General features: G+C 35.2%; 7 protein-coding genes, 1 long non-coding RNA gene and 1 other non-coding gene across 13 annotated transcripts; 6 read left to right on the top strand and 3 right to left on the bottom strand.

Annotated features, from left to right (window-relative positions):
• The first annotated feature begins 8806 nt into the window (after window positions 1-8806).
• Window positions 8807-10543, top strand: LOC133036161 (uncharacterized). The gene is made up of 3 exons (XM_061112660.1): window positions 8807-9662; window positions 9735-10042; window positions 10112-10543. Exons 1-3 carry the CDS (start codon window positions 9287-9289, stop codon window positions 10541-10543), a joined length of 1116 nt encoding a protein of 371 aa, XP_060968643.1. The 5' UTR covers window positions 8807-9286.
• A 16842-nt stretch (window positions 10544-27385) lies between these two features.
• Window positions 27386-32270, top strand: LOC115709808 (pentatricopeptide repeat-containing protein At1g74850, chloroplastic). Of its 2 annotated transcripts, XR_004010295.2 has the most exons (5): window positions 27408-29636; window positions 30411-30725; window positions 30805-30912; window positions 31409-31486; window positions 31597-31734. XR_004010295.2 is itself a non-coding variant. In XM_030638033.2 (4 exons), exons 1-4 carry the CDS (start codon window positions 27766-27768, stop codon window positions 31937-31939), a joined length of 2637 nt encoding a protein of 878 aa, XP_030493893.2. In that variant the 5' UTR covers window positions 27386-27765; the 3' UTR covers window positions 31940-32270. The 2 variants fall into 2 exon arrangements, 1 of the variants encoding a protein (XP_030493893.2); XM_030638033.2 differs by lacking the exon at window positions 31409-31486 and having other exon boundaries at window positions 27386-29636; window positions 31597-32270.
• Window positions 32271-72425: 40155 nt separating this feature from the next.
• LOC115709709 (transcription factor MYB1R1) lies at window positions 72426-74677 on the top strand. Its single transcript, XM_030637879.2, has 3 exons — window positions 72426-72993; window positions 73245-73453; window positions 74025-74677. Exons 1-3 carry the CDS (start codon window positions 72702-72704, stop codon window positions 74466-74468), a joined length of 945 nt encoding a protein of 314 aa, XP_030493739.2. The 5' UTR covers window positions 72426-72701; the 3' UTR covers window positions 74469-74677.
• A 3059-nt stretch (window positions 74678-77736) lies between these two features.
• LOC115712270 (uncharacterized) lies at window positions 77737-79311 on the top strand. Its single transcript, XR_004010819.2, has 4 exons — window positions 77737-77877; window positions 77968-78148; window positions 78589-78680; window positions 78910-79311. It is a non-coding gene; the product is annotated as an uncharacterized LOC115712270 (long non-coding RNA).
• A 6833-nt stretch (window positions 79312-86144) lies between these two features.
• LOC133036160 (uncharacterized) lies at window positions 86145-89897 on the top strand. Its single transcript, XM_061112659.1, has 5 exons — window positions 86145-86148; window positions 86922-87231; window positions 87339-87436; window positions 87532-87597; window positions 88673-89897. The coding sequence occupies exons 1-5, from the start codon at window positions 86145-86147 to the stop codon at window positions 88867-88869; spliced, it is 675 nt and encodes a 224-aa protein (XP_060968642.1). The 3' UTR covers window positions 88870-89897.
• Window positions 89898-100005: 10108 nt separating this feature from the next.
• LOC115709945 (serine/threonine-protein kinase AtPK1/AtPK6) lies at window positions 100006-103395 on the bottom strand. The gene is made up of 6 exons (XM_030638216.2): window positions 102297-103395; window positions 101763-101845; window positions 101558-101678; window positions 101239-101412; window positions 100761-100868; window positions 100006-100661 (listed from the first exon to the last, which is right to left on the bottom strand). Exons 1-6 carry the CDS (start codon window positions 102999-103001, stop codon window positions 100371-100373), a joined length of 1482 nt encoding a protein of 493 aa, XP_030494076.2. The 5' UTR covers window positions 103002-103395; the 3' UTR covers window positions 100006-100370.
• A 1450-nt stretch (window positions 103396-104845) lies between these two features.
• Window positions 104846-115950, bottom strand: LOC115709944 (transportin MOS14). Of its 4 annotated transcripts, XM_030638213.2 has the most exons (27): window positions 115579-115950; window positions 114812-114889; window positions 114647-114709; window positions 114060-114107; window positions 113814-113960; window positions 113129-113260; window positions 112940-112980; window positions 112556-112647; window positions 111947-112074; window positions 111114-111189; window positions 110889-111009; window positions 110713-110812; window positions 109799-109880; window positions 109011-109093; window positions 108823-108942; window positions 108326-108377; window positions 108063-108218; window positions 107819-107942; window positions 107629-107710; window positions 107434-107522; window positions 107279-107353; window positions 107099-107153; window positions 106456-106575; window positions 106261-106353; window positions 106020-106165; window positions 105673-105850; window positions 104846-105556 (listed from the first exon to the last, which is right to left on the bottom strand). In XM_030638213.2, exons 1-27 carry the CDS (start codon window positions 115699-115701, stop codon window positions 105284-105286), a joined length of 2877 nt encoding a protein of 958 aa, XP_030494073.2. In that variant the 5' UTR covers window positions 115702-115950; the 3' UTR covers window positions 104846-105283. The 4 variants fall into 4 exon arrangements, with proteins under 4 accessions (XP_030494073.2, XP_030494074.2, XP_060968078.1 ...); XM_030638214.2 differs by lacking the exon at window positions 115579-115950 and having other exon boundaries at window positions 114647-114721; window positions 114812-114868; XM_061112095.1 differs by lacking the exons at window positions 114812-114889; window positions 115579-115950 and having other exon boundaries at window positions 114643-114721.
• Window positions 115951-124498: 8548 nt separating this feature from the next.
• On the bottom strand, window positions 124499-124873 carry LOC133036159 (uncharacterized). Its single transcript, XM_061112658.1, has one exon. It carries the CDS (start codon window positions 124871-124873, stop codon window positions 124499-124501), a length of 375 nt encoding a protein of 124 aa, XP_060968641.1.
• A 4264-nt stretch (window positions 124874-129137) lies between these two features.
• LOC133036421 (small nucleolar RNA R71) lies at window positions 129138-129244 on the top strand. The gene has a single exon (XR_009687078.1). It is a non-coding gene; the product is annotated as a small nucleolar RNA R71 (small nucleolar RNA).
• The last annotated feature ends 14935 nt before the right edge of the window (window positions 129245-144179 follow it).

Genomic DNA, 144179 nt, shown 5'->3' with positions numbered 1-144179 from the left:
CTGTTTGAGTGTTGGGGTCTCTGTTTGTTGAGGTACTGACTTGGCCTTCTCATTGGTGAGATGTACTGCCATGTGGCACTGATTTTGTCCACATAAACACTGCCACATCAGGAGGACAAAAATCAAGATAATATTTTCTGCCCAAGTGCCTGTGGGAACATTTGTACGGATAGGGACTTACCAGCTATGTTGGTGCAGTCGGGACTGCTGTAGCCTTTACTGAATAAAAGTTGTTGCATTTTTAGCTTTTTGAAATACTTTTCCTTAACTGTCTAATCTCATTTGCTGTAGAGAAATGATTGCTTTAGTTATCTCTTTGATGTGTAGGTGAAGTAAGTGAAGAAAGGGTCCCACATGTACTATATAAGTGCTTTTGGAGGAAAAAACCTTTTTCACTTTTCACTTTTTACATTTTACTTTCTCTCACTAGAAATTTGCATTTGAAGAAGCTCCTCCTTCTCTCTAGAGGGCCGAACCCATCAAGCAACATTCTCCCAAGATTTTCGTGTCGTTTTGACGATTTAAGCTTCCCACATTCTTCCTTAAGGGTTTTTCATAGTGAGTAAGCTTTTTATTCCTGCTATTTCACTTTATTTGGTTGATCTTGCCATGAATGCATGAACAATATTTCTTGCTTTGAACATCATTTGATTCTTATGTTAGATTGTTGTCCTTTCAGTATTTTGATCTACATGATAGCCTTAGGACATGTAATGTGTGATTTCTAGACGAAAAAGATCTGAATCTAATCTTCGTTGTGATTCTTAGCTCTTTGAGTCACGAATAAGACAAAAAAACATGTTTGAGTTCTTGAAATAACATATGTTTTGATCTGTGCAGGTCCTGGCCAACCATGGAGGTCTTGTTTAAAGCCTGGCTGGCCAAGGAAGGCTGTTAGGTGGCCGGCCAAGGGTTCCTAGCCAGCCACTAGGTTGGGTCAGGGGGTCTGGCCAGCCACTAGGCTGGGTCGGGGGTCTGGCCAGCCACTAGGCTGGGTTAGGGGGTCTGGCCAGCCACTAAGGTTGGAACTCTGGCCGACAAAGGCCAAGGCTCTAAGGGGCAACCAATTTTCTTCCCTCTGTTGACCCGACTAGGGTCTCATGACGGCCTTGGAGGCATATACAACTATAGCCTTATGCGTGGTTCCTCTTAGGAACTCTGTATAAGGCTCAGTAGTGAGTCTATTATAGTCAATAGTATAACTTAGGACTTACTACGTGTCTTAGTAAGTGTACTTAAGATGTTAGTCGATGACCGACCTTGTACATTGTGATTTACCTGGAAGGTACGATTATGTTGGAAATTATTTTACCAGGATCTTAGATCTACTCACAAGTATGTTGATTAACACCCTAAATATGAACTTTCTAAAACGATGAAATAAACACATATAAAGTTTAGTAAACCTTACATTGGGTGCAGCGGAATAATATGACTCCTTCCGTTCAGATCTCTAACTCTTGTATCCTTTCTGTCGCAGAGTATTATCAAGATCTGAACCTGGATCTCTTTCTCTGATTCTTTAGTGCTAAAACTCCTTGCTGAAAGTCTTTCTTCACGATCTTCCTCACTATGATTGAGGTATCACTTGCTGTGTGTGGGCACTACTCTAATCACTAAGTATTTCGAAATCTTTAGGAAGAAGAGAGAGAGGGAGTGGTCGGCCAAGGTAGAGAGAGAGCGGCTCAGGTTTTTCTGAATGAAAAGTGTAATTTTCCTGAAGCCTTCACTATCTATTTATAGCATTCCACTAGGGTTAGGTTTGAATTATTTGGCATTAAAATAATGAAAATATCAGAGGATAATTCCTATAAAAGTGGTCGGCCATGGCAGTATGGATTTGGGCCTCACTTTTTGCAATTTTGCAGTTTTATCACTTTTGCATCTGATTTTCTCAAAAACGCTAATTTTCTAATTCAACCATTTAAATGCCAATTCTAACTATTTAATAACTATAAATAATTATTAAATAATATTGTCATTTATCATATTTATTAATTGAACCATACAAAGTATCATAATTAACAAATATGCCCCTAAAACTCTTTCTTTACAATTTCGCCCTTACTTAGTGAAAAATTCACAAATAGACATAGTCTAATTTGAGAATTATAATTGATTAATCAAAACCAATTACATGAGTCTTACAAGCAATATTATCTCAATTAGTGGGGGGACCATGGGTCTATATAACCGAGCTTGCAATAAGCAAATCGAGAATTTATTACCTAAATTCACTGACTTATTAATTTTTCGTTGAATCCACACATAGAACTTAGAATTGCACTCTCAGTATATAGAATGCTCTATATGTTCCACCATATAGACACATCATTAGTTATCCATTGTTATAATCCTAATTTGATCAATGATCCTCTATATGAATAATCTACACTGTAAAGGGATTAGATTACCGTTACACCCTACTATGTATTTTATCCTTAAAACACCTGACCCCGTATAAATGATATTTCAGCTTATGTGAAATGAGTACTCCACCATTTATTTCGTTTGGTCAAGCTCGAAGGAGATCATCCTTTGCTTACTATTCGCCAAATAGAAGCTATAGATTCCATGTTTATGTTAGCGCTCCCACTCAATTGCACTACCGTGTTCCCAAAATGTACGTATCACCCTGACCTAAAAGTAGGCTTAACTAACAAATCAAAGAACACGAATAGCCTCCTGAGATTGAGCCTAATCATAACAGGATTAAGATCATTTGATCTAGGTTCAACTAGGTGATATTGACTTGAATAGATTTTACGGTAAGTTTAATAAATCTAAGTCAAAGTTCAATATCGGTCCCTTCCGATGCATACTCCATGCATCCAACCTGAGCTTTAGTTTAACCAATGTTCTGGAAAGAACATAGCATTTCTCCAAATGCAAGTAAACTCTGTTGTAGATTATCATATTAGTAAAACCCTGTGTCTGATAAATCTAGGAAACTTTATTCACATAGTCATGTTTACTTTCCAAAGTGTTGACAACACATTAAACAGGATCAAGTATGTGAAAAGGGTTTAATATGAATTTATAAATCAAATAGACAAGCAATTGATAAAGTGAACCAAAACATACACAAATGAATGAAAAATACTTCTGTTTCTTTATTGATGTTGAATAAAATAGATTACATTGAAATAGAGTTTTATTTAGGGCATAAAACCCAACATATTAGGTATTGTTGACTTGAATTTGTTTGTAGCTTTATCAGGTTACTCACCTCCCATTATCTCTTCTATGGAGGTAGCACTGAATGTTGAATAGGGGAGGTGACGGCTGCGTATGTCGCTTATTTATTTTGTAATTATGGCCAGAACGAAGCACACTCTCTGTAGAGCGCCTCCATGTGACCCTCATGTAGTCAGGGCAGCTACAAGGGGTCAAGTCAAGACTGTAGAGGAGGCTACTCAACGCCGCCCTGATGTTGATCTAGAGATTGATCAGGGGACTGAGAGTCCCAATGTCGAGTCTGATCTTGAGGAGGCTTCACCGATTAGGAAGAGGAGGTACGTGACTTATACTGCCCTCCCGAACTATCCCTTGGGTCATTACGATGTCAATGGCAATCGGCTGAACAGGCTTAGTGAGCCTTCAATGCTTGGATTGGATCAGTCTTCTAAGCCTGAGATACTAGATGCGAGATCACAGGGAGACAGTTAGGTCTCTCCCATTTCTACCATTTCTGATGAGGCTTTTAGCAAGATACTTGCTAGTGGCTTAATAAGGGGTGTCCACTTTGAGATACATAACAAAGATTAACGTGCACACTGACATCTTTTGGGTTTGTTGGCATGGTTAGAACGTCACATTGAGCACGAGGTAGTGTTGCCACTTCATCCATACTTCCTGGACAGTACTACATACTTTGGGATGTGTCCGACACAAATCACACTCGAAAAGAATCGAGTACCTTTCAGCGATGTTTGTCTTATATAGGGAGCTAGGCTGGCCTCACCCTACTCCCTATGAGATAGGATACTATTTTGATTTGAAGTTCGCTCCAAAGAAGATTGGACTGGGTACTTTTACTTCAATCAAATCGGTCACTAATAGTTGGGAGACACCAATAGTACAGTTATGTTGAAAGTTGGCGGGTATGCCAAGAAGTACTTTATTGCTTATGGCTTCTAGAGGATTGGTCACTATGAGTTCCAGTGGGTGTCGTTCTTCAAGCGCTCTATCCCCACCTTGAAAATAAGGGATAGTGCAAACCACATCTTATCTCTATCAATGGAGCAGAGAAACATACTCTAGTTGACCAACATGGCCAACTTCTAGAAGTATGGTTTGTATCCTCCTGTTCTTGGGGTTGCAGGAGCCCCAACTGTAGAGGGAACCTGTCCTGAAGATGGATAGGTTCCTAACTTAGATGATGATGTACCCTTGTCTCGCATTGCACAGAATTTGGAGAGAAAAAAGAGGGCCCTCTGCCGACGCTTGGCCAGTGGGGGTCCAATTGTTGAGGCTTTTCTCTGGATCAGGCCTAGAGGCCAGGCTTCTGAGGGACCTGCTTGCCCCTTGCCTTCATTTAGAGGCAAGGACAAGGCAATTATAGAGGACTTTGACAGTTCCTCTTCTGATGGCGATGGTATTTGATAGTTGATAACACTATATTCTTATCTTGCATTGAATTTTTATAGTTGCAATCTAACTTTGCTACTTTATTTCTGTAGATATGTCTTCCAGGCTAAGAGGTCTCACTGGGGGGCCTTCAGATGAGCCCACAAGACAAGTGAGGGCTTAGGTGGCCCAGACTTCTCGTGGAAGAGATACTACTGGGTCGTCTCTACCTCCTCTACCAAGGCCTGCACCTACTCGGCAGCATGTGACACGGTCGGCTGGCCAAGGTGCTCAGAGGCTCGATAAAGGAGTAGGGTCAGCTGTAGGTCAGAGGGATGTGAAGGCAGCCCATAAATGCATAGATAGAGATTTTCCTTTCATGGATGAAGAGCTCAAGGAGCTTGGTGATGGCGAGCTAGATAGGCTCTACTCTATTGGCCTTCGGGACCTTTCTCTGGTAAGTTATACTCTTAGCTTTGTTCATCTTTCTAGCATTGTGTAAGCTGACCGGCTAAGGGGTTGGTTGCATGTGGATGGCTGGCCATGGATGTAACTATGAGGGGCTGGCCGGCCATAGCAGTCCCAAAGAGGGGCTGGCCGACCAGTGTTGTAATTTGACACTGATGTTGTCTATTTTTGTTTTCAAGCCTTAATTAAGTTAAGCTTAGTACGTGATAGCTCCTAGGGGTTCTTGGATGCTTTTCGCGAGTAGGTGAAGACCCTAGAGGCTTTCCTTATGGCAAAGTACAAAGCCATGTTTGAGATGGAGGCCCTCATTGCTGAGAGACAGAGCATGATTTCTGGCTTGGAGATCATGCTCGGTGCCAAAAATAAGGAGAACACCTCATTAGTTGCCTTTATCTTTTAGGTTGAACTCTGAATTTACTGAGCATGAGGAGAGATTGAGGGAGGCTCTTGATGGCCAGCAGGCCATAAGGGAGGAGTATGCTAACTTGTCCTCTGAACTCACTTATGAGTTCAAGTTGCGCAACCCTAGAGCTAATCTGTCATACATGGGCAATGAGGCTTTTGTGGAGAACATGTTGCCCTAAGGAAAGGCACTCTTCGAGAGCTGGATGGAAGCGGACCAGGTCGCTGCCTATCGAGAGGGGTCATCATCAAGGAACCATGATGAGAGGCTAACTGGCCCACCTGCTGAGGAGGTGGTCGGCCAGCTTGGTGATGTTGTGGCCAACCTAGAATTTGACAATCCTGATCTCGTAGCTTCAAACTTGGCTCCACCTACCCCTGCACAGACATATACAATATTTTTTTATTAGTAGTATTCAACATCATATTTGTATAATATAGACAATATTTTCATGTTCTATATGGCTTGTGGCCTTTTACATTTAGAACACTACATATTTTCATGTTCCATGTGGCCTATGGCCTTTTTAGAACACTACTTATTTTTAGCCCCAAGGCCTTCATGTTTGTATCTTTGGTCTATAGGCCCACTATTTTTGAACACTACTATTGCTTGACCTTGTTGCTTTTTTATTATGGATTGTGTGACCGACCAGGCGGTCTTCAATCATGGATATCATCTTATGGCCTTGACAAGTTAGGGTCTAAATTTACTTTGTCAAGTCAAAGTATGCCCGCACGACTTAGAGGTAGGTTTAGTAGCTTATTCTAAGCATTACAATTTCTCTACATAAGTTCTTTGTGCTAGTTTGATGCATTGTATAGTATGGGTGCCCCCAAGTGACCATTCAAACAGGTCTCTTAGTCACTTGCTGTTGTTACTGATATTTCGCAACACCAAAAAGTACAATTTAACTGGTAAAAGAGAGAATTATTTGAGAGATGACAAATGCGAGTATTCAACCTAGAATGGCGAGTACTCGAATAGAAATGCGAGAGTAAACAACAAAGCTGGAAAAATAAACAAGACGGTGAATTATAGTGGTTCAGTCAGATTTCGTTCTGCTTAGTCCACTGTAGCAAGGGATTCGTAGGTGCATTTTCACGGTGGATCACCCCTTTATATACAAAGCAGGTGCCCAATCGGTTACATGAGGATCACATTTATTGTTAATCCGTTATTTACACATTGAATTGCAATGACTAAACTCAAACAACGTTAACATTAATAAATGTATGACAGTTACTGAATTCATCAACGTATGCGTCTTTCGCATCTGCGAGTTGACCGTTCATGTTCCGTCTGTTGAGCTCGTAGGATCGCACATACGTTTGGAACGTCTGCGTCCTTAAGTAATCGCCCGTTGTAGACGTCGCATGTTGAAGCTGGTAACATCTGGACATGCGAACTTATATTGGTCTGTTAGGGCTGTTGGGTCGCTGGGACCAAGACTGCCTCATAGGGCATCGGTCCTTATACTCGTCGCGGAGGTATAGAGGGAGACACTCGCACATGTTCTGACATATGCGAGTTGGGTCTACCCTACATGATGAGGATTATGGTTATGCGGTGTGAATTAGGTCGCACCCGCAATATCTCGCTGGTTTTATCCTGGGCGAGGTCCAAACTTCGAGAAGTCTCTCACGGACATTTCAGCTTTCATTGGGAATCTGAATATACGTGTCCTTTTAAAGAGGAGTCTGGTCTCGAGTTTCTAGGTGAGAGAAATCTCACTATAACACATGCCCCTAGTTTCGCGACGTGACTAGAGCGGTCACTGAGGGAAACTATTGCTCGAGAGACAGGTGAAAGGTTGTCACGAGGAGGTGACCTTTTGGTTGTCCCATCGAGGGTTTCGAAAAATGACGGCTGTAATGATAAATTTTCATTATCTTTAGGGTGCCACGTCACGAAACTCTTCGGTTTTCGTGTAGGCGTGGCCATAGTTGGTCGTTAGATTGGGCGACCTTAGGCATTTTGGCTGCCACGTGTCACAATCCCAATAAATAAGGGATATGGGTATTTAAACGCTTTGATACGAATCAAATTTCCCATTTTCCCTCTTTTCTCTTAACTTCCCTCCAGTGCATACACTTCAGACAAAATCCACTCCCAGATTTTCTGCCACTTTCCACAACATTTTCATTCTCAGAAGTGATCGAGAATAACCGCAGGAATCAAAACTAAAGGTTAGCTTCTAAATCACTGCATTTTCGCTTTCTGTTTTTGGAGAAAATGTGCTTTGTTTTCTGGGTTTGGATGTTTTTGAAAACTTTTTAGGAGTGTATGCTAGTGGGTATTTATGTGTTTTGGGTCAATGAAACTGGGTAATATTCATAGTGTAGGACCTGTAAACTGACATAACCGTATACAATTCATAGGCACTGATTCACGTCTCGAATGCTCGCGGACATTCGGATGAACAATTTGAATGTTCGCGGGTATTCGGTTGAACAACTTGAATAATCGCATATTTCCAAGACTTATTTCCGCTTAACTGTTGACTAGACCTTTTAGGATCTTTACATGTCGCGGGCTGAGTGGTGAGAGTATTAATTGCCATTCCAAATGGTGGGTGTGTCATAGTATTCTAATGGCTATATATGCGATTATATGTCCCTTGAGATACTGAGATACACCCAGCCATTTGTTGACGTGCGTTAATACTCGAATAATCGTACTCTTTGGTTGGTAGGTTGTCTCGAAACGGTGGGTGTCTCCCAGTAACTTCAGGGTTATGCTCGAAAATGCATACTTCTTGAGTCACTGGGATACGCCCAGCCGTTTCTGGAGGTATACCGCACAACCGAGGATGCGTGAATTACTCGCCCAAAGATAGTTACATTTCTTCTCGCATGCTGATAGGAGGGTCAGTTTTCGCATGGAGCCTGACTTTCTTGTCGAATGCGACTTTTATAATCTACTGCGGGTGAGATCACTTATCTTTATTTTTTCACACATTCATCACGCTGAAAAGATCTTCTATCTTTCAGATGAGCGATCTATCGGATAGCCAGCAGCTCGGATCAGGAGGTCGCGCCTTTGACAGGGAATCGGACCAAGAGAGGGATAGTTTTCTCCCTACGGACATCTCCGAAATGGAGGCTGCGGAGATAGAGTTAGGTCCGATGTCTTCTGTAGAGATTGAGAGGATGGTACAGGAGCTCGCTGAACCTGGGACAATCGATATCCGAGATAGCGAATCCACAGTGTCAGCACGCGACTACCTCATCCATACGAGGCACGCTCCCGACATCGAGGTCGAGGAGGTGGAGGAGGAATGGACTACTCCGGTCCGCGAATCAGGTGGGGAGGAAGAGGAAGCGAAAGGGAGTGGGACGGACTCAGTCGACGACTCCCAATTGAACGAACCTTTCTCATGCGAAGACCTAGTCTCGAGAGTCGTCAAATCTGACTTCACCACCTTCGTGAGGTTGAATTTGTTGCGACTTGCGTTTCAAAGTCCCAAACCCTCTCAGAGAGCGCATCTTCCGTTCACCAACCCTGCGATCATCCCTACAGAGGACGTGGTCATCTCAATACCCATTCTTCGATGTGGTGTATCGGTCCCGTTTCATCCTTTCGTCGCAGCCATTCTCAGACGTTATGACGTATCGCCTTTTCAGCTAACACCCAACAGTTATCGCACTGTTCTAGCATTCTATGCGATGTACATGGAGTACGCCCATAGGGCTCCGTCAGTAGAGGAGTTTAGTTACTTCTATGACATAAAGAGCGTGGGTCTTCATAATGGCTTCTTTTGCTTTAGTAAATGGGCGACTTCTGAAATAAACGGTGTTGAGGGGATGGTCTCGAACATGGGCGACTGGAAGTCGAAATGGTTTTATGTTTTTAAGGTTCCTGGGATCAGGACCGACTTTAATCGCAGACCCAGTATGTCGCATATTTGTTGACTTAGATAAAATCTGTTACTTTGTTTTTCGAGATCTTTTGCTAACTCGTTTTTTTGTTGTCATCGCAGATAGACCAGCTCGACCAACGCTTGACGCGAATAAGAAGGGGGTAGCTGAAATTCTTGGGAGTCTTCCGGTACAAGATCGCGACTGGCGATTACTGTGTACGACTGCCAAATTGCGAGAACACAAACTGATCCCTGAGAACGCGAGTCTTCAACGGGAGCCAGTATATAAAGAACCATCTGAGAAACAGCAGGAGCGGATAGATAAACGTCTTTCTAAGCAAACTCCTCGACAAACTTCAGGTAACTCGTCCTTTTGCTATAAATTGACGGGTAGGATTGTGATTTTTACTTATCTGTTCTTTGTGCTTGCAGACATGACTTTCTTGAAGTCTGCCCCTGTCCTGAAGATCAAGCAAAAGGGTGGAACACCGGCGACTTCGCCGGTCGTTGCCCAGAAGAGGAAGAGCGATGTGATGACTTCGCTTGCTGCAGATTCCTCCAAGAAGTTGGCTAAGACTACTCAGGACAAGGGGAAGAAAGTCGTCATCGACTCTCCTGTTCGTGCTCGCGACTTTCTGGCCATGCAGGAAAAATTACTGGCTGAGATTCCTTACGAGGATCTTGCTTCTCGATCTACTGAACTGGCCGTGCAATCCATGGCTTTGTTCATGAAAGCCGCGGCTACTCCTTCGAAGGAAACTGATTCGCTGAAGAGGCAGAACGCCCATTTTCAAGAAAACATAAAGAAGCTGAAGCAAGAGGTGGCGAGGATGGAGGAGCTCAACAAGGCCAAGGAGAAGGAGCTCGAGGAAGTCAGCAGGGCAAAAGAACAGGTGGAGCTCGAGCTCAAGAAGTCGCAGACAACGATCGTTGAGATGACTCGCGACTTGGAGGCTGAGAAAGAGAGTGGGAAAAAACAGTACGATCAGGCTGTGTCTGATTACATCTATACCACTCTCTCCAAAGTCCCTGACTTCGACTTCTCGCTGCTTGGAGCTGAAGCTGCTGAAATGGCTGAAGCCTTTCGCGCCATGTCTCCTACCCAGACTCAAGGTGGGGGAGGCGACCTTCCGGACGAAATCGAAGGAGTACAGGCTGAAGAGGTCGAGAATGAGGTCGTCAGCAAGATTGCGGACGAGGCTGCTCCTGATGAGACTACTCCCGTTGCTCCAGACGCTTGATTATTTTCTATCTTACGCTGTTGTTTAATTTCACTCTCACCTCTTTTTTTTTTATATATGCGGTACACGGGTACTCGCACTTCTGTACTTAAAGAAATTTATCTTACTTTTTGGACAAATTTCTATCCTCGCGGGGATAGCTTACACTTTAATATTTACGCAGTACACGGGTACTTGCGATTTTATATATTTTTAACTTTGATCACAGCTTGGTGTGAATGCAATTATATATATATGCGACTTTAATTACAGCTTGGTGTAATAAAGTAGGAAAAACTCGGTAAATCAAATTACTCGAAAAACTTAATAAGTGATTTTATTCAAGCAATCAGTAATACATGCGGGTACACATGCCCCTATACTTAGGAAGTATTTTGAACAAAAAATATCTAAGTATAAGTACTCGAATTATCATAACTGAATAACGTGAATATTACTGATAATAAAATTTCAAGCTCTCGCTATTCCATGCTCGTGGAACCGCGGTTCCATCGAGTGTTGCGAGTCGATAAGTGGCATCACCAATTTGATCTGCGATTTTGTATGGTCCTTCCCAATTGTCTCCAAAGACTCCGTGAGCTGGGACTTTGGTATTTGGCATTACTTTTCTAAGGACCAAGTCTCCTACTCGCAGAGGTTTTATCTTTACTTTCGAGTTAAAGTACCTTGCTGTTCGTTGTTGATAAGCCGCATTTTGTAGTTGCGCTTTATCACGCTTTTCTTCTAAAAGATCAAGGCAAAACAACTGATTCTCGTTGTTCTGCGAGATATTGAAAGCATCTCTGCGCAAGGATCCTGCCCCAACCTCTACTGGTAACATGGCCTCGCACCCATAAGAAAGTGAGAAGGGTGTTTCGCCAGTTGTAGATCGAGGGGTTGTATTGTAAGACCATAGGACTTGCGGTAATTCATCTGGCCATGCCCCTTTGCGGTCTTCTAATTTTCCCTTTATGGTGTGCTTAATTATTTTGTTGACTGCTTCAGTCTGCCCATTGCTTTGAGGGTAAGCGACTGCAGAAAAGGCTTTTTTAATTCCTAAATCATCGCATAGCTGTCGCATCTCTTTACAGTCAAACTATTTTCCATTATCTGAAATGAGCTTGTGCGGAATGCCAAAGCGACAGATGATGGAAGTGTAGACGAACTCGCGCAACTTCGTTGCAGTGATGGTTGCGAGTGCTTTCGCTTCAGCCCACTTTGTGAAATAGTCAACCGCGACTACAGCATATTTGACTCCGCCTTTTCCCTTGGGTAACTCGCCAATTAAATCAATTCCCCATATTGCAAAGGGCCAGGGGCTCGTGATAAAATGGAGGTTACTCGGGGGCTGGTGTGTGTAAGTGGCTATTCGCTGGCATCTATCACACCTTTTTGCAAATGCGAGGGCATCTTGTCGCAATGTTGGCCAGTAATACCCTTGCCGCATAATTTTTAAGGCAAGGGAATTACCTCCAGTATGATTGCCACAAATTCCCTCGTGTACTTCACGCAGTATGTAACCGCAGTCTTCTCCACTGATACATTTGAGAAGTGGTTGACTAAAACTTCTGCGATACAAGCTCTGGTCATATATCACATAGCGGGCTGCTCGTTGTCGCAATTTCCTTGCTTCTATTTTATCATTAGGTAAGAGCCCCTTGTCAAGGTATGCGAGGATAGGAGTCATCCAGGTAATCTCCTGAACGTCATTGATCTCCATGATTGTTTCTCGATCTATGGTTGGATGAGACAATACGTCTACCGGAATTACATCGAGTAATTCGGCTTCTCTAGTGGAGGCCAGTCGGGCCAAGGCGTCTGCATGGGCATTTTGAGTACGCGGTACTCGAGACACAACTACATGTTTGAACTTCTGAATGATTTCGCGAACGATGGCTAAGTATTTAACCAATCTTCCGCCTCTCGCTAGGTATTCTCCACTTACTTGACATACCACGATTTGAGAGTCGCTAAATGCTTGTAGGTATTCGACTTTCATCTCGAGAGCCAATTTCAGACCTGCGATTAAAGCCTCATACTCGGCTTCATTGTTAGATGCAGAGAATTCGAAACGTAGAGCAGCGTGTACCTTGAAATTATTGGGACTGATTAACAATATCCCACTGCCAGAACCTTCATTATTTGAGGCCCCATCGGCATACAATGTCCATACCTCTTTGTCTATCATGGTGATGTCATTTCCACCTTCTACAACCGCTACCTCTGTGCTCGGGAACTCAAGTATAAAATCTGCTAGGGCTTGCCCCTTGATCGCGGTTCTTGGTTTATACTTGATGTCGAACTGACTCAACTCCATAGCCCACTTTAATAATCTCCCCGATGCCTCTGGCTTTGCCAAAACTTGTCTTAAGGGGAAGTTTGTCAAAACTTCAATGCTGTGAGCCTGGAAATAAGGTCGCAATTTTCTTGAGGATACTATCAAGGCAAAAGCTAGTTTCTCCATCTGAGGGTAACGCGTCTCGGCGTCCAATAATCGCTTACTGACGTAGTACACCGGGTGCTGGCGTCCTTGGTCCTCGCGAACAAGTACTGAACTGATCGCATACTTGGAGACTGCTAAATAAATAGACAAGACCTCTCCGGGCAACGGTTTTGATAGAATTGGAGGTTGCCCCAGATGCGTTTTTAACGCTTGAAAAGCCTGCTCGCATTTCTCATCCCATTGAAACCTCTTGTTACCCTTCAGGATCTGAAAAAAACTCTTTACACTTGTCAGAGGATCTGGATATGAAGCGGTTTAAGGCCGCGACTTTGCCTGTGAGGCTCTGAACCTCCTTTGGCTTAGTCGGTGGCGGCATTTCTACCAACGCTCTAATCTTCGCAGGATTGGCTTCTATTCCTCGCTAATTTACCATAAAACCGAGGAATTTTCTGGAACCCACCCCAAAGACGCATTTTAAGGGGTTTAGACGCATCTTATATCGTCGCAATATGTCGAACATGGCCTGCAAGTGCGTGATATGATCCACCGCATGTTGCGACTTTACGAGCATATCGTCAACATATACCTCCATTGTCTTTCCAATCAGATCTGCGAACATCATATTCACTAGCCTTTGGTAAGTCGCACCTGCGTTTATTAAACCAAAAGGCATGACCTTGTAACAGTATAATCCTCGATCAGTAATGAACGAGGTATGTTCTTGGTCTGGTTCGTACATCGGGATTTGATTGTATCCCGAGTATGCATCCATGAAGCTTAAAAGTGCGTGGCCTGCAGTGGCATCGACAAGCTGGTCGATGCTAGGAAGAGGAAAGCTGTCTTTGGGACAGGCTTTGTTCAAATCTGTAAAGTCAACACATGTACGCCATGAGCCATTGGGCTTTGGCACGAGTACCGGATTGGCTAACCAGTCGGGGTAAAATGACTCCCGTATAAAGCCGCAGGCAAGGAGGCGGTCAACTTCTTCTTTCAGCGCTTGGTACCTCGCGGGGTCCATTTTGCGGCGCTTTTGTCGGACACCTCGCACTTCGGGGTCAATGTTCAAGCGATGGCACATGACCTGTGGAGATATCCCGACCATATCTGAATGTTTCCAGGCAAAGATATCAAGATTTTGTTTCAGAAAAGTTGTTAATTGTTCTCGCAACTGTATGTTTAATCTAGAACCAATTTTTAAAACCTTGTTATTATCTACAGGATCTATAGGTACCTCGATTGTATCTTCCGCGGCTTGGGCTGCGGCGGTGTGATCAAGGATTCTCGGATCCAAGTCCGGTTTGTCTATGTGCGGTACCTCCTCGATCCTGAGGATCTCCTGGCGAGGTGGTGGTGCGTCCAAAAGGTGGATAACATTCACCGTCCTTTTTTGCGAGCTTGACAATTTGCATTGTAACATTCTCGAGAGTCAGATTGGACTCCCCTCACTGATCCTACTCCAGAGGGAGTAGGGAACTTCATTGTTAGATGATAGATCGAAGTTACGATCTTCATCTCCTTCAGAATTGGCCGTCCAATTACGGCGTTATATGCTGAGTATTGATCAATTACTGCGAAGTTGGCCATCGACTTGGCAGTTATTGGGGCAGTTCCCAAAGTGATTGGGAGTTTGATCATCCCTTTGATAGCTATGACATCTCCCGTGAAACCATAGATGCTCGATGTCATTGGCCGCAAATCTTTTTCTTGTAGCCCCATTTGCTTGAAGGCTTGGAAGTTCAGTAAATTCACCGAACTTCCATTGTCGACCAATATGCGATGGACGTTGTCTCCACCTATATTGGCGACTATCACAAGTGCGTCAGAATGCGGGTGGTGGACCCATCTCGCATCGCTCTCCATAAAGACAATGTCCTCGCATTCTCTCTTGAAGAGCTTCTCTGGTCGTTCACCAAGATTGTTCACATTGGTAAGCGGCTTCTCTTTGGCTTCTCTGGCATATCGTTCTTGTGATTTGCGAGAGTCGCCTGCGATGTGTGGTCCTCCGATTATAGTCAGGATATTGCGAGGTGTTCTGGAGCCACTCGCATTCTGGTTTTCTCCTTTGTCATCCGCTCGGGGGTGACTTTCCTCGCTCCTTTTATACTTGTCGAATTTTCCCCTTCTGATCAATTCTTCAATTTCGTCCTGCAAGACCCAACACTCAAGGGTAGTGTGGCCGATATCCTTGTGGTACTTACAGAACTTTTTGGGGTCTCTTCGGTCGCGATTTCCCCTGATGGGGGGCGGCTTCTTGAAGACGCCGTTCCTTTCCTCAACCGCATAGATGTGGTCTCGAGGTACGGCAAGTTCGGTATAATTGACGAAGCGAGGTCCTCCTTTTCTTTTGGGCGAGGACTCCTTTTTTGGAGGCGACTTAGCCAACTTCGGGCTTCGCGGTTTGCGTGGGCTGCGTCTTCTGGGGCTTCGGCCCCTGGAATTCTTTCCTCGCGGACTGCGGGACCGCGACCGCGGTATGGGTGATCGCCGCTTGTTCTTGCCCTTCTCCAATTCCGCCAAGGAGTTCTCGATTCTCTTATGAGGTTCGGCCATGGCGAATAATTCTACCAAGGATTCTGGCCTTCGGGCCTGTAGCTCTTTCCAAAAGTCGGTTCTTGGCAAGACACCTGTTATTAACATGCAAACAAGCGAAGACTCGGGGGCCTTCTCAACTTTTGTTACTTCAGCGTTAAAACGCTTGAAATAATTCTGCAAAGACTCACTGTGTTCTTGCTTGATGTTCGCCAAAGTCGTATAGGGTGGCCTATACGTCATCGTGGCCTGGAAATGTGTGAGAAATAGATCGACGAAGTTCTCCCATGTCGATATCGATGCCTCTGGTAATTGGGTGAACCAATCATGGGCATTCTCCTCGAGTGTGGCCGCGAGAATGCGACACTTCGCGAGTTGCGACACCTGGTCCACTTCCATTATGGTGTTAAACTTTTCTAGGTAGTCTAACGGGTTAGAAGTACCTTTATATTTGAGGGATTCGGATAAACGGAACCCCTTTGGAAGTTGGGCCTGCCGCACTTCTGCGGTAAAAGGCGAGGTGCCGTGCAGCTTGTATATGGGCTTACGCTGCTGCTCGAGCATCTTCAAAGCTTGCAGAAGCATACTTTGGTCGATTCCTCCTGTCGCAGGAGGTGGAGTTGCTACAACAGTGGGGCTCGCAGCCACTGCGGCAAGGTTCGAAGGGATATTGATCCCAGTGGTCGCGATCGGCGCGATGGGCGGGTTGTTAATTGTGTTGACACCCTGATCGCCCGTATGGGGATCATGGAGCGTCTCCGTGTTATGCGGGCCGCGGGAGCGTGCCCTAAAGACTGCATTGAGATGATCACGCAGATCACCTCGGTGTACACGGTAGCGTCCTCCTTGCTGTGTTTGCACAGAGCCAGACCTCGTATACCTGCCTGGAGTACGGTCATGCGAGGATGAAGAGGCTGACTCTGCGTCGTTATCTCGAGGGTGACGACTGCGAGGGTTGCGGCGCTCAGGATCCTCGTCGGTTTGTGCGCTCTGGTTAGGCAACCTTGCGTATTGGTCTCTTGACGTCGGGTGATTCAAGTCCAAGATTTCAGGATCAGTTCTTCGTTCCCTGCGTGCATGGTTAGTTTGACGTCGAGAAATCGTTACCTGAGGGTTTTCATTACGAACGGCAGGGACCCGAGGAGGGTGTCGAGCTCGGCTCTGTCCATCCACCTCGGCTTGTAGTGCTCGCAGCTGATCCTGGATTGCGGCGTATTGATCAGTCGTGAGCTGGACCACTCCTTCGGACACGACCGCCGGGGTGACAGGGGGAAAGTGCATGGTTGCTGGTGGTGTGGACGTGCCTCCGACTTGAGGACCAGTTGTTTCTGGAAATAGGTTGAGTGGTCTGATGTTGCTCCTCCCTACCCCGCCGTTGATGACGTCTACAGGTGGCACTCCGGTTCCAGGCAATGGTACGCTCATCGTTCCAATGTTGATGGATTCATTGTTAGCTCCGTTAGCGTGATTTCCAGCCATGTTGAGTGATGTTCTTTGAAGTGAATAGAATCTTACAGTCAAATTCCCACAGACGGCGCCAAATGTTGTTACTGATATTTCGCAACACCAAAAAGTACAATTTAACTGGTAAAAGAGAGAATTATTTGAGAGATGACAAATGCGAGTATTCAACCTAGAATGGCGAGTACTCGAATAGAAATGCGAGAGTAAACAACAAAGCTGGAAAAATAAACAAGACGGTGAATTATAGTGGTTCAGTCAGATTTCGTTCTGCTTAGTCCACTGTAGCAAGGGATTCGTAGGTGCATTTTCACGGTGGATCACCCCTTTATATACAAAGCAGGTGCCCAATCGGTTACATGAGGATCACATTTATTGTTAATCCATTATTTACACATTGAATTGCAATGACTAAACTCAAACAACGTTAACATTAATAAATGTATGACAGTTACTGAATTCATCAACGTATGCGTCTTTCGCATCTGCGAGTTGACCGTTCATGTTCCGTCTGTTGAGCTCGTAGGATCGCACATACGTTTGGAACGTCTGCGTCCTTAAGTAATCGCCCGTTGTAGACGTCGCATGTTGAAGCTGGTAACATCTGGACATGCAAACTTATATTGGTCTGTTAGGGCTGTTGGGTCGCTGGGACCAAGACTGCCTCATAGGGCATCGGTCCTTATACTCGTCGCGGAGGTATAGAGGGAGACACTCGCATATGTTCTGACATATGCGAGTTGGGTCTACCCTACATGATGAGGATTATGGTTATGCGGTGTGAAATAGGTCGCACCCGCAATATCTCGCTGGTTTTATCCTGGGCGAGGTCCAAACTTCGAGAAGTCTCTCACGGACATTTCAGCTTTCATTGGGAATCTGAATATACGTGTCCTTTTAAAGAGGAGTCTGGTCTCGAGTTTCTAGGTGAGAGAAATCTCACTATAACACTTGCTATTCACCAAGTTTCTCAAACCTTGCCTGGGTTCTTTCTTGGGGTGCTATCCATAGTACGCATGTGGAACTAAAAGAGTAACTTTAAGAAGTCAATCTTGTGAGAAAGTTGTTTAAACACAATAAATAGAACATAAACATTATTTTTATTCATTGATTGGTCTTTGCTGTTGTGCAACTCACATATATTGAATTTATAAGCTTACATTACAAAGATTTAGCTTCTAGATGTCAAATAGCTACCCCTGCTTGCCTTGCATAGCAGAGGCCACCGTTGATGAACGGTGGGAGACCACACCAAAAAGGCCATGGGCACTAGCTCTTTTGTACTCTAATATTGAGTAGGTAGAATTGCTACTTTGGAGTAGTGTTTTGTAAGCTGGTGACTGATAGTATTTGCGAAGGTGCTCTCCATTCTAGTATCTTAGTAGGAGAACAAGTTCCATGTTCTTGTTGTACCTTTCCAGCTTGTAGGCTCCCATACTAGTTATCTCTGTAACTTGATAGGAGCCTTCCCAATTAGGCCCCAACACTCCTGTTGTTGAGTCTTTAGTGTTCAAGAATACTCTTCGGAGCACCAGGTCTCCTATGAATAATTTCCTATTCTTGAATTGTTTGTTGAAGTGCCTTGCTACCTTTTGCTGGTAGTTTATAACTTTAGGTTAGCTTGATCTCTTCTTTTTTTTACTTTGTCAAGGGACTCTGCTAATAGGGTGTTGTTTGTTTGTTGGTCATAGATTGTTCTCTTATGAGATGGTGACACTAGCTCTATAGGTAACATCGCCTCATATCCATAAGCTAGAGCGAATGGAGTTTTCCTAGTGGCTATCTTCTTGGTAGTCCTATGCAACCATAGGACCTTTGGGAGCAATTTAGGCTAGTTGCCTTTTGCTTCCTTAAGGCGCTTCTTCAAGGTGTCCTTGAAGGTTTTATTGATAGCTTCTACCTGCCAATTTGCTTAAGGATGGGCCACAATAGAGAAGCTTTTGATGATGCCATACCTATTGTAAAAATCTGTGAACATGTCACTATCAAACTGCTTCCCATTATCTGACACAATGTTCTAGGGAAGTCCGAATCGACATATGATGTTCTTTACAACAAAGTCAAGGACTTTTTGGGAGGTGATTTTTGCTAGGGGTTCATCTTTTGTCCACTTGTTGAAGTAGTCTACTGCGACGATAGCAAACTCTACCCTTCCTTTTCCCTTTGGGAGTTGACTAATCAGGTCTATCCCCCACACTGCGAAGGGCCAAGGAGACTGCATCATCGTCAGCTCGTTGGGTGGAGCTCTTGGAATTTTTTAGAATCTCTAGCACTTGTCATATTTTTTGACATAGTCCATTGAGTCCTCGATCATTATTGGCCAAAAGTACCCCTATCGAAGTATCTTTTTGGATAGGCTTTGCCCCTAGTATGGTTATCGCAGAAGCCTTCATGCACTTCTATCATTAGCCGCTCAACTTTGGCTTTGGTGACACACCTTAAGAGAGCCATGGAAAAGCTCCGTCTGTAGATTACTCCATCAAGGATTAGATACCTAGCAGCTTTTCTTCTTAGCTTGTTTGCTTCATTCTTGCCTTCTGGCAAGGCTCCGGTTTGTAGGTAAGCTGCAATAGGTGTCATCCATGTTGAAGTATCTAGCAACATGTTGACTTTTTCTTGGATGGTAATGTCAGGTTCCTCTAGGAACTGTATGGGCACCAACTTTGCTTGTCAGTAATGGTGCTACTTTCTAGACAAGCAAGTGCATCTGTTATAGCATTATGCTCCCTGGGGATCTGCCTGATTGTGTAGCCTTTGAGCTGGCTTAGTAAGTCTTTGATTTTTCTCAAGTAGGCCACCATTTTTTCACCTCGAGCTGTGTATTCACCTAGAACTTGATTCATAACTAGTTGAGAATCACTAAATATGTCCAAGTGGTCAGCCCGTACTTCATGTGCCAGCTTGAGGCCAACTATTAAGGTTTCATAGTCAACTTCATTATTTGAGGCTTTAAAGCCAAATTTGATTGCTCCATGCAGTTGCTACCCCAAGTGTTATAAGGGCAATGCTTGCACCGGAAAATTGGTGAGTGCAGCTTCATTAACGTGGAGTTTCCATGTTAGTTCTTCAGGATTTTGCTGCTGTTCTTGCTCTCACTTCTTCTCTGGGTCTTGATTTTCTCCTAAGTCATGAGAGATTTCAAGAGATGAGTTTGTGCACTCAGCCACGAAGTCTGCAAGGGCTTGACCCTTTATGGCTATTCTTGGTTGGTATGTGATCTCGAACTGGCCAAGCTCAATGGCCTATTTGAGTAGTCGGCTTGATGCTTCAGGTTTCTGCAAAACCTGCTACAATGGTTGATCGGTGTACACCTTTATGAGGTGTGCCTGGAAGTAAGGTCTCAGCTTTCTAGAAGCCAAGAGCAGACTATAAGTCAATTTCTCCATGAGTGGGTACCGGCTTTCGGCGTCAATTAGCCTTTTGCTGATGTAGTATGTACGGTGTTGTACACCGTCTTCTTCTCTTGTGAGGACATCACTCACAACATGCTCTATGACTTTTAGGTACACGCCTAGCTCTTCATTGTCTAGGGGTTTAGAAAACATAGGTGGTTGAGCAAATTATTTCTTCAGCTCTTGAAATGCATTTTCACATTCCTCTGTCAACTCAAATTTTTTGTTACCTCTAAGAATGTTGAAGAAGGGTACACATTTATCTATAGATTTGGACACAAATCTGCTTAATGCAGCAATGCGTCCTATTAGGCTTTGCACTTCCTTGATAATTATGGCGACTTCATGTCCATAAGGGCTTGGATCTTATCTAGGTTTGCCTTTATTCCCCTAGCATTGACTATGAAGCCAAGGAATTTTCCCAAGCCTACATTGAAAGAGCATTTGAGGGGGTTGAGCTTCATGTTGTAGTTGTGAAGGATTTTGAAGCATTCATCTAAGTCCTTCACATGCCCCCAGCCTTTTTAGACTTGACAAGCATGCCGTCCACATACACCTCCATGTTGTGGTTGATGAGATCTTTGAACATAGTTCACCAGCCTTTGATATGTGGCCCCTGTATTTTTTAGTTCGAAGGGCATGGCTTTGTAGCAGTACAGGCCTAAATTTGTCATGAAGCTAGTGTGCTCCTAATCTAGTGGATGCATTTTTATTTGATTGTAACCTAAATGCGTCCATGAAACTTAGGATTTCATGGCCAACTGTTGCATCTACAAGCTAGTCAATTCTGGGAAACGGGAAGTAGTCTTTTGGACATGCTTTGTTCAAGTTGGTGAAGTCGATGCACTCTCCACTTTTTGTTAACTTTGGGCACCGATACTGGGTTGGATACCAATAGTGTATAGAATGCCTCCGTTATGAATTCGTGGGCTCGTAGCCTCTCGACCTACTCTTTGAATGCTTGGGTGTGCTCTTTATCCATCAACCTTCTTTTTTATTGAACAGGTTGGATGCTTGGATCGATGTTGAGTGCATGGGTCATCACTGAGGGGTCGATTCCAACCATGTCTCCATGTGACCATGCAAAAAGGTCCAGGTTTTCCCTTAGAAATCTTATCAGTATTGATTTAATTTATGGCGCTAAACCCTTCCTAATCTTCAGTCTTCTTTTTGGAAAAGTGGGATCAACTTCCACTTCTTCTAACTCTTCTACAGGCTCGAAACATTCTTCCAAGATCCCCAAAGCGATGATCTATGTCTGTGTCCCTGCTTTGGGCTGGACTTCATTACTTTTTGCTGGGCTCATCTTCTGGGCCCTTGGCGGGCATATTCTCTTTCTTGGCTTTGGATAGAGTCATGTTGCAATAGTGACAGGCAGACTATTGGTCTCCCCTCACACATGCCACCCCATGCCTTATTGGAAATTTGAGGCATAAGTGGTAGATGGATATTACCACCTTCAAGTCATTGAGGGTCGGTCGGCCTATCATGGCATTGAAGGCTGAAGGAATGTCAATCACAATGAACTACGCCATCAAAGTTCTAGTGGTTGGATTTTCTCCAACTGTGAGGGGTATTGATATACCCGACAGGTGCGATGCCTTGGCCAAAGAAGCCATACATCACTTGATTGTAAGGCGCCAGGTCAGTGAGCTGGAGCCCTGTCTTTTCATATGTTGACTTGAAAATAATGTTGGAGGAGGCTCCATTGTCCACCATGCATCTTGCTACGGTCATGTTCTTAATTTGTGCAGTAATGACCAGGGGTCATTGTGCGGGAAACTAACCTGAGTAGCGTCTTCTTTGGTGAAGGAGATTGTGGGCTCTATAAGCTTTGGTTGCTTAGAGCCCCTATCTTTGACAACTAGGATATCACTTTTAGGCTCGTGATGGAGTGTCCGAGCATAGAACTCCCTAGCTTTGCTGGTCTCTCCTGTAATGTGGGATCCACCAAGAATAACCCCTAGGTGTCATGCCATTAGTAGTGGCATTAGATCTCCGTTTTGGACACCTTGTGCATGCGTTTGGTTGTTCTACACATAACGACATAGGTGGGGACTGTTACACCTTATGAGGTATTCAATCTCCCTCTTCAAATTTTGACACTCATTGGTGTCATGGCCAAAATCGTTGTGATACCGATAAAACTTCAACATGTCCCTCTTGCTCATCTCCCTTTTAACAGGAAAGGGCTTTCAGTAGGGGAATGTTCCCTGAGTGGCCATGACGATGGCCTCAGGTTTCTTGGTCAGGAGGGTGAAGTGGGTATACTTCTCTTCCTTATTCTTCTGTGGCATGGGAGAAGTGTTAAACTTACCCTTTTTGCCATTATTCCTCCTAGAGCTGTTGATGTTGCGCTTGTTTTTTTCCACTAGAGGCCTGTGCAGAGTTATTGGTTTCTGCCTGTGCACCTAATAGGTCATGAGACTGTAGGATGTCTCGTGACTGTTTGTTGTTGGCGTGCCCTATTTGGGCCTATCGTATGGCTTTTTCGAGTTTGATAAAGCCATCAACTCTATCAAGGAACTCCTTCATGTTATTGGTAGAGATCCTCCAGATGTCTTTCCAGAATTCACTCAATTGGAGTATTCCCCCCAGTATGGCCGTATATCGACCTTCTTTTGGGAGGCCTTTGACTTTTGTAGCCTTAGCCATGAACCTCTGAATGTAATTCTTCAAATGTTCTCCTTATCGTTGTTTGACTTTGATAAGGTCTTCTAGCTGTGATGGTACAAGTCTCGAAGATGAGAAGTGTGTGTAGAATTCTTGAGAGAACTCAGCCCAAGAGTTGAATCTTCTTGGGGTGAGTTTGAAGTACCATTGTTGAGCTGTTTTTGATAAAGTGGCCGGGAATATGCGACATCGCACATCACCAATAACCTTCTGGAGATTGAGTTGCATCTCAAAGTATTTGATGTGAGCCAACGAGTCTTCTCATCTAGTATACATCTTCCATACTAACATCTTGAATTTGGGCTAGGGCAAAGTATTTATGTATGCCGAGAATGGTGATCCCCTTGACCGATCTAGTTCAGGATCTAAAGGCTTCGGACCAGCTATGCCTTGAATCATGTCCCTGAGTTGGTCCAGCTGTGCTTGCACATAAGGATCTGTTACTGTGGGAACTTGACTGAATGAACCTCCTTAGAGGGGTTGTAGATTCTAGAGAGATAGGGGCTAGCCGGCCATACTCTAAGAGAGTGTATGGTGAAGGTCGGCCAAACTTGTGGTAAATTGCAGACCCTGGCCAACCATTCTCGTGTATGGGTGTTGGCTTTGGTTGGCCAGACCTACACTTGGGTGCTGTCCTTGGCTGGCCAAACCTGCAAAGGGTCTGACCACCTGCAATGCTCCCATGGCTGGCCAAACCTGTAGAGAGCAGGGTCTGGCCACACACGACTCCTTGGTCGACTGATGTTGGTTGTGTGTTGACAGGAGGTAGATCACATCAATTGCTAGAGTTTAGTGAATCTAGGTGTCTAAAGTGATCAGTTTCACTTCTCGAATTGCCGTTTTGGGTGTTTCCACCTGCTCCCGATCCTTGTTGGTTGAAGATTGACATCTGGGTGCCTCGCTCCCCTCGAGGAGGGAGTGCTGTCTTTTGGCCGGCTAAGGGTGCTCCTGCTGGTGGCTGGCCAGCCATAGGCTGAACAATGGGGGGTGCTGCTGAGTTAAAGATCCCTGGCTGGCCCCCCATGTCGCTAGTTGCCAGGATCTGGCTATTCTCGCTGTTAGACCTTTGAGGAAAGTTCTGTCCTTCCTTTGGCAAGAGAAGATCTGTCCTAGTTCTCGAAGAACCAGGTTGGTCAGCATGTCAATAGACCCTCCCTAATCTATCAACGAGTCTTCCTTGAAGTGGATCTTTGATGAGATCCTGACCTCTTGTTCTCTAGTTAAACTGCCTTATTAGATCGCTGACCTTTCAATTGTGGCAATCTAATTCTGCTTGGTGAGATCAAATGATGTAATCCTGGTCATCCATCCACCTCAAGAATTTGCATCTTTGCTGAGCAAATACATCGCAATTAGTAGTGTGTGGTTCTTCAGTTAGGCCGGCCTGGCCTACAGCTCCTTTGAGTCTGGATAACTCGAGACTTTTTCTAAGTCCACATGGGGCTTGCCAATCGTATGCTTGCTAACTCCTGGTCCTGTCTCTCCAGCATAATACCAGAGACGAGATTTAGTTGTTGTTCCTGGGGGCTGTTGCCCACGAGTCCTTCCTTCTGTGGGAGGCACCAATGGTGTGTCTTCCCTTGGAGGCAGGGGCTTGCTATTTGGATCCACCAGGATGCTCATATCAGTTTGGCCAGCTGTGATGGCCGGGCTTATGGTGCCTGTTGTAGGATAGGATTTACCACATCTACAGTGTTCATGGGGATTCCAGTTGTGAGTGGAACCTAAGCATTTAGATATGCAGTCTATGGGTCTTGAGGGAGACCCAAAGATGCAGATGGTGCAACTGGGGTTCTTCTCATATTAACAATGACATTTGATCAGATACGATATCCAGGCTCTTGATGAAAGTACCAAACTATTGACCTCAAAAAGTGATCAATCGATAGCGGGGTCGTATGGATCTAATGTTTGCCACGTGTTAAATGAATAGAATGAAAAAGTAATGAACACACAGATTTATTATAGAGGATTGACCCCCTTTGATAGCGGGTAATGACCTACTCCCCTATTAGCTGTATTAATACCGAGGGTAAACACTATTCAAATCACTATATGTGGGATCTGATATAGCACCCTGAAGGGTACTAAGTGGAATTCGAGATTGACAAATCTCAAGCGTAGAGATAGCTTGTATGGGCGTGTGAGAGAGGGAGTGAAGAAGAGGAGAGTTATTAGACTTGGACTTAGGGCTCGGAGACTAGTATCAGGCTTAAACTGAACTTAGACTCTTAGGTTAAAGTTAGAGCCTTTATATAGGAAGCCTAAAATCCTCAATTATACTTGAAACCCTACATATTTGTATATTCAATTAATTAATTATAAAAGACCAAAATACCCTTGAACATAGACATTATTCAACTATTTTATTAGGCTTTTAGGGCCCAATTCACAACCCAAATGATGTTGTCCACGTGTAGAATTGCACTGAAAACCCTGCAGAGCTTCTCTTGGCTGGCCAAACCCCTGTAGGGAGCAAGTTGGCTGGCCATGGTGCAGTCGAGAGGCTGGCCAACCCTAGGTCTGGCCAAGGGTGGCTGGCCAGCTTCTGTAAGGAAGCTAGTCCATCACTTGATGCCCATTTGAGTGTCGGGGTCTCCGTTTGTTAAGGTACTGCCTTGACCTTCTCGTTGGTGAGTTGTACTGCCACGTGGCACTAATTTTGTCCACGTAAGCACTACCATGTAAGGAGGAAAAAATTAGAATAACATAATGAAACAATGGTGAGATGTATTTTCAAGTTTTTTTTATAAAGGCTCTCAATGGAAGCACCAAATTGTTAACTCGAAATTTCATTAACAATAAATGAAGCCTTGTAAATAAAGAAATAATACTTATAATTAATAAATATATGTAGAACACAAAAAGTTTTTATAGTTAAATCTACATACTCCCCAAGTCATTCTTATTTCTAAATCTTTCTTGGGAAATACTTTGATTACAGAAGAATTAATATGAATATTCACTTAATCGCACAGTGTTTCTTCTTAAAAATTATCCAACTATTTTTTCTTAGGTTCTGTCCCTATTTATAGGGGTTTTTCCTATGATAGATATTCTTTTTGATCTTGTCTAGGTAACTATTCATGAAACATAGACAATTTCCATGCTTCATGTTTACAACATGTGGATAAAATAAAATAACTGATGGTAACCGTCTTTTGATCTTATCTGGAGGTAGTCTTTTGTTATCGAGGTAACACATTTAAGGTATGGCTCGAATCTTTCAACGGTTCTCAAGGATAACTAGTAGCATTTTTTGAGATGATAGTTAAGATGTTTTGTTCTCGCTTTAGCCTTTCTAGGGTAACCCTTAGACTTCGTCTTTTGAAATAAGTTGTATTATGCTTATTTCTCTTAGTCTTTCAACATACTCACGAGTATGTGGGTCAATAAGTTGCAAGCTCTTAAAGAACTCGTTATCTACCATTTCCAGCGATACATTTTTGATCTATTACATCTGAGAAGACTTCTATCGTTATCATCTTGCCAAGCGTTGCTTGTCTCGCTATCTTATTGTAAATGCATAATGCGAGGTTGATACTGCTCGTAATCAACTATCCCTTCCGAGACAATTCATTTATTACCGAGTTCTCCACAATATTTGTTTCCAATCTTTCAAGTGTCATGTCCATATTTATGACTCGAAATATGAGCATAAGAGTAGTTACATAAAATGTGGAATCGAACCCCACAATCTGCAACTGCCCACTAAATACTCTTAGGTAACTACTATTCTACTTTTATAAATAGTGGTGAAATGAAAGGAAAAGAGACGACGAATTTGATATATGAATACTCTGCCAAATTATGTACTCATTAAACACTCCGAAAACATACTGACTTGTGAACTAGAAAATTTTAATTACTGAACCATGTAAAATTTTGTCTCTTTTATTTTACTTTACTGCATAATTGTTAATTCAATCCTTTCATTAATTTGTAGCATCAATCATCTAAAGCTTTATATATTGTTATTGAATTTTTGAGTTAACATGTAAATATTTTTATTTAGAATATACTTTCGAAATTTAAAAATTATATAACTAATTATAATTTAGAAATTTTTATTATTTATAATAAGTCAAAATTGTCTAAATTTGTAATAATAAATTAGAGATTATTATTGAATAGAATATTAAAAATTTCATTGTAAATTATATGGTAGAATTCAATATATATATATATATATATAAATATATAAAGAGGGTTCAATATGTAATGAATACTTGTTCAACTAGTAATATGTGTAAATTTACAAATTTAGAGGTCAAAATAAAATAGGGAAAATACTTCAGGGGCTGAACAAAAATATATTACGCGGGCTTCTGGTAAATAACGGATGACCCGACCCATTAATAAGAAACGGTGTTCTTCTTCCTACTCGAGACTCGAGTCTCTGTAATGTTATCCACAACATACGTGTCTTTGTTCAAAGCTACTCTCAGTTACTCTCTCAATTCTTTTTTCTTCCCATATTTTCACTCTTAATTTTCCGAGAAAATCAGACACAGAATTTTTGAGCTCAGCACAGAAGAGAAAGTTTGAATCTACAAAGTAGTTTTTGTTGCGTTCGATTTTTAAATACCGACAAAAGGAGGGAAAAAGACAAAGAAGAGGCCATACATTCAAAATGCATAATCTCTTGTAAGTTTGTGACATTTTCCGTCAAAAATTTGGATTATAGACTCAGAAAATATCCGAAAAATCGATTTCTCTCACCTTATGCAAGCCAAATAGCGGAGATGACCCTCGCGCCTTCAGTATCCATTCCGAGTGCTTCACCTCTCCCCGCCGCAGTCGCCAAGCTAAACGGTAAGTCGCACCGCCAGGTATCGTTTCTCACTAAGTCGCTCTATTTGTTTGAACACAAGAGGTTCTTTTCTGGTCACCGGAGTTTTTTCTCTTCCGGTGGCCGGAGGTTATTTCCGGTAAGGGCGAAGGCGAAAGAAGTCGTTCTTGGCAATCCGACCGTGACGGTAGAGAAGGGAAAGTACAGCTATGACGTTGAAACCCTAATCAACAAACTCAGTAGCCTTCCTCCTCGAGGTAGCATAGCAAGGTGTCTTGACATGTTCAAGAACAAGCTTTCGCTAAACGACTTTGCTTTGGTGTTCAAGGAGTTTGCAGCTCGCGGCGACTGGCAGAGATCGCTTAGGCTCTTCAAGTATATGCAGCGACAGATATGGTGTAAGCCAAACGAGCATATATACACCATCATGATCAGTTTGCTAGGTCGAGAAGGTTTGCTGGATAAGGCAGCTGAGGTGTTTGAGGAAATGCCAGGCCAGGGCGTGGTCCGTAGCGTCTTCTCCTACACGGCTTTGATCAATGCCTATGGCCGAAATGGACAGTATGAAACCTCGCTTCAACTTCTTGAGGGAATGAAAAACGATAAGGTGTCGCCTAATATATTGACTTATAACACAGTGATTAATGCTTGTGCTAGGGGAGGTTTGGATTGGGAAGGATTATTAGGTCTATTTGCAGAGATGAGGCATGAAGGAATACAGCCTGACCTTGTCACTTATAACACTTTACTTAATGCTTGTGCTAGTAGAGGTTTAGGTGATGAGGCTGAGATGGTGTTTAGGACTATGAATGAAGGTGGAATAGTTCCTGACATAACCACATATACTTGTCTTGTTGAGACTTTTCGAAATTTGGGTAAGCTTGAGAAAGTTTCTGAGCTGCTCAAGGAAATGGAGTCTGAAGGGAATTTGCCTGATATAACCTCTTATAATGTGTTATTACAGGCTTATTCGCAATCCGAGTCCATAAAGGAGGCAGTGGGTGTTTTTAGACAGATGCAAGTGGCTGGTTGTATGCCAAATGCTAACACTTATAGTATTTTGTTGAATTTGTATGGAAAGCAAGGGAGGTATGAGGATGTTAGGGAACTTTTTCTTGAAATGAAAATTAGCAATACAGAGCCAGATGCAGCTACTTATAACATTCTTATTCAGGTGTTTGGTGAAGGTGGGTACTTTAAGGAGGTGGTGACTTTGTTTCATGATATGGTGGAGGAGAATGTAGAACCAAATATGGAGACGTATGAGGGACTAATAACTGCTTGTGGAAAAGGGGGGCTTCATGAGGACGCCAAAATAATTTTAAATCACATGAATGAGAAAGGAATAGTGCCTAGTACCAAAGCTTATACGGGGGTCATTGAGGCATATGGGCAAGCTGCATTGTATGAAGAATCTATTGTTGCATTCAACACAATGAATGAATTGGGAAGTAAGCCATCAGTTGAAACTTACAACACACTAGTTCATGCATTTGCACGAGGTGGTCTGTACAAGGAGTCTGAAGCAATTTTTATGAGAATGGGTGAATCTGGAGTTGCAAGGAATGTCGATACATTCAATGGCCTTATTGAATCTTTTAGGCAAGGAGGTCAGTTTGAAGAAGCAGTGAAGGCATATGTTGAAATGGGAAAGACAAGATGTGAGCCTGATGAGCGAACTCTTGAGGCACTTTTAAGTGTTTACTGCTTTGCAGGGCTTGTTGATGAGAGTGTGGAGCACTTTGAAGAGATAAAAACTTCAGGAATATTTCCCAGTGTTATGTGCTATTGCATGATGCTTGCTGTATACGCAAAATGTGACAGGTTAGCTTTGAACCAATTAACTCAATATATTGTGTTATAGCTTAACTATTGTAAAGGAGAATGTTTATCATTCTAACAAACAAAATTTGATAAATTATACATATGGATTTTGGATGAAAGATACAAGAGTGCAATAGATTTGATCATTGTCGAAGTTGAGGAAAATAAACAAATATAATTTAATGTGTTAGATGCTGTCTACTTGTGTCTTGTACATATACTTCGAGCAATTCAATAAAGGGCATTATAACAGCTTCAGATATACCCTTATGTCTATCCAAAAAGAATATTCATCCTTTTTATGATGGAGTCCTGCTTAATTAGATTATAATCAATATACCCAAGTGGGGTAGCTCAAATGGTCATTCATGAGAGGTTGGAGTCCCTCTTGGGTACCTGCATAACGATTGCTATAGTTTCAGGGTCCCCAAATATTGTAGGACTAAGCGGGGATCCTAGTTTCGAAAAAAAAAAAAAAAGATTAGAACCAAAATGATGTGAGAAAAGAGAAATATTATAGAAAAATTTCTGCAGGTCTTGGAGACAATTTATCCTTTAAGATGGTGTATCAATATTATATTAAAAATAGAATGGCAGACACCATTGTTTTCTTAAGGTGTAGCACTTGAAAATGATTTTTGGATTATGGCTATTAATAGATGCGATCTTCTTCTTCCTTTTTTTTTTGGTTTGTGGGGTGGTATTTTCTTCCTTAAACCATAATAATAAACAAATTTGGTCTGTCAACAAAGCTCTGAAGATCCTCTCTTTCAGATGGGATGATGCATTTAAGTTACTGGATGAGATGCTCAAGAATAGGGAATCAAACATTCATCAAGTGATTGGACAAATGATTAAGGGAGATTATGATGATGGTTCTAACTGGCAGATGGTAGAGTATGTCTTTGACAAACTCAACTCAGAAGGATGTGGGCTTGGGATAAGGTTCTATAATACACTTCTAGAAGCTCTTTGGTGGATGGGTCAGAAGGAACGAGCTGCACGAGTGCTCAATGAAGCAACAAAAAGGGGATTGTTTCCTGAACTTTTCCGTAAAAACAAACTAGTATGGTCTATTGATGTGCACAGGTATTAAGGGAACTTCTCTCTTCCAAGTCATCTTCCTTCCACTTGAAACTTATAAATGTTGATGCTATATAAATTGCAGGTTGTGGGAAGGCGGTGCCTGTGCAGCACTTTCAGTTTGGCTAAATGATATTTATGAGATGTTCTTGAATGGGAAGGATCTTCCTCATGTTGCAACTGTTGTTGTGGTGTAAGTCACTTTCCTTCTATGAAACTTTTTTATTCTTTGTTTTTTTTTCTTAAGTCCTGTTGTATTTGCTTATGAAGTTACTGCTTCTTGCCCTTGATTGACCAAGGATTAATAAGCTGAGCTGGGCTTGACAACAACCTCGTTGGGACAATAATGCTTACTTTATTATTTATTTAGCTCTTTTTATTGCCGACATTTATGACTTCCCCTCAAAATTAATATTACCTTGTCTATTACCATATCTAATTTTAATAAAGTTTTGGCCATTATTAGCATCAATCTTTTTTAGCTGACTGGAACTCAAGTCTTTGAGAAATCTACATGGAATATGATTGGACTGGTCATGTATAACCAAAGTTGATGGTATTTGTTGCCACAAAAAAAAAAAAAAAAAAAAAAGGAGTTGATGGTATTTGTAGCTCTTTATTTCATTGTGTAATCATGACCCTTTTTGGAAAAGCCCATTGCATCTCATGCAGTATTTTTGAAATTTTAGATGATTTGCTTGGTGGGCTTCAGCTTAGAGTCAAGACATTTGAATGTCTTCAATATGTAATCTACATTATGTTTTTAGGTACATAAAATATCAAACTGATTTTTTATTGAATGATTTGCACAATCCTCATCTCACATCCTCCTTCGAACCACTTTCTAATGCCAATGTGCCTTGTTTTGATTGTTCAGACGAGGGAAGATGGAGCAAAGCCCAAGTGCACAAGAATCACCAATTGCGAAAGCTGCCTATACTTTTTTGCAGGAAAACATTTCCTCATCCTTTGGTTTTCCGGGATGGAACAAGGGTAGAATTGTCTGCCAGCGGGCTCAGCTTAAACAAACACTCGCAAGCATAGAATCATCATCAGACGAGTCCAAGAACCATAAAATAATCACTTTGAGTAACGGTTTCCCTCTTCCTGGAACAAGAACATCTATCAGTAGTAATGTTAAGAGTCATCATCATGATAATGCCAATTCTGATGCAGCAGCAATTGATACAAGAACAGAACTTTTGACAATCACAGTTTAACAAGGAAAAGAAAAAAGGACAGGGCTCAAAATGCTCTGCCTCTTCCCATTTTTGACCTCAACTGCAATACCTAAGGATCATTTTCAACTTGGTGATGAAGAATGAAACCAGGGTCAAATTCGTTCGAATAATGCCTGGAAAAACAGTTCAGTTGGGCCTCAGATCAACAATGAACCGCTTCGTTCTCAAAACACAGTTGGGAGTCCTTTGATGAAACGGTTTGTAATTTTTGTAGCTTTCAATCATTATTTTTTCACATTGTAAATTATACTCTTGAACTTTTTTCTGTTGATCATTTTGTAGAAGCTAATGTGGGTCAGTTTTGAAGCTATCTTACATGCTTTATATAATACACCAACCTAAAAAAAACAGAAGAAAAAAAAACTATCAACATAATTACTATAAATTGTAACCCTGTCTTGATTGTGATTGTTAGTTTCTTTTATAATTAATAACATAAGAATTTACTCTTCACAGGTTGGAGATTGCATATTATTTCAGCGGATATTTTTGCAAAAATGTTGTGTTCAAAAATTATTGTTACACTTTTTTTTATGACATATTATTACACTTATTAAGCCTACATGTTGTGTATTAAGTTTAGTGAGATAATAAAATTATAATTTAGAAAAGTTATTTCAACAGATTTTTTTTTTTTAATAAAAATGATAAGATTTATTAATTAATAAATTTGTTCACGGACTTCAGAGGAACAGTCCTCTAACTGAAACACACGACTTGTAGAGAAACAAGAATCTCTTGCTAAGTAATGAGCCAACTCATTTGCAGATTGTTTTACAGAACGCAAATCACTAAAAGATAAAGCCAAAAGCAAATTTCGAACATCTTGAACAATGAGATCAAACTGTGAAGGCATAAAAATACCGCTCTGAATCGCTTGGACACACACCAAGCTATCTGTTTCCAACATGACTCTATTCCACGAATGAGTTGCAATCCAACTCAAAACTTCTTTAACGTCTATTATCTCAGCAATTTCGGGTTCAACACAACTAATCTTCCCCTTCTTGAATGCTTCTATCACAGCACAATGATGATTTCGAGCTACACCACCCATGCCAAAGCGCCCCACATAAACAAAAAAACTAACAAGAACCAACAAGAATCGAACCAGAAAAACTAAAGGAAAGACTAAAAAACCATGTCAAAAGACAAGAGTAATGGAAATCTTAATTAGTTTCAACACATAAACACGATCACAACATATAAAATCAAATAAAGAAAGTACTCCTTATAATTCTAACTCCATAAAAACACTAAATGAAATTAAACTAATCAAAGGGGAATTAAGTGAAACAAAAAACTAACAGAAACAAACAGAAATGTTCCAACACATAAGAGAAGACTCGTACGTTCAAGATGGCGGAAACAAACGGAAACGAACCAATCTCAGACGGTGGCCGTCGTTGATCGGCGGCGTCGACCGACGTGAAACGAATAGAAGGGTCTCGACTCGCCTGTGGGTTGTCGTTGTTGGTCGCAGAAGCTTCTGGGTTATCGCAGCAGGTTCTTCGGCGTACTGGAGAGAGAAAATATCGCACCAGTTCACCAGGAGAAAATATCGCACCAGTTCATATAAATATCTCCTCTCAGTCCATTCACACAAATTATTATTATAGTTAAGTTTAACTTATATTAAGTCAACTTAAGCATCTATAAAAAAAAAAAAAAATTGTAGAAGCTATTTTTAGAATTCTGGGGTGTCACAATTTCTCTTTGGTAACTGGGGTGTGAATGGAAGGAAATTACATTGTATATTTACTTTATTTTATTTGCTTTAATTTATTTTAATTTTTATGTAAATTATGTGTTACATTTAAATAGAAGGTGAGAGTACATTGAGTAACTCAACTAGTACTTTTTAATAAATATAATGTAAGAGTATTTTTGATTAATAAAAAAAAAATATTGCTGAACCTGTGACAAATTGGTTTGCTATAATAAGTAGCGGTGTGGCAGTTTTCCTTGTTGGGCCTTGTATCGAGACACCCCACTTTATAGGTGGAAATTGCACCCGACACTCTTTTTTTTGTTAACCAATTTCATTTTTACCCTTTCTTTTCTATATATTTAATTTATACCCTTTTTTATTTGTTATATCACGATTATACCCGTATATAATAAAAAAAACCTTCCTCGCCTCCCTGAACAGTACCCTTATGTAAGGGTATAATCAGTAATGGACTTATAAAAGGGGTACATTTCAATTGAATTTAAAATAAGGCTATTTTTAGTTAATTGATGAAAAAATGAGTCTATTTCAACTTACCCCTCTTTATAGTTCCATTGGTTGTGGGCTTGAGCACTACATGAAGTTTCAATTTTTCTTGAGGAAATTATAGTTTTTAATTTAGTTGTTTTAATTTTTATTTTTATTTTCATATTCTTAAAGATATACCATTTTTATAGATAATGTCCCTATTAGATCCCTTAGATTAATGTAAATTATATGTTATACTTAAGTACATAGTGGGGGTATATTGGACAACCCACTCATAAAAGTGGGTATATTTTAATAAAATATAATATAAGGGTATTTTTGATTAATAGATATAAAAAGAGATATTTAATAACTTTTTCCACTTTTCTTTGGGCACAAAAGTAGGGCTGAGATGCAAAATGACCATAAATTTGAAAATAAAGTTAGTAAATGTTCCCTATTTAAAAAAAAATTAAGAAAATAACCAAATATAATAAATTAGCTAATTAAAATTATAAAAATACATTTATTATATATTATTTTTTTAGTACTACAGATTATTATATTGTAACAAAAATGAATAAATAGATCAATAAATATATACAATAATATTTGATATATCGTATCACTAAAAAATAATGCTCCGTAGTAATAAAATTATTTACCACAACGAAATTATAACAATACTAAATTAATACTAAAAAATATATATTATGCTAACAAAATTATATATACCACTATTAAAATATGTATAATAAAATAAAATAAATATTATCTTAAATAAATGATATACTATAAACAACAAAAATTATATACCATACAATAAAATATATATACATAAAAAAAATAAAAAAAATAATGTAATATTATTAAAAAAAATTGTATATACTATATTACCAAAATTATATACAACCATAAAATAATTATACCATACTTACAAAATAATATATCAACTTTATATATAATAAAATAAAAATTAAACATTCATAATCTAAAATAAAATAATGTACTATACAATAAAACTTATATGTCATATAACAAAAAATATATACCTTACAATCGAAATATATATATTAACAACAAATAAAAATAAAAATATATAGAATACTAATAAAATTATATATCATGTCAACAAAAATACAATAGAAAATAGAAGTTAAATATTATTTTAAAAAAATGATATACTATATAACAAAAAATACATATATTATTCACCAAAATATATAACTAATAATAATAAAAAATACATATTACTAATATATATATATATCTGTATACACTGACCAAATTATATACCACAATTAAGATATACCATGACAACAAAATTCTATACCATTGTATATAATAAAATAGAAACTAATTAAATATTATTTAAAATAAATATATATCATACAATTAAAGTATATAAAAATAATAATTAAATATATTTAGCATGCCAATAAAATTATATACACATTAAAATATTTGTATTATGCTAACACAATTATATACCACTATCATACATAGAAAAATAAAAAATAAATATCATTTAAGAATAATAATATACTATACAACAAAATAAAAATATACTGTAAAACAAAATTTATATACCAACAACCTACAACAACTCATAAAAAATTAAAAAAAAATTGACATTACTTTTAAGGCTAATTAGTAATTTTTCCCCCTGAACTTTGACATGTACCAAATCATGCCCCCTGAACTTTTTTGGCCATTAAAAATTTTCCCTGAACTATTGAGATTGTTAGATTTAAGAACTTTTGTCCAATTTTAGTAAAAAAATTCTAACATAGATGAAAGTTCAAGGGGCATAATTTAGTACATATCAAAGTTTGAGGGGCATGATTTGGTAGATATCAAAGTCTGGGGAGCCTGGTTTAGTACATAAACAATCACTGAAGCAACAAAATTAAAGATAGTTGAAGATTATATTATGCATCGTTGGTTGCATGTTTATTTCCATTTATTTGGATTTGAATAATGGGTTTGTTATTTCCTAACTTTTGTTGGGAGATCTTTGGCTGATAGTCATTGATGGATATAATTTGTTAGATTTGCATTTGGTTTGGAAATCTAGCATACTTCACACTCGTTGGATGCCTCTTAGTTGATGGCTTATTAGACCCTTAGTTGGATTGTCAGGATTTTCTTCCTTTTTATTGTAAATAGTTTGGTTGGCCTATTTTGAATGATTTTTGTAATGACCGCATAGTTAAATTATGGAAATTAACAGATAATTAAGAGGTTTAATTATTATTATTATGTGATTATCTGTCGCTTAGGAGAAATTAGGGCCTATTGTCAGAAATAGGCCTTAGGAAAATATTTTCTCAATTACGGAGATATATTTGAATGCTAGGTAATTATGACATATGTAAATTTTTATGAATTTCATATTTTACGCCCGGTAACAGTGGAATGCAACGTTTGGCCAAGAAAGTCACCTTTCTTTGGTTTAGTATTTTAGAAATAGCTGGCGTTTTAGTTAAAAATTTAAAATGTCAAGAGCTTGGGGTTTATGGGTTATGACCATTTTACCCTTAGTATTTATTGGTTACTTTATGTTTTATTAGTGGTAAAGTTATTTTTTTCCTATTTTTGTCCCTTGTGCTATTGGAGTAGTAGTAATCCTTTTAATTTAAGTATATGTTGAATAATATGAGACTTTTTCCTTAGTTATTTAGAAAATTAGAAAATTTTGTGAACTCCCTTTCTCTCTCTCTTTAAGTCGGCCACCAAGAACCAAGTGGAAAATCGAGCAGTTTTATCCTCCAATTCAAACTATTTCTAGAGGAATTTTGCAGCTATAGCTTTAGTAATTTATGAGGGGCCTATAAATCGTCAAGCAGTAGTTTTAACTCAAGTTTACCAACATACTTACATTCGGAATCAAGGTAAAGGCTAGAACCGAACCATTGCGAGTCTAAAGCTAAGGATGAAGATATTGTACATATCGAGATGGTTATACCTGGAGTGTTCAGGGTCTTTGGGACAGTTTTGGCTCACCTTGCTAGTCTCTAGACAATAACTTTTGAAGTTTAAATATTTTGTAACTTTTAAAACCGGATCCCAAATTATGTAAATTATTATGTTCAATTATTAAAGCGAAGTTATTTAATAAAGTTTTAATTATTCACGTTTTTTAATAAACCCTTTGATTAGAAAAGGTATGCACAATATTTAGAAAATACCATAACACACCTAATCTAGTAGGGTGTTACAATTTTGGTATCAGAGCCGCGAGGTTATTCTCTGAATACTGTCAAGATATGTACAATCATCATCTAAGATAAGCTTGACTCATGGTTCGGTAAGTTTTTACGAGTTTTAATAGTTTTATTTGTTATGCATGATTAGAAAATATGATAGAAAGCATGTTAGTAGATTGATAGTTGAATATGAGCATACTAAGATCCCATGTAAGCGGTAGTTATATTTCAATTACGATCGCTGCCTGATCGAGCCGACTCATGAATGCTCGAGTTTGTCCTATAGAATGGACGCTTGGCAACAATCATGCTGCTGGGTTAAGATAGATGATATTGGTGGCAGATGGAGTGAATGAGATCCCCTAGTTCTCAAGGCTGAGTTAGAAGCTGAGGAAGAACTTACAAAGGTGGTTACAAAAATTCACTGCAGGCTCCGCTAGATTTGGAGCAAAGGTTCATAAAGATGGAAGCTAGGATTTAGCAGTTAGAGGAGGAGATTAGGAGATTGAAGCAATATGGACTTCCAAGTACCGGTTGCGTTGATTCTAGAGTTGCCAGCAGAATAGTTTATTGCTGGTAGCTGAATGAAACCATCTGGTGGAAAATATAGGACGCACGGACTTTCAATTAGGTTGGAAAATCTAGAAGTGATAAATACCCATCGAGTTGCGGGTATTACAGAGTTTTTTCAAGAGCCCTGAAGAACTTTAGTTGTTGGTAGGGATACTGTTTCTTTTGCTTTCAATCTTGAAGGAAGTGACACTGGTTCTTTGGTTAATCCAAGGAGAAAAGCTGCAACTAAATCAGTGGGTTCGAGTCAGAAGAAGAGGTTTCGTAGGAAACCGGGTCAGGGTGGCCTTGAAGGTCACTATAGTTTTCCAGAATGCTCTCAATGTAAGAAGCATCATTCGAGAGAGTGTAACCGTGAGACTTGTTTCCAATAAAGTTTGGTAGGATACTTTAAGAGGGATTGCCCACAGCTACAGAAGGAGGAACCAGAACAAGGGGAAAACACTCCATGTTTGGGTGTTGGCCATTACCTAAACCAAAGTTAAAGATAGTTTCTTAGTAATGTCAGGTTAGTTTCTTATCAACTGTTCTATAGGACTTTATGTTAATTGACTTTGGAACTACACCTTAGCATGTGGTAGTCAGGGTGATTAATAATTGGATAAACCTTGAGATAGATATGAAATAGGGTTTGGAACTCTGTTACTTGGTGGAGACCTAGTTATCTCCAAAGGGGTAGCTCTATGCCGATTAGAGTTGAAAATGGGAAGTTGAATACTGACCTCGCAGTTTTGGGTATAGCGGAGTATGAGATATTACTCAGAATAGAGTTATTGTTTTAATAAGCCGCTAGTAATGATTGCAAACAAAAAGTAGTAATTTTTCAACTTGAAAGTGAAGGCTCGTTCACATTATGGTATCAAGATAGGGTTTTCAGACTCCATTTTTTACGATAATAAAAGATAAAGATCCATCATGAGATAGATGCATTGAATCATTAACAATGGTGTTAGATACTATCTGGTCGAGATAATTCAGCCTTGGAACATTAGAGTGGTATAAGAGTTCTTGGATGTATTTTCCAGTAGAACTTCTTAGATTATCACCACAACAAAGTTAACCTTTGTTGTTATTTGGTATTTGGAGTGGAGGTGGTTATGAGGCACCATATAGAATGGCTCCTAACAGAACTCAAGAAAGTTAATTGGTGACCATAAAGGATGATGAACTTAGGATTTACCCAACCTGTTGTGTCACTTTGGGAAGCTCTTGGGTTGTTTATTAAGAAAAAAGATAGATCATTTCTTATAAGTATTAACTATTGAAGTTTATCCAAGTTTTTAATCAAGAATAAATACTCTTTGTTTAGGATCTATAAGTGGTTCAATCAGTTTGGAGGAAAACAATTTTCTTTTAAAATGACCTGGGCTCGGTTTATCCTTGGTTGAGAAACTGCCTTCGTAGTAAGTGCAGTTATTATGAATCCTTGGATACGTCCTTTGGATTAATTAGTGCTCTAGTAGCCTTTTATGGATCTGATGGATAGGATAGTTAAGGATTTCTCCGATATGCACGTTATAAGGGTACGATGATGATATCTTTAAGTACTCTCAAATAGAAACAAAATATGGATAACGTCTATGGATGGATTTGTAATGACTATGGAATCATGATCGACATGGGGTAAGGTTGAATCGGTTAGGTTTTGAGTGAGTTCAGACACCGTTATTGGAATTGAAGTTTTTTGAGTTTAGATAAATATGATATTACAATATGGAAGGGTTATTTCAAGATTTCAACGCTTTCAACAGAGCTAATTAAGAGAAAGTAGCGATCTATGTGGACAGACAAATGTTTAACTGGTTTCCAAGAGCTGAAGTTACAGTTGAATATAACTTCAGTGTTAGCTTGGTCATCAAATCAAGAGAAGTTCATGGTCTATTGTGAGGCATCAAGATAGGATCTGGAATGCGTTCTAATGTAAGTCGATAGGGTGACTATTTATTCACCTTGTCGATTGAAGGAGTATAAGTAGTACTACTCAAATCATTACCTAGAACTTGTGAATAGAGGTCTTGTACTTAAGAACTGGCAAAGCTATCTCTATAGAGAAAATTTAAAGTATTTAGCTACATAGAAAGTGGAATACAAATTAGAGGCAGTGATTGGAATTAGCTTAAGATTGGGACTATTTTATTATCCCAAGACGGCCAATGTAGTGGCAGAAGTCCTTAGTAAGAATTGTTTCGGGCAAGTTTTCTATACAACCATGGTTTTTCCCCTCAGTTAGTGATTGTCATGGTTGAAGTTAAGTTTAGAGTTTGTGTTAGACAAACTCAGTGAGTTAACTCTTCAACCAGGTTTATTTGATAACAACAGAAGTGCTCAATTGATGGATATAAAATTTAGGAAAAATCTGTAAGAAAGCCATAGCATGCTAGCTCAGAGATAACTTGATATTAAATCATGGAATGTTATGTCATAAAACTTAAGTGTGTATTTTCAAGCAATGCTAAGCTCAGAAATGATATTCTAAGGAAAGTTTGCACCACTCCTTAGCTGTTATACTATGGTATTATTAAGGTGTACGAAGACTTGTAAATTCTACTTATGGTGTAGAATGCAAAAAAGATGTGGTGGACAAGGTATTCAGATATTTAGTTTGTTAGTAGATTAGGTTTAAATCATCAAAAAATTGGAAAGGTTATTGTGATCGATTATATTTCTCGAATAATATGAGATGAAGTTGCTAGAAATCTTGTAGTTGGATTTGGTATGGTACTACTTGGGTACAAGAGCTAGTATGGAAAATTACAAGGGAGATATTTTGACTCTGTGCGACTCTAAAGTCTATTATTTTGGATAGGAAATTGAAATTCATCTTTAGGTGTTAGCGAAATCTACAGAGGACCGATATTATGTAGTTAACGTTTAGCATAGTTTCCTACCCTTAGACAAATAGCTAGTCTCGAGGGACTATTAAAATATGCATGACAAGCTTACGCGATGAATTACAAGAGCTTATGGAATAAATATCTATTGTGATTAAGTTCTCGTGCAAGCAACATATATCAAAGTTTAATAAGGATGGTTCCTTATATGATGTTAAACGGTGTGAAGTGCATGTGATTTCTTGTTTTGAAGTTCGAAACAGAAAATATCTAAATTTGAAGTCATTTTAGTAAACTAATAAGCCTATAATGGTTAGGGTACTTGCTTCTCAACACAAACAATAAAGTTCATGTTAATTCGAAACTCAGAAACGTAGAATTCCTAGATAGGAGAAATATTGTGGTAACAAGAGTAAGATATGCCTTAGATTCCTAGGAATTTTAGAATTTCCCGAGAACATTAGGATAATAATTTTTTATTTAATCTTACGAGTAACATTTATAGCACATAAGATGTTTTCATGTTGTATGTTGGGAAATTTAACTCATATCTTTAGTCTCGAGAACTTCAGTTAGACCTATCCTATAGAGAGAAATGGGTTAAGATTCTCGATAAAAAAGGTAAAGTTATCTGAAGTAGAACTATAGTATTTGTCAAGATACTTAAAGATACAATAAGGTGAAGGGAAACACCTGCAGATTAGAATCTGACTTGTGGGCTCAGTGTCCTAAGTTTCTCAAATTTAATTTTGAGGACGAAATCTTTTTAACGGTAGGATAATTGTAATGACTGCATAGTTAAATCATGGGAATTAACAGATAATTAAGAGCTTTAATTATTATTATTATTATTATTATTATTATTATTATTATTATTATTATTATTATTATTATTATTATTATTATTATTATTATTATTATGTGATTATGTGCCTCTTAGTAGAAATTAAAGCCTACTGGCAGAAATAAGCCTTAGAAAAATATTTTCTCAATTATGAAGATGTATTTGAATGCTAGGTGAATTAATTATGATATATGTGAATTTTTATGAATTTAATATTTTACGCCCGATAACAGTAGAATGCGACGTTTGGCCAATAGAGCCACCTTGCTTTGATTTAGTATTTTAGAAATAGCAGGACGTTTTAGTTATACATTTAGAATGCCGAGAGTTTGAGGTTTATGGGTTATGACCATTTTACCCTTACTATTTATTGGTTACTTTAAGTTTTATTAAGGGTAAAGTTATATTTTCCATATTTTTGTCCCTTGTGCTATTGGAATAGTAGTAATCCTTTTAATTTAAGTATATGTTGAATAATATGAGACTTTTTCCTTAGTTATTTAAAAAATTAGAAAATTTGATGAACTCTCTTTCTCTCTCTCTTTGAGTCGGCCACCAAGAATCAAGGGCAAAATCCAACAGTTTTCTCCTCCAATTCAGGCCATTTCTAGATGAATTTTGTAGCTGTAGCTTTAGTAATTTGTGAGGGACTGTAAATCGTCAAGCAATAGTTTTCACTCAAGATTACTGACAACTTACATTCAAAATCAAGGTAAAGGCTAGAACTGAACCAGTGATAGTCTAAAGCTAAGGATGAAGATATTAATTGTTCATATCAAGATGTTTAGACTTGGAGTGTTCAGAGTCTTCGGGACAGTTTTGGCTCACCTTGCTAATCGCTAGACAATAACTTTTGAAGTTTAAATATTTTGTAACTTTTAAATTGAGATCCCGAATTATGTAAACTATTATGTTTAATTATTAAAGCGAAGTTATTTAATAAAATTTTAATTATTTATGTTTTTTAATAAACCTTTTGATTAGTAAAGGTGTGCACGTACAGTATTTAAAAAACACTGTAATCTAGTAGGGTATTACAATTTTACTCTATGAGAATTATTTCATGTAAAGAATATGGCCTAATCCCTATTAATGGATATTTCTGTTTTCTCAAAAAAAAAAAATATAAAAAAAAGTGAAAAACAATAATCATCATATCCATGCATGACCAACACAAGCAGTTTAGGTATATATGCTTTAATTAGCTTCTTCTTCATTTTTAACATATTAAGATTATGCTCTATGGATTATAATTTATAACAAGAACATTATAACTTTCATTTAATGAATATATATATATATATATATTTATATGCATATATATATATATTGTCACCATCACTGTCACACACCTCAAACCTCACTGGCCTCAAATTAAAATGTGCGTTTAATATAATATATAATTAAAGAAAGAAAGAAATGTAAACTTTGATGAACAGTGAAAAGAAGAGGTAAAAGAAAGGGATTGGTTGAGGCTGAGGTTGTCCAACAATATTGTAAGTCAAAAAAAATTAAAAATAAAAATTTGATGGCTGAGTTGAAGAGAGACATTAATTTTCCTCCATTGGAAGTGGGATTTTCTTTTGGAGTTCGATAGGATAGCCATGAATGAATATTGAATAATATATCGATGAGTATCTTATCATATTCCATCCCATTGTTCATTCCAACATCTTCTTTTCATATCTACAAATTCAAATCAACACCATGCAAGCACATGTGATCAAGTCATATGTGTTAGTGGAAATTGTTATGGAAACCTTAAATTTTCCATTTGATCAACAAAACTATATATGTAAGAACTTGATTAGAATGATTCCAAATGATCTATAGTGTGTCTTGTTTGCTTATATAAGAATCCAATCCTTTTTTTTCCCATCTCACGCACTCCTCTCATACTATCTGAATTGATCATCTTAATATTGGTGTGTCCCAACTTGTTTTTGAGTAGTCTGTTATGAATTTGATTTAATTAGAATTTCAGCTATTATTATTATTATTTAAAATAGTATTTTTTTTTTATTTTTACGGAAATCTACAAATCAGCTCACATAGCAACTAATATAGTAATTTAAATTGCAATAAAAATCTACATAATAACCTACATAAAAATCACCGAAACAACTATCAAAGCAACCTAAACTATGAAAAAAAAAAAAAAACATGGTAAATGAAATAATTCACTCATCATTATTTTATTTATCAATTTATCCATGCCATAGTAATAAGGGCCCGTTTGGTACGCAGGACTGGATTGGATTAGACAGGCTAATTTGTCCAATCCAGTGTTTGGGCATGTTAAAAGTCTGGATAACTATTCCAGTTAACCTCATCTGTCTGGGATTATTTATCCCATCCAGCAGGGTGGGATAAATAATCCCATGCAGGTGAGATTTTTTTTTTTTATCGTTTTTTTAATTTAAATTTTATTACTATATTTTAAATTTAATAAGAATTTAAAGAAAATAATTATCACACATTTATTTATACATTTTTTTATCAAAAACTTATTCATTAAAATTAGTGAAAATGTATAATTTTGAATTATTATACATAAGTTTTTAAAATTTAGAATATTATTAATTAAATAATAGTTACTTAAATTGATTCTAAGAAAAAAATATGACAATAAAATTATATATTATTTTTAAATTACTAAAAAAATTATATAAATATTTTAAAAAATTAATATTTATATTAAATTAGTGATTAAATTAGTGTTTAAAATAAGCAATTTTATATTATTCAAGTATTTTTATTTTACTATTTTTATTATTTATTAAATAAAAAATATGACAAAATATTTTATTATATATTTATGATATATTCTTAATTATATATGATATATTATTTTTTTTTGCGACGAATTATTTATTTATAATTATATATTTTAATTTTAATTTATTATTATATATTTTTATTGAATTTAAGTTTTTTTTTTCTAAAAGTAAATAAATAAAATAGTCCAGTCCATTCTTAAACCAAACATAGGATTACTTTCAGCATAATCCAATCTTGTCCAGTCCAGTCCAATCATTTTCAATCCAATCCAGTCCAATCCTGCGTACCAAACGGGCCCTAATAGGATTGCATTCAATTAACAAAATGAGATTGCATATGTGGGCCACCTATAATGTTATTATATGGATCAATACGTTTGTGGTGATGGTGACAGACGTGATTGGATGAAATTTAAGTTTATTAATTATATTGGAGTGATCACAAGTATGTGTGATTATTGTTTGTTTCCAACCATTATTTGAGGACTATTTTTATTTTAGAAATTTGGCTTTATATATATTGTAGTTTAAAATGAATAATCAAAACTTAACCTACGCAATATTGATAGAATAGGGTAAATTTTATGTACACCCCAATATATCTTCTCATTTTAAAATTTCATAATATCTCTCTATTTCTCTCTTACTCTTTTTTCTCTCTTTCCATATCACTTGTTCTCACTAAAATACCTATCGAAATCCCACTAAATGATCTAAGACCGTGACTATCGCCACCATCTGACCGAGACCACACCAATCCAATTGATCGAGATGGCTCCATTTCAATCAGACTGAGACCTCGCCCATCCCTTCCTCAACTGCGAATGGAGAGACCACTGCCACTAACACAGATCACAAACACAGACCACGAATGAAGAGAACACGAACAAAGACATTCTTTGTAATTTTCTAGTTTGTTTTTCATTTTTTTTGAGTCAGTCTGATAGTGTCCGATATAAGTTTAATAGGAGATTCTAAAATTTAAGTTTTTGAAGTTGATGGAAAAAGTCTGATAGTAGTTCAATATATGTTCGATAGTAGTCTGATGCATAATAATTGATTGGCGGACATATTTCAACTTCGATGGGGTCCGATACTGTCTGAATGGGGTCTGATGGGGTATTTGAAATCATACAAATAAGCAAAAGAAAAGAAAATCCATTTAAAGAAAGAAAGAAATAAATAAATATAAAAATCTCTTCTTTAAACTGTACCTCTCCTTAAGACGAAGAATAATTAAAAAACTAGTTGAATTAAACCCACGTCAAAACTCGAATTTGAGAATTTCAAAGTTGAGCATTGATTAGTTACTTAAAAGATTAAAACTATAATATAAAATATAAACAAACTTATATATACACACAACAATAAAAGTACATGTATATATACATAATAAAATATGTATATATACCCATCGGACTCCATTCGGAGAGTATCGGACCCTTATCGGACACGAAATATGTCCACCAATCAGCTGCATCGGACCACTATCGAACCTATATCCGACTTTTTCCTTCAACCTCAAAAACTTAAATTTTGGAACCCTCTATCGAATCTATGTCGGACCAATATCGGACACTATCAAACCAACTCAAAAAAATGAAAGAAAAAACTAGAAAATTATAGAGAATGTCTTCGTTCGTGATCTCTCCATTCGTGGTTTATGTTTGTAGTCTGCGTTTGGGGTCTCTGTTTGTGGCAGCGCAGTGGTCTCTCTGTTCATGGTTGAGGAAGGAGATTGGCGTGGGCTTAGACAGATTGAAATGAAGTCGAGAGGGTTGGTCTAATTGGGTTTTTAGCGGGTCGAGTGGTCTTGGATGGTGGCGGTGGTCGTGGCGGTTCGGTTCTATTGAAGAGAACGAGCGAGACTAGAGGGAGTGAGAGACAGGACTGAGTTGAAAAATAAGAGGAGTAATCTTGTGTTTAATGAAAAATTGACCTAATCTAATAATATTGGTAGACTAATGATTAGAGGATAAATTTTGACCTAATAAATACATATAAAGTCAATTTTTCTTTTTATTTTTATCAAGTCTAAGAGAACTCCCATCACCTTATCTACTTTATTTTTTAAAATACATTATTTAAACTCTACTTTTTTCTATTTTAACTCAAACGTTTATATTACACCATGCATCAAATTTTTTAAAATACATCACTAAAATTCTACTTTTTTTAAATTTTAATTTATTTTATATATTTCAAAAATATAATATTAATATTTATACATCTCCCATATAAAAAAAAATTAAAACTCCAAACAATTAATAAAATACATTTAGAACAATGAGTTCTATATATGTAAACATGAATAGTAAATTTTAAAGAAGTTTTAAAATAGAAAATGAGTTTAGACTCAAAATAGAGTCAGTTTAGAGTATCTGATGTAGCATGTTTTTATCTTAAAACACCCCAATAGATATTTTATAATAACTAAGAGCTAAAAAAATAACTAAAAAATTCAAATTTATCTCCAACAAATGCTTTAAATCTTTAGCTAAAATACCTAATCCTAAACTCCTGAAAATCTTTAGCTAAATGTAGTTAAGGTAAGCTTCTCTATTTATTTTGTACTTAATTGTCTTTATTTCTCCCATGATCATTTGTTTATTGTATTTTATTAATTTTTAATTTTTTTTAACTTTAATTGAAATAAATATTATATTTAAATGATGTGAAAGAAAATATAGATAAGTCATATTATATTTAAAAAATCTCTATTTTAAAGCATATGTAAGAATGAAATAATTATATAAGTCATTTACAAAAAAATTATATAAGTGAAAAATTATTCTAACAAATTATAATGTATTTTTTTTCATTTTTTTTCTTTTTTTAAGAAGAATGAAAATAGATTCATCCCAAATAAGTGAAAATTCATTTGGTTTATTCCAAATTAATGTTTTTAATTTCAAAACAAAATAATTTTATAATGGAAGCTAGCCTGATTATTAGATTAAAATTGATGCTCCAAGGTTCTCAATCTCCACCATTCCCTATCTCACAAATTTAAAATTTGTCAATTCGTATATGTTAATATTCTTACTTATAATCCTTCTAATTTTATTCCTAAATTAAGTAACAAAGTTGTCCACTTACAAGTCTCATCTTGCTTTCGTTGTATTTGTAATCTTATGTTTTTTTTCTCCAACTAGTTTAAAAGATTCGTAATTATTAATAGAGTGGATTTCTTTAAAAATAAAAATAAAAATAAAAAATAGCCAGCTACCCTTTTCATTGGCCCCTCTAAAATTTACCATTTCAATAATAGTAGTGTGTGATTTTTTTTCATAGATTATATAAAAATGTCCAAAGCATCTAGACCCAAAAGCTTTCTTGATTCATCACTAATCTCTACTATCTTTTTATAATCATGGAAAAGAATCCCTCTTAAACTATAATTTTGTTCAAAATAAAATATATGTGCAGAAAAGGCAATATTTTCAACTAGTGAAAGGGGTTGAATTGAATTAGTTTGCTAAAAATAAAAAGGGGTACCATAACCATTACATTAGTGGGACCAAAAATTGGTTATATTAAAATTTTATAAGAGGGTTAAAAATGAAAGAAAGAAGAGTAGAGTAGAGTATATAATGATGAAAATTAAAGACTATATATCTATACATATATTGGTGGAACCCCACATGACCTTATCTTGGTTTATCCTATTCCTATGTATAACACCACACACACCACCATTGAAGGAGGGGAGCCTCTCTATAATCAAAAAAGTAGTACGGAACATACACAAAGATAACATTAAAAAAAAAAGTCTTTTCTTTTTTATTCACTCCCACTAATCGAATATTCCTATGGAAATATATATAATCATTTATATTTATATTTATATGTGTGTATGTGCAAAAACTTGAGGAACATTTCATGATTTTTACTACAATGTTATAATAAATTATGAGTATATGAAGTTGGGATTGGGTTTGCATTAATTGCAATGAATATTTTTTAGGTTTATTTTGAATCTGATTATTCATTAATATGTTCATATATATCACTTTTCAAGAATTTTTTTTTTTAAAAAAAATATGTATACCCAAGTTGCTAATTTATTAGTGCAATAAGTTTTTGGTTGACTAGATTCATCATCTGATTGTGAGTAAGTGGATAAATAAAGAAATATTGTAGATTGGATATTATATTTGATAATGAGGTGATTTGTTTGCCTCTACATGTGCTATATATATAAATATATATAAAAATTAAATTATTATATTTATATATTATGCTCTTCTTGATCTCATCATCTTTTGATTTTTAAGGACAGCAAGAACTAGTTGTTGAGTGGGTTTCTGAAGAACTGTCTGTACTTTCTTCCTTTGTTTTTATTCCATTCAATTCAATTACTTCATAAGCAATCTAACCTCCATCTCCCTCTCTCTCTCTCCCACCTTTTCCCTTAATATAATTATATTGAGATTGGTATATGGGCTAGTAATATTATGATAAGAATTGGTTTTTTTTTTAGATATAGTAATCTCTATTAATAGTTCAAATTAGATATTCAAAATTTTACTATAATTATATTAATATTGCTTATTATTTTACAGTTAACTTTTTTTAATGAAATAACTTTTAATATTTGAATCGAAGACAACTCAATTTATGCAAGCGCTTACTCAATGCTAATTGAAAGCAAGAGGATCCAATCCAATTGCGAATCATTGAGTTGGAAGATAAATTCAGGAGATACCAAGATGGGAATATGAGAAACTATCTGATTATGATTCGGATGACGAACCCGAAGCTTTCCATCCAGACATTATGAACTCTGAATTCCCCCATGGATTTAGAAACCCTCACGTCTCGTCGTACGATGGGACTTCAGACCCAGTTGCTCACCTCAACAATTTCAATACTATAATGCGAGCCAACAATGTCTCGAATAATTTACGTTCTATTTTATTCCCCACCTCGCTGACTGGAACAGCGAGTAGCTGGTTCAATAAGTTTACCCATCATTCAATTATTTCTTAAGAACAACTGTCTAAGGATTTCAAGAAACAATTTCAGGCAGCAAGAGACAGACAACCTGGGGCATCCTCTCTTACTAACGTAAAGCAGAAACCAGGCGAGTCACTTAAGGCTTACCTAAGTTGTTTTAGTACAGCTGCTGCTAAAGTTAGAAACTTGAATGACAGTATCCAACTTACTACTCTTCAAGTAGGGATCACGACTGATCTCTCAACAGCTGGGGGCGAGTTGTGGGATGCCTTACAAGGTTGCCCGATGAGGAACATCAGTGAGTTCAATGAAAGAGCTCAAGTGTTCGTACGGAAAGAGGAAGTAAGGAACGAGATGAAATTGCTAAAGACTAGGTCGGGAGGTCAATCGAGCACTGTCACCGCAAGCACTGTTTGGACAAAGGCTGACAATTTAGGTGGCTCTAACACCAAGAGAAAAGATGACTCTGGGGAATTAGCCAAAAATAAGAAGAAACTTAAAAAGCACGATAAGTATGTGCCGATTTACGCTATTTATACCGAGCTTAATGAAACTCGAGAAAATATCTTTCTCACAAATGAGCATAGGGTTGCGTTTCGCAAGCCTGAGCCAATGAGACATGCGAGACAAAAAAGAGATTCAACAAAATCTCGTCGATTTCATAAGGACTAGGGCATACAACAGAAGAATGTTGTCAGTTTAAAGACAAGATAGAGAGCCTTATCTCGCGCGGTTATTTTCAACAGTATGTAAGATGACAAGGTAATAGACAAAACCAACCAAATCTGCCCGATAAACCAGGCAACCAAAGATTACAGCTGTAGAAGGAGATGACATATTGGTCATCTCAGGAGGGCCGCATCTCGCTGCAGAAAAGCAGTAATGCCTAGAAGAGATATGTCAATCAAATAAAAAATGAGCAATTAATTTTTACTCCGAGTAAAGATTACCTATACAGTGGATCAGTACGCTGAACTGTATGTGAAGGAGATAGTTCGTCTCCATGGAGCTCCTAAATCCATTATTTCAGACAGAGATCCAAAGTTTACATCAAAATTCTAGATAAGTCTTTAGAGAGCTATGGGCACAAAGCTAAAGTTCAGTACAGTTTTTCACCCTCAGACTGATGGGCAGTCAGAGAGAACAATTCAGATATTAGAAGATTTACTACGAGCCTGTGTCATGGACTTTGAGGGTTCATGGAGTAAGTACTTGCCTTTGATTGAATTCTCCTACAACAACAGCTACCAAAGTACAATAGGAATGGCTCCTTATGAGATGTTGTATGGTAGGAAATGTCGCTCCTCAATCCACTAGGGCGAAACTGGAGAAAGGAAGTACTTGGTTTTGGAATAAGTTCAAAAGACCAATGAAGCTATAGACCAGATTAAGGCTTGGATGCTTGCTTCGCAAAGCAAGAAAAAAAAATTATGCTGATTCGAAGCACAGAGATGTTACATTTCAGGCAGATGAACATGTTTTTCTGCGGGTTTCTCCAGTGAAGGGTATTGGATGCTTTGAATAGAGGGGAAAGTTAAGCCCTAGGTTCATTGGGCCATTTTAGATACTCGAGAAGGTCGGGCAGGTAGCATATCGGCTAGCCTTACCACCAACGTTATCAACTATCCATAATGTATTTCATATTTCAATGTTGAGGAAATATGTTTCAGACTCGACTCATACCTTGAGTTACGAAGCCCTTGAACTACAGTCAAACTTATCCTACGAGGAACAACCAATTCAGATCCTTGATAAAAAGGAAAATGTTCTTTGAACAAGACCATAGCCTTGGTCAAAGTGCTCTGGAGGAACAGCAAGGTGGAGGAAGCCACCTAGGAATTAGAGTCTAACATGAGGACTCAAAATCTAGAGCTATTCAAGTTAGATTTCGATGACGAAATCCTTTTAACAGGGGATAATTGTAATGACCACATTTTAGAATATGGATTAGTAAATGCAATTAGCGTTAATTATAAATATTTTTATAATTATTCATGAATTTATGTAATTGTCGATCCCATTACTAAAAGTGGGCACTGAGTTATAATTTCTCAATTTCAGAGATTTTATTAAACTCTAGAGGTATTATTTGTGTTATATATGAATTATGCTATTTTTATAATTTTTGCACGGCGACGACGAAAAATATGATGGATGGCCATTTGAGTCACATGGGTAAGTCTAGAACAATTTCTTAGTGGGATAAATATTAGAGATAAATAGAATACCAGGTTTGAGCGGGGTTATGGTTTTTGACCATTTTACCCCTAGGCTTGCATTAGCTTAAGTTTAAGCCCCAAGGGCATTTTGGTCATTTGACAAGGGGGATTAGGTGGTTGTTTGGGAGAGTGGCAGCTATCCACAATGTTTTATTTTAGCTAAAATGATAATACTAGACATTATTTACCATAAATTAATTAAGGAAAATTAAGAAATAGAGAAAATTCAACCCTCTTCTCTCTCTCTCTCTCTCTCTCTCTCTCTCTCTCTCTCTCTCTCTCTCTCTCTCTCTCTCTCTCTCTCTCTCTCTCTCTCTCTCTCTTTCTATGTTCGGCCACTCCAAACTAGAAGGAACTAGCTCCAATTCTTGTGTTTTATGTGTATTGAGCTAAGATTCAAGTGGTTTTAAGCAAAGGTAACCCTATGTGTTATTGAAGCTTTAATTTTGGTTTGAATATGCAAAATTGTGAATTTGGGGCTGTTAGGGTTAGATTTGTTTATAATTCAGTTTCTAAGTTTAATTTTAGTTAGAATGGAGTTCTTGCAGCTAATTTGGGGTTGTGGGTGATGGACGCACAAGTTTGAGTTTGAATTTCAAGCTTGGTTCATCCATGGCACTTTTTGATTTTGTGTGAATTTTTGGGTTCTATTGCTTTGATTATGTTGGTTGATGTTATTATTGGTGTTCTGGAAGTTTTTGTGAGGTTTGGACATGGGTTGAGTAGGTTTTGGATTGTTTCGGGAAACCTGGTGCAAACCGGTTAACGGTTTGCCAGGTCCTGTAAAACTGGTTAACCGGTTCTGGGACAGGTTTCTCGAACAATCCATTTCGTCGATTCGTGTCCATTTTAGAGCCTTGGTTGGGTGATTCCTTGTTACTTAGGGTGTTGTAGTTTCAGTTGTCTATGGCAGAACCTTTAGTTGAAGGTTTGGGTTTCTCGAATTAAAGTTTTAGGCGTGTTGTTTACCTATTTTTGTTATGTGATTAGGGCATCCATCCAGCGTGAAGTTTTCTGTTTAGGTCAGCCAACTCACTTGAATTCGAAAACGAGGTATGAATAGCGTAGAACATATGATATATATGCGAATGTATGTATGTGTGATATATATATATGCATGCTTGTTATGGTTAGTACACTACCAACACTTGTACGGAAATGGTACAGAGTGTATTGGTATAATGTATAATGTTTAGAGAGTACATTATGGTGTTACCAGGGTACGAAACAAACCCTACCAACACTCATACAGTGTCAGTACGTAGTGTATGTGGTACAGTGGTTGTACCCTAGTAAAGAATGTTCTTACTCATTTGTTAAGCCTTGTAAATAGGTGTATGGGCGTCTAGATACAAGTCGATATTATATGATTTGTTATATGCTTTTCTTACTGAGTTTTTCGACTCACAATTTTACTTTCATGTGTAGGTAAAGGAAAGACGAAGGCTGAACAGGAGTAAGCTTCGAGCTAAGATGATGTTGTACATGTCATGGCGACGCGACCTGGATTGTTCTGTCTCAAGACATTTGGGATTTTATTTTGTAGTTGTTGTGCGACCTGATTAAATATATTTTGAATCTTTTGTATAAGTTTAAATACGTGATCCCAGCTTTTGCAAATAATTATATAAAAGTTTATAAATTTTAGTAATTAAATCTAAAGTTTTAATTTGACATGATTTTCAAGAAATTTTCTTTGATTAGCAAAGATGGCAATGTAATTGAAAAATCATTGTAGCGCGCCTAAGTATCAGGGCATTACATACATCAAACTGGACCAATATTGAACTTGGATAAGATATCATAAACTTACTGTAATATCTATCTAAGTCAATATTACTTAGCTGATCTTAGATCAATGATCTCAATCCTAAGATGGTTAGGTTCTAGTTCAATTGTATTATTTGTGCTCTTTGATTTATTCATTAAAGTTGAACAATTGGATCTTCCCGATACTTACATATTGAGAACATGGTAGTCCAATTGAGTGAGAGCTCTTATCATAGATACATAATCCATATCTTCTATAAATGCATAGAAGTGAAATGGTAATTTTCTTCGAGCTTGGCTCAATAGAGATAAATGGTGGAGTACTCATTTTAGTAATTATATTAGTTTACTCAAATATCAATTATAGGTAGCTAAGTATTTTGAGGATAAAATACATTAAAGGGAAGAACAGTAAATTTATCCCTACTCCATGTAGATCATCTATAGAGGATCATTGATTATTTCAATTATAACAATGGATAATTAATAGCGTAGCTATATCTTGGAACATATAGAGCATTCTATATAATTAAGAGTGTAATTTAGAATCTATAGTGGAGTCAGGAGATATTAATAAGATAGAAAATTTACTTCTACAGCTGCTTATTGGAAGCTTGATTATATAAGCACATGGTCCCCACACTAATTGAGATAATACTGCTTGTAGACTCAGTTAATTGGTTTCAATTAATCAATTATAATTCTAAATTACACTATCTTATTTATGAATTTTCGGTAAGCAAGTGTTTAATTGTGAAGAAAAGAGATTTTAGGATTTTTTTTTGTTAATTAAGAAACTTTATAAGGTCTAATTAATAAATAAGTTAAATGACACTTTTATTTGATAATTATTATAATTATTGAATAAATAATTTTTATATGGCTAATTAGTAATTTTTTCCCCCAAACTTTGACATGTACCGAATCATGCCCCCTGAACTTTTTTAGCCGTTAAAAATTCCCCCTCAACTATTGAGATTGTTAGATTTAAGGACTTTTGTCTAATTTTAGTAAAAAAATTCTAACATGGATGAAAGTTCAGGGGGCATGATTTAGTACATATCAAAGTTTGAGGGGCATGATTTGGTAGATATCAAAGTCTAGGGAGCATGGCTTAGTACATAAACAATCACTGAAATAGTAAAATTGAATGAAATTAGACAAAAGTCCTTAAATTTAACAATCTCAATAGTTCAGGGGGAATTTTTAACGGCCAAAAAAGTTCAGGGGGCATGATTTGGTACATGTCAAAGTTCAGGGGGAACAATTACTAATTAGCCTTTTTATATTTATAGGATTGAAATTTGAAAATATGGCATTAGTGAAAGAAAAAATAAATTGTTGAATAAAATGACAAAATTATAGCTAGTGAAGTCCACTAACTATGGTCGGCCACTTAAGCTTTATTTTGCTATTATTTTATCTTTTTTAATACATATAATTTAAATCTTAATCCTACATGAAATACTACAAAAGGCATAAGATGACTCTCATTCTCAATAACCTAAGATAACCTAGTTTTCATTCTTTATTAAATAATTAAAAATTGAGAGCCTTCTTCTATAGCTATTTCGAATTCCTTCTCCCTCTTCTTCTTCACTATTTTCGAATCCCTAGTAAAGAGTGCATTGTAACACCCTACTAGACTAGGCTTGTTATCGTGATTTTATATTAACTGTGCAGTTCGTTGCGAATCAATGAGTTTATTAAAAATCGTGAATAATTAAAACTTTACTTAATTACTAATAATATTAAAATAAATTAATTTTTATATATATCCCAAATTTCAAGTTTAAAATATTTTCAGCTGAATCAAAATACTTAATACAAAAGTTCTCGCCAAGCGACTATACAAAATACAACTATCTGTCCCAAGCATCATACGCTTCAGGTCTAACCACCTCGACATGTATAACCTTCATCTGCTCGCTCTCACGGCTGCTCAACCTTAGCCTTACCTTTACCTACACATGCAACAATATCTGTGAGTCGACAAACCCAGTAAGAAAAGCATAATCTTAATAATAAATATAACCCAGGTTACAATCAGGCACCAGTACAACCAACTGCAACCCTAATCCCTGCACCCTAGGCGGTACTGAGGTGGAAGATCAGGACGAAGTGTGTCTTGACAGTCCATCTGAAGCCGAGGAAGAGGGGGTTGCTCGGAGATTGCCCTTTGGGGGTTTCAATGAGAAAGGGGAGCTTGTGTTCGAGGCTGGTGAAGTCTTGGTAGAGGGTGAAGACTATGGAACTGAGGAATACACTGAGGATGTTCCTCAAAGAAGACAAAGTGTCGTAGGAGCTCGGTGGGTGTCTCTTCCGTCCATAGTAACCCAAGACAAGATGAAGAATTTGGAGAAGCTCGGCTACCTGGGAGATGTCGAATGCTTCTTTCCCTCTCCAAGTCACCGGGCAACTAGTCCAAGACAGGGATTTTGTGCCTGGTCAGGCACTCATACAAAGGAGGGTGCATGTAACGCCCTAAATAATTAGGCACGCTACCCAAAATACTTATGAAACCCTAATCCCTTAATCGAGATTACTAATCAAAATAGCGCAGAATTTAAACTTTTATCTTAAACAGAATGAAAATAAACTTGTAATACTTTTTAAACTTTTAAACAGTTGGGATCCCAAAAAAAATATTTGCAAATGCTATTACAAGTCATTTCTTTCTAGCCGACCTAAACGACAAAATAGAATATAAAAGTTCATCACTGATAGACCCTTAACCCGCTTGGTCTGATATGGCTTGAACATGTACATTCTTCGTCTTGCTCCTCAAACTCATGGTTGATCAGCCACTGGCTTACCCTTTCCTGCACAGTAGAGCACCCGTGAGCCAAGCCCAGCAAGACAGTATAAAACATAACAAATATAATATGCTCATTCACATATGTCTGTATAGCACAGACCTGATCATTATTTCATCATGCCCATTTATGTCTACGTGGCGTAGACCTATGTGTTGCGCTCACACATCTAATTAAATCTACATGACATAGACCCACGTGTTACTCTCACACGTCTAAATACATTAAGGCCTTAGAAGTGGTTCATCTCGGTTATGAGTACCGAGTCCAACCTGATTATTCCTTGAGCGCATAATCCCTAAATCTCATTTCAATTAACACGGCATGGCATTTATACACATATATCACTAGGGTAATAACCCTAGGCTATTAGACCGTTCCTATTAGGGTAATAACCCTAATCCCGGTTACTAAACATTCATGCATATCATTCTCAGTATAAGCGCCACTGCGCATACTCTATGTGCTTATCACTGTCTTACTTGTTGTCCCGCAAAGGCAGAGATTCCAAATCCCCGGGTGCTCCTGACCAGGTGCCGGTAATCCTAGTCACACACAATCCAGGATTTTCACAAATAGGGTTAACCCCCGATTTCACATTCATAAAAAAAATTCATGGCATTCCAAATACATATAATCACATAGAGCTTGAAAAGAGCTTTTGAACGGTATAAAGAACTCCCAAAACGGAGTCCCGAGTCAAAAGCTATGGCCAAAACAAAATTCAGCATTTCCCGATAAACTCCAACCGGAATTTCGGTTGGAGCAGCCCTGAACCAACCGGAATTCCGGTTGTCTGGGCAGAGAACACGAAATTTCTCAATATTTAACCCCCCCCCCCCCCCCCCAACAAACTCACTCAAATCTTCCCCAAACAGTACAAAACTTTCCAGGGCATCATTATATGTCATAATAAACATATTCCACAACTTAAACACAATAATTTCACTAAGAATCAAAAAGTGTCATTAAAGCACCAAGGTTGAGTTCCATGAACTCAAGCTTGCTTTCACAACCAAAATCTCAATTTACTACTTACAACAACTAGTAAACATTAAGGATTTAAAACACACTATCAAGCATTAAAATCCAGCAATTAAACCCTCAATTTAGATTGCATAAAAAATCATAGAATTCAAGCATGTTCATGGCAACATCAAGCTCTTGAATAAGAGCTTCATCAAAAACAACCAAATATTTTCCAGCAATAAAACAATAACTAAAAATTAGATTTAAGCATGAAAACAACCTAGAATCGTACTCTAAGCTCAATCCAACACAAATCAAGATATTAACAAGCTTAAACATCCAATTCACTAAGCATGCAACACCAAGAACAAACAATCTCAAGCATGCTTTTATCACCATATTTCAGCCACCAATTCAACAAACAATTCATATAATTTCAATTAGAAACTACCTCAATCTCCTGCTCAAACAAGCTCCAAGCTTCCAACACAAATCAAGATTCCAAAACAAGCTAATTTCTCACAAATCAAGCTTGAAAATCAAAAGGGGTAAAAGAGAGGGAGAGGGTTCGGTTGAGAGGGAGAAGCCACCAGAAAATGACATTTCATTTCCCCAAAAAATCACATTTTCCAAACATAGTAATTAAGGGTCAAATGACCAAAATGCCCTCATGGCTTAAATCCACACACACTCACCCACACAAGGGTAATTTTGCCATTTCACACTCAATTATATCCAAATAAATTCAGATTATCACTCATCAAATAAAATTCCAATTAAATCAATCAAATTTGCATTTCGGGCCCGAACCCGGTTCGGCCCGAAATTCCCGATTGTGACTATACCGCGCCAACCTGTCAGAACACACCTGAAAAGACAACACATGAATACTATATAATAATATATATATAGTTCTATTAAGCACGTAATTAAATTAATTTCATCAATTTATCCTTCTCGGGTCATAATTACCAAAATGCCCCTGGTGTTGAGTTTTGTGCCCTAAATAAAACACATTACAATCTGATTAGTTATCAACTTAGAATCTTGAAGTGATTTATGTATGTTACATGTTTATGGTTTAATATATATATGCACAAAATTAGTTAAAATCCAGAACATATAGTTATTCACAATTACAGTATTGTCAATACAGTGGAATGTGATTGTGATTATAGGATTCAAAAGATTTGGTCCCTGTTCATCAGTGTTTTGGAATTACACTGATGTGATAATCAGCGATGAAGTATACTTACACTTGGAGTAAGTGTTATGTTCTTTCTAGGACATTGGTAAAGTATACTAGTGTAACACCCTAACTATCTTAGGCGTATTACGTGATTTTTAAACGTACTGTGCAGCTCGTTGCTAATCAACGAGGTTTATGGAAAAATGTGATTAATTAAAATTTTGCTTTTTAATTAAACTTATAAACCATATTATAAAAGTCTCGGGATCCCGATTTATAAAATCATTTACAAACGTTTTAACTGTTTAACTTTTTACATCAAAATAAAAGTCGTCTAACGACAGTTACAAAAATCTCAGCCTTGCTGTCCCGAGGATCGTACGCTCCAGGCCTAACCGCCTCGACATGTACAATCTCATAAGCTCGCTCACGGTCCATCAGCTACAGCCTTGCCTTTACCTACACATGAACATAAACTGTGAGTCGACAGACTCAGTAAGAAAAGCATAATAATATCATACATAAAACTAACTGCCGTGTCCAACACGATACTGAGTCCCGCTACTGCCATGTCCAACATGGTACTGAGCTACTACTGCCATGTCCAACATGGTACTGAGTTTTGAACGTTCATAGGGACGGTACTATTGACACGTAACAACCTGATCGGTCGAACCGGTCATACTCCGCCGTCGGTCATACTCCACTCGTACCGACGTGTTACTATATCCTCCCGATCGGCCGAACCGGCCATACTCCGCTCTTGGTCATACTCCAGCCTGTACCGACGGGATACGTCAATAGCACCGAACCACCAACCAAGTGTCAGCCTGATCGGTCAAACCGGTCATACTCCGGCTGCTGGTCATACTCCAGCCTGTACCGACGTGACAGGGTTGGATGGTTCGAAGCCAACATACAACTAAAGTAATCTAATAGGCTTCCTACATGCTCGCTAAACATGTAATCTACATATGCATACTGTTATACTAATCTTACCTGGATTCCGATTTCAGGTGTGCTTGCCAACCCGACCGGAACCGAAGCCGAGCTACGGACATCGGCTCCTAAACCATAAAAATCACAACGCTATAAGTGACACGCTAAATCACTTCCCGGGGACTAAAACTTGGAACTAAAAGTTTCCCTATCGATAAAAAGCATGGCAATACCCCTAAAAACCTAAAAACGAGGAAAACTAGGGTTCGGAAAAATTCCCCAACCGGCAGACCGGTTGCCCAACCGAATTCGGTTCTGGGAATTACTGAACCCCCATCCGGAATTCCGGATGCACAACCGGAATTCCGGTTCCTCGCAGGCAGCCAACTAAAAATCCCATAACTCGACCAATTCAACCCCAATTGGTCCCAAACTTTCCAGACCTGTTCTAAACTACCCCTAGAACAAATCCAAGGCATCAAATTCACCCAGAAAACACATATACAAAATTCACCATTAAAGACCAAGCTTTGAGTTCCAAAACTCAAACTTGGTTAAATCCACTAACATGCATCCTAACCTAGTTAATTCTACTTAACTAAGCATAATAACCCCTCTGAAAACATACAAGAACATCCAGCAATTCACAGAAACAAAATATAACATTTCACTCAAAAATCACATAATTGCATAGGAAATTCAAAGCTTTAAACAACACCACTAGCATGCATTAAGACCTATATAATCCATCCATTTAAGACCTAATTAAACTACTGGAAACAACAATTAAACACAGCAGTAAGAACTTCAAATTAACATGCATTTTCTCAACTTTTTCATCAAACAAACTCAAGAAAACATGGTAGAGAAATCACATAAAGAAATACCTCAACAAGGGATTACTAGAGCTTGCAATCCAAGCTTGAATCACCACCAAAAATTCCAGCTCTTGAACCCCAAGTTTCAGCCGAAAAAGAGAGAGAGCAAAAAGAGTGTTTTCTTTGAAATTTTTCTTTTAATTTGACTAAGTGTTGAAATTGTGTGGAAAAAGGAATATAAGCCATAAATCACCTTTTATTTCAGCCAACAAATAAATAAAATAAACAATTAACATTTATTTTCCATTTCATAAATCACATAAGACAAAAATACTAATGGGGCAAAAAGACCATTTTGCCCCTCCACCATAAAATCATGAAAATCATACTAAAGGGGTATTTTTGGGACATTCTAAATTCCCGGCCATTCCCGACATTCCCAATGTCTAAACCCGTCCCCAAATTACCAACATACTAAGTTGTGATTTCTACTGAGCCAAACGCCGAGTTCCAAAACACCGGACACCGGAAATGCGAAATATAATAGCTACTGATGGCATAATCATGCATTTCTGAATTCCATAAATAACAGCAATAAATTATTTAAATAGCTATAAATAATTTCATAATTAATCCCAATTAACTGATAATTTCCAAATTAGCTAAGCGGGCTTTACAACTAGTTTCGAATGTATGGAGTATACATTGGACTGGACCGATATTGAACTTAGGTCAAAGATATTATAAACTTACCGTTGTATCTTTCCAAGTCAATATCAGAAGTTGATCTTAGATTAAGAGAATCTAAATCCTGATATGCTTAGGCTCAATCTCAGGAGTGCTATTCATGTTCTTTGATTTATTAGTTAAGCCTACTTTTGGGTCAGGGTGATACGTATATTTTGGGAACATGATAGCATAACTGAGTGGGAGTGCTGAACATAAATATGGAATCTATAACTTCTACTGGTATATAGAAGTAAAGTGATGATTCCCTTCGAGCTTAGTTAAATAGAAGTAAATGGATGAGCTCTTGTTTCAGTGACTATGTATTAGATCACTAAAACATCATTTACAGGTAACTAAGTGTTTTAAGGGGCAAAATACATTGAGGGGTGTAAACGGTAAATTTGTCCCATCTCGATGTAAATCATCTATATAGAGGATATTTTAATCACATTAAGATTATAACAATGGTTAAATGAGATAGCATATTGATATCGTGAAACATATAATATGCTCTATATAAGTCTGAGAGTGCAATTCCAAGTTCTAAGAGTGGATTCAACAAGGAATTAATAAGTTAGGGATTTACTTGGTAAATCGGTTCAACTTATTGGAAGCTCAGCATATAGATCCATGGTCCCCATTCTAGTTGAGACTATACTGTTTGTAAGACTCTATAATGATTTATGATTAATCATTTATAATTCTAAAAGTTAGACTATGTCTAATTTGTGAATTCTCACAGTTTAAGGATGAAATCGTAAATAAAAGGGTTTCTAGGTTTAATTATTAATTGAGAGACTTTGAATGTCTAATTAATAATTATATTAAATGACAATATTATTTAATAATCTATTTTAGTTATTAAATAATTAGTTTTGGCATTTAAATGGTTAGAATTGGAAAAATGGCATTTTTGGAGAAATAGAAATAAAATTGAGGAAACTGCAAAATCCAAGTGAGGCCCATATCACACCATGGTCGGCCACCCTTTGCATGTTTTCCCAATTATTATTTTCAATTTTAATTGTCATGCAATTGCTAATCAAAGCCTAGCAAAAATAGGAAAGTGATGGATCACACTAAATAAGGCAGTTAATCAATTACACAGTAAAAGAGGAAACTGCTTATTTGGAAAGTTGAGTTCTTCCCTTTTCCTATATATAGCTGCCCCTCTCTTCACTCTTGGTATGTCTTTGTATGCAATCATTATACACGAAATCAAGAGAGAAAAATAAGAGAGAATTTTGAAAATCCAAGTGAGAGAGAAGTGCCCACACACATCACTCAGTACCTCAATCATAGTTTGGAAGACTGTGAAGGATCACATCCAACTGAAGGAGAATCGGGCTCAGATCTTGATTATACTCTGCTATAGACAGGAATCAAGGGTTAGAGATCTGAGTGGAAGGAGACACTTAATTCCGCTGCCGTCACTGTAAGTTATTCTTAACTTTTATGTGTTTTGTTTATCGTTTTAAAAGTTCATATTTAGGTTGTTAAATCAACATACTTGTGAGTAGATCTAAGATCCTGGTAAAATTAATTCCAACAACTGGCACCAGAGCCATGGTAATTGATTTGCTTGCAAGAAATTTGGACTTAAAACGATTTGATTGTGATTTGGATGGTTTCATGATGAGTCATATTGATGTTTGTGAATTCTGAAAAAAATAATTGATTATCTGTATCTGGAATTATTTTTATTGGATAGTTTGGAAAATTCTAAGCAATTTACCTTTTTACAGAACTCGATTTCGATTTAATTTGAATTAGTTATGAATTTTTGAAAATCGAAAAAAATCGAGGTGGTGAGCACCCCACCCTACGCGCACGGAAATCATGCGCAGGAGTGCATGCGCCGAGTTTTCTCGGCTGTGTCTGCCCTTCCACGCGCGCGGACAGCATGCTTTGCATGCTGTCCGTACCACCTGCCATTTTTTTTTTTTCGTTTTCTTCGATTTTTCATGCTTTTTCATGGAATTAACTTCCGTTTTTTTGTGTAGTTTTGTATTTTGATTTTTGTTTTTCAATTTTCAAATCTAATTATCAGAAATAAATTAATTTTATTTTAAAATTAATTTTAGATATTAGTGTAATTTGAATTTGAAAATAGGTTAAAATCAAGTATTGCTTACCTCTTTTCTTATTTCTTTTAAATTTTGATTATTTTATCTTATTTTTAAATATAAGGTCAAAAGTTTTTTTTATAAAAATATTTTTTTTTTTTTGTAATTTGACCTTGTTTAGAATAAGATTACTATAATCATGGTATTTTAAAAGGGAAAATAAGATATTTTTGTTAACTTTTAAATTTTGTTATTTTTACTTAAATTAAATTGTAAAATCAGAAAAGGGTATGTATTTACCATTTTTTATTTTATTGAATATTTAATTTATTAAATAACATGGAATTTAAAAGGAAAGTTAGCAAATTTATTTTGAAATGATATTTAGGTTACTCAAAACCTAATTTTTCAAAAGTGTAGGTTTAATTTTAAATATTTTTTATTTCATTCTTTAAAAACCGAAATTTTTTTAAATTTCGAAATAAAGATTAATACTTTTAAATTAAATAAATCCTACTTCCAACTATCCAAATCTAAGTTGTTGCAGGAGTATGTATTTTAGATTGTTTGTAAGTTTTCTAAAACCTATTATTGCTTAATCTAAATTGTCATGGTTAACTTGTTGACAGATCCAATGATCTGATTTTAACACATGGTTCAATTGTCAATAGGTCAAGTAAATAATTTGTAACAGGTAAATTTTTATATTCTTCTTTCATCTGTGTATGACCTAGTAACATGATAGGGTCCATCCAAATCTGTGTGCCTGTGTGAGCCTATATGTTTGATTTCTGTTATAGACACGTATAGGTTGTTGTTGCTAAATAAAATGTCATAACTTGATAGATTTTATTTAGGCTCATTTAGTTAATGGGCCTATTCAATTAATAACAGTGGTTCATTTTAAGGTTAAATTCCTCTCTTTTGGGCCTTGTGTGAGAGTTGGGAGCCTTAGAAGTGGGTACGACATACTGGACCCAGCCCCCCCCCCCCCCCCACACACATGAGCAATCCCAATTGTGAAGGCCCATTTGCCTGATTTGGATAACTGTACTAGGTTAATTAAACTAGTTTGACCTAATAAAATTGAATAGCAACATAATTAATTTCTTCAAAATTAATTTAAGAAAAACATAGTTTGTAGAATATTATTTTCTAGATAAACTATTTGTATTTTTCTTGTATTTAATTAAATAAAGAATTTTAACTAACTAGATTTTTTCTGAAACTTACTTTTAGTATTTCATTAAATATTCCTATTTAAGTTATGAATTAGTTATTACTAATTTTCCTTATTAACTTAAATTTGAATATCTTTTGAATATAATATTAAGTTGAGGAATTCTAGGAATTAGTTATTGAAGATTCTTAAAAGATATTTTTTAAGTTGGTTTTAAACTTAAAATGGAATATCTTTAAATTAGGTAGTTACCACCTAATTTTGATATTTAATTAAATTTTATTTGGAAAATTTTAAGTTGTAAATTATAGATTCTTTCTATAATAACTTAAATCAGATATTTTCCAAATCTTGAAAAGATACTTAGTTAAATTGAGATATTTTCTAGATAGTTATTTCTATACTAATTATTATTTCTAATATAGGAAAATATTATTGATTGTGAAATTAATTGTTTAATAATTAATTTTGGTACAATTCAATTAAAAATATTTTTCCTTGTATTAAATTGGAAATTAATAATTAAGCCTTCTCTACACTTAATTATTTATTTCCTGAATTTAATACATTTAATTAAATTGAAAATTAAATATCTAAGTTGATTTTCATAATGATACTTAAATATTGTTATTTTCATGATATTTAATTAAATAGAAAATTATTTTAAGTTGGATATTTTCATAACAACTTAAATTTGAATAATTTTCAAAATATATTTTATTTATTTTATTAATCATTTTTCGAAATTGCATTTGATTATGCAAGATGATTTTGAATTTATCTTGAAAGATAGATTAAATTTGTAAATTAATTATTTTAATTAATTTGGAATCAACTTAAATCAATGATCTTTTCATTTAATGATTAATTTAAAATAAAGGAACTAAAATATATTATTAGAAATTGAATTAATTAGTCAAGAAAATCTAGATGGATAGTATTTTCGCTTGAAGTATTTTTTCTAATAAAGTTTGATTTATTTTAATGTATTTCGAAAATTATATATTTTTGGAAATACAATATATATATATTTGTAGAAAATTTTAATTTGAGTTACAAATTAATTTAAATTAATACAACTTAAATTAAGTAATTTTCTTAATATTTGTTAGAAAATTAATACTAAGATGGAAATAATTCATTTTATTTTCTTAACCATCTAAGTTTAATTTTATAAATATTAAATTAAATTTTATTTAGAGTTTTATTCTAAATTTAAAATTTAATAAATATATATAGATTTAAAATAAATAAATAATAGAAGAAAATACATTTTAAATAATGGGTTTTATTATTATTAAGATATTCGATCTCCATTGTTGGTTTTACATAGCTATTGTTTTAGTGAGTAATCCTCCCTAATGGAGGAACGTTCATTAGCAAGTTAGCGCCGTTTAATCTCGAAAGATAAGTATATTTGTAAGTTATTTATATTAGTATTGATCACCCTAATGGTGGCTACTGTAAAAGACTTACAAACGTATGAAATAATGGTGGAAGCTCATGAAATAGGAATGACCTTGACTCTCGCCTAAACGGGACAACGTCGGATTCTCTTTTCGATCGAATAAAAGGTTGCTAGAATGTTTGTCATTTTAGATGAGCTGACAACTCTATTCAATGGATGATAGCTTTGACTCTCGCCTAAACGGGACACTGATATCAGTTTGTTGAAAACCTTGGAAATTATTTAGGATTGTATTTTTTAGTATTTTCTCTAGTCATTCCTACTTGCTATGTGCTAATAATTTCTGAATAAGATTTTGTTTAAACCATAATTGATATCTATTTATTATCTTGTAGTATCCTGAATTGCAATGTCAAATCCCATGTTATCACTATTGACTGAAAATAAGCTAAATGGAGCTAACTTCCCAAAATGGAGAGAGAACATTAATATTGCTCTCATAGGTGAAAGTGCCTCGTTTGTGTTGACTGAGTCGTCCCCTGAGCAGCCAGGTGACAATGCAACCAAAGCTGTGAAAGAGAAGTTCGAGCGTTGGCAGAATGCTAACAATAAAGCTCGATACTTCATGCTTTCCAGCATGGTTGACACCTTGAAAACAAGGTTTGTAAACACTGTCACGGCTGCAGAAATCATGACGCAGTAAACTGAGCTATTCGGTATGGCATCTATCCAGTCTCGCTTTGACGCGACTAAGAAATTCATCAACGCACGGATGGAACCCCATCAGAATGTGAGTGATCACCTACTCCAGATGGCTAGTTATTTCCAGGAAGCCCAGAATCATGGTGCTGAAATGGATCAGACTACTCAAGTGAGTCTCATCTTGAATAGTTTGACTCCAGATTTTCTGCCCTACACATCAAATTATGTCATAAATAAGAAGGAACAAGACTTTCATACGTTAGTCAACAACCTTCAGACATATGAAAATTTGATTGGAGGTCCCAAGAAAAGAGGGAATAAACCTCAGAATTCTGGAAATGGTAATAAGACGAGTAATCCTGAGGCACACGTTGCTTCTACTTCCAAATCCAATAAGAAGAAGAAGTGGAAAAATGCCAAGAAGCGAGCCCAAGTTGCGAAAGTAGCTAAGACCAAAAAGGCTGGAGCTTCTGGTGATACACCAAAAGGAAAATGTTTCTACTGCAATGAGAAAGGCCATTGGAAATCCCAATGTCCTAAGCTTCTTGCAAAGAAACAAGGTATTTCTTTATAAACGGATGTGTTTTAGTGAATTATTATCCTTTTGGATTATTAATTCTGGACTACTAACCTTGTTTGTTATTCTTCTTATAGCTCAAGCTTCTTAAACTCGGATGCTATCTTAACGAGTTAGATCTGAAAGCTGGATGGTGGATAGAGGTCGTCTATGATAAAGAAGAAGCTCATTTTATTTTTGAATTAATTGTTTAATTTTTCAAACAATTTGGATTTCAAGTTTGGGATTTTATTCCCTGTTTGGTTCTCATAATATTACAAACAATTTCTTTTTTTTGGGTTTATAATAAAATTTATTTTTAATTGCAATTTATGAGTTGAGCTTCAGTACTTTATCTTATAAATCTATTACCAACTGTTATATTTATTATATTTGTATATGTGTATGTGTTTTTATTATTGATACAAATTCTATAGTTATTTAAACTTCTTACAGAGTTATTACTACATAAACACTAGAGATTATTTCTATGTTTATGAATAATTGTTAATTCTAAAACAATTATTGAGAATTTGTTTAATAAAAAGATCTTTTGATCTGATAGGGGTGGAGGAAAGTTAAGAATAATATGCAGTTCAATGATCTTTTATATCTAATGAACTCTGGATTATATTCAACTCCACATATTCTCTATCACACTTAGGGAATCATGATCTTTACAACCTTTAGGGGTGGATCATAATCTCTATAAACTTAGGGGTAGACTTTATTCCACAGTACTCTTTGTGACACATAATTTTAAACATGGAAATAATATAATAAATTAGCTATTATCAGAATAAATCCTTGATCTTGATTATATCTTCCAGTTTAGATTTACTGTTGTAATAGTTAATGATATCATTAAAGTTCTTTGATAATGTATCACATTACCTTAGTTGAGTGGGAGAATATTAAAATTCTTTACCCATCTTCGTTTGGTTGATATTTGTGATAGGAACTTAAGGACACCTCTGATAAAACAAATCTAACCATTCACATGGATAGAAATAACTTATCAAAATTATGAGAATAAGATAGAAGAATTCTTGCATAGTCTATTCGAATGACTTGAGTCAAGATTTCTAATCCTCATAACATTTTTATGGTATCTTGATTTGATTGCTTAATCTCTAGCAAGTATTTTACACTTCAAATACTAGACTGCTATGTTGTTGACTTAGTCTTAGAGAAACTTACAGTTTCAGATTAAGATAATAAGTCACAATGAGATGATCCCTCAAAACAATAGTAAAAGGTTAAAAGTTTCTAACCAGACATCTGCTATTGAGTGGGAGCTATCTGAGATGTAATCAAATGGGAACATTAGGGGACAGTCAAGAAAGATTTATAAAAGTGACCTATATGTTAGAAGGAACTATGCTTTAGTGTTCCTAATATCCACACCGAGTCATAAAGAATTTTGAGATGGTGGTTACTCTGGGGGTGGAGGAATCATTGTAGAAGAGTGTAAAAACCCATCTATAATAATTCAAGCTTCATCAGAGAAGATATAACTTTGTAAATTCGAAATTACCAGAAAGTTATTTTACTGAAGAAAATTCTACACTGCATTATCTCAATTCCAAATTTTAAAATTTGAGAGATATGTCTCCTGTTTGTTCAGATGTACTTAATGGGCAGTAAGGATTTCAGTATCCATTGATGAGTAAAGCATATAGTTAAGGATGTTTCATAAGTTTTATGAACCTGGTTCCAGAAATATGGGTGGATTCAAATATACTACACTTGATCAGAGAATCGAGGCAAAAGATTGATTGCAATGCACAACCTGTTTTATGTTAGTGCAAGTGGGAGTTTGTTGGGTTTTGTGCCCTAAATAAAACCCATTACAATCTGATTAGTTATCAACTTAGAATCTTGAAGTGATTTATGTATGTTACATGTTTATGGTTTAATATATATATGCACAAAATCAGTTAAATCCAGAATATATAGTTATTCACAATTACAGTATTATCAATACAGTGGAATGTGATTGTGATTATATGATTCAAAAGATTTGGTCCCTGTTCATCAGTGTTTTGGATTTACACTGATGTGATAATCAGCGATGAAGTATGCTTACACTTGGAGTAAGTGTTATGTTCTTTCCAGGACATTGGTAAAGTATACTAGTTTCGAATGTATGGAGTATACATTGGACTGGACCGATATTGAACTTAGGTCAAAGATATTATAAACTTACCGTTGTATCTTTTCAAGTCAATATCAGAAGTTGATCTTAGATTAAGAGAATCTAAATCTTGATATGCTTAGGCTCAATCTCAGGAGTGCTATTCATGTTATTTGATTTATTAGTTAAGCCTACTTTTGGGTCAGGGTGATACGTATATTTTGGGAACATGATAGCATAACTGAGGGGGAGTGCTGAACATAAATATGGAATCTATAGCTTCTACTGGTGTATAGAAGTAAAGTGATGATTCCCTTCAAGCTTAGTTAAATAGAAGTAAATGGATGAGCTCTTGTTTCAGTGACTATATAGTCAATGAGTTTTGAATATTTATCTATCAAACCTCTATGTACTGAATAGCGAGTTATTTAATATGCAATTATTGATGTAATATTATTATATTCTTAGAATTGATTCATATTTCTTCTGTTGGACATGTGTTAGCTTCTGGAGTACAGTTGAATTTTGGGTATAACACTACCTATAAATGATATTTTAGTAAACTAATATAATTGCTAAAATGAGGCCTCAATCATTTATCTCTATTAAAGCCAAGCTCAAAAGAAATTATCGTTTCACTTCTAAATACTTATAGATGCTATAGATTCCATATCTATGATTAGTGCTCCCACTCAATTGAACTACCATATCCTTAATTTGTATGTCACGAGAAGATTCAATTGGTCGACTTTAACGAACACATTGAAGAACATAAATAATACATTAAGATCGAATCTAACCATCTCAAGATTAAGATCTATAGATCTAAGATCAACCAGTGATATTGACTTAGAAAGACATAACGGTAAGTTTATGATATCTTATTCAAGTTCAATATCGGTCCAATGTGATGTATACTCCATACATCTGATACTATCATACTTTGCAATGTCGTGGAAAAGACACAACACTTATCCAAGTGTAAGTATACCTTATCGCTGATTATCATGTCAATCTAAATCCAGCGTACTGACTAATCATAGGACTTAAACTTTTAAAAATATAATCATGATTATATTCCACTGTGTTGATAACACTATAATCATGAATAAATATATGTTTTGGATTTAATAAAATTATACATTAAGAGTATAAAATCATGAAATAAATCATGTGAACCATGCAACATAAAATGATCTCTGATGTTTTATTAATTAGTAAATCTGATTATATTGAAATGAGTTTTATTTAGGACACAAAACCCAACATATACAACAGTATTTGATATATCATATTACTAAAAATTAATATACTGTAGTAATAAAATTATATACCACAAAGAAATTATAAAAATACTAAAGTAATACTCAAAAAAATACATATATCATTCTAATAAAATTATATATACCACTATTAAAATATGTATACATACCAAAAAAATTTATGTATAATAATAAAAAAAACTAAATATCATCTTAAATAAATGAAATACTATAGACAACAAAAACCATATACCATACAACAAAACATATATACCTACAATAAAAAATAAAATAAAATAATATAATATCATTAAAAAATTATATATACCATATTAACAAAATTATATACAACCATAAAATAATTATACCATACTTACAAAATTATATATCACATTTATATATAATAAAATAAAAACTAAACATGGATGATTAAAAATATGATATATAATACAATAAAATTTGTATATCATATAACAAAAAATATATACCTTACAATAAAATTATATATAACAACAATAAATAAAAATAAAAATATATAGAATGCTAATAAAATTAAATATCATGTCAACAAAAGTATAATAAAAAAATAAAATTTAATATTATTTTAAAAAAAAATAATATATGTATAACAAAAAATACATATATCATTCACCAAAATATATATATATACTGACAATAATAATAATAAAATATATATTACTATATATGTGTACACTATACTAACTAAATTATATACCACAATTAAAATATATATACCATGACAACAAAATTATATATCATCATTATATATAATAAAATATAAACTAACTAAATATTATTTAAAATAAATAATATATCATTCAACTAAAATATATAATAATAATAATTAAATATATGTAACATACCAATAAAATTATATACATACATTAAAATATTTGTATATAGTAACAAAATTATATACCACTATTATACATAGTAAAATAAAAAAAAAAATATCATCTAAGAATAATATTATACCATATAACAAAACAAAAATATAATGAACAACACAATTTATATAGCAACAACCCACAATAACTCATAAAAAATTAAACAAAAAATTGACATAAATTTCAAATAAAAAAAATATTAACCAAACTAATATAAACATATCATAATTTTTAAATAATTTACTTCTAATTCTAAAAAAAAAAAAATATGAAAAAAATATAATTATATTTATGTGACAAAAGACTATAAAAATAATAAATAATTTAAAAAAGCTATTTTTTTTACAAGTTTTGGAACCATTTACTATCATTTCCTTAAAATAAAAATAAGAGATAGTTGACAAATTGCATTAATAACATGTTATCTCATTTATATGAATATGAAAAGATAATGAAATTTTTATACCATAAATGGATAAAACAAATAGCAACATAATTAAATGGCATATAATACACTTATCAAAAGAACTATCTAATCATCCAATACCCATAATAAATGAAAATGGCATGGATTTGTCATAACATTCACAATTGTGTGCGTTTTATCCTCAAATTGAAGTATTTTTATTAAACATTAAAGATAGAGAGATTTGTTGATTCCAACTACTCTTTTCTTTTCTTAGCTAGCTAACCAACCATTTAATTTAAGATATCAAATCAATTGTCATTTGCCCCTAAAAAAAAAAGAAAAAAAAAGGGTCCAATTGTCCTATAATATATATGGTCAAACTTCATTATGAATTTTCAAGAAGAATATACTTAACTCTAACATGGTACATAATTTGATAATATGAGGTGCCTATCACAATGTGGCTATACAATACATAAGAAAATTTATGGTTATATAACGCCTTTCATTTTGTCACATTGCACAATCATGTGCTAACTTTATTCCTTATTTCCAAGTTAATGACTCTACCTAGCTACCTATGCTATAGATCTAAATATAATCATCCACGTATATATTTTTTATTATATAGAACCAAATATATAATTTTCCCAATCAACTTATTCCACTAAACAACCTCAAAGAAACTTCTTACCAAAAAAAAAAAAAAAAAAAAAAAAAAAACCTCAAAGAAACTTATATTTATTTAACTATAGTTCAAGTATGCATTACCCTTTTTTTACCTTAAATTTAAATCTCAAAATTATTTAACAGCTCCATAATTAAGTAACAAAAAGTTTCTAAGAATGAGAAACGAAAGGAAATAATTTGTTTTATGGAAATATTTTTATTGTTTTGTTTTTTCAATTTTGTTTTGTGTAAAAAGGGACAGCAGGAAAATCCGATGGAAAAAATCCAATTAAATAGTAATTGATTTGAGAGTAATTGAACATGAGAGAGATTTTATTTTATTTTATTATAAATATTAAATAGACAGCACGAAATACAAAATAGAAACCGATTGACCAATGATTAATTGACACGTATCATCTTCGGACAATAACCTCCTCAACCCATTTCTTCTCTCCGTATAAATACTACTCCCACCAAACCTCTCACCCTCTTCATTCCACAGTGGTGTAAAGCACGCGCGTGGTTTATTTTCTTTTTTCCTTCTTTCTCTCTCTTCTCCGATCGTACGGCCCTGGAGATCATCGCCGATTCCCTCGAAGATGTCATTTCCGACCTCCTCCAACGACTCATCCTCCGCGGCCGTTCCTGATGATTCCGGCGTCGGCGAGTTCATGCTGTTTGGCGTACGTGTAGTTGTTGACTCCATGAGGAAGAGTGTGAGTTTGAACAATCTCTCTCAGTACGAACAGCCTCAAGAGGTTGCCGCCGCCGCTACTGTTGCGGCCAACAACAACAATAACGCCGGAAAAGACGACGGCGGTCCAGGTTATGCCTCCGATAACGACGTCGTCCACAACTCCGGCGGGAACCGTGAGCGTGAGCGCAAGCGAGGTCAGTCTCAGATCTTAATGTCGTTTAATCTCCAATTTATTGAGATATAATTGATTCTCGAAGACTTTTTTGTGGAATATTAATTTAATCACTGGTTAATTTATTGGGAATGATTTTAATCTGCTGGATTAATCTGTATAGTTTTAGGCTGTGCATGTCTATTTTTCTAATTGAGAAGAAAATTATATTTTCAGTATTTATTATTCTCGAAAGAATAAGCGATTGAAGTTTTTTTTGGAACGATGAAATAGGTGTTCCATGGACGGAAGAAGAACACAAGCTGTTCTTGCTTGGATTACAGAAGGTTGGGAAAGGAGATTGGCGAGGAATATCCAGGAACTTCGTGAAGAGTCGAACCCCTACGCAGGTTGCTAGCCATGCTCAGAAATATTTTCTTCGCCGGACCAATCATAATCGCCGACGCCGTAGATCTAGCCTCTTCGATATCACCACCGATACGGTAATTATTCAACCCTCTTAGCCTGTTTTTTCTATATTAATTACTATTTTCAAGCCACAATGAAAATGTTCAACTGGGGATGATTAAAATGTATATGTATTTTTTCCATAGGGATAATGGAAATATTAATATTAGGAAAAAAATGCTGATTCTGTGTTGAATTTTATTTTATGTTTTTAGATACATATTATTTTGGCATATTTTGCTTTTACTTTCCTTTCTCTGATATAAACAGATCATAACTAAATCAAGTAACAAAGTAATTGGATTTTTATTGTCGATTTCTTTTTTTCGAATTTGAATATCTGTTGTTGTATGTTTTTGGCATTTTTAGGAAATATCCGAATAAAAATCAGTCAGATGGATTTAAATATAAGTTATTTTTTTTAATAATTAATAGATTTAGCTTTTGTTGAGCAAAGCATCTAATATTTTTTTTGTCAAAAAAAAAATCGTAACTTTTCTTTGCACTTGCCTTATTTTCTCAACAACCAAAGAGAAATTAGAGGACAAGAAAAATATCAAAAGAAATTCATCCTTACATATTTTTCTTTTATTTATTTTGTATTAGGTAACGGCAATTCCAATGGAAGAAGAGCAATACCATAATCAAGATAATGCTTGTCACTCACTTTCTCATCCATTACCACCACTGAATCCTGAGCCTTTCAATCCTAGTGGGAGGTTCTCTCTGCATACTACCGTTTCACCCTCTCCAATTGAAAATCTGTCATTAGGCCAGACACATCCAGAGATTAACAACAGCACCAACACCACAGCTCATCCTAAGCTCGTCCGCCCAATAGCGTTGCATTCCATCCCTCATGGTACAACTATAGCTGATTTTAATTTGAATCTGAAATCAGCTGTAGACCCATCACCTCTTTCTCTTAAACTAGCATTGCCAACAACGAATCCTAGGGAAACACCATCATCCTCATCGGCAGCTAGGTATTCGGCTTTCCAATCGATGTCAAGTTTCGCCAATGGTGATAGCTTCATCACTGTTGCTTGAGAAAGTTGCTGGAAATTAACTCAGTCATATGAGTTAAAAGAGGTTATTATATATTTTTATTCCAGAAATGACAAATTGGGTTTAGAGAGAATCATTTAAAAAAAAAAAAAGAGGTAAATTAATTAAAGTAGGTTACTTAATTTGATCCTGGTTGTTCATTGTACAGACTCAAGATAATGTTTATGTCCTGTTCTTGGTGTTTTGTGCTAGCTGTGTTTAGATTCGCTTTTTGTTTGATTTGGCTGTTTATGTTGTGGTAGCTGATAGAAGAAAAAAAAAATAAAATTAACTGAAAATAACAGGTCTTTTCCCTACTGGTACTGTCCATTTATCACAACTTGGTGGGTTCAAACTCTTAAAATTCACTAGTGGCTTTCATAGCTTTACAAGTAAAAATATCCAGTAAAGATGAGATTCTGATGTGGTTCAGATTCAGAGTGGCCCCTCTCTATCTATTTAAATATGCTTGTATTGAATGGTCTGGCTCTGTTAAGCACAGTATTATATATATATAAAGAAAAAAAAAGTTCTCTATATAATATATATTGCTGCCCCTAATTGGTTTCTTAAGAAGAAAATATTGGATTCCTTTTGGTATCGTGAAATAAAATTTGCCCAATTAGGTGTTTAACAATTAAACAATTTATTTTTAGTTGGTAAAGCCATGTTATGACCACTACGCAAGCAAGCAATTTGTATATTTTAATTAGAGCTCGTGGTATTTTCTTTGTTAATTAAGTTAGGCTATATGCTTTAGCCTAGTTCTTGGGATTTTTTGATTAGTTATCGGTTTGGTTCATTATCGTGATCGTCACCATCATCATCATTATAAATTATATATACAATAAATATAATATGACTGTCTCCAGTCGTGGGCTGATAAAGCTAAGGAAATTTCACTATTGTTTCTGTTTACGTATGAAAGCACCAAATGGCTCATGTGTTTTAGGTCTAAATAATTTGGGTCGTGATTCACGACAGGAAAGTACGACGTTGTCTGAGTATGTCGTAAAAATTCCGAGTCCACTCTATAACAGTATGATGATGATTCAGTAACTTGAATGAATGGTCAAAATTTGACTAGTTGTTTGCCCTGAAACGCGTCATGAAATAAAACACAGGCAAGAATTACACTAAAGAAGAGAAGAGACTCACCTAGTCAATTTCTTTTTAAGAAAAAAATAAAGGAAAAAAAAAAAATCTATTCTTTACTTTCTTAGATAAGAAGATTAATTGACTCGAATCTTGGCATTCTTCCGTATCCGATCTTCATCTGTAGAGAGTGGTCGTTTTCAAGTTTTCAACACATGAGTCATGACTACTGGTTTCACTGTTTGGTTTAAAATAAAAAGAAAGAAAAGGACAATTATGACATGGGTACAAAATACTTTTTTAAAAGACCCTAATGTAATCTTGGTAGGAAGGGGATGAATGAATGAATGAATTCATCAACAGCTAATTTCTTGGTAGATTTTGTCCTTGGCCAGAAGGGTAGTCTTATTTCATACATTTTCCACTTATTTCACATCAATACACACATCATTTATTTATTAATATAAAATATGATGATAATTTCTAAAAACAAATATATGGACAATGATGTAATAAATTTGTTTGTGATCCTTATAAAAAAGGTGAACACTAAGTCAAGAAGAGAACCAAAGTATTAAATAATTATGAGAAAGTAAGAGCTTCCATGTTGTTAATGGAATATGCTGAATTTGCATTTTAAATAATACCTTGGAAAACTTGCTAATGCTAATATATGTTAATCAGGTAATGGAATCTGCTGAATTTACATACAATTTTTAAAGAAAGATCACAATCCTGATCACCTTGGGAAAAAAAATAAACCATATATTTGGAAAAAAGCAAAGCTCATATATAAAAAAAGAATATTAACATGTGGTGGGATGCAAATAGTACTGGTAGCTTTTCCATTTAAGTGATGTATGGATATGATTATGATATGTATATAAAATTATATAGATGGATTAGTTTCTTGTTTGGGTTTGGTTTAGGGTCCTCATTCACTGATTGAGGGAAGTGGGAACCTGCTTTTATGCTAAAGTCTAAAGCAATAATAAAGGGTAGAGACCAACTAAGATTGCATATTAGCTTAAAGCCCAAAACTTAAACCTTTCCTCTTCATTACTTGCAATGTGGTTTTTCCATTGAGATCAGAGCACAATGTTTTTCTAAATAAGATTATTTAATAAAATATACCATTAATTTCATGTTCATTATTAGGTTATTTCACTAACTTTTGTTTTTCTATTTTCGATTTAATTACACCAAACACAATATTTATCCAATTATCAAAACTTTATTATGAGATTAAAGTTTTGATAGCTGGTAAGTGTAATATTAAAATCACAACGAGCGACATAGGACATAACACACAAACAAATTTATATTTGCGCTAGTATTTGGGACTGCCTTGGTGTGGTATGGGGCGCTTGCGCAGTGGGTGCAGCTGGGAATTTTCTGATGAGTGTGGACGCGAGCTGCTTGCGTTGCGGGTGGGTCTTTCTTTTGCTCAGCGATTTGGCTTCACTATTTATAGAGCTGAATGTGATTCTTAGAAGCGTTTATTTGGACAAATATTTGTTTTCGATTTTTAAGTTCCCCACTAACAGTTGATTTTGTTTGTTTGAATGCAAATTCTCCAATCAAAATAATAATAATAATAATAATAATAATAATAATAATAATAATAATAATAATAATAATAATAAAAACATCAGACACAGACTATTTTACTGATGTTGATGATGTTTGTTACAATTACAACATCTTCATGTTTCTGGTTGAATTTCGTGACCAAAAATGCTCAAATGTTCGGTACATGCATACTCCAAGTCCAAATATCCATGTAAAAAATGAAACTAGTGTTGTAAATAATGATGTTGTGAGAAGATAGCCTTAACAACACACATATATTCATTTGCAACTTTTTGTGTTTTTCATAATATACAGTAATACTATTATTTTTCCTATGATATACGTCAAAATAGCATATCATACTTAATTATATCTTCTAAGAAAATTACAATACATATAAATTTAACGATGTTAATAGATTTGATCTCCCGTTAACAAATAAACCCAATAATTAAACTCAAAAAATTAAACAATCTTTTTTTAAATTAAAAAAAATCATCTTAGTCACATATCTCTCTAACAAACCGTATATCCCCAAATTATCAAATCCAATTCTCTAGCTTTGGTTTACGATCAACCAAACGCAGCTATGGCTTTGCACTCCGTAAGTCTTTCTTCTTCTTCGTAGTCTTTGCAGCTATTGATTTTTCCAATCGCAGGCCAGAGTTTTACAATAAGTTCGCATTTTAATTCTTCTTCTTTCGCTCCTCCCCTTTAGAGATCCCACGCTCATCTTTGAGAAAGAGTAGGAAACGAGACAGGAAAAATCTTAATTGTCTTTTCTCTTATTCCGTTCAATTTTTTTTTTAAATAAAAATTATTTTCTTCATTACAGATTTTGAACTACGAATTCAGAGTTATTGCAAAATCATTCAAGCCCTTCCCTACCGTGCGTCCTCATTCAAGAAGAACAAAATCATTGCGATCCACATTCAATTGGCTATGAGAAACGATGAAGAGTTGAGCAAGCTTTTGAGAGTGATGACAATTACGAACGGAGGTGTTCAATTTTCTGGGTAAGAACTAAAAGCTCTCTCTCTCATTGCGACAGTAAATTACAGTAACAATTCTTCTCTCTATATATGTATAATTATATATTATGTATTAAATGAAATGAATCTTATTATATATTTAACATTATACATTTACCTAGGGTTATTTTTTATTCGAGAATATGAGATTGTTTTCTTTTTGTATTTCTATTATATTTTTAAATTTCACTAATATATTTGTTCTCTTTTACTTTAGTTATTTAATTTCATCGAATACAATTTGAACTCTAGCATTGTGTAAGAACAAATTTTGACTAGAACTAGGTATGCTATTGTTTTTATTTTGATATGGGTTACTTTGCAATTTTTTGTATTTATTGATTTTGGTGGTCTCCATTTTTTTTTTCTTTTCTTATTGTTGTTTTCAAAGGAATTTTTAATGGTTGGGTTTGAAATTGTTGAAGGAGGCGAAGAAGTTGCTATGGGAGGATCGTCTATTTCATAAGAACATGACGGTTCCAAATGAGGCTAATATCGACTTGGCCACTTGATCTAGGTAATCACTTTTATTTTTCTATAAAGGAAAAACTATGCTCAACAACAATCTATTAGCAATTCATATATATTGTGCAGCCGGAAAAGAGAATAGTTTCAATAACTACTATTATTCCTATTGTTGGGCCAATTGGTGTATGATTGGTAGTAGCCGCCATAATAGGAGCAGGTTACTGGAATTATGACCAATTTGTTTGTATCAAAGGTTGTCTTATTGGAGTTTATTGCAGAAATCTGAGAAGGGTCTGCAGCCAAAAGATTTGAGATTGCTGCCAAGGTTGTGTAAGGAGGCACACCTCTGAAAGTAATGAAAGCTTGACATGTTCTGTTTAGACCATTGCAGAAGTAGCCAAGAGAAGAGTTTGAGTTATCCTTTTTGACACATTCAGTTGTGTCTTCTCTCACATATGGCTGTTGAGCAAAAATTGAAGAGAAGCTACAACTAATAATGATGATGATGATGAAGAAGGAGAAAATGGGCTTTGGAGAACTCATTTTGTCTTGGAAAATCTAAATAGTTATTGTTCTAAATATGTATAGATATATTATTAACAAAGTCAACAAAGAAAGTGAAACTACTTGTGTGAATGTGATAAAGGAAGCACTTTAACATTGTTTTTGGGCATTATTTAGTATACATCTTTGCATGGTTGATTTCATTTAATCAGAGATTGACTACTCAATATAAATGTACCTCTAAAAATAATCTCAAACCATAACTAATAATAATTTTTCTTCAATTATTTATTGTATCACTTTTAAGTGAAGTAGTTAACACTTAACATAAAACGAAGTATACGTGCCTCGCGCACGTAGTTTTTTTCTAGTATAATAAAAAGCACCATAAATAATGCGCATGCACGACCTAAATTGAGATATGAGACCCTCTAACTTTTGTTTCAATTTCAAAGGTGCCATTTTTTTTTTTTAAAAGAAAAAAAGAAACGTCTGATATTAATAAAAATTAAACTATGCGGCCCTTATAAATAGTATCTGCAGGATTCAAGAAGCCTCAATAAACCACATAATTTTCATATATCCAAGGCTATTTAGTAATATTATGGACAACAAAATTAAACTTAGGAGGAGTCTTACTAAAATTACAACATAAAAATAAAGTTGATATTCTTCTACATGCATTGATAACATAATTAGAAATCTCTTATTTAATTAGGAGACATATCAATATTGATAGCATGTATCTCTACTTCCGAGCCTTTTTCAATCATAACAAAAGAATGAGATTTAGTAGAAGCCTTCTTTAAAGCCATCTCACAAGCAACTAGAGGGTCATGCAACTCTAGTCTCTCAGTAAACATCCACAAAATTTCAGCACAATGGTTTCTAGCGAAAGCCCCAATCATCATCCTATCTATCTTGTCCAACCGCAACATCAGAATTAACATTTATCTAGTCCATTAATGGTGGAGACCAACCATTAACAGAGCCAATAGTTAGTTGGTATAACAACGAAGCAACATATTCTGCAAAACAAGACGACACTAATAAAATATGATTCGAAAAGTTATTAAGTACATTATTATGCACTTTCTCATTTCTAGCCCACTATATTTTTTTATTAAGAAAAAATAATTTTATTAATCAACTAATCAATTACAACCAAATCAATACAAACCAAATATGAATTTTTATGGTCCATATCAGAATTAAAAAAATAAAAACGGATTTTATTAAAAAATAATTTAATCCAATATGAACCATATATAATCTTAAGATTAATCTCAATATAATATATAAATCTAAACTACATGAAAATGAAGTAATTCCTCTTGTAGCATATCAGGAGATTCTTGATTCTTCTCGTAATAAATACCGATCATCCAATTTTTTGCTATGAACAACGATGAAAATTTTACACCACAGTCTTTCAGACTAGCCTCAATACTCAGGATAAAAGTAGGCTAATAGATATAAAGGGAAGAAGAATTTCTTTCATAGTATGTATTCAGCTCATGAGACACTGTGATTATGAGATGAAGATGAAAAACTCTATCACAAGGAGAGAGAGAGAGAGAGAGAGAAAAAAAACTATATTTTCTCAATTGTATATTGTATGTAACATGTATTGTTACTTTGTTCTTTCTTTTTATTACTTATATATCATATATATATAGTTTTAGAATTATCTGGGGTGCACCTTTCAAAATAAACGAAAGTGTGCACCCCCTATTAATAAAATTTAATTGGCTCTCAAATTGTCATTTGTGTTTCCTACCATGGGGTTGAGCTGCACTATAGTTATTACTTAAAAGGCAAAACACGTTTTTGAGGGAGAAAAAAAATACGTTTTTCAAGGAGGAAATAAAACTCGTGTATAACTTATTATAGATTTAGATTCAACTGTTAGCACCCAGAATTAACACGTACTATAAGAAAACAAATATTCGATCCGTTAGGAAATCTTAAATTCTACTATTGTATAACATGTTCCCAGCCACTCATGTTATTAAGCTCCCAAAATTGAAGTTGTAAGAATCATCTTCTCCAAGAAACTTTAACGAGTGAATCAAAGAACTTAGTGAACACAAATAGGAGTTCATGTATACTCAGGATTCAAGCTGATCTACTAATGATCATCATTGTGATATGAATAACTCTTTCATGGTAAATGATACATTGATAAAAGATGTTTATTACATATCGGCTCAGTCATGCATAATCGAACTATACACAACACCTTTAGTACATGTCTATCCACATATGTGATTCGAATTAAAATCACACACACTAGAAGTATATTGTATAGTAAACCATACTTAGTAGTTCTATATTAAAGATTCTCATTACTTTAATATACTACCAACTTGTTTTATTCATGTCATATAATCTTAATTCTCTTGTACATCCTTACAAGATTATACATTCTCCGTATGAATAAGGAATTTTTTGATATTTAATAATTATGCTCTTATAAGTAATGTATCATTTATCTTATAATTTTATTTCATATATTCTCTAATATATTATCCATTAATTACTTACTTTTAGGACATAAATCCCAACACATGTAAGAGTAGATCTTCGAGCTGGTCTAAACCAAAGAAGAAACGCTCGGGACGAGTACGTCCCGCCCAAAACACTCTACTAATGGGGTAGAATTGGCCAATTTCAGCCAATGTCCAGGGAATACCAGCCTAGTCGGGCAAGGATTGACAGGTTAAAACCTAGCTGGAAAAGGCAAGCTAAAGTTGTTCCTATAGTGCAAGCATAGCTGGATCAACTCAAGAACATGATACAAGGCTTGTCTGGCCCAAAGCTGTCTGACTTAGAGCTAGATAGGACCCGAGGGTGACCTTTTTCTGCATGCATTAATGTGTTGCCATTGCCAACCAAGTTCAAGATGCCAACTTAGAAGATGTACATGGGGAAAGAAGATCCCTTGGTTCACATCAAATATTTTGAGATCCAAATAGATTTGTAAAATGTTGAGGTTGATATTCATTGCAGGATTTTCCTAGCAACCTTATCTAAAACCACACAGTAGTGGGTTTTCAAACTAGTTGTTGGGAGGTTCAATTCGTGGAACTATTTCACAAGAGAGTTCTACACAGTTTTTGTCTTTCAAGCAAACACCATACAGGCTAGAAGACTTAGTTGAAGTCAAATAGAGGCCTGGAAAACCTCTACAGATTTATAACTGAGGCTACAAAAGTCAAAAATCTGGCAGAAGAAGAAAGGTACACAGCCATCATGAGTGGCATTCTACCTTTGAGTGGGTTGTGGAAAGATATCCACCGACATTTAACTCAAAACATGGCTGATTTCTTTGATTGGGAAGAAGGATTTGTTAAGCTTGAATAAGCTGTCTAACAAGCCCAAATTGGGAGACCAGCAGGTGCTGGACAGACCTAATGTGGAAGATAGCACTCACTTTTGTCCAATACACCTGCCAGTATGAGCAGTGCCAGCCAGCCCTCCAAAGGCCAAAACAATGGAGGCAAGTGTAACAACAACAACTCTGGCTGAGCAAAAGGAAAAAAGGGGAAATTTCATAATTCCCCCATTCCAAAAGACTCAAAGGAGAAGGAGGAGAGGTTTACATGCTTCACTCTCCTAACAAAAACTCCTAAAATAGTCTATGTGGCTACACAGTCCATAGTTCCATACAGGAAGCCTCCTCCAATGAAAAAAGACATAAGTAAGAGGGACACTTCAAAATTCTGCCAATTTTACAACGATTTTCGCCATGATACCAACGAGTGCAAGCACTTAAAGTTAAAAATCAAGTTTCTAATCAGGAAGAACAATCCACATCTGCATCATTGTGTACAAGATGACCAGACACAGGCATAAGGTGCCTAAAATAGAGACCTGATGCCACCTCATGTGGTTGGTCACTTAGGGGTCATCATTGGCGGACCCCATATTACAGGTGAAACAAACAAAGCTATGGAGAGCTACGCTTGGACTCTCTGTCAAGGGCAAAACAGTGACATCCTAGTTGTAGTGGAAAGAGATCTCAAATAGCTAAAGCTTAAAGAACTTACCATCTCCTTCACAAAAAGAGATTCTGCCAAAGTTAGATTCTCTCATAATGACCCTCTGGTCATAATAACACAGATAGGGAACATGACAGTAGCCAAGTGCATTATCGATAATGGAGCCTCTTCAAACATACTTTTCAAGTTAACCTATGAAAAGTTAGGGCTCCAGTTGACATATTTAGCAATTTGTACACAGCTGATGTACGGGTTCTTTGGCCAAGGCCTTGTACCCTTTGGAATACATTTGATTGCCTTTGATGGTTAGAGAAAGTCCCACAACAAGAACACTAATGGCTCAGTTCATAGTGATTGATGTGCCATCAACGTTCAATGTAATGATTGGTTGGCCAGCCCAGTACGGCCTAAAAGCTGTGACATCCATTTACCCCCAATGTATAAATTTCTCAACAAAGCATGGGGTAGGCTATCTAAGGGGAGATTAGTAGTCTGCCCAGTATTGCTACAACTTAGCTTTGTCCAAAGCCAAGAAAGAAAAGATGCCTGCCAAGAGCTCTAGCAAAGAGTCCTACCATGGGAAATGAAGTTTAGCCCAAAGCGAGGAGGCAAACTTAGATCCTCACTTTGGAGATCCTATAAAAAGCTTTGGATTGGTAGACGAATTAGAAGATCGATCCCACCCTTCTGACCAGAAGATTAAAAATCTAGAAAGGTTTAGCGCTGGAAATAAAATCAGCATTGGTAAAAAATTTAAGGGCAAACCTCGATATCTTTACTTGGTCTCATGAAGACATGGTAGAGATCGATCCATCTATAATTTCTCATACCCTGAACATAAATCCAAACTTCTGACATGTACAACAAAAAAGGAGCTTACTGAATAAAGAGCGAACACAAGCTCTAAAAGATGACATCAAAAGGCTGGGTGCCGATGACTTCATCATTGAAGCTTTTTATACGCTCTGGGTGTCCAATCCTATCTTGGTTCCCAAACCAAACAACATGTGGCGAGTATACATAGATTTTACTAACTTGAATAAGGCTTGTCCAAAGGATTTTTTCCCACTTTCAATGATTGACTAGCTAGTAGATGCTATAGCTAGTCATGAGATCTTATGCTTCATGGACGCCTATTCAAGTTATAATTAAATCAAAATGCATCCACTAGACCAAGAACATACAAGTTTCTTGATAGATGTAGGCATGTACTGCTACAAATTCATGTCTCTTAGACTTACAAATGCACGGGCTACTTATTAAAGGCTTGTAAAAAATGTTCAAAGACCTAATTGGTCATAACATGGAAGTCTATGGAGACGACATGCTTGTCAAGTCCAAAAAGGTTGAGGGGCATATAGAGGATCTAAATGAATGCTTCAAGATCCTCTGAGAGTATCATATGAATTTCAATCCTTTCAAGTGTTCTTTCAGAGTAGGCTTAGGCAAGTTCTTTGGCTTCATAGTGAATGCTCAGGGAGTAAAAGCAAACTCAGAAAAAATCTAAGACCTTTTGGACATGAAGTCTCCCACAAAGATAAAAGAAGTGCAAAGCTTAACTGGTCATATAGTAGTATTAAGCAGATTTGTGTCAAAGTCCATAGACAAATGTGTCCCTTTCTTCAACATACTTAGAGAAAATAAAAAATTTGAATAGGCATAGAAGTGTGAAGCTGCCTTCCAAGAGCTAAAGAAACAACTAGCTCAGCCTCACATCCTATCAAAACCTCTAGACAATGAAGAATTGGGCATATACTTGGTAGTCACGGAGTTCACTGTAAGTACAATTCTCATTAGAGAAGAAAATAGCTTTCAACACCCAGTATACTATGTCAATAAAAGACTTATTGATGCTGAAAGTTGATACTCACTCATTGAAAAATTGACATATTGCTTGCTCATAGCTTTAAGAAAGCTAAGAACTTACTTCCAAGCTCATCCAATAAGAGTGTACACCGACCAGCCCTTGCTATAAGTACTTCAGAAACCTAAAGCATCTGGCTAGTTACTCAAGTGGGCAACAGAACTTGGCCAATAAAAAATTACCTACCAACCAAAAGTGGCGATAAAAGGCTAAGCTCTCGCATACTTCATGGTTGAATGTATAGGCATATCTCCTGAAATCTTTCAATATTCAGGAGAAAAGTAAGAGCCAGAGAAGAAGGGAGAGCAAGAAAAGAAGTGAGAATAAGAAAATTCAACATGGAAATTGCACGTTGATGGAAGCTATATGGACCACTTGTCCGGTGCAGGCATTGCCCTCATCACACCTGAGGGGAAACAGCTACATGGGCAATTAAGTTCCCCTCAGGATCAATAGAGTCAGTCCCCTCAGATTCATTATCTTCATTCATAGGATCTTCAAGATAGGCTTCTTGTCAGTTTGATCCTTCTTATGGCGACTAGTCACCTTAGTTGGATCTTCTATGTGTCCCGTCTTAGCATTAAGATCAACATCACCCTTTGTAGGGTCGTTGAAGTGAAGACCAAATATGGTTTGAATGAGTACCATAATTACTGAACGTAATCTTAAATGGTATCACTACTTTCTTTAGCTCTCAATGAAAGCATAAAAATATTTACTGAAATTTTTGGAAAACTAATTATTTAATATTAAAGCTAAGGAAAATATAACCAAAAAATATAATAATATATGTAGAAGACACCTAGAATTACGTGGTTGGAGTGTTAACGAGCCTTAATCCACAAGTTAGTATTATTATAAAATTTGCTAGAGAAGCCTAAGGGATTACAATAGACATGAGCACTCTATTCTCTTCTTGAGCAAGCTATTCAAGAATTTCCAACCCTTTGTTCAAAGGATTCAATGAGTATTTATAGTGTAATAGAAGTCATACTTAGTTACAATTTTCTTCTGATGGGGAATTTACAGATAATACATAAGTTTGGGCTTATTTGGTGAAGCCCAGCCCATGAGGTAATACGTGTATGCTGATGTGGAGAATTGATCACGATCGTATCTGTAAGAATTGTGTCCTATGACTATGGGTAATTAAAGATATATTAATTACTTGATCTCTAATTGTATAGTTTCATATCTCAGCACAATTTTATTCTCTGTCTAAGATTTAAGGAAAGTAATTCCTTAAACTGCTTATAAGAAATAGAAAAGTATAACTGGCTTCTAGGTACACGCTAAAGGATTCTTCCAGTTACACGGAGTCATGACTCTTCCAAATGCTGACTAGACTTGGCAGAACTTCGCCTGGGGGAATTATACTAATGTTATCCCGGAAGACAGAATGGATCTTGAGCTTGGCCCAATTTATGTTATTTAGACCCACTGATGGACCTTAAGCTTCTATTTAGAATCCACGTGTCCCTTGCCGAAAATACTGATAACAACTTCCTTCAGGTGGAAGCGCCAGAATTAATGGAGATTTTGAGTTATCGGAGTTGTTTTCTCATTGGTTCCTTGAGATCTACGCACGAGGAGTTCCCAAATTTGAGTGCACCTAAGACTTTATGAAGAAGTTGTATTTCTGTAATATTAAACTTAAGGGGATCGTATAAATGTCAATAAAGTCGACCCATCTTATTTTATAATTTCTATACACTACTACAAAAGGCATAATTCGCGACGGTTCCAAAAACGCTTTTTTTTTGGGACCGTCACTAAAAAATTTAACTGAGTGTTGAAAACTGTCGCCTATACTATACTATAGGCGACAGTTTTTAACACTCGTATAGATTAGGCAACAGTTTAAAAGTGCGGAGAATTTTTTTTTAAAAAAAATAATAAACAATTCCCAATGGCTTAGAACCGTCGGGCAAAGTATGGGCCACGGTTTTAAACTGTGGCCCATACTTTGCCCTACAGTTGAAAACTGTCGGGAATAGGGCTAAAAAATTAAAACCCTCGTGCCTCTCACCAAAACATTCAGACATCAAACCCTCACTCTTCTCAATCTCACTCTTTCTCGATCTCACTTTCTCACTCCCTCGCGCCTCCATCTCTCTCGATCTCACTCTCTCACTCCCTCGATCTCTCTCTCGATCTCACCCACTCGGGTCTCTCTCTCACCAGCGACGCACCTCTGCCACTACCGGCAACGCCCACCGACCCTATTCGTATATTGTCTTGGCCTTGGCACATTTGGTTTATGAATTTCTCAATGCTTCTGTTTTGACTATAAATGTACAAACTTTTTTTTACTCTAATTTTGTGGTTTTTTCAGTGTTGAGGAAGCTAAGAAGAAGATTTACAACGTTTCATGCGAAATATATTTTGGGTTTGGTTATGATATTAATGAGGAGAACTCCAATAAGCCAGAGGGTATGAATTTTGTTTTTTGATAAGGCTATGATATGATATTTCAGATGGGTATTGTTTATTGTCATTGATATTCATTCTTACAATGTTTTGAACAGGTTTGCAAGGTGTTTTGTTTGTGCTTCCTGATTCTTACGTTGACCCTAAAAACAAAGACTACGGTGGTAAGTTGAGACGAGCTACTGCATTTGCTCAGTTAATATTTTTCATATGTATATATATACACAGATCTTTTTGTGTTTTTAATTGTTGCAAAATTATTTAGCATTGGAATTTTTGTTAATGATAAATGCACTTGTTCCATTCAATATTTAATATATAAACATGGCTATTTTGAATGTTTTGTAGACTTTGATATGTAATTCTTTGTTCAATTACTTTGTTTTTTTCCCTCAATCAAATGTCATTTATGAACTGATTTGGTATATGATAATGTTTTTTTATTTAGTGACTACCCATTATGTCATTTGTCCTAGTTTTATACTCTAGAACTTATTGCTTGTGATGTTCGGTTTTAATGCCACTAGGATTGTAAATTGCTTTTATACATGCTTATGCCTATCTATATATGATCCCCTATTAAGGGAAATGATGTACTAAATTGCCTTCTTTTCACTTATTTTATTGGCAAATGATAACATGTTATGAAGTTGAGAAGATTTAACATGTGTTAATGGGTCTAAATTTAATTTCTCTATCTCTGCTATTTGTGGGATTTGATTTTTTGTTTGTCATTAGCAAGTTACTAGGCTTGACTATATCGTTTGACTATTTTCTGATAAGTTGAATTAATTAGTAAGAATTTTTTTTCCGTTCAACTGTGATCCTCTAATTGTCTATGATATTGAGTTCTTGTGGAGATGTTGGCAGTTAATACTATTTTGTCTCTGAAATGAATCTATTACTATTTTTCTTAGTCCATCATGGCAATGTATGAAACCTTACAAATAATGTTTGGTTTAGAATGCATTGTTGATATTTATTGACCTCTAAAAACTTGGATAAGGCTGTCCATTTTCATTTGGGCCTCTTGAAAAAGGTCTTCTAAATTTACAAAGTTATTAATGGGATTTTTTCTAGGCTCTCATTGTGATCTTGAATTTTAGCACAAACACAGAACTTTAAATGGGTAGTTGAGTTTTTGTATAACAACTAGAGTGTGCATTTTATTTTATTTTTTTTTTTTGGTATTTTGATGATGAGAGTGTTTAGCATCTGTAACTAATAAAATTTGAATAGGTATAACTTATATATCCAATTATCTTCACTTGGAGAAGATCAAGATGGGTTCAACTGAGGCCAATTTCGAGGATTTTTTTTTTTGTGTGGAGAAGAAACAGGTTAGGAACCCTTTTGTTCCCGTTGGTAAAGTCTCGAATCATCCATTATTACCTTCCCCCATTTTTATATTTTATTGTTTTAATATTAAAGTTTAGCATTTTCTTTTGACGGAGTCAAGTTTCAATTGGATTTTAAGGCTAAATGTTTGGATTTATAATTAGCATTTTTTTTGAATAAGCAATAGAGTAGAATAGATATGGGATTCTGAAAATTTATTGTCAATATATGAATTAACTGCTCGGAGAATTATTCAGAGTAGTATACTTTTTTCTTTGGTATATAATGCCTCTGATGAGTATGGTCTATTTCAACTTTGATGACCATGCTCGAATTGTACTTTTTGTCACTAAATATTTTACTAATAGATCTATGACATACTCAGTTATGCATTGAATTATATACTTTGAATTTTCTTGAGGTGATTGTTAACGTACTGTGGCATATATAGTGATATGGTAAAGTTGTTCCTGTTGGAGGAGTTTCTTTTGACCCATTGATGGAGTTGACTCACATTCTCCCAACGTTTCTTTTTTGTTTATACTTTACAATATAACCAATTACTTTAGTATAACTAACGATTAAGTAAGTTAGAATATGTAGTTTGTATATATTACAATTTCTGTTCATTTTCAATTTATGTTTATACTTTACAGTAATTAATTAGTGACATTATATAAATTAATAAAAGTTAATTAATGCTGGAAAAAAATAGTAGAAATTTACATTTTTTTTTCATTTTTTTGCAACAAATGACTGGTAAAAACCGTCGCTAAAAAACAAAATTTATAATCAAAACTGAAAATTTTACTATAGGCTACGGTTTAAAATCGTGCTTATACCACTATAGGCGACAGTTTAAAACCGTGGCCTATAGTATAGGCCACGGTTTTAAACTGTGGCCTATACTATAGGCGACGGTTTTAAACCGTGGCCCATACTATTTTCCCGACTGTTTTCAACCGTCGCCTATTTTACCTAGTATTCGCGACGCTCGTATAGGCGACGGTTTTATGGACTGTCGGGAATTCTTTACCTGACGGTGTAAAACCGACGGGAATTCGAGATTTTTTAGTAGTGATAATTTCTTTGCCCTATTAGACTATAATTGAAAAATCTCTTGATTAAAATTTTAAATAATCACAAAATAAATATGTAGAAATAAAAAAATAAAACACGGGATTGGAGTTTTGTTGGTTGAATATATTAATTATAGTGTAGTTTTTAAACCTAATTTGAGTTATTTAATTAGATCAGTAGTTAAAAAATTTTATACCTAATATCCTATAAATATATAACAAAAAAAAATGCAATTGCTACCGTACACCCTTTTATATATTTATATAAAGAGTATTATCGTCAACTTCCTATTACAATCTTTTAGTCGGTCTCTGTGCCCGAAAACACATGTTAAAATATTTTTTTTCAAATTTTTTTTTCATATGATGTGTTCGTTATAATTGCAACAGCGTCCTTGTAAATTTTTTAAAAATTTCGTATAGCTTACAGTGCCTAAAAAAGGTTTGAACTTTTCTGAAGATGAGTGGTAAACTGAAATATCAGAAACTCTGTTTTCGGTACATTAAACTATTCGGAATTTTTAAAAAATTTACAAGAATGATATTATAACTATAACAAATATTACCGTGAAAAAAATAAATTAAAAAAAAAAAAGAATATTTCGATATATATATAATTTTAGACGTGGATGTTATATTTTTATAACATTCTATTACAATTTATTAGTCAAACTACATCTTCAATTAATTAGCTTTGTCTTCCTCTATTTATATTGGTTCTATAAATTGAGTGAGAAACACAAGCGCCAAAAGCAAATATATAACCCAAACTTTTGCTTTGGAATCTCATTGAGTACTTTGGTTGGTACATGGTAGGTAAGCTTAACATCTCCAAATTAAGATAATCTGTTATCTATTTTCAATATATGGATGAAGATGAATATTAAACCAGACTACAAGTCTATTAATGAAAGGTTAGTGAATTGAAACGTAAGCAAATATAATTAAGAATATATATAACAAACATGGAATAAAAAATATGTATATATATGTATGAATACACATAACTAAAGATATATAAAGCCAAATGCTGTAGTTTCAATATATATATATTTATATATATATATAAATTCATACATATATCGCCCTGAATCTGTCCTTAATACAAAGATAAGATACATCATATATCATATAACCATCATCATGATTATAACTTAATTATTCTGATACATAGATATATATTAATTAATACTATAGCTAGGGATTTCTTTTGATCATAATATATATAATATATAATTGAAAATTAAGAGGAGCAAAAAAATCCGTAAAGCAACGATTGATGATATATATATATAGTACAAACATATATATAATCATGTACCCTCTCTTTCTCTGTATTTATATATAAATAGTAATAGCTAGTTGTAGTGGTGATGGTGGTGGTACGTAGTGGTAAGTGGTTGATGATGGTTACATAGTACGACTTCGAGGGACTAATTTGCATGAATAAATAGTTTCATTATTATTAGTGACAGCCTTTAGATTCTTCTGACGTACCTTTTGAATGAAGTCAGAAGCTCTGCCATCAACATTATTCATGTCTTCCTTCACAAGATCAAGATGGTCAAGATGACGAGTAATTGGTTCATGATCAACCAAGTAGATTTGTTGTGGCTCACACTGGGGTTTTAGGGCCCTCAACAACGGCTTATTCACCTTCAAAGGAGGAGAAGGAGGGCTTGTGCTTATTTTGGTTTTGGTTTTGATATAGTTGTTATTTTTATAAGAAGAAGAAGAAGAAGGAGCTACTACTACTGGGTGATTATCATTATTATTATTATTAGTGTTGTTGCCAAGGCTTCTTTGAGAAATTGAGAAAGCTGAGAGCCTAATGATATTTGCAACCACTTTCAATGACATCTCACATAGTGACTCTTCACTTCTTCTAACCTCAACACCTCTCATGGTTACAACAATATTAACCAAAACAAAAATCAATAACTATACACTTTGTTACGTATTTATATATATAGGGATGAAGCTCATATATACATAATTTATATAAATATATATATATATATATACTTGCCTTGAGAAGAAGAGGTATACTCGTGTGAACAAAGCTAAATAATTGAATGTATTAATGGATTCTTGTAGATATTTTATATTATGTATGTATACATAAAAACTCTTTCATATATATAATATATGTATAATTATAAATAGTATAGATAGAGAGATAGGATCCCTTTCAAATAGAGCAATTCCTTGAAGTAAGCTTTGTTTATCTTTTTTCCCCACTTTATTTAGAAGAAATTCACTATAACTAGGAAAAAAAAGGAAAGGGGAGAGAATCTAATCCCTCACCTCCTCCAATCCTTGTCTTCAACGATTAAGTAGATCTCTTTATATCTAAAGAATAATATCCAATTGTCTTACTGGTCCCAATTATACATCCTTTCTTTCTTTCTATAGAGATGTTTTCTTTGTTCAGTTAGAGGCTATACATCCATGTGTGACAAGCTAATATAAGTTTTTGGGATTAATAATATGAGTAAGATGGAATATGTGGAACATAGATAATCTCTCTCAAATTGTCATGAGAAAGAACTAGAAGGTTTAATTTAATTGTTTATGTTTTAGGTTTAAAATATATAGGCTTGATATATGACCTCATCAAGTAATAGCGTAAGAAAGAATCATTACATCATAAGGGAATCATTATTAATGCTTCTGAAATTGAAAGAGCTTCGTCCATTATTTCAAAATATCGAAAATGTTTTTGTCCTCCCACTTCAAGACGCAAAAAACACAAAAGAATAATAAACAATGACTCACATATAGCGTCTGTCCTAAAGTATACGTCGACTAAAGTAAATTTAAATTTTAGGACTCTTATATATAATTTAATTATTATCAAAATAATAGTTATGTTGCATAATGGTAAAACTTTTTAAAAATTTTAAAGAGCATTTAATATCTTTCATAGTTACATATTACATATTTTTTTTTTTAAAAAAAAAAAAATAGAAATGTAGAGACTAGGAATTGATCTCTTACCCTCTAGATTAAAGTAAAACTCTTTACAACAATACCATACAATATTTATTATTTAATATTTTATTTATATACTAATATTTCTTTCACAATTTTTGGACTCTCGGAGGCCCAAGGTACACGCCTAGCTCACCTACCTTCAGAATCGGCCCTACTCGCATACTAATTAATTCAAGTCTTTTAATAACTAAAGTAAAAACTACACATATGATGTGATAGACAACAATTTCTAGACCCATTAAAACCTTTTGATAGCTATAGTTAACATAACAATTTAAATTATAATGTAATTGTCTTTTTTTTTTTGAAAATAAAACGTTTGATATGTATATATATATATATATATGAAAATTAGACCTCACGGTCATTACAAAGGATAGTATCAGGAATTGAGGAGGGTTCCACAAAACCTGAGATGTTCTGGGCAAACGCCCAATTAGCCACATTATGGGCGGCAAAATTACAACGACGAGAAACAGACGTAAAATTACAAGATAAAAAGTTTTTAGAGAGTTGATTACATAAATAAACATAATTATCAATATTCCAAATAGATTGAAGACCTTTCAGTGCTTTGATAACCAATTCAGAATCACTCTCCACCAAAATATAGTTGTGGTTCTTGAGTCCAGCCGAATCCAAAGCGAGGTGACACGCCGCCGCCTCACCAATCAGGGGATCTCTAAAGTTGAGCTTAGTAACAGCAGCCCACAGAACGGTACCAAAGTGATCCCTAGCCAGAGTCGCAATACACATTGAATCTCCACCAACCTTAGCATCACAGTTGATTTTGACCCAATCTTCATGCGGGGGAATCCAAGTCGGAGAAGCCACCGGAGTTTTCGGGGGAAGTAAGCAGAAAACATAATCTGTATAACAATGAGAAATAGAGTCAATGGCCATAGCAATGTTACTCGGGTGTGAGTTATGAACCTTGTCATTTCTGGCTTTCCATATTGTATCAACGACGATTGAAGCATAAAGGAACAGATTGTCAGAGTCCACCCCATTCATCTTCAAGTTCCAAAGAAATTTAACCCAATCCCAAACTCGGCCTCCCGAGTCAGGGATCGGGAACACCCCCCAAGGGGAGGATCTCTAGAGATGGTAAGCAAAGTTGCAATAGAGGAACAGGTGTTCCATAGATTCCGGCGTCTCCCCACACAATGGGCATAGGTCATCATCAATCGGGATTCTTCTTGCCAGGAGACCACGGACAGGTAGAGCATTCGAAAGGATACCCCACCAAAGAAATTTATGTCTTTCTAAAATTTTGGAGTTCCAAAGTTTGTTCCACAAGGTAGGCGCAACCACACAGGCAGGGGCTCTCTCAGAAGCCTGTATTAAGTAAGCAGACTTTGTTGTGAATTGGCCGCTCGCTTCCTTGGTCCAAATCCATCTATCAATCCCCTGACCACAAGGCTTTCCCTCTTTCAGTATATATGCTAGTAACAGTATCATGGTCAATCTAATTGTTGATCTTAAAATATTTAGACTAGAAATTTATCTGTTATAAGTATGTTTAAAACACCACATAATTATCTAAAATTGTTATAACTATCAAATTTTGACAACATATAATTTATTTTTTTATTTAGATTCTTTTTGCCTTTTTAAATTATTCATAATTGGTATTTATATATCATACACAATAAAATATAAATTTATAAGAATCAATTTATATAACTAATAATTTTTTGTGATACATTTGGTAAGTTCTCCTAATTAATTAGGCAACATAAGTTGAGTCTTTGACATTTTCACTTTATAGTTTTTTGTTATTTATTATTATTATTTATTTTTTATTTTTTATTTTTTTTTTTTGTATTTGAATCATTTTTTAAGGGTATAATACATTTAATTTTATTTTTTCAATTATTATTTTTTGTATTGGAGAGAAATTTATAAATATTTAATTAACTAAATTTTTCAACTAAAAATAAAAAATAAAAAAAATTGTACCACGCTAATCATTTAACTAAAGTAAGAACTACCACAAATGAGCTCACTTGACAATAATTTCTAGACCAGTTAAAAACTTTTGATAACTAGAGTTAATATACAATCTTAGTTATATTGCAATTATTGATCGTAAAATACCCAAAGTGACAATTCGATTGTTGAACATGTTTGAAACACTCTGTAATTATCTAAAGTTGTCATAACTATCACAAGTGAATGAGATCTACAGTAATCGAGATTGATCAAAAAAAAATTGAGTGAAAAATATTTCATCTATTTATTATTTAATTTTATAGAGCCACAACTTCTTATTTGTTTATTATTTATTATTATCTTATTTTACTGTTCACCGTTATACTTGATGTAATGCAACAACCAATATATATTAACAGGAAAAAAAAATGAAAGACTACTCACCACAACAATCACAAACCTGTGGTCATTTTCTCGCTTCCATGGCAAAGAAGAAAAGAGTGATTCGAAAGCCTGTAACTCGATTGAATCTCGTGGACCCCCTTCAATCCAAGATGATTTGCATAATTCAGAGGAGAATGTTGGTTTGGAAGGCCTTGAGTTGGTTACTCAAGCTTTACAATCTGGAGATGTATTATCGAGATTGATCATGATATGACAGAAGAGAATAGCATTGAGAAGGAGATTTGAGATGAGAAATCTAGTTGGGCTGAAGAGGTCGAACAGGAGGAATTCCATTTGAACTCTCAACAACATTGGAAGAAATTCACTGAAGGTAAAATTTCTTTCAAAGAACCTAATCTGACCTATACAGAACCCATTTTGAAAGACAATAAGAAAATAGCTCAAGTAGTTTTAGATGAGGTTAAATTGCGAACCGCAATGGGAAGTGTAGCAGTAGTGTGTATGGTGTTAGGAGCTAATCTTCTTTTTGCTGTTTTCGAAGATTTTATTAAATGCAAATGGGTAAAATAGGGATTGCATAGATCTTATTTTTAAGGATGGAGTGCTCCGATTCGATTGAAAGCCAATTATTGTGCGACTGTGGACAACCATTTTTACAGCATTATGTCTTGTAAAATCAGTTCCTTTCTAGATTTGATTACATGATCTAGGACTTTACTACTGGGAAAGTAAGTGTCTATGAGCTATAGTTAGCATGATTGGTAAATTAATCATGGCTGATAGGGTTACAAGGGAGAGTTACATGGTTAAATTTTCTAGGGTGCTAGTGGGGATGGACATAACAAATGAGCCACCGATAAGTATTCAATTCTTGAATGAACATGGTAAACTTATTGAGCATGAGGTACACTAGGAGTGGCTTCTTGTTCAATGTAAAGCATGTCGTGGCTATGGCCACATTATGGTCGATTGTAGGAAGTACACAAAAAAGTTCAGGCCTAAAGAAGGTGGAAGCTCAAACTATGCATCAGTCTTCCAAAGCTGATGAGATAGAGAAAGGGATCATATTTGATGCTCCAGGAAACAATGTAGCAAGTCCAGAGTTGGTAAATGAGTCATTGATAACAAAGGAAAATTTGAAAGAAGCTCCTAATGTTGATGAGGTTTTTGATCAAGGAGAAATTATCTCTAAGGGAGAAGCTAGTTTGGAGGGAAGAGGGAAAGTGAGAAAAGAATGGAAGGTAAGAAGTGTTCAATTGGTGAATGATGTAGGAGGTAAGACTCTTAATTTTAATGATTTTGATATTCTGCATTTACAGCATGGGTGTGATAAAAGTGACATTGTTACTGAGAGTTCAACTAATGATAATTGTAATATCTTAAGGTGGAATGTTAGAGGCCTTAATAGTAATAAAAAGCAAGAGGCTATGATTAATGTGTGTAGAATAAGGAGAATTGGGTTTGGTGCTTTGCTTGAAACTAAGATGAGGGGTAGGTAATAAAATGATTGATGCAATTTTAGCTAATTTCCATGGCTAGAACTTTCATTCTAGTCCGATTGTTGAAGATAGAAGTCTGCTTATATGGAGGAATAAGTTTGTTAGAGTCTCTGTGTTAGAAGAAACAAATCAGTATGTTCATTTCCTTGTTAAGATGGCTTGTTATACGAGTGAGTTTTGTGCTACTTTTGTTTATGGCTCAAATACCTTAGAAGAGAGAAAGTTGCTTTAGATTGGCTTGTCTAAGCTTCAGTTTCCAGATAATTCGTGGTTTATAATGGGGAACTTTAATGCAGTATTTGAATATGGTGACAAATGTAGGGCTAATCAGATCACTAGAGCTGAAATAGAAGACGCGAACAATTGCTGGCTTTAGGGTTGGCTGGCAGATTGCACAGATCCATATCACATTTTACTTAATCTAATAATCAAGATACTAAGGACCGAATATACTCGAGAATTGAGCATGTGCTCAAAAATAAAGAGTGGTTAAATATGTTTCCTAATTCTTCTACTAATATGAATTGAAAGACTGTGTCTAATTATTGTTCTTGTGTGGTCTTTTCATCTGTAGTCTAAGATATTTGTTTCAAACCTTTCAGATTTTTTAATTTCTGGACTGAACACAAAGATTTCAAAAAAATGGTGATGGAGAGTTGGAGCAAGCTAGGGCACGGGTGTACTTCGTAAATGTTTGGTTGTTGCCCACATTGCATGTATCTTCTGTGGATTGATGTTTGGTGGTGTTTGCTATTATGACCAAGCTAGATTGTGACATTGGCCGCCTCATATATAGAAATTTCAAGTTCATTTCTCAAATGTGAACCGCAAGTAGAATGGCACATGGTGCTCTAATTATAGCCTTGCGCTGTCAACGTGGCACACAGTCTATGGATGGGGATATCATTACAATCAACAAAAATGATTTCGCGAAAATATTTCTATGATTTCCCCCAGCCATCCCTCACTCCTCCAAAAGAGACTCGCAAGCTTCATAACGAGAATGACCCAACTGAGGGTGAAGAAGGTGAAGATGAGGAAGATGTTGTATCTGAACCAAGTGAATTGCACCCTCTACCATTGCAAATTGAGGCGTCCATCGATGTGCATACTCATGCCACTCATGACCGGTTGGATTATTTGATTCGGCAAAATCAATACATAATCCAGTCGCAGCACGCTTAAGGTTACGTAATATGTATGTATATACTATACTAGTGTATAACCATTCAGTGGCGGACTTAGAATATAATTTTAGGGTGGGCTAACTAAAATTTATACTGAAAATTTAAAATAATAATTTTTAAAAACAATATATATTATATTTTTTTACTTAAATCTCAGATAAAATTATTATATAGATTGGAACAAATTTTAGCATTTAAATAATTATATGACATTTGATAATTCTTGTGTTTTGTTTTTTTATGTGGGAATTTGTATTAATTAATTATAGATTAAATATAATTTATTAAAATAATAAGTTTTTTTCCAAAAAAAAGTTATTTGTACTTCAAATACTCTATGTTTAGGGTCGACCCTAAGTAATAATGGGCTTTAAACAAAATTTAAGTACGTGTTTTATCTAAAGTAAAATGTAAGTATTATTGGACCTCTTTTACAAAAATTTTCAAAAAATGCTATTTTTTTTTTCAATATAAAAAAAATATGTTATATAAAAAATTTGGACACTGGGTTAAAGTGGGCCCTAAGCACAGGCTTAGTCCGCCTTAGCCCGGATCGGGCCTGCCTATGTTATTACTTTGTAGATTTTTTTTCAAAAGAGTAGATTTATATATATATATATATATATATATAAATAAATAAAAAAGAAGATAGAGCTAAGTGGAAAATCAGATTCAAAATCAAGTCTACCAAGTATCGAAAAAACACCTACACAAACCATTATTTTATAAAAATTTATGCCTTATATACCTTAAATTTATAAATATTTTTTTAATTTAGATATTTTTAAGGATATATATATATATGATATGTATGGACAATAGTAGATAATAACTAGTACCGAATGTATGGATTGAGTATGCAGTATGAACTTTAAATTTTTAGTCACAATTTATTTTGACACAAGTTTGACGAATGATTTTTTTAGTTTTGTATTATTAGATTTACGCTTCTACTTTGAATTTCAAATGTTTTTCTTTTTCTATAAAGAATTTGGGTGATAAAAAAACAAAATAAATTAAATAACAAAAATAAAATGTTGACCAAGAGTTGATCGGGTCAACACGTTGATCCTACCAACCCAGTCAACCTGAACCCGCAAATCGTAAACCATTTTACAAATCGGGTCCATGAACAATTTTTTAAACGCAAAACTCGCGAACTTAAAATTTGATTAACCCGCCTGATGTTCAACTCTATTAGCTATAAGGTAGAAGAAGGAAAAAAATGGAAAAATATTGATTTGAGAACATACCTCGAATAAAAACGAATTTAGAAAAAAACAAATATTTCTAAATTAATGTATTAACGTAGTTAATTCATTTCATATTTTTAGTACACATTTCAATTTTACTTTTAACATACTTAAAATGGAATTTTTTTTTCTCTAAAAAGTAATTTTGATTTTTTTTTATTTTTTTTAGAACAGTGGTGTAAATTGAAAAGGCATTTTGATTAACTCAACGGTAAGATGAACAAAAAAAAAAGTGTGATTATAATATCGAATAGCAGAAATAGTTGTTTTTTTTTCCTGAACTGTTATCTTTGTATAATTTTGGTCCTCAAATTTTGTTGTGGGCAACACTTGCCCAAACTATAGCAAATGTGGTTACATGCATAGTCTTTTCTTTTAATTGAAAAGGATTACATGCATAGTTATGATTTATTTAACTATCTGAACTGGCTAAAATAGAAATTATTATCACTGAATATGTAAACATTAGCTCTAAATATACAAATACATATTTTCTTAATTTGAAGTGTACGTATTTCTATATGGACTTTCAAATCACACAATATTAGTCTATCATATTTGTTACATAGCACCTACTTAAAAAATAAACAATATGCAACAAAAATAGAAAATTAAAGTTCAAAATTCTACTAGATTAATAGTTAGGTAGGGAAAGAACTTTTTGTCCTAGTAATACAAATATAATTTGAACAACTACTTAATCCTTAAGGCATAAGTATAAAGATAATTCTTTTATGAGTTTTTGTGGCACAAAAGAAAAGAGTTGGGCGGCCAAAAAAAGAGAACCAAATGTTGAAAGAAAAGAGTGATCTTTCATCTCATCTTATTTGAGAGATGCAACTTTAACTTCTACTGCTAATAACTACTGTACTTGATTGATTTGGGTCAAAGAATAAGAAGGATAAATACTCTTCAAGACGTTTCTGCCAAGTTAAAGCTAATACAACAACCTTTTCAAAAAAAAGCTAATACAACAAGAAGCAAGCATAGCATCTGTGCTGATCATGAAAGTTCAATCCCCAAGGATTGCATTCATGAATAACAAGTTTCAAGACTCCTTAACCATCTTAGTCAGACTAGAATAAAATGTACATGAGCAATTATGATAAGACTTTTTAAGGTAAGTTATGTTACAAATGAATCATATGGAGAGATAATTTATTCAAATGTGCCCATTTCCCCTTTCATATATATATATATATATATATATATCTTTTTATCTTCTGTTCTTTTTGATGGGAGGATCAAATTGAATCAGATGAGAGCCAAGGGTTTGGTGCTACATAAGTATAACCTTGGAAATACTCACCTGTAGTTGGTGTGGATGCTGGTGAATCAACAAGAGGCATTACTGTCCAGCACTTGTCAAAGTTGGCTATACAATCTTTCCCATTCACCTCTGGCTTGAACTTTGGTGTGATTTCCCTGGCTTCCAATTTCTTCCAGTTAATGGTTCGAAACCATTTATGAGCTTTGATCTCGTCCCCTCCGCTAGGTCCACTGCCTAACCTTCTTGATGGTTCCTTTTGCAGTAACTGAAGCAATAAAGAGAGTGAGTAGAGTACTCATCCACAAGTTGGAAGTTTTTGTTTGGCAAAGTAAAAAGGGATTGAGAAAGGACAGTTTATACTTACTCCTTTAAGTAATGAGTGAGCTTCACTGGTAAGATAAGGTGGAAGTTTCATTTTCTCTTTAATGATTTTCTCTTGAAGTTTCTTTCTATTTTCATGGGTATATGGTGGCTGCATAATGAAAGTAAAATGGATTGAAAATACAAGGTTAGTGGAGTAGTGGTAAGAAAAGTTTGCAGACCATTATTCAAAGAACTCTTAAGGAATAACTACACAATACAGAGACAATGCACTGAAAAAGGAAAGTCTTAGGAGATGATGAATAATAATCATATCAAATGTTTGGTGTATGAAGACACTCAAAAATCAAGTCGATCTAACAAAGTTCAAACCCAACTTCACAGCCTATTGGAAAGCTATAAATTCAACAGACTATTTGTAGACACTTGTCCAAAAATAAGAAACAATGAGTAAATGACAGTGGAAGACAGATAAAATATATAGAACTCCAAAAGGGAAGAATGTTTTAGAGTTTTCTAACCTTCCCAGTTAGCATCTCATACAAGAGTATTCCGACACTCCACCAATCTGCGTCTTTGTTGTGACCTTTAGATTGCAAGATTTCTGGAGCCATGTATTCTGTTGTTCCACACATTGAATTTGACCTGCTTGATTCATCGATTTCTTTAGCTAGTCCAAAATCAGTCAGCAGAATCTGTACCACAACAAGTAAACAAATTAGAGACGAAACAAGTTGTTGACACAAAACTAAAAAAAAATTAAACCCAAGAAAACTATGTATCATAACAAGCCTTGCAAGTTTCTACAAACAGAATTGAGTTAATGAGCAGGGCCATTACATGTCCGTCGGCGTCCATGAGAATATTTTCAGGCTTAAGATCCCGATGAACAATCCCGCATTTATGAAGATGGGAAACTGCTGTCACTATCTCGGCAGTATAAAACCTTGCATCATCCTCACTATTCAAGACACCGAAAGCCAAAATCAAAATATGATAACACAAAACCACAATCAAAGCTTCAAAGTTTTCAAAAGTAAAGTACCTGAAGATACCCTGGCGGTACAATTGAAAGAAGAGATGGCCTCCATTGACAAAATCGAGGATCAAATAAAGCTTAGACTTGGTCTGTGCAAAAAGAACAAAAAAAACTAGTAAAGATCATACTCACAAAATCACACAGTAACATATAATGAAATAATAACTCCAATATGACGGGTAAATTTCAACAAGTGCAACTTTTAATGTCTATAATAACACAAAAGAAGTTCTGGCACAATTTAGTGAGCTATTATTACACTTTTGCCTGCAAAAGACATAACTTTGAAAGAAGAAGCAAAAAAAATGTCTATATGAGAATATAAGTAACAGACCTTGCTCCTCAAGAGACGTAATTTATAAAAATAAATAATGAAGCATACATAATAAGTTATTAAGATTAAGATCAAAATTTGAAACTTCGATTATGGTTTTGTGTTTTATCATATTTTGATTGAATGGAAAAAGTAGCAAGAAATGTGAAACTGAAAATGAAGGGTAAAACCCAAAACTAAGAAATGGGTATTGATAACTGAGGTACCTGAAAAGAATAGCGGAGCGGAACAATGAAAGGGTGAACAACTTTGGTGAGAATATCCCTCTCAGCTCTCATGTAATCAACATGGTTCTTCTTAATAATGGTATCTTTCCTCATAACTTTCATGGCATAGATCCCATCCCCACCACCATTACCATTACCATTACCATCATCATTACAACAATTCTTCTTTCTGACCTGAAACACCTTCCCAAACGCACCCTTCCCCACAACCCTCATAATCTCAAAATCCCCAGGCCCAATCTTCACATCACTACTCCCACTCCCCACCGGACTCTGGCTGATCTTTTCACCGCAAACGACGTCGTTTGGGTCCCTGTTTTCAGGGTTGGTTTCTTCTCCATCTTCATCATCATCATCATCTTCTTCATCTTCTTCATCCAATTCCAAATCGAATTGTTGGGTTTGAGCAGAGGCGTAGCGAGGGGACGGACCCACGAAGGAGTGGGACCGATTGTGGATGATATAGGGTTGTTGCTGTTGTTGTTGTTGTGGTTGTGGTTGTGGGTCCCCATGAAAAGGGTTGGATGTGGAAGTGGAAGGGGTTGGGGGACCGAAGACATCGTTGAAGTCGAAGTCTTGAGCTGCAGAGGAGGTAGGTGGGGAAGAAGATGGGATGGTGAGGTTGCTGAGCTTGGCTGCCAGGAGGGAATGGTAAGTCTTCTTCTGGTTTTCAGAGGACACCATTTTCAACTTGGGGTATGTAATGAGATTGTGAGAGAAATGTAATGCAAAAAGCAAAGGAGAAAGGGGTTACATCTTGGGTTTTGTTCTAGTTGATTGATACTTGATTCGCAGCAGCACAGCAGGGCTACATGATATGCATACGAGTACAGAGAGAGAGAGAGAGAGAGAGAGAGAGAGAGAGGTTTGAGTGTGGCAAGCAAGTTGGGAAATGGTCAATTATTGATGTTCAATGTTTCTGTCATCTGTGTTCATTAATTGATGAATCGGTTTCTAAATAAATTTCTTATATAGAAAAGTGTAACTTTTTGTATATCAGAAAATTTATCTATATAATAGATAGAGAAGGGACTTCTTTTTGGAATATTCGATAGGAGCACATCCGCAAATTAAATGTGATCCTCTATTTAAAAAAAAAAAAAGAAAAAAAAATTACTATTTATTTGAAAATATTAAAAATTCATTTAAGAGAAAAAAAAAAAAAAAAAAAAACTAAAAACAATTTGCAATCTTTATATTATTATTAACTAGTAACAGGTTGCACTTATTTATAAAAATTTAAAATTATAAATATAAATATTAATTAGATAATAAAATCATATCAAATAAGTTTAATTTTATTTTATATATAATTTAAAAATATATATTTCAAAATAATAAATTTACATAGAAAATTCTTAAAAATTACTATAAAAAAATCATAAATATAAAAAATCACACGAAAAAATATTTTTAAATAGACTAATTAAGATTTTTGTCTCTTAAATTTTGACATGTAACAAATCAGGAACATAATTTGGCACATATCAAACTAGGATGGGCATGATTTGGTAGATATTAAAGTATGAGGAGTATGATTTAGTATATAAACAATCACTAAATTAGTAAAATTGAATGAAATTGGACAAAGGTCCTTAAATTCGATAATCTCAACAGTTTAGGAGAATTTTTAACGGTCAACAAAGTTCAGTAAGTATGATTTGGTACATGTGAAAGTTCAGGAAGCAAAAATCTTAATTAACCTTTTAAATACATGTTATAGTGAAAAAAAAGAAAAATGAGCAATTCTCACATAAAATAGACCATTAAAAAAGACAATAAATCTATAAAAAATCATACATATAATTTCAAATAACTATCATCAACATTCTTACTAAAGTCATGAAGTATTGTAAGAAACATGTTGATTCCTCCAATTCTGTTGAACTCAAGTGTTGGATGTGTCAGGCTACACTTTTTGAACTTATTCTGGTTTAATATCATACATTTATTGAAATCATTCTTTATTTTTGTAAACTAAACACTAATTTACTACTTCATATTATCTGCAAATTACTTCAACATCAAAAAATTGTTTGACTTAACATGTCAAACGATTACTGATATAATTCAAAAAAAATTCCAAAAATATCAGAAAATTATTCAATATTAAGAATAATTTCACTCAAAAAAAAAAAAAAAAAAAAAGTGATTCACAAAGAAAATTAATAGGCTTTTGTGTGAATATTATTATTAATTTGAATTAATTATTGTTTGAAAATACTTACTTAGTGACGACTTTTCATGTTAGGTTTAGTTGATATAGTTTTATATCTTAGTGGAATTATCTTTTTTTTTTTTCCAATATTAGTGAAATTAAATTTAGTATCTCATTTTTCAGATTCTTGTAATTATTTTTATATTTTATCTCTCAACCCCAAAACCCGCAAGATTCCCCATTCTATCACATGAGAAATATAACCTCAGTTTTATTAATTACCAATCATGAATTTCTTTCATCTGAACATTCTATTAGTATTTATGACTTGAAATTATCATAGTGAGGTAAAAAGAAAATTGGAAAGTCCTTTGCAATACAAATGTCAACCAAATCAACTCAAAATTTCCGTAATTTGTACAGCAATTACCCAAGTTTTATAAAAAAAAAAATATTTCCCAACTGTGAAGAAAGAAACAGCTCCTATGAAGAAAAAAATCCTTTCATAACCTTAATCTACAGCTCTATACCTTGTGATCTTTCTTACCCCAAAAAATGACAAAGCCAAGAGAAAGGAAACCACTCAAAGATCCCACAACTCATCAACATATAGATACAATTATATTGATCAACTCTCCCACCCAATATAAAGAGGCAATGATTCTCTTTAAAAATTGGAGAATCACAACAAATACTGGATTAAAAATAGAGAATAATACACAATCACTGAGGCCTGCCAAAATGGCCCCCACTTTACGTAGAACTCCAATCATGCCTATGATACAGGTATAAATATTACCCGGTGTAATCACTGTGTAATATTCAACTCAAGTGGCCTCAAAGCTCCTTGAACAATCTCCTGGACTGTTCTGTTCCGGCGACAAACATCTGATAACTCATCTATTGGGACCGCCAAAGCATTAATATCACCCCCTGATGCAGCATCTGACAATGCTTTCAAAAATCTTGAACGTTCAATCTCTGTTACAGCTGTCAAAGGAATAAGTGAAACACTTTTTTTGGCCCACTCCACTGCTTGCGCCCCATATGATCGACTCAGTGTTAATAGTGTGTATGTTACCTGGGAGAAAGACACAATGAAGTTCCAGACAAACAATAGACAAAAGGAGAGGTTGGGACTTTTATCTCAATCATGCTTCTGTCATAAAAGCTGAAATAAAAAGAAAATAGTCAAACCGTTTCTAGTCTAGAGCTTGGGAGTGCTCCAGTCAATGCAGCAATCAAAATTCTTGTGATGACGGCTCCTCGAGGGATTATTACAGAATCCCTAATAGGTAAGTACTGTTCCCCTTTGTTGGAGTTTGCCAGATCAAATATATCAGATAAGAATGTCAATATTGAATTTGAGGCTTCTCTGCAAAACCAAAGAAAAGAAATTATGTAAGTCAGTGTTTAGAATTAGACAAAGTAGGCAGTAATGATAATATGACATCAGAGACCACAAGACAAGCTAAAACAGGATTTAAAGGCATTTGCTCCTTGGAAAATGACAATGCCTTGTCAATTACAGTAAACAGACATACCGGTGCTGTATTGTAATCCCTATCATTGAACAATCTACTATTGATGGAAAGACTGGGGATGGAATAAATAATTGAGGACAATAGCGAATGCATCTGGATGCTAACAAAAAACAATCATCTGCTATATCTGGTCTGGCAGTAAATTCCTGAAAAAAATTATGCATATTGACAAACATCAGTACAAGCAGTGTCAGATCAGATGAGGAAAGCATTTAAAGTCAACAAATGTACGGCACTTTACCTGAATATTTGTAAGAATCCGAGTTGTATGCATAAAGAGTGCTTCAATTAAACTTTTCAAATAATTTGCACAGGATGGGTCAGAACCAAATATCTGCATAAAAAGATCAAATGTTAATGTATGACTTCAAATAATTAACGTTTTGTTTGAATCAGTAGCTCACAATTAACGAGAGGGAAAAAAAATAAGATTTACCTTTATGACCTCACTAGAAAGATACAGAAAACATGGTTGGTGATGTTGTTGATAAAGGCCTTGGATCTCTTCCAGCATAGCGCCAATTGTGACTCCCATGAGCCTTCCAGAGGTTCTCACCTAAAGATTAAATTAGCTGGAACCATTAATAAAAAGGATATGCAGATCCAATCCTATCAATAAAATACATCTTCATTTTTTCTAAAAGAAACAGCATTCCATTGTGTTTAATTAGTTTGGCTGGTTTGATTTGAGCGCCAGAACACTCATACGCAACACACACCCAACCATTTGAGAGCTAGATTCAAGTGTCTTTGATCATATCAATAAAATATACGAGCATACAGACATGAATAATGACCTTAGGAATATCCCTGTCATAGTTTAAAATTTCAAACTTGTCTAACAAACAAAATGAATAGTGCTCAAGGCACAATAGATTAACATTACAAACCAGATTAAAAAACAAAATGATAATTGCAGTCTCTTCAATTTATGACACGATGGATTCATCTCACAAGCTAGTCACGGAGTATATATATTATGTATATATAATCTATGAGTATATCACTACTGACATTTTATTGTTCTTTTAATTTTTAAATATTATCTTGGAGGAGTTGAGACAGGTCAGCAAACTCACAGCATATTTGCAAGCTCGGCAAAGAGACTCCATTGTCCGCATATCCCAAGCACGACTACACCAAAGTCATTTTGCGGGACAAATTAAATTTCTTAGAGAACAATGCAATTTTATTCATCCCTTAATGATATTATAATATCAAATGGTGCTATATTGGTACAAAGCATGTTAAATACTCACAGATCAAAGATGGCTTTAAAAATTGGCCATAGCCTTTGAATTGCATCTGCAACGGCTTCAGGATGGTATACATATCTAAAATAATTTTACTTGCATGTTAAAAATATTCCAAGTCACAGGAAACATGAACATTTTCAACAGGATATAGATCAAACCTGAAAATGTAGGCACACCGATCAATATGAACTGTTAACTCTCGTGCGGGTTTTTTATTTAAAACTTCTGGACCTTGGTTGACAATTTCCTGGTTTTCAGTTATTATAAGATCAATGCCCATCCTCACACTATTATGGGTATGAAAATAATGGAAAAAATGGATTGATCTATATTGTTCCGCATGTAGAACTCACTTGTAACGGAGTAATGACTGGCGTGCATAACATCCCCAAAGCTGTCTTAGCTTGCTCAGGAGGAAGCTCTGTAATAACAGTGCTGTAAAAATAATAATAATAATAATCAATAAATAAAGCAAACTCAAAGGATAATAACTGTATTTCATGTTACATTCACTTATCCCCAAAATTATCAGTAACAGTTTACCTTAATGCCTCAACAAGATGCAATGAGTCTTCAGGGGAGACTTTAAAACTACCTTCACCATTCACTGCCCTGTGATATATATGGAAGAGGCCTTCCAAAAATCCACAAAGCTTTTTCCGGCAATCTACATTATTTAAATCAAAGCTATAATTGTAGTCTTCTTTCTTCCACGTCTTTTAAGAACACAGCTCATTAACTGATTTACAAAATAGATAATAAATTGTAATCAAAAGAGACCATGTACCGTCACAAATATGTCTAAATGCTAAGGCTGCAGCTGCTGCAGAATCTTCAGATTTGCCCATGCCACTCATAAGGATTTCTATAACTGAAGGCAGTATAGATGGTCCACTAGATGCAGCATTAAGCCATTTTGAATAAGCTCCAATTGTTAGGCACACTGAAATATTATACACATCAATTGTTAAAATTAAAATTAAATTAAACTAAAAATAGTAGTAAAAGAAAAACAAAATCTACATATGAAATTTAATAATTGCATATTACCTGTTTGGAGTAGCTGGGGATGCTGTGGAAGTTTCGGAAGTAAATTCATAACCTGTGAAAATCAAACAAAGAATGTAAAATATATTTATATACACGATATGAAATTACAATTTGCAGTCATCATAGATCCACAAACAAAGCAAGAAGGCTTGATCACATTGAAATCTTCATATATAAATTTGGCCTTCTCGTGACCACATCAAAAACTATATAATGACTCGTAGGCCAAAAAGTTCCTCAATTAGGATGGCAAAAGGCAAGTATACAGCAGGGAAATTCATACAGAAGTAACAATTTTATAAACATACAAATATATTATTGTAGTTAATCAGAAACGGAAGAAGGAAACTTATCAAGAACAAATAATTGCACTAGTAATAAGATCATATATTTTAATGACAACGAATTTTAAGTAGCTTTGACCTTGTTATTAGGCAAACAGGGTTTTTCTTTTCCTGGATGAAACCAATACACAAGACATTTAAAATTAAAAATACCTGTGGCATTACTTCAGCTTCAACAACTGATACGTAATTTGAAATAGCACGGATGCAAAATAAAGCAGCCTCTGCTGGACGCCATTCACTGTGTTCAGCATTCTGATATCTGCCTACCGCCTTAAAGAAAATAATAATATTAAACAATTGTATAAAAAGGAGGATCATAACAAACAAATGATACAAACCTCAAATAGCTTCGTGTACAGAATTTTAAGTGTTGGATCACCACCTAGAACTGATGCTGCATCAATTAAGACATCTGCCACGGCTGGCAACATTGTAGTTTACTTAGAGTTAGAAATGTATACAAAGAGAGACACTCGTTAAAAAGAATAATATGGGGGGAGAGAGAGAGAGAGAGAAAAGATGCAAACTTTACAAAGCCATTTGAAAACAAGTATAAAATCTATGATATCAATTGAAACAGAACACTGCATCATATAGAAAAACCTGGCAAATCTCAAATCGATACACATATATAAATCAAGTATATATGTGTAATATGTAGTTATTATGTCAATATTTAGTAGCACAATCATTTCTTTTCACATCCATTAACTTCTGTGATCTTAAATTTCAATCATTTATCTGATTTCCTTTCGTCTCTACCTTTTTATAACTTATAGCCAATGATATATTAGAAAGAATAAAACCCAAGAAAGGGCTAACATCCAAGAGTTCAGAGTCATTCACAGCTTTGGAAGAAGAGCCATATATGTGTAAACAAACTTAAGTTTGTAGACGACATTAATAACAAAACTTTAGTCTTGAAAATTACAGAGTTAATATCTATCTACCATCCAAAATCAAAACTTAAATTCCAGTTTGAATGTTGAAATGTACACAGAAAAGGAGCAGTATCCTATGATGAATTCAGTTGCTTTTTTACACACTACACAAACAAAAACAAAAAATAAAAGCATAATGAAAAAAATAACAATAAAACCACATGTACTAAAATTCTAGAAATTACCATATCTTGTTTGTTTGAATTCCTTGAGGTCTTCATATGAAAGATCCTGATCATCTTGAGGATATTGAACTCGGAAGCTTACCTATACAGAAAAATTATAGTTGATAATGGTTGTTTACATAAACAAAATAAAACAGGAAATGAGCATGTATTGAATCATCTGCTATTTAAGGTCAATGCAGGAATTTAATCCATTATTTTTAAGACAACTGACGAACTTAAATCCTAAATATATTTTTTCAATTGATAAAGGCGTTACTATTTTTAATTTTGAAATACTAAAGCAAGAGGTTGCTTCAGACAAAACTAAATTGCCTTCTCTTTAACAATAAAACAACAAATAACATTTCTGGATATTTAAGACTACAATCAAAGAGTGCCCAGATGTTTTTAATTTGGCTTGTGAACATGGTAGCAAGAGAAGGGAGAAGGGACAATCTAGGTTGGACAATTTTTTGGTTAAATTGGTTGGAAAGAAATAGAAGAACTTTTAATATTACTGAAGGAGATTTTGGTATGGAATAACTAAGTTTTAAAGTAGCTTTGTGACTGGTGAATGTAAACAAACTCAAAGGTTTATTCTTTTCAGATTTGACGAAGACTTGAGGTTTGTTTGTAATTCATGGCCTTTGCGATACTTTATTCCCAACTCTATCAACATTAGTAGCTTCATTTCTTATCGAAAAAAATAAATGTAGAAAAGAGTATAATCATATCCAGCCTAATGCTAAAACCACCATTGTTAAATATAAGAGGACATGCTAAAGACATTGTGGAAAAAGAGAGGCTAGCAATGCATATCATTACCTTCAGACTATCTCAATAATGATTTACAAATTGCAGAAGCTGAAGGCTAAGCTTGTGACATGATTAGAGTATTACTTAAAGATGATGACATAAAAAAGGAGACTCACTAGAGATACAAGGGACTCGTAAGCTGGACGGAAAACCTGCAGCCTTCTATTTCTCTCAGCTTCAATGGATGACTCATTACCAAATGAAACATATGAATCCCTACAAAGTTGGAAAGGTATATTAGTATTCTGTTTTAAGCATATGACAGTCGAATGAGCAGTCTCAGAAATCTTACCTTTTGGTCAAGTTCACCTGAAGACTGTGCCAAAAATTGAAAGTCATTGAAGCAATATCATACTCAGGGTGTGAAGCAACTTCCAGTAATGCATGCACAATCAACATTGATTCATCAGAACCTGAGATCAGAGCACACAGTTATAATATTACATAATGAGTCTTGCTAGCCACCTTCAGATAGTGAATAAAAATATAAAACAAAATTAAAAAAATAATCAGGTACCTGTTGCAATCAGTTCAACATATGAATCACCCATGTCAGCAAATAACCGAGCAATAGCCTTCACATCTTCCTCATCCTAAACCAAAATGAAAATTAAAAGCTGATTAAAAAAAAAAAAGCAATCCATAAACTGACTTTTTTCCACTGCACAAGCAATTGAGGAGGGTCTAGCAAATAAATATTTAGATTATGCTAATTAAAGAAAGCAACATATATCTTCACCCCATCTTCGCATTTAAAAACTACCCCCAATCCAATAAAGGAGCAACATAATTGGACAATGTACCAATTACCAGAATAGTTAGAGCCAACCCAAACCCAAACCCAACGCAACAATATAATTGCAAACCAGAAAAATATTAAATAATGAATAAAGTCTTACACTATGTTTGGTAGAGGGGAGAGGAGGGAGGGAGAGGGATTGATGAATTCCCTTGTTCGGCAAGAGGGAGAGGATTGTATTTGTTGGAGGGAGACCCTTTCCCTCCAAATAAACAAATTTCTAATCCCTCCAAAAACGGAAGAATTGAAGAAAAAGACAAAAAAGCTATCTAAAATGACTTTTCTACCCTTCAAAATAAAATATATAATTATATTAAAAATGATAAATAGTAATTTTAATATTTATTTTACTCTTCATCCTTCAAACTTTATATCTAATACCAAACAATAGGAAGGAGAGTAACTATCTTCTCCATCATTCCTACTCCCCATCCTTTCAAAACTCTCCATCCATCCTACTCTCTCTCTCCTTCCTACCAAACATAGCCTTAGTCTATTAGGCTCTTAAGAAGACAAGTGCGAAAGCTTTAAGGACTGCACAAATTCGCTACCTTTGAAGAATCTCTAAGCTGTCCCTTCAGATTCATTACTTGTGGAACAATAGCTTGAATTAGAGGCATATGAACAGGAGCACCACTGTAGCTCCCGGCTGCTGTATAATGGATCAACTCAGAAATAACTGCAAACAGAAAGAGAACAAGGGACAAAAGAAACAAGTCAAAGATCCTTGAGATGTAAATAGCTGATTTTTTTTTTCGCGGCTACCTTCTCATTTCCTGAAATCTCACTACAAGTTTGTGTGGAGTTATATTCAATAACTAAATGTTATTTTTTGACACGATAATTAAATTTTATTAGATCAATAGGAGTAAAAAATTTGAATGTCTAATATTTTAGAAAGTAGTCTATAATACAAACTCCAGCCATAAGTTCTTCTATACCTATAACTATAAGATCAACAGCTTACAAAACAACACCAATGCAAGTGTATAAATTTAGACACGTCAGGTTACTTTTATATATAAACATAGACAAACATAGAAATCCATTTCCTAAGAAAATTAATAATAAAACAATAAAGTGAAAAACTATATATCCATATAGGAAACATATAATAGATGATATATTTAACATATAGCTGCATTTCTTTGGGAGACTACCATTTACTGATGCCTCTGAAAGTATCTCAGAATTCAAGCTTGAGAGAGCAGTGAGCACCAATGGGTGAGATGCAAGCACACTTCCTGGGACCCTGAAACCAGCCAAATTTTAACGAATAGTGACCATGAAATCATTTTTTACTTTGCTATTTCTGTAGAGTACAAAAAGAACACAGTTTTGAATTGTAGTACTACAATTTGCTTATTATGCATAAGAAAAAACAAAATTTATTTCCTATCTTCTTTTATGCAGATTTTAACTATAAGAATCCCAATTCATAACAGAATTATACTTTCCTTTACCCATGAAACAAAAAAGAAAAACATAAAATGTATGATGGGAGGTGAGAGGTGAGAGAGAATGTGAAAAGATAAAACACATACCCATGCTTCAGTCGAAGCCAAGAAGCAAACGCTTCTAGAACCTATATTAACAAATAAGATGAGATGATCAATAGGACACTTAAAACATGCAAGTATCCGAACAGAATCTTTTAATCAAAATATCCTCAAATCATTGTAGATTGATTTATGAGGTAGATTATGTTGCAGTAAATAAATAAATATTCCCACCTGCTCTTTAAGCTCATTAATATTCAAACAGGCTGTTAAGATATTAAGAGCAATCTCAATTTGCAATGTCAGCTCCTTTTCAAATTGGCGACGTCTTTCTGGTCGAGCTGCTATCTTATAATTAAAAACTTCCTGATCATGAGAAAAAAATAAGAAAACAAAAGATGAGCAGTGAAATCATGTATACAACTGCATAAAGCTCTGCAAATATGTATTTTATAAAGAGATAATTGAGGCTAAACTCCTTATGTCGTTTCTTATTGCAATTAACTACCTATGTAAAAAAAATAGTGGCAAAACTACCAACATTGTAGTTTTATTTCTTTCAGTTAACTACTTAACTAAGAACTTTCATGACAAAAATATCTTAGCAGTAGATTTTAATGCAGTTAACTACCTACGTAAAAACAAATTAGAATAAAAAAAATACTCAGTACTAGATTTTAAAAATAATTTTATATTTAATTTAATAATTAACTGCAAAGCAATCTACTACTTAGGTACTTTTGCCATCAATTGTTTTACATAGGTAGTAGTTGACTTCAAAAAGATCTACTATTTAGATACTTTTGCCACCAAATATTTTACAAGGTAGTTAATTGCAATATATGAAACTAGATAGGGAGTTTAACAGTAATTATCCCTTTTATAAATTATATCACAAGTCAAAAGATATATTCTTAACCTCTGGCAAAACTGTAAGCAGCTCCAAGAATGCTGGTATGTATTCTGGATGAGTGTTCATTTCATCCCGGAGCCAATTTACAATACCCCCATCCCCCCAATCTTCTGCAGGAACATATACAGCCAAGGCAGCAACTGCAATGCTAATCTATAATTCCATTTGATAAGCAAGATATCCGCTAAGCACATCAAGGTAAAACATGACTATATATGAGGTGATCTGTAAAAAATAAGAACAGAATCATACCTGTGTTCTGACTTTTGGAGGGCCCTTGTGGAACTTTCTCAGTAAATTCTGCATTTAAAACATTCATTTATTGCGAGTAATTTCTTGAGCTAAAACATTTGTATAGACAGGATCAAGCCTGAGTGTATAACAATTTGGCGACAATTTACAAAATAAATAACTAAATTGTAATGAATGCACACCAGAAGAGGGCAGCAACTTAGACTAGCTCATTCTAATTCAAACTCCACTATTTCTAATATTAACCACATCTAGAATTCAATAAAATCCAATAGACAAATCAAGACAAAGTCATGTCATATGTAAGAGAAAAGAAACAAGCCTACCATGAGAAACCATACGCATGACAATTTTACCATATAAAACAAGATTGCATTAATGAAATTATGATGGTAATCATCTTAAATACATCCTAAGGCAGTAGCAAAAGTGCTCCTCCTAATACATTGTCACATGATTGAGGACTCAAATACTTCACTCAAGATAAACAGCCATTGTCATTATAATTTCATGTTAAACTTTTTCAGCATATATACATAATAGCTAACCTTCTCCTATGTGGAAACTGAGAATGAATACTCACTCACATTTAATGAATCCCGCAATGGGCGAAAAGCTTCTGAAGGTAGTTCTTCAAAATCGCGCTGAACCTAGAACAAAGTCTCAAAACACAAACAACAGTCACACACTAAATTAAAGTTTAGCAGTTTGGATCAAAGACATCCAGAATTAATTAATTGAGCGTAACTTACCTTGCTTCTAAGAGTCTGACTACAAAAAATTAAGGTTTCTAGATTGCTAGAGGCATCATGAAGCAGGTTATCAGCCACCTATAGAAAGTTTCCATAAAAATAAGAATGAACCCAATTAGAATAGATACTACCGTAATATTCATAAAAGTCACCCATTTGTCATAAAATCAAAAGCTGTGCATTCTCAAGGGGTGCCTGAATGTTAAATTTCATAGCAGATACCAACTTCCAGCTCAAAAGCCTTCTACATTGATATTCTTTGTAGTGAACCCAACTACGAAGTATTCGTTTGAAGAAAGTGAAACTTAACCGTCAACTTCCTTTAATCTCGTGAAGCTTATACATAATCAAATAACACAGAATCAAAACAATGAATTCGCTAACCACATTACCCCTTACAATTTAATATCTTATAATCATCTATAACTAAAACCAGTAAAACTGTTTTCCGTATCCACCATTTTCTCTACAAAACAAAAATCACTCCTCAGCTCAATTAAAAGCAATATAAGCCCTAAGAACTCAAAGTCGCCAAATTTACAAACTCAAACAATACCAAAACCAATACAAAACAATTCTTTTCAAAAAGAAAAAAGAAAAAACAAAATATAATCCCATCTAATTTCTTGAACAATAACCAAATCAATGCTAAATCGCCAAGACAAGTGAAGGAATCAAAGTCCAATAGAAATCCAAATCCGAAAAGGTGAAGAAAAGCATCGTTGATAGGTCAAAAATCCCCAAAGAGGAGATAAACGACAGGTCACCTGCCAAGCGTCGAGGGTGCGCTGAAAATCCTGGAGCCATCGATCGGCTTCCATACGAACCGCTGCATCAGGATGATGATATAGTGCATTTAGGGCTTGTTTGACAGAGCTCTGGAGGTCCATGGTTCGAAAACTCGGACCGATAACTGGAGACTGACTGAACCCCGCTCTTCCTGGATTTGTTTCTTTATCTCTCTCTCTCTCTCTCTGTTTTTTCTTTTCTTACTTTCTTTGGGTCTTTTTTTATTTTTATTTAACAAAAAAAAAAGGGGGGGATTTTTGGCGCCCGGTGAGGGGAGGGTTGGGGTTGATCAGAGAAGGGAAAAAATGAAATGGGCCGTCGGATTGGGGTCTGTGGCGTTTTGACTCTTTTGGTCAATTAGAGCTGAGGGACTAAAGCAAGGAAGATGGTTTAGGGGCTGTGTACACGTGGCGTGAGATTAGGTGGGTTGGGCAATTTGTAAGTGGATCCCACTGGACAGATTGTCAATGTTGAACTCTTCGTTGGAAAATATTATTTTAAACTTCAGAAATAGGAGTAACAATAGGGTCCGTGAAATTAAAAATTTGGATATTTGCTAGTAAGAGTACTAAAATTTTCCATTAAAAAGAAACAAAAAAAAAAAAACAAAATTTCTAAGTGCATATTTGGCATCATAACTAAAAAACTGTTTTTTGTTTTTAAAAACAGAAAATTATTTTTAAAAACAATTTGGCTTGTTTGGCCTTGTTTTTTAAAAACAGTTTTCAGAAAACAAAGTTACAAAAAACAAGAATTTTGAAAACAACAAAATGTTGTTTTCTGTTTTAAAAACCAATTCACTTTAGGTCAATATTGTTTTTAAAAATCACTAACCAAACGTGACTTGTGTTTTAAAAACTTCAAAAATTATTTTTTGTTCTCATTTCTAAAAACAATTTTTTAAAACAAAAAACAGAAAACAATACCAAACATGCTCTAACATTTTTCCGAAACTAACAAAAATCTGAATATAATAGTGTCTGCATACCAATAAGAATAAGATTATTACAGATTCTACGATAAAAAAAAATCAAGATTGTCGAGCAATATAATAAGTAACACGATTTGCTAAAACTTTTACAAAACGCAAAAAGATATGCCTCATAGATGACAAAAGCTATTTACAGTTCTAGCTGAAAGTAGAACACATCTCCAAGCAACTTCGAATGGCTTGAATTGTGATCTTACTATCTGCTTCTACCTCCATCAGTTGCCATAGTTTATACTTGATCCAACTTAAAATTTCCTTAACCCGAAAGGCCTCAACAGCAACTACATCCATGCGGCCATACTTACAACAGCAACTAGCTTCCACCAACATATCAAATCATCACGAGCTACAATACCAATCTCATATTTGCCTTCAGTTTCAAAAATGTCAGCATATGTTAACTTTATATACATTAGTATTAGGTTTAGACCAAAACTCAGCACCATTGCTATTTTATTGAAGGTCACATGATAGTAATTTTTCTTGACATTGAGCTTTTGGCTAGTGTTCCAAAGTGAATTTAGCCAACATCACCAAAGTATCAATTGAGGAAGATTTTTCCTCCCAAAATAGCTCATTATGAGCCTTCCAAATAGCCCATCAAAGTGTAGTAGCTAACCCCACATTATTCTCATCATGACTACCTAATAAGCTAGATATCCATGTACCCAAAGAGACAGAATTACCCTCTCCAGCAGTTAAACCCACATGACTCCAGCAAGTTGTAGCAAATAGACAGTATAACAACAGGTGAGCGATCGTTTCTGTAGCACTTTGACACAGAGGACAAATAGAAGGAACAATTACATGCTTCATTTTTACTTGTATCCGAGTGGGAAAACAATCAGCTAAGGCCCTCCATAATAAATTTTTGACCTTTGGAGGTATCTTTAGTTGCCAAAAATTCATCTAAAACCCTGAGTTATTAGCGCTCCCTCACACTTCTTTATGTTCTTGAAGCATTCGATAGGCACTCTTAACTGAGTAATGACTCGATGTCTCTCCACGCTAATATTAGTAATCAATTTCAATAGAAAAACTAATGGACACTCCCAATATCAATCTCGCATAACATTCATTGAACATGTCTCGAATAAGATTCACATCCCTTTCACTACTGCACACATATAATAATGAATTCACATATTGGTTTTCCAAGCCCTTGTTATTTGTAGTAACAAAAGGATTATTATCATCAAGTAACCAAGGATGGTTTAAGATACCCATTTGTTCCCCTGTTTCAACATCACATTGCCCCCTAGTTTAATCAAACTTTGGGAACTCTCTATACTCCGCCACACATAGCTCGGATTGGCTCCTAAGGGCGCAGATAAAAAATCACCATTTGGAAAATATCAAGCCTTATAAATCTTAAAAACTAAAGAATTAGACTATACCAAAAATTTCCACCCTTGTTTAGCAAGCATAGCCAAATTAAAATCGTGGAGAAGCCTAAAGCCTAACCCCCCAAACTTCTTATCTTTGGCCATTCGTTCCCAGCTCATCCACACAATACCTCTACTCTTACTCGACGAAGTTTGTTGGATCTCAGTGCATGTACGAATCAAAATAATAATAAAAAAAACACTTATATCATACTTGGCAAAGCTTGAAAAACTGTCTTTATTAAAAGAATTGCTTTACCTACCCGAGACAGAAGCTTCCCTTCACAACTGTTAATACGAGCTTTCACTCTATCCTTAAGGAACCCCAAAATAACAGATTTATTCTAGCCCATTGTGTTTGGAAGCCCCAAATACCTATTATGCTCATCAGCCTCTACTGTTCCCAGAGAATTACAGATCTAAACACACATACTTTCTTCAGAGTTAGGACTAAAAAGATCGAGGACTTCCCAAGATTTACTTTTTGGCCTGAAGTCGCCTCAAAGATACCAAGAAGCTCTTGAATATTACCACCACCAACTATAGATGCTCTACAAAACAAGCAACTGTTGGAATTATTTTACTAGGATCTAGATTTACTAACAAGTATGTTATTAACATCCTAAATATAAACTTCTAAAACGACATGAAATAAACACATATAAAGTTTCAAGAATCTTACAGTGGTTGCAGCGGAATATAATGTCTCCTTCCACTCAGATCTCTAACCCTTGTATCCTTTCTATAGCAGGGTATCACCAAGATCTGAGTTTGAATCTCTTTCTCTTGAAACTGGATTCTTCACATCCTTACACACTATGATTGAGTACCACTTGATGTGTGTGGGCACTTACTCTAATCACTCTAGGGTTTGAATAGAAGAGAGGAGAGAGAGAGAGAGATAGGGTTTCGGTTTTGGTATAGGAAAGAAGGCTAAAAATTTTACTGAAGGAAAGTGTTGCATCATCTTTTCCTTTAAAGTCATCATTGCCTATTTATAGGAAACCACTTAGGGTTAGGTTAGATTTATTTGGCATTAAAATAATGAAAAAATTAAATGGTAAATTGCTATGGAGTGGCCGGCCATGGATTGATATTGGGCCCCACGTTGCAATTTTGCTATTTTTCAAATTTTCCATCTTATTTTCTCAAGAAATGCTATTTTCCAATTTAACCACTTAAATGCCAATTCTAATTATTTAATAACTAAAATTAATTATTAAATAATATTGTCATTTAATATATTTATTAATTAGACTTAACAAAGTCTCTTAATTAACAAATAAACCCTAGAATCTCTTTTCTTCACAATTAAGCCCTAGCTTAGTGAAAATTCATAAACTAGACATATTCTAATTTTAGAATTATAATTGATTAATTAAAATCAATTAACTGAGTCTTACAAGTAGTATTGTCTCAACTAGTATGGGGACCATGGGCCTATATATCTGAGCTTCCAATAAGCAGATCTAGAATTTACCAAGTAAATTCACTAACTTATTAATTCCTCATTGCATCCACCATAGAACTTGGAATTATACTCTCAGTTATACATAACGCTCTATATAGTCCACGATATAGATACGCTATTAGTTATACATTGTTATAATCCCAAAAATCAATGATCCTCTATAGATGATTTACATTGTATAGGGATTAATTTACCGTTACACATTTCAATGTATTTTATCCTTAAAACACTTAGCCACCTATAAATGATATTTCAGTGAACTAACATAATCATTGAAATGAGTACTCAACCATTTATCACTGTTTAGCCAAGCTCGAAGGAAATCATCATTTCACTTCTATGTCTAGATAGAAGTTATAGATTCCATATCTATGATTAGCGCTCCCACACAATTGCAGTACCATGTTCCCAAAATGTACGTATCACCCTGTTACGAAAATTATGTTTACTACGCAAGTGTACGTATCAAGTAGTATCTCACGCAAGTGAGGTCGAACCATAGGGAATTGGATTAAGTACTACTAAACTATACTTATGATTCTATTCGGTAAAATAATAAGTTTGCAATTTAAAAGTAAATAACTCAGAAAATTAAAGAGAAAATAGACAACGATTAATCAAGATGAGAGATTAGGGAGGTGAATCCTGTTGATAAGCTACCTATGTTAATACCTAATTGCTATCCTTATCTCAATGTGAATGACAGATTATAAATTAACCTAACTCTTTTCAGATCTTTTAGGTTCTAAATCTTATGTTCTCTAATTAACTTCTTAATTAAATCAACATAAAATCAGCATTAAGCAATAATCTATTAGTCACTGAGGCTATGTAAATACTTTCGTTTTACATCAGAACCTAGACTATCCAAATTTTAGCATTCTCAATTCTCACTTTTCAGATTTCGAATTGAGATCATTATACATGTAAAAGGTGATCAAGCTTGCACATGGAATTAAACACAAATAAAGATAGTATTCACACATAAGATGAAGGAATGGCAATTATTTATTAACTAGGCATAAACTTAAACAACAATCATCATCCTCCCTTATTGGGAAATTTAGTTCATAATCACTCTAAAAACATCCATGATTAATTCAGAAATAAAAACAAACATAAAGAAGAATTAAAAAAGGTAAAAGAAAGAAACTAGAAGGTGGTATCGCTCCGGGTCTTCAAGATAGCTTCCTCTCCACTTGCCTCCACTATTAGGTCTGTTTTTGCTTAGTTCTGACCTTCAATGTCGTATTCCTTATATAGGGATGAGTGGTGTGCCTCCAATTGAGAGAAAAATCAAAATTAGGTCAAATCTGCGATTTCCGTACCTAGTCGCGACTAGCATTTAAGCTGGTCGCGACTACAGGCAAAACAAAACCGAGTTTCTGCCAAATTCTCGAAGTCGAGACCAGGAAAAAGGGTCGCGACCTGGCTCTCTGGAGGTCGCGACTACTGATGCGCCTGGAGCCGAATTTTCCAATTTTTTCCAAGTTTGTCCCAGTTTTTTGCCATTTGACTGAATTCGAACTTTAACACCCCGGGAACCTGAAATAATGAAAATCAAGCGTAAAACTGTTCCAAAAGACACCAATAGACGAGATAATGCTAATTTTAAAGACCCGAAACATAGGTTAACTATAACCTAACAAAATCTCCCAAACTAGATTCTTACTCGCCCCCGAGTAAGATAAAAAAAAAACTAACTACGCTATCAGATAATTACTACGCTGCTGACTCATGCTCTGTTTTCTTCCTTGCATAAACTAGAATTTTGATCTTATTAACTTTAACAATTAACTCGGATGCTCAATTAATAACACTACATACAACTGCAACAATCTACTCAAATGTGAAACATTGTTATAAGAGTTTTACTCTTTCCATCAGCTCCACAGCCCGATAACTCATAAGCTCGCATGCTTACCTTTCTCCACTAATGTTAACAGTGTTCTTCGGAATCATTAGGTCTTTTCAAGGCTTAGGTAGTATGGCTCAGATATTCAGGGATAGGCAAAAGAAAATACTGGCTCAAGATATCATAAGCACACAAACAGAACCCACAAGCTTCTTACTTTTCTTTTTCAATACCCCATAGTGTACCCACATTTACCAAGATTGAGAGAAGATATATTTATTATTTTCCAACACCACTGAAATCATATTCTTTACCTTTTTTTTTCAATTTTTTTTTCAATGACATTGAATTACACAATTTTTTTTTTTCTTTCTTCTCAATCTTACAAATATTTTTTTCCCTCTCACTATTTCGTCACACTAAATGTTTCTTTTTCCCCAAACTAATCATATAGCTTATGATATCATGGATAATCATGGTGAGAACAAAATTAATAGTGTGGTTGCAAAATTTCAAATCAGTGAGTGAAAACACAACAGGTTAAGGCTCAAAAGGGTAACTAGGGATACACATTATGGTAGGCTTGAAAGGCTCAAACTATCCAACAAATGCCTAAGTCATATTCCAATTGAACACTATCAAGGATTTCGCCTCAAAAGAATAAACATGCAAGTTCTAAGCTATCCTGTCAATCTTACCACAAACCACAGTAAAACAATTATAACAATTTTCACAACTTGAGTATTTGCAGAAAAACACAGGTTTCTAAGCATCCAAACTAATCCAAAGAGTTAACAAAATCAAGCACACAGTTATTTTACAGTTTCAGATCACATCACACTAATCAGCAGTGTACAACTATCGTCAAGCTTATTGCCATTCCTTAACTAAAGCAAAATAAAACTAAAAACAGAAAATTAAAAATGCAGAAATTAAAGTGCAGAATTTAAAATTTTTAAGTCTCTCCCCCCAAACTAAATATTACATTGTCCCCAATGTATACAGTAATATGCAGAGAGAAGAAACTTACCTGAGACCCTTTCAGAAAGGGTTGGGTGGTGGCGGCTGGTCATAGGGATAGAACCGAGGAGGTTGTGCCAAGTAGTTCGGGTCATCAATCCCAATGTTCATTCTGTTGATAAGAGAGTTGAGTTGCTGAACTTGTCCCTCATCATAGATACTCCTCTGCACCATGTATTGTTGCATGTGGTTGTTCTGCTGAATTATATAACTCAGCTGTGCATGAGTGTATTGTGTTGTAGGATCGATGGGCCTAGGCAATTGTAGTGGTTGCTCCTCTTCTTCTTCAACACTAGGCTCACGTTGCCGCCTACGCCCTTGCGGTGCATCAGGTGGTGGCTGGCCATAGGGGTGTGGCTCTTTCAGCCTGTTGACAAAGGCGATGTCCATCTTGCGAAGTGGCAACACCGTGTTGTCATACTTTAACTGGGGAACTTCATATGCCCCGCTGAGTTCTGTGATAACTCCTGCCAAACCAAAACCACCTCCCATGGCTCCTTGCACGATCTGCTCAATGCTTTGCCTTATGACTTGTCCAATATTAATGTTGTACCCCTTCATTATGGCGTACACATATTTCAGGCGATCCATTTGGACATCGGAAAAATGCTTGTTGAGCACTAACCGAGCACTCACAAAGTACAGCCATGTTTTTGCCACCGGGTTCAGCTCACACCGGTATAGAATATTGGGCGACCCCTCGGTACCATCATTGTCATGGAACCTCAACCCAGGAAATCCCACTGTCTCTGCCACATCCACCACATCAAACTGCTCTTCCTCCTCAATAATTCGGAGGCGTTGTTCCTCCCTAGTGTAATCTGGGACAGAGAACATCACATTGAATGTATCAGCAGTGGCGGGAACTTTCTTTCCACGCACCTTCACTTCCCCATTCCGGCGGTCAGGCCAATTCGCAAGGAATTCACAGGCCATAGTAACATTAGCCCGACCCCGAGTATCCACAAAGCTTCCCCACTTCATTCTTTCAATTTGAGCTCTGATTGTTTCAAACCGAGGTTGGCACCTCAAGGGATTTTCCAGGAATTCAATACCCTGATCTTCAATATAAGCCCTATTCTTTAACCTCACGAAGCGATTGTTGTCCTCGATATTTCCAAAGCGGGTTCTATCAAAACCCGTTGGTGGAGGGTTTGAAGACGAACCTTCTTCAACATTCCTAGTCCTCTTTGGTGCCATTTTTTTTTTCCTTTTCTTTTTTTTCGAAATTTTTTTTTTTTCTGAAACTCTTTTTTTTTCTAAAACTTTTTTTTTTCTAAAAAAAAATTGGGCAGCACTTCCCCTTAAATTTTCTCTATCCCAAAAATAAAAATTCACTCAAACAATATTCTTAAACACTCAATACCACAATACAATAATAACAACCCAATATAATCAATATTTTTGCACCACACACATTTATATCACTCAAAATCTAAAAAAATAATCAAATTCTTTAAAGAATGAAGAAAGTGATACTTACAAACCCGAAAAAGCTTTACTCCACCTCCATTGTTGAATGTTCTTGAAAGCTTGAGGTTGAAGGTGAAAACAATGGTGATTTTTGGATTTGGGTTATTTTTTTGGTGTGGGTTTTGATAATATGTGTATATCGTTGAGTGAAATCGGGTTATTGAATAGATTAGGTTTAAGAAATTTGAGAAAAGATGAAAAGATTGAAGATTGGAGATGAAAAATTGAATTTTTGAGATGGAAAAAGGGTAGGGTCGGCTGAGAGGATTTGAAATTTGAATTTTGTTGGTGTAGGGTTGAATGAGGGGGAAAGTGTGAATTTATAGAAATTTTGGTGAGCAAGTCGCGACTTGGCCTAAGGCTAGTCGCGACTAGCTCACAATAAAATTTCCTGCCTCTCTGGAAAATCAGGAAGTCGCGACTAAGGTCGCGACTTGGAAAATAGGTCGCGACTAGGCCAAAGGCTAGTCGCGACTACTGGGCTCAGGTCGAAAAATTATTTTTTATATATATATTTTTTTTTCACGCTTTTCACGATTCAATTAAAAAGAAATAATGTCTGGTACTAATCTAAAAATTGAAAATATTAACAATACTAAAGCATACTAAAACATAATCAAAAGTCTAACGAAAAATAATACTTGGGTTGCCTCCCAGAAGCGCTGTCTTTATCGTCATACAGCTGGACGCTGAGCCTTGCACTTCAAAGTGGTGCCAAGATCATGGCGGACTTGGCTTGGTCAAACTGACCTCCTAAGTAGAGCTTTAAACGATGTCCATTAACCTTGAAAGTTGTTGGACTTTCACCTTTTAACTCCACCGCTCCATAAGGAAACACCTTGACCACCGTGAATGGTCCCGACCACCTTGATTTCAACTTTCCAGGAAACAATTTCAGCCTTGAATTAAAGAGTAACACTTGCTGCCATGGTTGAAACTCTTTCCGTATTAGACCTTGATCGTGCCACTTTTTAGTTCTCTCCTTGTATATCTTTGCGTTTTCATAGGCTTCGTTCCGAAACTCATCTAGCTCATTCAGCTGTAATAGTCTTTTCTCCCCTGCAGCTTTTAGTTCCATGTTAAGAGTCTTCATGGCCCAAAAAGCTCTATGCTCTAACTCCACCGGTAAATGACAAGCCTTTCCAAACACCAACCGATATGGGGACATGCCAATCGGTGTTTTGAAAGCAGTTCTGTATGCCCACAGTGCGTCATCTAACTTTCTTGACCAATCTTTCCTTGATCTTTGCACTGTTTTCTCTAGAATCATCTTAATCTCCCGATTAGAAATTTCAGCTTGGCCATTACTTTGGGGATGGTATGGTAAAGCAGTTCGATGTCGGACACCATATCTTGAAAGAAGTGCTTCAAACTGCTTGTTACAGAAGTGACTCCCTTCATCGCTTACTATTGCTCGAGGAGTACCAAACCGAGTAAAAATGTTCTTTTGTAAGAAGCGGAGAACTGTCTTTCCATCATTTTGAGGTGTAGCTGAAGCTTCGACCCATTTAGACACATAATCAACAGCCAAAAGAATGTACTGATTGCTAAAGGATGAAGGAAAAGGACCCATAAAGTCTATTCCCCACACATCAAACAATTCAACTTCTAAAATTCCTGTTAAAGGCATCTCGTTTCTTCTTGAGATATTACCTGTTCGTTGACAACGATCACATGCCTTTACAAAAGTAGTAGCATCCTTGAATAGCGTTGGCCAAAAGAATCCACTTTGCAACACCTTTGCAGTTGTTCTATTTCCACTAAAATGTCCCCCACATGGTAAAGCATGACAGTGATTTAGGATAGAATACATCTCCTCTTCAGGCACACATCTTTTTATTATCTGATCAGCGCAGTGCTTGTAGAGGATTGGTTCTTCCCAATAGTAATGTTTCACCTCAGAAAATAATTTCTTCAATTGTTGACGCGAAAGCTCGGGTGGAGTTATTTTTGCAGCCAAGAAATTAACATAGTCAGCGTACCACGGTACCATCAGGTTTTCCCTCACACTAAAGAGTTGTTCATCAGGAAATTACTCATTTATTTGTACCTCCTTTGTATTCTGACTCTCTTGCAGCTCTAATCTTGACAAGTGGTCTGCTACCAGGTTTTCGGTGCCCTTTTTATCTTTTATCTCTAAGTCGAACTCTTGAAGTAAAAGTACCCACCGAATCAGTCTTGGTTTTGCGTCCTTCTTGGTCATAAGGTATTTGATTGCTGAATGATCTGTGTAGACAATTACCTTATTTCCAATCAGGTAGGGTCGAAATTTGTCACAAGCAAACACTATTGCCAGCATTTCTTTCTCTGTAGTGGCGTAATTTAATTGAGCATAATTCAGAGTTCTACTAGCATAGTAGATTGTGTGGAATACTCTGTCAACTCTCTGACCCAAAACCGCTCCAATGGCATAGTCACCTGCGTCACACATCAATTTAAACGGCAATTCCCAATTTGGTGAAGTTACTATCGGTGCTGTAATCAATCTCTCCTTTAAAATCTTGAAAGCTTTTAAACAATCTTCTCCAAACTCAAATGGAACTCCATTTACAAGTAAGCTAGATAAAGGTTTTGAGATTTTGGAGAAGTCCTTGATAAATCTGCGGTAGAAGCCAGCATGTCCTAGGAAACTCCTCACTCCTTTTACAGAAACTGGAGGTGGCAAATTTTCTATTGTTGAAACCTTTGCCTTATCCACCTCAATTCCTGCCTTTGAAATTTTGTGCCCAAGAACAATTCCTTCTGTTACCATAAAGTGGCACTTCTCCCAGTTTAACACCAAGTTAGACTTCTCGCACCTTGTTAGCACTTTTTCCAGATTTTCCAAACAATGATCAAAGGAAGAACCAAACACTGAAAAATCATCCATAAAAATTTCAATACAAGATTCAATCAAATTTGAAAAAATAGCCATCATACACCTTTGAAAAGTAGCAGGGGCGTTGCACAAGCCGAAGGGCATTCTTCTGAAAGCAAAGGTACCATAGGGACATGTGAAAGTAGTCTTCTCCTGATCTTCAGGTGCTATAGCTATCTGGTGGTATCCAGAATATCCATCAAGAAAATAGTAATATTCTTGCCCCGCTAATCTGTCTAGCATTTGATCAATGAAGGGCAAAGGGAAGTGATCTTTTCTTGTTGCTTTGTTGAGTTTCCTGTATCGATGCAGATCCTCCAACCAGTGACTGTTCTTGTACGAATCAACTCATTCTTTTCATTCTTGATCACCGTCATTCCACCTTTCTTTGGGACCACTTGCACCGGGCTAACCCACTTACTATCTGAAATAGGATAAGCAACTCCAGCATCCAACCACTTAACTACTTCTTTTCTGACAACTTCTTTCATGGGTGGATTAAGTCTTCGTTGAGCATCAATTGTTGGTTTGGCATTGTCTTCCATGAGAATTCGATGCATCACTGTTGAAGGACTGATTCCTTTAACATCACCTAGTGTCCAAGCGATGGCCTTATTATGAGCTCGGAGTACCCTCAAAAGTCTATCAGTTTCCACATCAGAGAGAGAAGCTGAAACAATAACTGGTAGCTTTTTATCTTGACCCAAAAATTCATACCTCAAGTGACTAGGAAGCACCTTCAATTCAAGTTCTGGAGGCTTTTCAGTAGATGGCTTTAGCTCTTTTGGAACTGCTCCCAATTCCTTAAAATATCTTCTGTTCAAGGGCCCATAGGAATCAAGCCACTTCACATACCCCATGACCTCTTGTCCTTCTTGCTCCGTCAATTCATCTTCAGTTAGACTTAGTTCAAGAGGATCATCTAGCAACTTTTTCTCACTCACCATTTCATCAATCAAGTCAATGAAGAAACAGTTATCACTTGCCTTTGGGTACGTCATAGCCTTTAGCACATTAAAGACCACTTCTTCTCCTTGGACTCTCAGCTTTAATTCACCCTTCTGAACATCGATCAAGGCTTGGCCAGTTGCCAAGAATGGTCTCCCAAGAATAATTGGGACATTGCTATCTTCTTCCATATCCAAAACGATGAAATCAGCTGGAAAGATGAACTTGTCAACCTTAACTAACACATCCTCAACGACTCCTCTAGGATGGGCTAGTGATCGGTCCGCCAATTGGAGAGTTACTGTTGTTGGCTTTGCTTCACCCAACTGCAATCTTTTAAACACCGATAGAGGCATCAAGTTAATGCTGGCTCCCAAGTCACAAAGTGCATTTATTCCCTCAATTTTCCCAATAGTACAAGGAATAGTGAAACTCCCTGGATCTCTAAGTTTAGGAGGGAGTTTCTTCTGTAGGATGGCGCTGCACTCTTCAGTTAGAGCCACTGTCTCATAATCCTCCATCTTTCTCTTCTTTGACAGGATTTCCTTCATAAACTTCACATAACTTGGCATCTGCTCTAAAGCTTCAAAGAAAGGGAATGTTAATGTGAAGTCTTTTGAAAACTTCCAGGAATTTGGTGAACTGCTTGTCTAAGCTTGACTTTCTAAGCCTTTGAGGGTATGGTATTTTTACATGGTGATCACTATTAGTTGGTGGAGACTGCTGTGGTTGTGTTCGACTTTCAGTAGCCTTCGTTGAAGTGGGTGTTGGGGTTGACATTTGTTGCTCTTCAATCTCCTTTTCTCCATTCACTAGTTGTGGCATTTCAGGACCATCATAATTTTTACCGCTTCTCAGGGTAATTGCCTTGCAGTTTTCCTTGGGGTTTACTTCAGTTGTGCTAGGCAAATTCCCTTGAGGACGGGTTGCTACTTGAGTTGCTAGTTGGCCCATCTGTGTCTGCAGGTCTTTGATTGAAGATCTAGTTTCAGTCATGAATTGAAGCAGTAAATCTGTCTGCAAACTAGAATTTCCACCAGAGGTTTGTTGCTGATTAAACTGTTGATTCTGATTCTGGTTCTGATTTTGTTGCTGATAGAACCCACTGTTTCTTCGGTTATTACCCTGGTTGAACCCATAGTTATTGTTGTTGTTCTGTGAATAATTTCCAATGGCTTTAGCTTCATCCATTGGCAAATCATCCACATCAGCTTGACACTCTGAAAAATGATGACTTCCTCCACATAGCTCACAAACAACTTGGGCTTGTTTAGCTTGCCCTACAATTAGCTTTGTCAATGCCTCAACCTGTGCTGTCAACTTTGTGATGGCATCAACCTCTAACACACCAGCTACCTTCTTTGATTGACTCCTTTCAGTTGGCCACTGCTGATTGTTTAGAGCCATCTCCTCCAATAGATCATAAGCCTCATTAGCACTCTTCCTCATAAAGGCTCCTCCAGCTGCTGCATCAGTTAAAGTTCTAGTATTTCCTACCAACCCATTGTAAAAGTTGTGGACCAGCATCCACTTCTCTATACCATGATGAGGGCACTTTCTAATCAGATCTTTAAACCTCTCCCAAGCCTCATGGAGAGATTCATTATCTTGTTGGCAGAAGTTATTGATTTCTCCTCTCAGCTTTGCAGACTTGGCTGGAGGAAAGAACTTTGACAAGAATTTCGTTGCCAGATCATTCCAGGTGGCGATAGAGTTGGGTGGCAAGGAGTTTAGCCAACTCTTGGCTCGTTCTCTAAGAGAGAATGGGAACAGTCTCAGTCGAATAGCATCATCACTAACTCCATTAACTTTAAAAGTTTCACAAAATTCCATGAAGTTAGAGAGATGCAGGTTAGGATCTTCAGAAGGGAGGCCACCAAACTGAACTGAAGACTGCACCATTTGAAGTATGGCAGGTTTGATCTCAAAGTTATTTGCATCCACTGCCGGTGGCCTGATACACGACTGCACTCCCGTCAGAGTAGGGAGAATGTAATCTCTCAAGCTACGGCCATTAGCTTGATCTTCTACTGCGCCACCATTATTGCCGTTATTGCCTCCATTGTTTGCAGCATTGGTAGCCATGATTTCTGAAGTTTCAGCAGTTGCTGAAACTCCCTCTTGCCTCTTGTTCTTTCGGTTTCTCCTACAAGTTTTCTCGATTTCGGGATCAACTGGTAATATCACAGCTTGTCCTTGACGGCGCATACACTTACGATGCCTGAAATAGATAACGAAAATATTGCAAGAAAAAGGTTAGAAAAATCAGCAAGAGAAAATATACCAAAGTAGAAGTTAGTATAATTTTGTGTAATATTAATCTTTAAACAATTCCCCGGCAACGGCGCCAAAAACTTGTTACGAAAATTATGTTTACTACGCAAGTGTACGTATCAAGTAGTATCTCACGCAAGTGAGGTCGAACCACAGGGAATTGGATTAAGTACTACTAAACTATACTTATGATTCTATTCGGTAAAATAATAAGTTTGCAATTTAAAAGTAAATAACTCAGAAAATTAAAGAGAAAATAGACGACGATTAATCAAGATGAGAGATTAGGGAGGTGAATCCTGTTGATAAGCTACCTATGTTAATACCTAATTGCTATCCTTATCTCAATGTGAATGACAGATTATAAATTAACCTAACTCTTTTCAGATCTTTTAGGTTCTAAATCTTATGTTCTCTAATTAACTTCTTAATTAAATCAACATAAAATCAGCATTAAGCAATAATCTATTAGTCACTGAGGCTATGTAAATACTTTCGTTTTACATCAGAACCTAGACTATCCAAATTTTAGCATTCTCAATTCTCACTTTTCAGATTTCGAATTGAGATCATTAAACATGTAAAAGGTGATCAAGCTTGCACATGGAATTAAACACAAATAAAGATAGTATTCACACATAAGATGAAGGAATGGCAATTATTTATTAACTAGGCATAAACTTAAACAACAATCATCATCCTCCCTTATTGGGAAATTAGTTCATAATCACTCTAAAAACATCCATGATTAATTCAGAAATAAAAACAAACATAAAGAAGAATTAAAAAAGGTAAAAGAAAGAAACTAGAAGGTGGTATCGCTCCGGGTCTTCAAGATAGCTTCCTCTCCACTTGCCTCCACTATTAGGTCTGTTTTTGCTTAATTCTGACCTTCAATGTCGTATTCCTTATATAGGGATGAGTGGTGTGCCTCCAATTGAGAGAAAAATCAAAATTAGGTCAAATCTGCGATTTCCGTACCTAGTCGCGACTAGCAATTAAGCTGGTGGCGACTACAGGCAAAACTCGAAAAACCGAGTTTCTGCCAAATTCTCGAAGTCGCGACCAGGGTCGCGACCAGGAAAAAGGGTCGCGACCTGGCTCTCTGGAGGTCGCGACTACTGATGCCCCTGGAGCCGAATTTTCCAATTTTTTCCAAGTTTGTCCCAGTTTTTCGCCATTTGACTGAATTCGAACTTTAACACCCCGGGAACCTGAAATAATGAAAATCAAGCGTAAAACTGCTCCAAAAGACACCAATAGACGAGATAATGCTAATTTTAAAGACCCAAAACATAGGTTAATTATAACCTAACACACCCTGACCAAAAAGTAGGCTTAACTAACAAATCAAAGAACATGAGTAATACTCTTGAGATCGAACCTAACCATGTCAGGATTAAGATCATTTGATATAGGATCAACTAGGTAATATTAAGTTGAATAGATGTTACGGTAGGATTATCATGTCTAATTCAAGTTCAATATCGGTCCCTTCTGATGCATACTCCATACATCCAACCCAAGCTTTACTTTAACTAATGCCCTGGAATGGATATAGCACTTATCCAAGGTGCAAGTAAACTATGTTGTAGATTATCATATCAGTTAAACCTTGTGTACTGATAAATCTAGGAATATATATTTAATCACACAATCTTGATTACTTTCCACTGTGCTGACGACACAATAAACAAGAATATAAATGTGATAAGGGTTTGGATGAATTTATAAATCAAATAAACATATAAATAATAACATGAACCAAATGACACACTAAATAAGTGATGAAAATACTTATGTCTCTTTATTGATAATTGAATGATAAAGATTACATTGAAATAGAGTTTTATTTAGGGCACAAAGCCCAACAAACTCCCACTTGCACTAATATAAAAACAATCAGTACATTTCAGCTAATCTTAAATTCAGTCGGTGCTTTTCAAATGCAGTTCCTACCAAAACTTTGGTGAATCGATCAACTAGGTTTTCCTCAGTGTCCACTTTCTCCACCAGTACATCTCCTCTTGCCACATACTCAATGATGATGTGATATTTCCTTTCTATGTGTTTGCTTCTCTTGTGGCTACGAGGCTCTTTACTGTTGGCTATGGCTCCAGTGTTATCACAAAGTAAAACCAGTGGTTTTTCCATTCCAAGAACAACACCGAGTCCTGTGAAGAACTATCTAAGCCAAACAAGTTCTTTAGCAGCCTCAGCTGCAGCTATGTATTCTGCCTCCATAGTAGAGTCTGAAATTGGGGTTTGTTTAACACTTCTCCAAATCACTGCTCCACCCCCAAGAGTAAACACCATCCCAAATGTAGATTTCCTGTCATCAAGACATGCTTGAAAACCTGAAGTGGTATAGCCTACGAGATTCAAAGCACCACCCTTGTAGACTAACACGAATTGCCTCGTACTTTTCAAGTACTTCAGGATATGCTTAACAACATTCCAATGTTCCTGTCCTGGATTTGTCTGATACCTGCTCACAATTCCTACTGCATAACAGATGTCAGGTCTAGTGCATAACATTGCATAGATTAGACTTCCAACTGCTGAAGCATAAGGAACCCTTCTCATGTCCTCTATCTCTTTAGGATCAGTGGGACACTGTTCCTTAGATAGACAGAAACCAAATCTAGAAGGCATAGTTGCCCCTTTGGTGTTTGTCATTGAGAATCTCTCTAAAACTTTATTTATGTAAGTTGTTAGAGAGAGCAAGGGATCTGTTCTTCCAGTTTCTGATAATCTGAATCTCGAGAACATATGCAGCTTCACCCAAATCCTTCATTTCGAATTGAGTGTCAAGCCACTCCTTGATGTCAGTCATTTTCTTGATATTGTTGCCAATAATCAAAATGTCATCAACATAAAGGACCAGGAAGACTACCACTTGGTTTTCCTTGAGTTGGTAAACACAAGGTTCATCTTCATTCTGAAGAAAGCCGTAGGTTTTAATGATTTTGTCAAACCTTTTGTTTCAGGAGCGAGAAGCTTGCTTAAGTACATAAATGGACCTATTGAGTTTGCGAACTTTCTTTTCCTGCCCTGGAAGAACATAGCCTTCTGGTTGCTCCATATAGATGGTTTCTTCAAGAATTCCGTTAAGGAAGGCTGTCTTGACATCCATTTGCCAGATTTCATAATCGAAAGCGGCTGCTATGGAGAGAAGAATTCGGATGGATTTGAGCATGGCGACCGGACTAAAAGTTTCCTCATAGTCCACGCCTTCTCTTTGGGTATAACCCTTGGCGACCAGTCTAGCTTTAAAAGTTTCGACTTCGCCTCCATTGCCTTTTTTCTTCTTGTAGACCCACTTACATCCAATTGGACGATAGTCATTGGGTGCGTCTACATATTCCCAGACTTTGTTCTTTTTCATGGAATCCATTTCGGAATCTATGCCGACTGACCATTGTTTCTCTTCGGGACTTGCCATTGCCTGTTTGTAGGTTAATGGGTCGTCATCAATACCGTCATTAATGACCATATTGATTTCACCATCCAAGCCATAACAAGATGGTTTATTAAAAACCCTCCCACTACAACGGGGAGCGGTGATCTTCTGAACAGGAACATCAGTGGTAGATTTCTCGGTTATATCAACTTGCAAAGGTTCAACCGAGGAAGTGGGATTATCCTCTACTTGAGTAGAAGATGATGGAACATTAGAAGGAGTTATATCTGAAAGTATTTCACCCAATACTACTTTGCTTTGCGGCTTGAAAGGTTCAACCGATGGTGGTCCGATGCCTTCCTGTTGTTAAAATGAGTAAAGGTTGAAGACAAAGGTCCGATGGTAGTCCGATGATATGGTCCGATGGGGTCCGATGGTAGTCCGATGGTGGTCCGATGGTCACCTGATGCTACTTTTTTTATGTACATAAAACATAAAAAAAAAAATTGGTAGCAGATATGGTCAGATGGTGGTCTGATGGTGGTCTGATGGTCACCTGATGCTAACTTTTTAATGTACAAAAATATATAAAAAAAATGGGTAGCATCGGGCCTGTTGGATTTTATGCCCTAAATAAAACTCTTTACAATCTGATTAGTTATCAATATAAGAAATTTGAAGTGATTGATGTTTGCATGAAATTTACATGCTAATGGTTTAAATATGTTTATTACATTTACACACAAAATCAGTTAAATCCAGATCATATGTTTATTCACAATTACAGTATCGTCAACACAGTGGAATGTGATTGTGATCATATGAATCAAAAGACTTGGTCCCTGTTTCATCAGTGTTATTGGATTTACACTAATGTGATAATCAGCGATGATGGGTACTTACACTTGGAGTAAGTGTTATGTTCTTTCCAGGACATTAGTAAAGTATACTAGTTTCGAATGTATGGAGTATACATTGGACTGGACCGATATTGCAACTAAGTTAAGATATTACAAACTTACCGTTATACATATATTTCCAAGTCAATATCAGTAGTTGATCTTAAGATTAAAATAATCTAAATCCTGATATGCTTAGGCTCAACTCAGGAGTGCTATTCATGTTCTTAGATTTATTAGTTAAGCCTACTTTTGGGTCAGGGTGATACGTATATTTTGGGAACATGATAGTATGATTGAGTGGGAGTGCTGAACATAAATATGGAATCTATAACTTCTACTGGTGTATAGAAGTCAAGTGATGATTCCCTTCGAGCTTAGAAAATAGAAGTAAATGGATGAGCTCTTGTTTAACTGACTAAATCACTAAACACCATTTACAGGTAGCTAAGTGTTTTAAGGGGCAAAATACATTGAGGGGTGAGAACGGTAAAGAAATCTCATCTCGATGTAGATCATCTATATAGAGGATCTTTAAATCACAATAAGATTATAACAATGGTTAAATGAGATAGCATATTGATATCGTGGAACATACAATATGCTCTATATAAGTCTGAGAGTGCAATTCTAAGTTCTAAGAGTGGATTCAACGAAGAATTAATAAGTAGGAATTTACTTGGTAAATTTGGTTCACTTATTGGAAGCTCAGCATATAGATCCATGGTCCCCATTCTAGTTGAGAATATTCTGCTTGTAAGACTCATTAATTGATTCATGATTGATCAATTATAATTCTAAAGTTAGACTATGTCTAATTTTATGAATTTTCACTAAGCATGGGTGAAATTGTAAAGAAAAGAGTTTCTAGGTTTATTTATTTATTAATGGACTTTATATGTCTAATTAATAATTAAATTAAATGACAATATTATTTAATAATCTATTTTAGTTATTAAATAATTAGTTTTGGCATTTAAAAGGTTAGAATTGGAAAATTGGCGTTTTTGAGAAAATAGAGATAAAATTTGATAAAACTGCAAAATCAAGTGAGGCCCACTATAACACCATGGCCTGCCACTTATTAAGGGTTTTTCAAATTAATATTTTCATTATTTTAATGCCAAATAATTCTTAACCTAAACCTAGTAGTTGCCTATAAATAGAAAGTGATGGCTCAGTCAAATCATAAGTTTTGATATCATCTTCTGACAGAAATTTATCTCTTCAGAAAAACTGAGCCTTCCCCACTTTCTATACCTGGCCAAAACCCTCTCTCTTCTTTTCCCTTCATCAATTTCGACCCTAGTAAAAGAGTAAGTGCCCACACACAGCAAGCAGTAACTCAATCATAGATTGGAAGACTGTGAATGATCAAACTTGAAGAAGAAGGACATTCGGGCTCAGATCTTGATTATACTCTGCTACAGAAAGGATACAAGGGTTAGATATCTGAGTGGAAGGAGACATTAATTCCGCTGCATCAATGTAAGTTTTTCTTAACTTTATATGTGTTTAATTTATCGTTTTAGAAAGTTCATATTTAGGGTGTTTAAACAACATACTTGTGAGTAGATCTAAGATCCTGGTAAAATAAATATTCCAACAATTGGCCTCAGAGCCATGGTAATTGATTTACTTGCAAGAAATTTGGACTTTAAAACGATTGCTTGTTTGTTTTTGGATGGTATCATGTTGTATTGAGTGTTATTTGATGATTGATTGATGTTTATAAATTTTCGTGAAAAATAATTGCGATTCTGTTTCTGGAATTATTTTTATTGGATAGTATGGAAAAAATTAAGCAAGTTACCTTTTTACATAACTCAATTTCGATTTAATTTGAATTAGTTATGATTTTTTGAAGATTCGAAAAAAAAAAACGGAGTTGTGCTGAAATTTTCCTGCGATCGCGAAAACTGTCCGTACAACTCACAATTTTTTCGTTTTTCTTCGTATTTTCATGCTTTTTCATGAAATTAACTTCCGATTTTTTGTGTAGTTTTGTATTTATATATTAACTATTCCTAATTCAATTCTAATTATCATTATGAATTAATTTAATATTTTTTAAATTTAATTCAAGATATTAGTGTAATTTGAATTTTAAAATAGTAAATATCTATCTTATTGCTTAATTATCTATCTTATTTTTAAATTTGATTATATCTTATCTCATTTTTAAATTTAAGGTCAGATTTTAACTATTTTTAAATTAATTTTTTTTTAAATAATTTGACCTTATTTAAATTTAAAATAAGATAACTATAATCATGTAATTTTAAATAGATGTAAGATATTTTGTTAACTTTTAAATTTTGTTATTTTATTTATTAAATTAAATTTAAAATCTGAAAAAGATATTTCATTTATCTTTTCTAATTTTTATTTATAAAATAACATTTAAATTTTAAAAGTAGTTAGCAAATTTTGAAATGATATTTAGGTTGGTTGAAACCTAATTTTTCAAAATTGTAGGTTTAATTTTAAATATTTTTTTTAAAATAATTTCGAAATTTAAGTTAATAATTTTTTTAATTTCGAAAATAAATATTTATTTTTTTTCGAAAATTAAATTATTTATTTTTTTTAATTAAATATTTTTTTATTTAATTATTAATTTCGAAATTTATTTATTTAAAATTAAATAAATCCTACCTCCAACTATCCAGCTAACCTTGTTGCAGGAGTATGTGGTTTTAGCTTGTATGTAAGTTTTCAAAACCTATTATTACTTGATTGCAAATAGCCATGGTTACTTTTTGCCAGATCTAATGATCTGATGGATCCCTTGGTCAAGTTAATAATTTGTAACAGGTAAATTTTACAATCTTCTTTCATCTGTGTATGACCTAGCAACATGATAGGATCCATCTAAAGTGTGCCTGTGTGAGCCTATATGTTTATTTTGTTTTAATATAGATGCATATAGGTTGTTGCTAAATAAAATGTCACACCATGATAGATTTTATTTAGGTCCATTTAGTTATTGGACTTATTCAATTAATAACAGTTTTTCATTTTAAGGTCAAATTCCTCTCTTTTGGGCCTTGTGTGAGAGTTGGGAGCCATAGAAGTGAGTACGACATACTGAACCCAGCACTCCCTCACATGAACTACCCCAATTGTGAAGGCCCATTTGCCTGATTTGAATAACTGTACTAGGTTAATTATATTAGTTTGACCTAATAAAATTGAATTAGCAACATAATTAACTTTTAAAATATATGAATTTTTTTTTTCATTTTAATATTTTAAAGTTAATTTTAAGAAAAACACTTTTAGTTTAGATATTATTTCTAGACAAACTATTTGTATTTTTCTTGTATTTAATTAAATATAGAATTTTAACTAACTAGATTCTTTCTGGAGCTTATTTAATTAAATATTCCTATTTAAGTTATAAATTAGTTGTAACAACTGATTTTTCTTATCTAACTTAAATTTGAATATTTGATTTAAATTTTAAATCAAGTTGAGGAATCCTAGGCATTAGTTATTAAAGATTCTTAAGATATTTTTTAAGTTAATATCTTTTCGAATATTAACTTAAGATGGAATATTTTAGATATTTTTTAGGTTAATATCTTTTCGAATATTAACTTAAAAGATATCTTCAAATTAAGTGGTTATAACTTAATTTTTGATATTTAATTAAATCTAAATTTGAAATTATTTAAGTTTAAGATTTTTTTTCTATATAACTTAAATTAGATATTTTTCAATTTTTTTTTTTTGAAAAGATACTTAGTCAAATAAGATATTTTCTAGATAGTAATTTCTAGACTACTTATTATTTCTAATATTTAAATAGGAAAATATTATACTTTGTGAAATTAATTATTTAAATAATTAATTTTGGTACAATTTTATTAAGTATATTTTTCCTAGTATTAAACTAGAAATTAATAATTAAGCCTTCTCTACACTTAATTATTATTTCTTGAATTTAATACATTGAATTAACTTGAAAAATCTAAATATCTAAGTTGATTTTCATCATGATACTTAAATATTTATTGTTTTTTTCATGACACTTAATTAAATAGAAAATTATTTTAAGTTGAAATTTAATTTTTCAACTTAAATTTAAATAGTTTTCAATATATATTTTTTTCTTTATTTTCTTAATCAATTTCGAAAATTGCATTTTATTTATGCAATATTTTTTTTCGAATTTTAATCTTGAAAAATAGATTGAGTTGTAAATTAATTATTTATTTTAATTAATTCTTGGACCAAATCAATGATTTTTTCATTTAATTGATTAATTTAAAATAAATGAATTTAATATATGTATATTATTAGAAATTGAATTAATTAGTCAAAAGAAAATCTAGATAGGTGATATTTTTGCTTGAAGTATTTCTTTTCTATTTTTGTTATTTTCGAAAATTGTATTTTTTATATACTTTAAATTTTCGAACTCAATAAATATATTCTCAAAGGAAATTTTTAAGTTGCTAATTATTTAATTTAATTCAACTTAAATTAATTTCCTTAATATTTATATTTAAGATTATTACTAAGATGGAAATAATTAATTTTATTTCAATCACCATCTAAGTATAATTTTATAAATATTATATTAAATTCTTATTTTTGAATTTCAATTCTAAATCTCGAATTTAATGAGAATTTATTTATTTGAATAATAAAGAAAATACATTTTAAAGAATGAGCTTTATTATTATTAAGATATTCGATCTCCATTGTGGGTTTTACACCGCGTTTGTTTTAGTGAGTAATCCTCCCTAATGGAGGAACGTTCATTAGCAATTTCGCACCGTTTAATCTCGCATGATAAGTAGTTTGTAAGTGTTTTATATGGTATAGATCACCCTAATGGTGACGACCATATTTGACTTGCAAATTGCGAAACAATGGTAGAAGCTCATAAGATAGAATAGCCTTGACTCTCGCTTAAACGGGACAACGCTGGATTCCAATCTTGATCGAATAAAAGGTTGCTAGAATGTTTAACATTTTAGATGAGCTGACAACTCTATTCAATGGATGGTAGCTTTGACTCTCGCCTAAACGGGACACTGATATCAGTTTGTTGAAAAACCTTGGAAATTATTTAGGATTGAATTTTTAAGTATTTTCTCATATCATTCCTACTTGCTATGTGCTTATAATTTCTGAATTGATTTTGTGTTAAACCATTATTAATTTTAATTTGTTGATTTCTATTATTTTGTAGTATCCTGTATTGTCAAAATGAATCCCATGTTATCACTGTTGACTGAAAACAAGCTGAATGGATCTAACTTTAATAAATGGAATGAGAACATTAATATTGCTCTCATAGGAGAAAGTGCCTTGTTTGTTTTAACTGAGCCGTCACCTGAAGTGCCTGGGGATAATGCATCCAAAGCTGTGAAAGAAAAGTATGAGCGTTGGCATAAAGCAAATGACAAAGCTCTATACTTTATGCTTTCTAGCATGGTTGACACCCTCAAAACTCGGTTTTCTAAAACTGAGAAGGCTGCTGAAGTTATGACGAAGTTAAATGAGCTATTCGGTAAGGCATCACTTTAGTCACGCTATGACGCGACTAAGAAGTACATTAATGCACGGATGGAATCTCATCAAAACGTGCGCGACCATGTTCTCCTAATGTCAAGTTATTTCCAAGAAGCACAGGATCATGGTGCTGAAATGGACAGTGCTACTCAAGTAAGTCTTATCTTGAATAGCCTGACTCCAGCATTTCTACCATACACATCAAATTATGTCATGAATAAGAAGGAAATTGACTTTCATGAATTAGTCAATGACCTTCAAACTTATGAAAATTTGATTGGAGGACCCAAGAAGAAAGGGAGCAAACCTCATAATCCTAGGAATGGTAATGGGACGATGAAACCTGAAGCAAATGTTGCCTTTGCTTCGAAGCCTAAATTGAAGAAGAAGTGGAAGAACACCAAGAAGCGAACAAAAGCCATGAAGAATAAAAAGGATGTTCCTTCTGGTGATGCTACACTTAAAGGAAAGTGTTTCTACTGCAATGAGAAAGGTCATTGGAAACCCCAATGTCCTAAACTTCTTGCAAAGAAACAAGGTATTTCCATTTATAAACTTTAAGAGTTTTAGTGAATTATTATCCAATTGGATTTATAATTCTGGACTAACTTTGTTTATTTGTTTTCTTCTTCTTATAGGCCAAGCTACTTGAACTCAATTGAGTTGGATCAGAAAGCTGGACCAAAGGGTGAAATCGTCCAGATGAAAATGAAGCTCTTCAATTTATTTTTGAATTAATTGTTTTAGTTTAAAGACAATTTGGATTTCAAATTTTAGTTAGAGATATTTATCCCTGTTTTTCTCATATTGTTGCAATACATTTTTTTTAATAAAGTTTCTTTTATTTTCGAAATCAATATTGCAATTTATGAGAATGAGCTTCATTTATTTTATCTTCATCAACTATTACCACATTATATTTATATGTTTGAATGTGTAAGTATTTTTATTATTGATGCAAATTCTATAATAATTACAACTCTTCATAGAGTTATATTATATAAACACTAGAAACTATTTCTATGTTTATTAATAATTGTTAATTCTCATACAATTATTAAGAATTTGTTTAATAAAAGGATCTCATGATCTGATAGGGGTGGAGAAAAGTTAAGAAAACTATGCAGTTCAACGATCTTTTATATCTAATGAACTCTGGATAGTATTCAACTCCACATAAACTCTATCACACTATGAGAATCATGATCTTTACAACCTTTAAGGATAGATCATAATCTCTATACACTTAGGGGTGGAGGTTATCCATAGTACCCTATATGTATATTCTTAGGGGTGGAGTCTATTCCACAATTCCCTATGTAACACATATCTTATTTAAACATGGAAGTAATATAATGAGTCAGCTATTATCAATATAAATTCTTGATCTTGATTGTATGTTCCATTTCGTTTTTACTGTTGTAAGTAAAAGATTGATACCTATAAAAGTTCTTTGTTAAAGTTTCACACTACCTTAATTGAGTGGGAGAATTTTAAAGTTCTATACCCATCTTCATCAGGTTGATACTTGTGATAGGTACTTAAGAACACTACTGAAAAGTAAATCTAACCATTCACATGGATAGGTATAGCTTATCAGAATTATGAGAATAAGATAAAGAACTCTAGTTCAGTCCATTCGAATGACTTGAACCTAGAATTCTTAATCCTCATAAAAATTTTATGGTATTTTAATTTTTGATTACTTTATCTCTGGCATGTATTTTTCACTTCAAATACTAGTCTGCTATGTTGATGACTTAGTCTTAACTTAAAAGTTTTAGACTAATACAAAAGTCAAAACTAGGTAACTCTCCAAACAATTAGAGGTTATAAGTATTATTTAACCAGACATCTGCTATTGAGTGGGAGCTATCTGAGATGTAATCAAATAGGGAACATTAGAAGATATTCAAGAAAGGTTTATAAAAGTGATCTATATGTTAGATATTAAGGAACTGTGTATCAGTTGTCCTTGTATCTCACCATCTAATTTCGAAATTTCTATGAGATGGTGCTTACTTTGGGGGTGGAGGAATTATTGAATAATAATTCAAGCTCTACCAGAGAAGAATTATAACTTTGTCTATTCGAAAATACCAGAAAGTTATATTGCTGAAGAAAAGTCTACACTGTATTATCTCAATTACATATTTTAAAATATGAGAGATATGTCTTCTGTTAATCCAGATGTACTTTTTAAACAGTAAAGATTTTAGTATCCCTTGATGAGTAAAACATATAGTAAAGGATGTTTCATAAGTGTATTTATGAACTAGTGTCCAGAAGTTTGGGTGGATTCAAATATACTACACTTGATCTGAAGATCAAAATATCAGATTGACCTATTTGCACATTTTGTTTTATATTAGTGCAAGTGGGAGTTTGTTGGGTTTTATGCCCTAAATAAAACTCTTTACAATCTGATTAGTTATCAATATAAGAAATTTGAAGTGATTGATGTTTGCATGAAATTTACATGCTAATGGTTTAAATATGTTTATTACTGTTGCCCCTGATTTTGCCCAATATATGTGGACCAACCAGATAAGGACACGTGGATCAAGCAATTTACAATATTTACTAAGTCTTTATGCCATAAGGTAGCGTCCAGGACGTAGCCCCCGGAGAAGGCACATGGAACTCCATATGCTCTCGGAAGCTCGAATAATGCTAAGGCATCTCCGCGAGGTGTCAGGTTTCTCCTGAGCAATCAAGTCGGATTAAATGCTGCATGGGAGGAAGCGTGTTGGGACTGCTACACGCAATAAAGTCTAACGGCACAACCTCCAACCAGCAGCTGCACAGTAATGATCATTTAAGTCTAGCGACGGTTACACTGTGAAGAGTCACATTAGTCAAAAGACAATCAGGTCATTCCACATAAAAACCCTACAGCACCTAGGGATTTGACAATGCATTACCCATGGTATATTCTTTGGGAATGCCCTACTTTATGGATACTTACAGATACACTTGTAAGGATAATTCTGGGGATCACCCCACCAAAAACACTATAAATACCCCTTCAAAGCTCATTAAATGGGAGAGAGAATCTTGGGCTGCATATGAGCAAGTAGAGTAAATACTCACCAAGAACATTCTCTGTATTTATAAGAGTGAAACACTCCCCAAATACACTCTCTGTATTAAAGACATCCATAAATAACAAAGACTCGTGGACTAAGGCTCATTAACGCCCCAACCACGTAAAAATCCTTCTCTCAATTTCTTACAGCTCAGTAACTTTATAATATTTTATTAGTTGCCGAAAACCTCGGTCAATATTTTGGTGCTTTCATTGAGAGCTGAAGAAAGCTACTGTAAACGAACAGTTGACTTCACAAACATGGTGGAGACTAGAAGTACTCGTCAGCCTCGCCCTCTAGAAGATGCTCAAGACCCGAATGAGGAAGATGTAGCCTCAAGAGCAGCAGAGGGTTCCGAGGAAGAAGAAGGAATTCCAGATGATGACTACGAGGGAAACCTTGATGAGTATGCCTACGACGAAGGTAGTTACTCGGAGTTGGTGCTTCTCAGACAAAAAGCTATCGATCACGAAGCTGAGATCGAAGCTCAGAAAGCGCAAAACCAGAAAATGCAAGAAGTGATGCTGGCCATGCAAAAAGCCATGGAGGCGGCTGGCATTCACGTACACCCCAAGGCAATGACCGCTGGACTTGGCAAGGAACCAGCGACGTCCTCGCCTAGTTCCCAACAGCAGAAATCTAGGGAGCCTAGCCCTATAAGGTACCTTGCTGAAGGGAACCAAACAAAAAACCCTACCTCTACCCCAGGGCGAAGGAAAAAGGCGCAGGATCCGCGAATGGTCCGCTCAGATTTCCCTAAAGGGAAAGGTCCGCAGAGGGGCAAGCCCCAAAAAGGGAGCTTTGGCCCTCAGGATCGAGAGGATCAAAAAAGCGTTTCCGTGCACCAAGAGCCCCGGGGTAGAGGGAGAAGAGGACAGAGGTGTCCTCCCGTTGATCTGAGAAATCAAATCAATGGGAACCAAGGTGATCTCCAAGATCACCTTGACCAAAAAAGATACGGACCTGCGGTCTCCACGGGTACGTTAAATGAAGGAATTATGGCGGAACTCGCCATACTTCGAAAAGACATTGCCCGAGTCTCCCAGAGACAGAAAGGAGACAACTCCGACTCAGACAGCGAGGATCGGGAGCCATGTGCTAAGCACATCCTAGAGGCGGAACTCGCTAAGAACTTCAAGATGCCCGAAATGGCAGCTTATACCGGGAACTCCGATCCTAGCGACCACTTGTCACGGTTCAACCGTGTCATGACGGTCATGAGGGTCAGCAATGACGCCAAATTTCTGTGCTTCCCGCTTACTCTAAGTGGGTCCGTGGAGGAATGGTTCAAAAAATTGGAACCGGGATCCGTGGGCTGTTGGAACAAGCTACAGACCAACTTCCGGAGACAGTTTGTCGCCGCAAGAAAGGTCAACCTGGAGGTC

The sequence above is a fragment of the Cannabis sativa genome, chromosome 3, assembly GCF_029168945.1.
Source record: "Cannabis sativa cultivar Pink pepper isolate KNU-18-1 chromosome 3, ASM2916894v1, whole genome shotgun sequence".
Classification (NCBI taxonomy): Eukaryota; Viridiplantae; Streptophyta; class Magnoliopsida; order Rosales; family Cannabaceae; genus Cannabis; species Cannabis sativa.
This window is presented reverse-complemented; position numbering and strand designations above follow the sequence as displayed.

Bases quoted from the DNA above. Each gene is read 5' to 3' on its own strand.
- LOC133036161 (XM_061112660.1), top strand. From the start codon at position 9,287: ATGTTTTTAAGGTTCCTGGGATCAGGACCGACTTTAATCGCAGACCCA. The intron at 9,663-9,734 runs GTAACTCGTCCT...TTGTGCTTGCAG, and splicing joins AACTCCTCGACAAACTTCAG to ACATGACTTTCTTGAAGTCT. The intron at 10,043-10,111 runs GCTACTCCTTCG...AACATAAAGAAG, and splicing joins CTTTGTTCATGAAAGCCGCG to CTGAAGCAAGAGGTGGCGAG.
- LOC115709808 (XM_030638033.2), top strand. From the start codon at position 27,766: ATGACCCTCGCGCCTTCAGTATCCATTCCGAGTGCTTCACCTCTCCCC. The intron at 30,726-30,804 runs GTATTAAGGGAA...TATAAATTGCAG, and splicing joins TGGTCTATTGATGTGCACAG to GTTGTGGGAAGGCGGTGCCT. The intron at 30,913-31,596 runs GTAAGTCACTTT...TTGATTGTTCAG, and splicing joins GTTGCAACTGTTGTTGTGGT to ACGAGGGAAGATGGAGCAAA.
- LOC115709709 (XM_030637879.2), top strand. From the start codon at position 72,702: ATGTCATTTCCGACCTCCTCCAACGACTCATCCTCCGCGGCCGTTCCT. The intron at 72,994-73,244 runs GTCAGTCTCAGA...ACGATGAAATAG, and splicing joins TGAGCGTGAGCGCAAGCGAG to GTGTTCCATGGACGGAAGAA. The intron at 73,454-74,024 runs GTAATTATTCAA...ATTTTGTATTAG, and splicing joins TCGATATCACCACCGATACG to GTAACGGCAATTCCAATGGA.
- LOC133036160 (XM_061112659.1), top strand. The intron at 87,437-87,531 runs GTATGAATTTTG...TGTTTTGAACAG, and splicing joins GAACTCCAATAAGCCAGAGG to GTTTGCAAGGTGTTTTGTTT. The intron at 87,598-88,672 runs GTAAGTTGAGAC...AAATTTGAATAG, and splicing joins TAAAAACAAAGACTACGGTG to GTATAACTTATATATCCAAT.
- LOC115709945 (XM_030638216.2), bottom strand. From the start codon at position 103,001: ATGGTGTCCTCTGAAAACCAGAAGAAGACTTACCATTCCCTCCTGGCA. The intron at 101,846-102,296 runs GTACCTCAGTTA...CTTTTTGCACAG, and splicing joins CGCTCCGCTATTCTTTTCAG to ACCAAGTCTAAGCTTTATTT. The intron at 101,413-101,557 runs GTAATGGCCCTG...GTTGTGGTACAG, and splicing joins TCATGGACGCCGACGGACAT to ATTCTGCTGACTGATTTTGG.
- LOC115709944 (XM_030638213.2), bottom strand. From the start codon at position 115,701: ATGGACCTCCAGAGCTCTGTCAAACAAGCCCTAAATGCACTATATCAT. The intron at 112,981-113,128 runs GTGGGAATATTT...TTGTTAATATAG, and splicing joins TTAATGAGCTTAAAGAGCAG to GTTCTAGAAGCGTTTGCTTC. The intron at 111,190-111,946 runs GTAGCGAATTTG...ATTTTGGTTTAG, and splicing joins AGCTTAGAGATTCTTCAAAG to GATGAGGAAGATGTGAAGGC.
- LOC133036159 (XM_061112658.1), bottom strand. From the start codon at position 124,873: ATGGAACTAAAAGCTGCAGGGGAGAAAAGACTATTACAGCTGAATGAG.